The sequence below is a fragment of the Hippoglossus hippoglossus genome, chromosome 21 (assembly GCF_009819705.1).
Source record: "Hippoglossus hippoglossus isolate fHipHip1 chromosome 21, fHipHip1.pri, whole genome shotgun sequence".
Lineage (NCBI taxonomy): Eukaryota > Metazoa > Chordata > Actinopteri > Pleuronectiformes > Pleuronectidae > Hippoglossus > Hippoglossus hippoglossus.
In genome coordinates this window covers 19236538-19345435 of record NC_047171.1, presented here as the reverse complement: position 1 = coordinate 19345435, position 108898 = coordinate 19236538, and the positions used below count along the sequence as shown (strand labels likewise).

At 41.1% G+C, this 108898-nt stretch overlaps 7 protein-coding genes across 13 annotated transcripts; 3 read left to right on the top strand and 4 right to left on the bottom strand.

The window, feature by feature from the left end:
• Positions 1-10630: 10630 nt before the first annotated feature.
• LOC117755431 (nectin-4-like) lies at positions 10631-37043 on the bottom strand. Its single transcript, XM_034575228.1, has 7 exons — positions 36949-37043; positions 18491-18569; positions 16789-17127; positions 16391-16693; positions 15043-15139; positions 13653-13807; positions 10631-12809 (listed from the first exon to the last, which is right to left on the bottom strand). Exons 2-7 carry the CDS (start codon positions 18555-18557, stop codon positions 12685-12687), a joined length of 1086 nt encoding a protein of 361 aa, XP_034431119.1. The 5' UTR covers positions 18558-18569; positions 36949-37043; the 3' UTR covers positions 10631-12684.
• LOC117755435 lies at positions 22075-30340 on the bottom strand. 2 transcript variants are annotated; one of them, XM_034575240.1, is made up of 6 exons: positions 30335-30340; positions 23731-23778; positions 23308-23613; positions 23139-23226; positions 22502-22589; positions 22075-22382 (listed from the first exon to the last, which is right to left on the bottom strand). In XM_034575240.1, exons 2-6 carry the CDS (start codon positions 23747-23749, stop codon positions 22269-22271), a joined length of 615 nt encoding a protein of 204 aa, XP_034431131.1. In that variant the 5' UTR covers positions 23750-23778; positions 30335-30340; the 3' UTR covers positions 22075-22268. The 2 variants fall into 2 exon arrangements, with proteins under 2 accessions (XP_034431131.1, XP_034431128.1); XM_034575237.1 differs by lacking the exon at positions 30335-30340 and having other exon boundaries at positions 23308-23634; positions 23731-23776.
• LOC117755434 lies at positions 25692-46013 on the bottom strand. 5 transcript variants are annotated; one of them, XM_034575234.1, is made up of 5 exons: positions 45905-46013; positions 45481-45807; positions 40770-40857; positions 26176-26245; positions 25692-26076 (listed from the first exon to the last, which is right to left on the bottom strand). In XM_034575234.1, the coding sequence occupies exons 1-5, from the start codon at positions 45978-45980 to the stop codon at positions 25975-25977; spliced, it is 663 nt and encodes a 220-aa protein (XP_034431125.1). In that variant the 5' UTR covers positions 45981-46013; the 3' UTR covers positions 25692-25974. The 5 variants fall into 5 exon arrangements, with proteins under 5 accessions (XP_034431125.1, XP_034431127.1, XP_034431124.1 ...); XM_034575236.1 differs by lacking the exons at positions 25692-26076; positions 26176-26245 and adding exons at positions 39538-39978; positions 40167-40220; XM_034575233.1 differs by lacking the exons at positions 25692-26076; positions 26176-26245 and adding exons at positions 39541-40013; positions 40133-40220.
• On the bottom strand, positions 30035-37051 carry LOC117755430 (nectin-4-like). The gene is made up of 6 exons (XM_034575227.1): positions 36870-37051; positions 34638-34976; positions 34241-34543; positions 32280-32376; positions 31218-31372; positions 30035-30375 (listed from the first exon to the last, which is right to left on the bottom strand). The coding sequence occupies exons 1-6, from the start codon at positions 36934-36936 to the stop codon at positions 30185-30187; spliced, it is 1152 nt and encodes a 383-aa protein (XP_034431118.1). The 5' UTR covers positions 36937-37051; the 3' UTR covers positions 30035-30184.
• Positions 46014-52879: 6866 nt separating the features above from the next.
• fstl1b (follistatin-like 1b) lies at positions 52880-78529 on the top strand. The gene is made up of 11 exons (XM_034575230.1): positions 52880-53053; positions 53141-53197; positions 70004-70105; positions 70383-70512; positions 72111-72143; positions 72531-72661; positions 74058-74176; positions 74497-74609; positions 75132-75242; positions 75373-75467; positions 77229-78529. The coding sequence occupies exons 2-11, from the start codon at positions 53141-53143 to the stop codon at positions 77268-77270; spliced, it is 933 nt and encodes a 310-aa protein (XP_034431121.1). The 5' UTR covers positions 52880-53053; the 3' UTR covers positions 77271-78529.
• A 1131-nt stretch (positions 78530-79660) lies between these two features.
• On the top strand, positions 79661-95070 carry lrrc58b (leucine rich repeat containing 58b). Of its 2 annotated transcripts, XR_004612515.1 has the most exons (5): positions 79661-80770; positions 86051-86179; positions 86289-86566; positions 86996-89311; positions 95057-95070. XR_004612515.1 is itself a non-coding variant. In XM_034574275.1 (4 exons), exons 1-4 carry the CDS (start codon positions 80310-80312, stop codon positions 87187-87189), a joined length of 1062 nt encoding a protein of 353 aa, XP_034430166.1. In that variant the 5' UTR covers positions 79661-80309; the 3' UTR covers positions 87190-89398. The 2 variants fall into 2 exon arrangements, 1 of the variants encoding a protein (XP_034430166.1); XM_034574275.1 differs by lacking the exon at positions 95057-95070 and having other exon boundaries at positions 86996-89398.
• A 3158-nt stretch (positions 95071-98228) lies between these two features.
• Positions 98229-108334, top strand: gpr156 (G protein-coupled receptor 156). The gene is made up of 10 exons (XM_034574276.1): positions 98229-98448; positions 98863-100055; positions 101179-101306; positions 101397-101532; positions 101626-101736; positions 102217-102342; positions 102464-102559; positions 102687-102923; positions 104314-104472; positions 105092-108334. Exons 2-10 carry the CDS (start codon positions 98865-98867, stop codon positions 106424-106426), a joined length of 3519 nt encoding a protein of 1172 aa, XP_034430167.1. The 5' UTR covers positions 98229-98448; positions 98863-98864; the 3' UTR covers positions 106427-108334.
• Positions 108335-108898: the final 564 nt, after the last annotated feature.

Below are 108898 nucleotides of genomic sequence, written 5' to 3'. Positions count from 1 at the left end.
ATTTGCAAGGCTTGTTTTAAAAACACCAAACCAAACACTGTCAGAATGTGAAGATTTTCCCAGCTACTGTCAGAGGAGGGGCGAACCTGGGAGCAGCTCCTCATCATTGGCGGATTCCAGTGCCTAGAGGGTGGGACCAGCCTGTGCACTAGCCACGTGACTCCCCCTCGTTATTGACCAATGAAGTTCTACCTATTATTATAAATATTGCACCTGTCGTCCGTTCGGGTCGACACTTGACTTCCCCGGCGGTATTAGGCGGCTTGGGGTTGTACGTTGAGTGCCCATAGCTATGTAGTAGCTTTTCATTGCTTCTAAATAAATAATTTTTTGAACCAAGACCGACTCTACTCTCTCTACCTAAGGAAAAAAGAACACGACACTAGCCTATTATCATGACGTGTTTTCATGGAGCCTCCTTTGTCCTCTCTCCTCATGCTCCCTGCTTCAGTACACGTTATTAAATGCGACTGAACGGACAGAATATTAAAGAGGAGGAGCATCTTACCGTTTGTCTGTGTGTTCGCGTTCAGGAGGAACAATAACATGAGCCACATGTTATTGAGTTCCTCTATTTATCCATTCATGTCTGAGCTCGATGATACAGAGGATTTCCCCCTCCCCCCGTCTTCTTCTTTCCGGCAGACTAGGCACTATTTCGTGCATTACTGCCACCCACCGGTAGGGAATCATCACTGCAGTTTATGCGATATAAATTTGTAATTTTAGGATAGTGCAAGACTTCCCCAGCTCTCTCCTTCTTGTACATCCCATCACCACGCAAAGTGTTTGTACAGAGAAAGAGTCACTACCCAGTTTGCCTAATCCTATAAAAAGCTCCCTCCTTTCTTTGGCATAGAGTGGAAAATACATCAGAATATGTTGGACAGACTCCAGGACTCCACAGTTGTCACAGTTTCCATCTCTGTGTTTTCCAATAAGCACCAACCCACTTGCTAGTCCACAATGCCCGAGCCTTAACCTTGTAGATTTGATTTAATCTATTCGAGGCATGGATATGTTATTGACAGGTTTAACTGATGCTTGGATGTTATATAGCTTTCTTCCTCTGATGTCTCCATCCCACCCTTGCTGCCATATCTGATTCAGCCTCTCACTGATGATGTGACGACACTCCATCCTTCAAGTTGCACTTGTACATCCACTGTATTTCAGCCCAAACTTGCCTTTCTGCCCCAACATGTGCTGGCACCCATAACAAACCCACGCTGCTTCCCTTCCTCTCCAATTTAGAGACCATCATTCAAATCTCCCCAACTATATCTGGCCTAGCTCTGTTTCCCTCTCCCAGTACCAATGCCACTAGGGCAGATAAGGAATCTGTGCACAGTAAAATGTCATCCCAGCCTCCATCTTCCACCCACCACAGCCCCACAATAAAGCAATTCACTCTGCAGTGAATATTGAAATCCCATCTGGTAGTCTTCTACTCTGACAGATTTGAACATGGGGGATGTATGAACCAAATCCCACTCTATTGCTTTCTGGATCCCTTGAACCATCAGTGTAAATATTAAGATAGTTTCTCCATCTGTTCTTAAGATGTCTGTCTACATGTTCTGCCAGATCTCCTATTTCACCTTTCTGCAATGATTCTTTAATTGACAGATCCACATCAGCTTCTGCCCACAGCCATGGAGGGACAGGTGGCCAGCATACAGAGGGCCCTCCTCAATTCCACTTAATCCAAAATCCTCTATATATTTTCTTATAGAATAAGATACAATTACCCCTATTAATCCTACTACTACATTCTATAAATTCCCAGCATTCACAGAGCAAAGAGATTGATGGAAGAGCTGTTCGAAATCCTTTTAATTTGATCCAATAATTTTGGGCTAATTTTGCACGTCACAGCATCAGTGGAGCCTCCCCTGCTTCCTCCAGCAGTGCAGAGACCGGCGTTGACCGGATTGCTCCTATACACAGTCTCAAAGCCTGAACAACATCCAACTTTGCCAGAGAAGATTTTGCTGCTGAACCATACGCCAAGCACCCATAATCAAAATGTGCTCTGATCATAGCCCTGTAGATCATCAGCATTACATTTCTGACTGCCCCCCAGAAGCACCCAGTCAAGCACCTCATACTATTTATAACTTTCTCACACTTAATAATAACTTTCCCCACATGTTCTCTATATGTCAGTTTTTCATCCAACCATACACCTAAAAACTTAAAGACCTTGACTCTTTCAAGGGGTTCTCCATCCGATTTGAGTCCCTGGCTATCTACATTCTTTTTCCTGCCAAAAAGGGTTAGGGTTACAGAAAATCGGAAACCCCACTTATCAGCCCGAGCCTGCACCTTATCCATAGCACCCTGCATCGGTTTCATCAAATAACTAACATTGCGACCTCTCTCCCATATGGCTCCGTCATCCGCATACAGGGATCTACCATATCCATCTCCCACTTCATCAAACACCACTGGGGACCACTGGGGACCACTGGGGACCACTGGGGACAGCACTTGAGCCATTATTTCATCTAATGTTTCCATATCCAACTGGAGACAAGGGGTTGTAATAATTTATTTCTGAAAATCTTCCTGTTGAGCTCCGTATTTCTATCACAACACACTCAAGCTCTGATAGCACATTTACCCTCCTGTATTGAATTCCCTCCCTCACAAATACTGCACATCCTCCCCCTGAAGTATTACGATCTTTGAGCAGACAAACATATCCCGGTAATCCAAAATTAAGATTAGGTTTCAGCCACGTCTCTTGTACACATATTAACCCTGGTTTTTCTTTAAAGGCATCTACACATTGTTTAAACTCTTGCCCATTGGCCACCAGACTCCTGGCATTCCACTGGAGGATAAGTATCATCATCTTCCTCTGTTCGGCCTCCACCTGTTTTTACCTTTCCCTTCTCTAGAAAACACACGTCTGTAAAGTGTTGATGGCTCAACCTCTTCAATTCCAAGAACCCTCTCAGCAGTTTTCACCTCATCTCTAACCACATCTGAATTATAAAGGTCAGGAAATGAAACTTGTTTACCTCCATTGAGTCTTCTGTTTCACGTGTTACTGGAGTGGAGCCTCCCCCTTCATTCCTCTTCATTTCCTCTACTTCACCACATTTAGTAACTTTTTATCAGCCTCAGCATATGTGGTCCCGTCATTCATTTCTCTGCACTGCTGCACCCTCTACTTTGCTCCTCAATGACCGTTCTTCTGTTTGTGGGGTTTCTTGGTTGTTTTAGCTCATAGGTGCATTATCGCCACCTTCTGGACTGGAGTGGGAGCAGTAGCTTGGCAGCAAACAAAACTAAACAAAAATTGTATTATTATTTTCTTCAGTCTTGTTTTGCTTAAGTAGTTCATTAGAAGCAAATGTAAATTCCTTGATGTATTTCCTAACACATTTTCTCAAGTAATATTTAGCTTTTCGTGATAACAATTCCCATCTTTGTTCATTATATTTGTCAAACTCTATCAATACATGATTTCTTTTTTGCAGTGTTCCTCTCGGGTGCTTGCCAAAAAAGGAACCAAAGCAAAACAAACAAAAACAGAACAAACAACCAAACAGAAGCCTTAACACATCTCAACATCAAGTATATTTTACATCAATCAATCAAATTTTATTTGTATAGCCCATATTCACAAATCATAATTTGTTTCATAGGGCTTTAACAAGGTGTAAAATCCTCTGCCCTTAACCCTCAACAAGAGTAAGTAAAAATAAAAAATAAAACACTGAACAGGGGAAAAAGAAGGTAGAAACCTCAGAGAGAGCCACATGTGAGGGATCCCTCTCCCAGGACGAATGGAAGTGCAGTAGATGCCACGTGTAATGGAGAACATCAGAAAGATAAGGGTATTTACAGCATTGATTAGAATAAACAGTTTGTAGCATAATGGAAGGTAAATTAATTGATGGATTATTGTCAGTAATGTCAGAATATCAGAGTAGAAATATTGTATATCATGCATGTAATGGTCACATGCCCAGCTACAGAAAGCTGACATGAGCTGCCTGGTTACCATAGAATAATGTGAAACATTGCTTTAGGATATTTATTACAATATATATATATATATATATATATATATATATATATATATACATATCTCATTAAGCTTGGCCTCTGTGAACATTTTGTGGATTCATTTATTTTTATACATCATCATAAACAAAATGTCATCTCTCTTGTGATACCTGTACAAAATCTCTCTGTATTCTTATTCAGCTGTAATGTGATCTTCATACCTCTCAGTCAAGTAGAGGCCATTGAACTGGGTCTATTGGTTCATATTGACCACCGCTTGTAATTAGTCTGTATTCTGCACAACTTTGGGGTTGAGGAGGAAGCGCCCCCTGTAGGTGCTGAAAAGAAGAATAGATCAGAATCCAAACAGATTGGCAGGAAAGTGGAGAGACTTAAGAAAATTGTCAAGTGAGACACGAGAAGATGAAAGTTTGAGTGAGCACAGAATCTTTCTTACCTCTCCTCCCAACTTAACATGAAACCGGGTAAAAGTCAGAGTCCTGTGGTCACAGCGTCTCTTGTGTGAGGTCCCGGCCCTGCGTATTCTGCAGAAGTAAAATTGTGATAAAAGAGATACGTTTTTTTGATAAGACAGTGACACCAGTTGAGATCAAGTTGATGCTGTTTATTGGGAACGAGTTTGATCTAGAGTGAAACACATATTTGCTATTAGTGGCACGGGAGCAGTAGTAGAAGTACTGCATCTTGATTGGGGAAAAAATCAGATATTTAGAGGACTAATATTTACGAATGTGTGCAATTTGCTCAAAATACAAATGTCTAGTAGTAAAGTAGTAGAAGTAAAATAAAGTAGTAAATCTAAACACAAAGTCCGTTCAGTAGTAAACCAACCAACACTATAAGCAGCACAAATAATGTTCACTTGAACTTTTATAGAAATACCTGGACATAAAAAACCTAGATGACAGGACATCCCTGGAGGTAATGACCCTTTGGAAAACCACATATGTGCAAGATGCTTACAAAGTGTGACTCTCCTGCTCAGTGTGGTTTCACAGTGTGACAAACACTGTCTGATGCTCATGAGAAGAAAGATAACTGTTTTAATCACAGGACAATTGTACACTTTTACCTTAACTTGATCTGTTAAGTTAAAAATAACCTTTCTCTGTACGAGGGTCTCTGAAAACGTATCTCTATTTAATGGCTCTTACTTGAGAATTTGTATGCATTATTATGTTTCTTTTATCCTTTTTGATTTTCAATGATGTTGTAGTATTGTATATGTTTATATTACATAATTTGTGCTCTCTGATTTTAAATAATTTAATTATTTTACTTGTTGTTTCGGATGTTTTGTTTTCTTGTTTTTATTTGTCCTCTGTGTGAAGCACTATGTAACGGCTGTTTTGAAAAGCGCTATACAAATAAAGTCATGAATATTATTATTATTATTATTATATTCAGTTTACCTTGCCTGCATGATTAGACAATACATCTGTTTTAAATGAATGGAATGAAGATAAATACATATTTCAAACTTGACCTGGCATTGGTCTTTGAAGCATAAAATAGTTTGATAGAAACAACCACATTCAATTCCTTTTCAGAACACTAGAGGCCACCGACTTTCAGTCAAAGCCTTTTGAGTGTCCTTAACTTTATTGCCATGAACAACAAACACTGAAAACCACTTTCCTCACTGACCTCAGAGTGCATTAAACCATCAAATATGAAAACATAACTATACACAGAGTACAATCAAGAATCTATCATAAAAGTGAATGCACTGGTTTCATTGTGTTGATGTTTCACACCAGCTGTCCTCACTTGTGGCACCTGCTTTGAAGTTGAAATAACAGTCTCGTGTTTCTGTTGAATTTCCTGTTAACTCAGTAGACACCATAGATTGAGTTGAGCCTTTCCCTGTACTGACTCCTGTGCTTGTTATTTGTCCTTCTGTCAGGGCCCGCCTGAGCTTGAGGGATGACCACCTGCAGAGACAACATGTCAAAGCAAAGTTCAATCATTTCTCCAGGAAAGAAAAGACAGGAAATGTGACCGTGTGACGATGAAAATAAAGTTCCTCTGACCTCTCCTCCTGACTGAAGATGAAGCTGGCTCTGGACTGGGTCCTGATTTGATGTCCTGGTCCTGAGTTTTCTGTAAAAGTAAAGCAATGACCTGTAATGATAACCATCACATTCCAGGTGCTACAGGTAAATTATTACGTCTGCCAAGGACGTTATGGACCCCTGTCCATTTGACTGTTGTTTTTTATTGTCAGCATGATTACTCAAAAACTACTGAACGTATTTCCACAAAACTTGGTGAAAGGATGAACCAAGAAAGAACCGTTTCAATTTTAGCAGTGATGCAGGATTCTTTTTTACACTTTCTCTAACATAGGGCATTTTTCAACATTTACATTTATTTCCCAGGGAATAATTCATGCATCTTGATGAAATGAATCAGGTAAATGTAGGGGACTGATATTTATGAGTTTGTCAAATTTAGTGCGGCTTGATTGAACTCGAGGGAAAGTCGGGCCTTAGCAATGTTTGTGTTCTACTGAGTGCCACGGGACAACCTTTTGACAGTTGACTATCAATTTCCATAATTTCTCAAACAAAAACACCAACATTTCTGTAGTTTCACCTCGATCTGATGATTTACTGCTTTACTTGGTTCATAGTACAGGCCTCTGAACCAAGTACTACATACCCCAGATTTAGTTTCTCGTCATCCGGCCTCACGGTTCCTTACATTGGCTCGTCCTGGGAAACCTGTGCTACAGATCCCACTGACTCACTCAGTGTTTTTCCTACCAGCAGCTGCCAACGTTCATATGTAACAGTCGTTCATTACGAGAGCATCGTAGTAAAGTACTTAATATGTGAACGCTGATATCTGCAGGTAAATTCAGCTACGGCAAAATGTAAGAAAATAAACAGCTGAAATAATTTCTGATTGTTAAAGTCCAGATAATGTTATTCTGTAAATGAGTTCAGGAATTTTATTGAGTTTCTTTCTTAGTGAGTATTTGTGTTTTATTGTCTGATGATAAACAAACAATATTTTTTCTAATAAAAGTCATTGGAGGGTTTATTTCTAATCTGCTATTTTCATCCCAAACTTGTAAACAGCAGTGATGGAATAATAATAAAAGCATCAACACTGTCATGAATCCTGTCAGAAACAAATAACTCTTATATTTAGATAAAGCTATATTTTTCATCATATATTTATTTCATGTGACTCATTATTTTGTTGTAAAACCAGAGTGGACACATGAAAGGTCTGGATCAGCAAAACAGTTCTACTCATCTATAAAATATATTCTGCTCTTCATTATTTCTTACTCTCCTGTGAACTCAGTTGGGATTGAACTCATCCTGCTCCGGAGCAGATAAGAGGTGCAGGTGATCATGGTTATTTTTTCTGATAAGAAGTGAAGCATGCTTCGTTTTTCTGATAACCCAGAGTTAAACCTGACGTTACATCCTGCATCGGGCCTCAGGTTGCCACAAATAACAGACTGAACATGACCACAGTGATAGATGTGGTCCTGAGATCATTTCCATTGGCAGCACTTTGTGTATTTCCTCCCAACGTTGCGCCCTCCACTGTGCACAACAAATATCTTGACCCCAGGACAAAGCAAACCTCAAGGTCAGGAAATGACCTGCAGCTGCTTGTACAACTGGTTAAACTGCCATGAACGTAGAGCCATACTGGGTTAATGCACCTTATGCAGATGAGTGACACATTGTGGTGATCACAGTTTTGGAAAGACTTTTCAAACATTCAAAAACTTTATTTTTACTTTATCCATCATCTACTTTATAAAAAAAAGAAAATGGAGGTTATGTTTTCACCCCTGTCTGTTTATTTGTTTGTTTGTCAGCAGGATTACACAAAAACTACCAAACTGATTTCCACAAAACTTAATGGAAAGATGCAACATGGGCCGAGAAAGAACCCGTTATATTTTGGCGCAGATCTGGACAAATGTGAAATCTTTTCAATTTCTTTGTGAAATAGGCCGTCTGTGTGGATCTTGATTGGGGGGAAATCATGCATATTTAGGGGACTAATATCTGAGTGTGTGCAATTTGCTCCAAATAAAAATGTTGAGTGCCATTCAACTGATAAAAAACATCTAAACACAAGGTCTGTTCAGTATTTAACCAACCAACACTATAAGCAGCACAAATAATGTTCACTTGAACTTTTATAGAAATACCTGGATATAAAAAACCTAGATGACAGGACGTCCCTGGAGGTAATGACCCTTTAAATGAATTATCTGTGATTGAGCTTTACAGTCAAATCAGTCTTAGTTCCCAGAGCTGGTAACTGCTCTACAACTGAACAGATCCATCCATAATTATTTAGTTTCATCAAAATCTAACAGTTAAAAGCTGTAACTCACCTGTGGAGGCAAACAGCTGCAGTGATGCCAAAGAGGAGCAACACAACTCCTCGTAGAATTGTGTATAGAAAATACCACGACAAGACTTCTGCAAGAAAAGAAAGTGTATTTATGCAGGTAGCAGGACAGTGTGAACCTTGACTTGCACTACGCTCGGTGCCCTGCTTACCTGGAGGTGTCTCAGCCACGGTTAAATTCCACCTGTTACTCCTTGGAAAACTCCTTCCATCAGTCACACTACATTGATATAGTCCTGAGTCTTCATGCTGAGCATTAGAAATGTTCAGCTTTGAAGGAAAGTCAACTTCTATTCTCACTCTGTCAGAGGTGAAATTTGAAAAAGTCTGATTGAGTGACACAGAGTGAGAAAAACAAAATTTGCCTTTGGTCCAGTTGATTTGTGTTGCTCTGTTTGTGGTTGTGTTGCAAGTGAACGTGACAGAGTCTCCGCTGGACACCAATATATCTCTGTGGTCATCTGGAAAAAACTGTAAAATCTCTGACAGGTAAAGGAGAAAATCAGTCAGTATAAAATGAAATGTGGAAATTACATCTGCAGAAAAATATGAATCTAAAATATAAACTTCCGACGTACCTGCGAGGACAGGACACATAACTACGAGATTTTTTTTTTTTAATTAAGAGACACACACACAGACACACTCAGAATTTATGTCTCTGGTTTTTACTTATGTATTATTTTATTTTCGTTTGTTTTATAGCTTCAACTCGAAACTTGTGTATTTATTACTTTCATCACTATAAGTTTCCTCTTCAAATTTCTCACAAATCTTTGCAGTCAGTTTGTTTACATGCAGAACCAGGTTATAGTCAGTTTTCATATAGATTTGGGTTTTTGAGGCCATATAAGCATATAACTCAGTTTCTAATCATATCAAAAAATGGTCAAGGAAAAAAATAAACTTCATAACTACAGTGTACGTATAGAAATTCAATATTCAATTGCGGCTTCCTCTGATTTTTTAGCGTAACTTGGTTCCGTGTGTATATGTTAACGTGCTGCATGATCCTCTACAAACCACTGGCACTCCAAAAAGGTTTTGTGAACACTTCACCCACCCCTCCATTCCTATTTTTGGGTCAAATATCCCTTTAACTCAGGGGTTCCCAAACTTTCCCATGCCAAGGACCCCCATATAGCATAAGCCTCTGGCGGGACCCCCAGCTGCAAACTTCTTTAAAATTACGTGTGCAATTTGATGGCAAATGTCAAAAATCAAACATACAGCTTCTTAATAAATTTCTCTTATTTTTATTAATAACCTCTTTTTTCTATTACAAACATTCCTTGTCATTTCTGTACAGTAATATCATCCGTAAACATATATATATATATATATATATATATATATATATATATATACTCTTTTAAAAAATGTGTCAATTTTGGCCTTTAGCAGGAGGTTGCTAGTTATTTTTCAGGCACACAGAAACTTTCTGATGCAGCAGCTGCTCGATTCTGATTGGAGGGTTAATGTTTCTGATAAGTTTAGTTGTAGATATTTGATATCGTGACAGCTGACACTGACTTACGATTGGTCAGCGGGACTGTGCAGAGTCTCGCTCCAAATGTGCAAGATGGCAGGGCTTCTATATGCAGGATTTCTTCTTATTTATTCATTTCTTGATAGTGGGAGAACATGGAAACGCATTTGTCCATCTTTATTTACAGCCTGTGGTATAAAAAGTCACTCTAAAGTTCAACAAAGTTGGTAACCTGAGCAATCCGAGTTACGCAACTCCACCAGTGTAGACAGGAAGAAACACCATTAACCATTTCAATGCACATAAGGTCATGTGAGTTTTGTATTCAGACAGACGTGAAGAAAATGTGAATTGGTGCGTAGCGACAGATGTGACAGGTGGTGGTGGTGATCAAAAACCCACTCTTCTTCATCCACATCTTAAAAAACAAACTGATTCTTTCCTTTGGTGTCAGAACAGTGGCTATTCACCGGACTTAAATGCAGAGTTCCAACAAAGACTTTTTGTTTCCCAGAGACTGGCTTGTGACAGCTGCTATTTACATTTTCAAAACAGAGCCAAAAACCTCTGCCCTTTACTGGGCTTTACTCGAGTTAGCAACCCTTAATCCATGAAATACTATGTGATACAGGGAAAACTATTTTCTTTAAGTAATATTCACCATCAAGGACGGTGGGTGTAGAATAAACACACTGTAAATCATTCCTTGTAATGCTTATCTCGCTTTTATTGAATACAAGTGCAAATAACAGTAATCCAAACTAGTGCATTAGTTAACAGGAGATATAACCTAAAAACAAGGGTAAAGGTTTAAATGTTAAGGCACACAACAAGCAAAAAACATTTCAGCACTTCATTGAAAGGGTCTCTTCGATTCTTAAAAAAATATACACAAACATAAACAGAGCCCACTATGCATTAATGTTTTCAGCCTTTAAAAAGCAAAAAGATAGAAAAAATTACTTCGTTGAATAAAGAATACAATAAATAGAAGCAGTAGTTTACCATCCCCCTCACTTTAAACTTACAGGACACATAAACATAGGCTACATCCACACTACTACGTTTAAGTTTTAAAACATCATTCCGCCATGTTTACATCTGTCGTCCACACTAATAGAGTTTTTGAGCATCTAAAACAAAAAGCTTTGGAAACGCTGTTGACCTTTTAGTTTAGTTTGAAAACACCAGGGCTGCATTGTAGTCTGGAGTATGAACAGGCAAAAACTAAGTTCTTTAGAAACGATGACACAGATATAAAGCTTACATAAGTAAGAACGAATAAATAGTCCAGCAATACTAAAAGAAGTAAAAAAAACATGACGACTAAAGACTAAATCTGAAACCAAAACTATTTAGAAATTCGAAAGCTCCCCAGATGATGAATCCTTTAATCTTAGTGTTTAATGATCCTCTGACCTACTGGTTTACCTGGATGAAAAGTAACAACCCACAGAACCCGCCAGAATAAACGTTTAACTAGTGAAAAATGGTGAAATGTCATAAATATAAATAATGATACTGATAACTATCAAATGCAAGCATGCCAACTTAAGATGGAGAACACCTTCATATTTTGTTTGGCAAGAGAGGGAGAGGTTGTTCTGTACCCAGCTAACATGCGTTGGTGCATTTCGGAGCTGGTGTTGCATTTCTTTCTCAGATCATTCAGCAAAATTGTAAAAGACTTCAGCTTATCCTTTTTTCTCTTCTTTGTAGTGATGTAACACAGAATGTCACTGTTGACTTCAGTCTGACTTCAGTTGAGGAACTCGAACAAGCAACAGATTGATTGGAAACACATTGAAAGCTTGTTCAACACTGCCTTGTACTGACATATCAAAAAAATATCCAGTGAAACACATAACCACTTGAGGTAAGTACAAATACTCACTCAGCTTCAGTTGAGTTCTATTCAAGACAAGCATAATTATTTTAAACACAATTATTCTGTGACACTGTATTTATTACTTTTATCACTATAAGTTTCCTCTTCAAATCAGTCAGTCAGTTTGTTTACATGCAGAACCAGGTTATAGTCAGTTTTCATATAGATTTGGGTTTTTTATGCTTCTCTTTGAAGTTTCTAATCATATAAAAAAACGGTCAAGGAAAAAATAAACGACATAACTACAGTGTACGTATAGAAATTCAACATTCAATTGTGGCTTCCTCTGATTTTTTTGCGTAACTTGGTTCCGTGTGTATATGTTAACGTGCTGCATGATCCTCTACAAACCACTGGCACTCCAAAAAGGTTTTGTGAACACTTCACCCACCCCTCCATCGAGTGAGTGAATTCCTATTTTTGGGTCAAATATCCCTTTAACTGATGCACAACACCTGAGCTGTTTCACCAGTTCACTGGACGAACACATGTGTAGCACAGGTGGATGTCATTCTCCCAAAGACACAAAATGTTAGAAAGAAAACATCATGAATTTCCAAAGTAACGGCTATAATGAAGTGTATTGTTATCATAAAATACCCCTAATAACTGCATGATAAATAGCTTTATTATTAATTAATGTTTTAAATTTACATTTGAGGGAAACTTACGAGCCAAATAGTATTGCAGCAAATTAAATATAACATATTTCTTCTATCTCTGCCTGTATTACCGTTTCTTCTGCTTCTCGACGGTCCTCATTCAAAGACGCATCGGCTCCACCATCTCCCCGTCTGTGGCCGCGGCTTCCCTAAACAATCAAACATCAGTTAATAGAAGATATAATAATTAGATATCAAATACAGTATTGCTAAACTTGGTACCTTGAAACTAAACATGGTAGTTTGTCATGTTTATAAACATGCCACACTGCTGCAGCTACGATGACAATGACGATCAGAAGAGCAAATAAGATCCAACAAACAATGCAGGATTCTGTACGGAGAAAGAAACACAAGAAAGAAGAACACAGTTAGAGGAAATACTGATGAATACTGTCAGTTTATCTCCCTAAAACTTGTCACTGTGGTCAGTGATTGATGGGTACATGTCGAGCTCTGTAGTGCTTCAGTGTGCACTGCAACTTGGTGATGAAGTACAATGACACACACACAATTTACATTTCCAGGTGTCCCCAAGCCCCAACATTCAAATTCGACTCGAAACGAGGTGATTTACATCGTGGTTTAGGCCTAAATGTCAGCTGATATCTTTCTATGAGGTGCATTCACGGACCGTCGGACGTGCTAACGCCCACTAGCTTAGCCACTTCCGGTTGACTTTAAGGCTTAAAACATGGTGTAAATGACCTCATTTCAAGTCGAATTTGAATGTCGGGGCTTGCGGACACTTGGATGACAGCACACGAGCAGTTTGGAGGCATTTTATGTTTTTTTCTGTTGTTTTATTACGTCTCAGTCACCAGTTACTTCAATTGCATCAGATTCGGCTGCTACAAAGTTTACTTCTGAGACTCCAGAAGTGTTTTGTGGACTCAAACACTTCACCCACCTCTCCATTGGCTTAGTGGTGAGTAGATAATGAGTGAAGTTTCATTTTTGGGTGAACTATCCCTTGAAGAAAACCTTGACAGAAGGCGAATGAGAGGAATCCTGACTAAATACATGCAGCAGTCCTGATGTCCAACTCTATCATTAATTTAGGGAAGAAATACATTTTGGGATTACATCGCTTTTTATTTTAATTAAGAGACACACACGCAGACACACACTCAGATTCATAACATATTCAAACACAGAATGCAAAACTAGACCTCACCTGAAATCACAGATCTAAAGATGTAAACAAAGCTTCTTCCATACGGGTTAAATGTGGTACACAGGTAGAGGCCATTCAGGTGAGGGCTCCTGGTCAGAAACTGCAGCGTTCCACCCTCTACTCTGACACCAGACTGAGGCCACGCTTGGTCAACTCTGAGGCAGAGAAAACAACAATGAGTATCAAACATGGAGCCAAGTGACGACTGCTGTAGAGACATAACATGTTTCACGCTGTAGAGATGTGCAACTAATCAGATGATAAGTTTAGATTCTAGCTGTCTCTAGAATTTCAAGTAGTTCATAAGTCATAATTACAAGTCTATAGGCCCTGTTCACACCTGGTATTAAAATGCATCCTGAATGTGTTTCCTGTGACTTGTGATTGGATCTCACTGTAGGAGCCATAAATAAGTTAAAAAAAAGATATTTTTAGTATTATGTTGCTTATGATATAAGATGTAATGGATTTGTATTTTGGGAGTATTATTTGTTATTTGTTGTTTACTTGTGATCATATTAATTTGGAAGGAAATAGGTCATAAGGATAGGGCCGGGGGTTATAGTTTATATAAGCACCTGTGTAGGAGGGAGAGAGGGTGAGTGGGGACGCTGTATTTTTTGTTGACCGCTAAAACTTTGCAACCTGCTATTTTCCGTTAGTGGGCGTTTCAATAAGATGATCTTCTTTTTATTTAATAAAAAAGGTAGTGATTTTTGGATCAGATCGTCATTCAAATTATTAGGCCCTACCTCAGCCTCTCAGTGACACGTTTGTTTTCCCAAAGTCGCTACACTCACGTATTCACTCTGTATGCAAATAATATGTAATTTCTGTCCGTGAAGTCAAATGATATTTAACCCAGTGTGACTATCAGTGCGTGTGTCAGTAAGGCTGCTTTCAGACATGCACTGGACTCCGCAGATCATGTGTGAACACAAATGTCAGAGTGAGACACTCCGCAGTTTCTACGGACTTCATCCAACACATCCACAAGATTGTTGTTGTTCTGGGTTTGTACCCTCATGGTTGAATGCACTTATTGTAAGTCGCTTTGGATAAAAGCGTCAGCTAAATGAAATGTAATGTAATAGTAATAAGTTTTTCCTTACTCTTGTTGAGGGTTAAGGGCAGAGGATGTCACACCATGTTAAAGCCCTATGAGACAAATTGTGATTTGTGAATATGGGCTATACAAATAAAATTTGATTGATTGATTGATTGATAATAACCTTTAGAAATGATTCGTTGCAATTGTGATTATTCTCCTAACTTCAGTAACACAATATACAATTCAAACGCATCCAAATTCATATCATAAATGAAATAAATATATTCTTGTTGGGCTAAGACATTTTCCACTGAAATGGATGGATTCTAATTACTGTACCTGGTCCAGTTAAATTCTGCTTTGGGGTTGGCATCAGTCACACATTGAAATGAGTCTTCTTTGGGATTTGCACCAATTTTCACTTCCATAGGCGCAACTGCAAGAAACCGAAGGTTAAACACCACGTGTGGTTCTCATCCCACTGTGCACAGGGTTATCTTGTTTACTGTGGGCTTTTCGTTTCAATGTTTCAAGGTCATTTTGGATCAGCAAACTTGAAAAATAAAGGATTAGCTTAGCTTCCTAACTGTTGTTAAACTGTTCAAAAATCCTTTGGGTGCTGCAATTGATACATACAAAAGGTTTTCATTAAAAACATTTTTAAAGCTTGTATTTCTCATGTCTGTCCACGTTTAAAGTGAAACAGCTGCTTTTAAAAGAATGCTGTTGTCTGAGATTTCAGTACAGACTGCTGCTTCTCACACAGAGAAAGTAAATCAGGGTCAAATCACCTCGGACTGCAAGGCCATGGACTTCATGCGACTTCTGAACTCTTTGGATTTTACTCAACATATTGCTGTTCCAACTCGGCCACAAATTAGATTTAGTGATATTTTTGATAACAAGATTGTTGATACTAACCTGTCAGATCACTATTGTTTGTTTTTTGATGTGACCATAGATGGTACAAGAACAAAATGGTACCCAATGCCTCATTAGCAGACGCTATCTATGTTCATCCTCAGCTGCCGAGTTCTGTACTCTGTACTTAAGCACTTCCAAAAGCTCTCTCTAAGGATTTTAAATCAATCCACGAAAAAGTTAATCATATTAACTCGGCAGTGTGGCACCAGAGACATCCAAAAAGAAATCATAGACGAAACTAATGTCATGGGAAAATGACAGAATTCGCCTGCTAAAGAGGGAATGCTGTAGAGCGGAGAGAATGTGGAGAAAGAGCAAACAATCGACACAATAATTGTTACACTAATGCGTCATGGGTAAAATGATGACGGCATTACATTTTATATCCAAATATCAAAGGTCAACTTCACTGCAACATCATAATGTTCTTCATAAAATTTCCTGGCCATTATTCAACACAATAAGTCAAGAACAGCAGGGACATATTGAGACTGTACTACTGAGGCAAACACCAACAAGTTTGTAATTATGATTTTAAAACAGGCAACAGTGTTTACCAATGGGGTGCAAGGTGTCCTGTAATCCGCAGCACAGATTCAACCACCTTCAACATGAGAGCAGCGCTTGAAAACACCTTTGAGTGTGCAGGGCCTTTAATATAATTAACCATTAGGAAAACTGTAATCTTTCAAAAAGAATTGTTGTTGTGAATGAGAAATAAGCCTCATCAGAAACTGAGGTAGAGGAGTGTTTGTATACTCACAGTAAACTTGTATAGTAAAGGGCATCTCTGTCTCTTTCGACAGGGCTGGACTGGTGACGACACAGTGGACCACCTGTTGGTTGATTCCAATGGTAGGTACTCCAAACAGGTAGCTGACTGTGGTAGTCATACCATTGTCATGATGCGTGGAGTTGGCTGTTGCCCTCAAGTTTTCTGCTAAGCTACCTGTGAGCCACCTCACGTTTGCCGGAGGCTTGGAACCAGCAGCCGTGCAGGTGGCAATGCAAACTTCTTTATCAGCCAAAGTAGGAAGGTTATCCTTCACACGTATGTCAGGAGGCACTAAAAGAGTTATCAGACACAAAAGGTTAACATGCCCAAGAAGGGAATCTTCTCTCATTCACACAAAAGATTTTTTAACCAAATTTAAATTTTACCGAGCACATCCAGATGTATATATGTGTTGTGACTTCCACTGGGGAACAAAGTGAAGATGCAAGTGTAGATGCCTTCATCCAGCAATGAGACATTGGATATCTGAAAAGATCCATTAAACTCATTGAAGTTCCCGATAAACTTAATTCGATCATCGCGTCCATTGACATACTCTGGTCCATTTGTTTTCAGAACCGTCAAGAAATAATTATTTGTTTTAACTCTGGTCGTCCTCTGCCAAGAAATCTGGGTGAGGGTCTCTGTGGTGTCAACAAGTTGGCAGGTGAATGTAACTGTACGTCCTTGCACCACAGTCTGGTTTCCTCCAATCACCTGGAGAGCTGTAAAAGGCATAAAACCTATCAGACTATTTGAAAGCACAAACAGAGGTAAAAAGCCACATGCAAGAAATCCTAAAACATTTGATTGGACTATCTGGCAGCCATGCTTTGTTTCTTACACCTGCGCTACGTGGCAGCTAACAGGTGGCTTGTAATCGTGTGTTTCTGGTTGAATCGTTCTAAAGCAACTGAACTGGTTTGTTCTCTTCATCCTCTTTACTGATTATTATTATTATTATTATTATTATTATTAGGCATTGTGAGTTGTTAAATAGTAGTCACCATGCGTTTAGTATATGCCTGGTGACTGGTGTGTGTTTGACTTCATGTGTCTCTGTGCAGTGCTGACATAACGTGATGCATGCTGGTCTTAACACAAAGCGGTTACAGTTTTTCACCTGCAGCTGCAGCACTTGGAAACCTGCTGTTACCAAACGACTCACCCTGATTGGCTGAAAGCTTCAACGACACTCTTTTAAGATTAATTATCAGCAGCTGCTAATCTCCAAAGAGGATGTGGTGCCTATTTGACTTCCTTCTGACACTTATTCTTTACAGATGGCCACTAACCGTTACCATTTTAAGTTTCTATAATTGTATTTGTCATGTGCAAGTTAGCACAGGAGCAACAGTACAATGAAGGTGTTGGACGAGAAGAAACAGGTCAGCTCAGCAGAGCAATAAGTGAAATAAAAGCAAAGTAGAAAGAGCTTAATATTTAAATAAAAAGTAAAATACAGTACTAAAAACTATATACACTCCAAGATACAATGTAACATTTGATTATGCAAATGTAGTGACAACTATAAACTGTACCTTTATTAATTATCTGTACCCTTATTGATCCTTAATATACAAATATAATGAATATAAATCTCATCATCAGAACGAAACACAAATAAATTCCATCATTAGAAGTAAATATAATTATGATACAAATATAATTATGATCATTCGAAGTAAATACAGATATCATACAAATATAAATATGATCATCAGAGCTAAATACGATGTGGAAAGCACTCCCCTTATATAAGATTTTCTCCACGATTATTATATTATTTCAGCATTTCTATTTTCAATAAAAATGAATTTATTTGTCGTTACTTCCTGTGAGTAACCGTCTTTTCTCAGGACGTGTGATTCTTACAGAAAACTTTACCTCTGTGCCTGTTAATATTATTATTCTGTCAACTAACTCCCCTTATTATAAGTATTATTTTTATTATTAGCTTAACTAGCCTATTATCATGACGTGTTTTCATGGAGCCTCCTTTGTCCTCTCTCCTCATGCTCCCTGCTTCAGTACACGTTATCAAAGGCGACTGAACGGACAGAATATTAAAGAGGAGGAGCATCTTACCGTTTGTCTGTGTGTTCGCGTTCAGGAGGAACAATAACATGAGCCACATGTTGTTGAGTTCCTCCATTTATCCATTCATGTCTGAGCTCGATGATACAGAAGACCGACGGGGAGAGAAGACGATGATTCCGGTTCAGAAAACTCCCATTAATTTGGTTTACTTTGCTCCACTTCTGCTTTCCCCCCCAAGTCATCTTCGTCTTCTTCTTATTTCCGGCAGACTAGGAACTATTTCGTGCATTACTGCCACCTAACGGTAGGGAATCATCACTGCAGTTTATGCGATATAAATTTGTAATTTTAAGGAAGTGCAAGACTTCCCCAGCTCTCTCCTTCTTGTACATCCCATCAGCAAGCAGTGTTTTTACAGAGAAAGTTTCAGTACCCACTTTGCCTAATCCTATAAAAAGCTCCCTCCTTTCTTTGGCATAGAGTGGAAAATACATCAGAATATGTTGGACAGACTCCAGGACTCCACAGTTGTCACAGTTTCCATCTCTGTGTTTTCCCACAAGCACCAACCCACTTGCTAGTCCACAATGCCCGAGCCTTAACCTCGTCGATTTGATTTCATCTATTCGAGGCATGGATATGTTATTGACAGGTTTAACTGATGCTTGGATGTTATATAGCTTTCTTCCTCTGATGTCTCCATCCCGACCTTGCTGCCATATCTGATTCAGCCTCTCCCTGATGATGCTACGACACTCCATCCTTCAAGTTGCACTTGCACATCCACTGTATTTCTGCCCAAACTTGCCTTTGCTGCCCTTTCCACCACCTCATTGAGCTCAACCCCAACATGTGCTGGCACCCATAACAAACCCACGCTGCTTCCCTGCCTCTCCAATTTAGAGACCATCATTAAAATCTCCCCAACTATATCTGGCCTAGCTCTGTTTCCCTCTCCCCCGTACCAATGCCACTAGGGCAGATAAGAAATCTGTGCACAGTACAATGTCATCCCAGCCTCCATCTTCCACCCACCACAGCCTCCACAATAAAGCAATTCACTGCAGTGAATATTGAAATCCCATCTGGTAGTCTTCTACTCTGACAGATTTGAACATGGGGGATGTATGAACCAAATCCCACTCTATTGCTTTCTGGATCCCTTGAACCATCAGTGTAAATATTAAGATGATTCTTTAATTGACAGATCCACATCAGCTTCTGCCCACAGCCATGGAGGGACAGGTGGCCAGCATACAGAGGGCCCTCCTCAATTCCACTTAATCCAAAATCCTCTATATATTTTCTTATAGAATAAGATACAATTACCCCTATTAATCCTACTACTACATTCTATAAATTCCCAGCATTCACAGAGCAAAGAGATTGATGGAAGAGCTGTTCCAAATCCTTTTAATTTGATCCAATAATTTTGGGCTAATTTTGCACGTTGCAGCATCAGTGGAGCCTCCCCTGCTTCCACCAGCAGTGCAGAGACCGGCGTTGACCGGATTGCTCCTATACACAGTCTCAAATCCTGAACAACATCCAACTTTGCCAGAGTAGATTTTGCTGCTGAACCATACGCCAAGCACCCATAATCAAAATGTGCTCTGATCATAGCCCTGTAGATCATCAGCATTACATTTCTATCTGCCCCCCAGAAGCACCCAGTCAAGCACCTCATACTATTTATAACTTTCTCACACTTAATAATAATTTCCCCCACATGTTCTCTATATGTCAGTTTTTCATCCAACCATACACCTAAAAACTTAAAGACCTTGACTCTTTCAAGGGGTTCTCCATCCGATTTGAGTCCCTGGCTATCTACATTCTTTTTCCTGCCAAAAATCACATGTTTTGTCTTTGATACAGAATATCTGAAACCCCACTTATCAGCCCGAGCCTGCACCTTATCCATAGCACCCTGCATCTGTTTCATCAAATATCTAACATTGCGACCTCTCTCCCATATGGCTCCGTCATCCGCATACAGGGATCTACCAAATCCATCTCCCACTTCATCAAACACCACTGGGGACCACTGGGGACAGCACTTGAGACATTATTTCATCTAATGTTTCCATATCCAACTGGAGACAAGGGGTTGTAATAATTTATTTCTGAAAATCTTCCTGTTGAGCTCCATATTTCTATCACAACACACTCAAGCTCTGATAGCACATTTACCCTCCTGTATTGAATTCCCTCCCTTACAAATACTGCACATCCTCCCCGTGAAGTATTACGATCTTTGAGCAGACAAACATATCCCGGTAATCCAAAATTAAGATTAGGTTTCAGCCACGTCTCTTGTACACATATTAACCCTGGTTTTTCTTTAGAGGCATCTACACATTGTTTAAACTCTTGCCCATTGGCCACCAGACTCCTGGCATTCCACTGGAGGATAAGTATCATCATCTTCCTCTGTTCGGCCTCCACCTGTTTTTACCTTTCCCTTCTCTAGAAAACACACGTCTGTAAAGTGTTGATGGCTCAACCTCTTCAATTCCAAGAACCCTCTCAGCAGTTTTCACCTCATCTCTAACCACATCTGAATTATTTTTTGTCTGCCTCATGTCACACAATACTTCAACAATAAAGGTCAGGAAATGAAACTTGTTTACCTCCATTGAGTCTTCTGTTTCACGTGTTACTGGAGTGGAGCCTCCCCCTTCATTCCTCCTCATTTCCTCTACTTCACCACATTTAGTAACTTTTTTATCAGCCTCAGCATATGTGGTCCCGTCATTCATTTCTCTGTACTGCTGCACCCTCTACTTTGCTCCTCAATGACCGTTCTTCTGTTTGTGGGGTTTCTTGGCTGTTTTAGTTTATAGGTGCATTATCGCCACCTTCTGGACTGGAGTGGGAGCAGTAGCTTGGCAGCAGACAAAACTAAACAAAAATTGTATTATTATTTTCTTAAGTCCTGTTTCGCTTAAGTAGTTCATTAGAAGCAAATGTAAATTCCTTGATGTTTTTCAAAACACATTTTCTCAAGTAATATTTTGCTTTTCGTGATAACAATTCCCATCTTTGTTCATTATGTTTGTCAAACTCTATCAATACATGAGTGACAGTTTCCGTATTTTTTTTGCAGTGTTCCAGTCGGGTGCTTGCCAAAACAGGAACCAAAGCAAAGCAAACCAAAGAAGAACAAACAACCAAACAGAAGCCTTAACACATCTCAACATCAAGTATATTTTACATCAATCAATCAAATTTTATTTGTATAGCCCATATTCACAAATCACAATTTGTTTCATAGGGCATTAACGATGTGTGACATCCTCTATCCTTAACCCTCAACAAGAGTAAGTAAAAATTACAAAAAAAAACACTGAACAGAGTAAAAAGAAGGTAGAAACCTCAGAGAGCCACATGGGAGGGATCCCTCTCCCAGGACGGACAGAAGTGCAGTAGATGCCACGTGTAATGGAGAACATCAGTAAGATAAGGGTATTTACAGCATTGATTAGAATAAACAGTTTGTAGCATAATGGAAGGTAAATTAATTGATGGATTATTGTCAGTAATGTCAGAATATCAGAGTAGGAATATTGTATATCATGCATGTAATGGTCACATGCCCAGCCACAGAAAGCTGGTTACCATAGAATAATGTGAAACATTGCTTTAGGATATTTTTACAACATATATCGATATAAATATATATCTCATTAAGCTTGGCCTCTGTGAACATTTATGGATTCATTTATTTGTATACATCATCATAAACAAAATGTCCTCTCTCTTGTGATACCTGTACAACATCTCTCTGTATTCTTATTCAGCTGTAATGTGATCTTCATACCTCTCAGTCAAGTAGAGGCCATTGAACTGGGTCTATTGGTTCATATTGACCACCGCTTGTAATTAGTCTGTATTCTGCACAACTTTGGGGTTGAGGAGGAAGCGCCCCCTGTAGGTGCTGAAAAGAAGAATAGATCAGAATCCAAACAGATTGGCAGGAAAGTGTAGAGACTTAAGAAAAATGCCAAGTGAGACACGAGAAGATGAAAGTTTGAGTGAGCACAGAATCTTTCTTACCTCTCCTCCCAACTTAACATGAAACCGGGTAAAAGTCAGAGTCCTGTGGTCACAGCGTCTCTTGTTTGAGGTCCCGGCCCTGCGTATTCTGCAGAAGTAAAATTGTGATAAAAGAGATACAATGTTTTGATAAGACAGTGACACCAGTTGAGATCAAGTTGATGCTGTTTATTGGGAACGAGTTTGATCTAGAGTGAAACACATATTTACTATTAGTGGCACGGGAGCAGTAGTAGAAGTACTGCATCTTGATTGGGGGAAAAATCACACATATTTAGGGGACTAATAACTACGAATGTGTGCAATTTGCTCAAAATACAAATGTCTAGTAGTAAAGGAGTAGAAGTCAAATGAAGTAGTAAATCTAAACCCAAAGTCTGTTCAGTAGTAAACCAACCAACGCTATAAGCAGCACAAATAACGTTCACTTTAACTTTTATAGAAATACCTGGACATAAAAAACGTAGATGACAGGACGTCCCTGGAGGTAATGACCCTTTAAATGAATTATCTGTGATTGAGCTTTACAGTCAAATCAGTCTTAGTTCCCAGAGCTGATAACTGCTCTACAACTGAACAGATCCATCCATAATTATTTAGTTTCATCTGAATCTAACAGTTAAAAGCTGTAACTCACTTGTGGAGGCAAACAGCTGCAGTGATGCCAAAGAGGAGCAACACAACTCCTCGTAGAATTATGTATAGAAAATACCACGACAGGACTTCTGCAAGAAAAGAAAGTGTATTTATGCAGGTAGCAGGACAGTGTGAACCTTGACTTGCACTACGCTCGGTGCCCTGCTTACCTGGAGGTGTCCCAGCCACGGTTAAATTCCACCTGTTACTCCATGCACCTCTTCTGTCAGTCACACTACATTGATATAGTCCTGAGTCTTCAAGCTGAGCATTAGAAATGTTCAGCTTTGAAGGAAAGTCAACGTCTATTCTCACTCTGTCAGAGGTGAAATTTGAAAAAGTCTGATTGTGTGACACAGAGTGAGAAAAAAAAAATCTACCTTTGGTCCAGATGATTTGTGTTGCTCTGTTTGTGATTGTGTTGCAAGTGAACGTGACAGAGTCTCCGCTGGACACCAGTATATCTCTGTGGTCATCTGGAAAAAACTGTAAAATCTCTGACAGGTAAAGGAGAAAATCAGTCAGTATAAAATGAAATGTGGAAATTACATCTGCAGAAAAATATGAATCTAAAATATAAACTTCCGACGTACCTGCGAGGACAGGACACATAACTACGAGATGAACAGCCAGCAGAGCAGCTTGGGTCAAGCGGAACATGGCGGCCATTAGACAGAGAGAGAGACAGACTGGAGCTTCACAGACTTTATCAGTGTTTGTGGAGGAGGCACAGAGAAAAGGAAGTGGTTAGTTACTCTTTGTCGAAACCTAAAACTAAAGTATGCCTGGTGAATGTGAATGAAACCACAAATATGATGGTGTTGGACGACACGAAACAGGTCAGCTCAGCAGTGCAATTAAATAAAAGCAAAGTAGAAAGAGCTTAATATTTAAATAAAAAGTCAAATACAGTACTAAAAACTATATATATTGAGAATTCAAGCTCCATCCTTCTTGACGCTAAAATGACAATGAAAATTGTAGGTATAAATATCACAAACTAAAATATATAATGTATGTCATTGACATTCTCAACGGCAGGAAAACCACATATGTGCAAGATGCTTACAATCTGTGTGCGTGCTCCCAGACATCACGCACACACACACAGGCCTCGGGGCTCCGCCCCCTCGCCCCCACTCACTCGCTCAGAGACACACTGAGATCAGAGCTCGTTCACGTGAAGCAGCCGGTCAGTGACTTTTTAGAAGAACAGTGGAAACAGTAAAAACAGAGTTTCTCTGGTCTCAGCTGCTCAGTGATCAGAGCAGAAGCTGCAGTCGGTTTGTTCTGAGCTTTATGAGACTGCATTTAAACATCATGAAAAATGACTCGTCAACATTTTGTGCTCAGAACAACACGAGACGTGAGGCTCACAGTCAGGACTCGGTGTTAAAGTGACCGGAGCGACACGCAGACATGATCCGACACCATCGATTAATAACTAAACACAAGATCGTAAGTTTGTCACCTAAATCATCCCAATGAAACAAATGAAACAAATGAAACAAATGAATGTGAACTAGTTCATTTTCATCTGCATGAACAGAACTTTAAACTAGTTCATTTTAAGTGTGAACTGGCACAACGCTGAGTATAACTATATATATATATATATATATAACTTGATATGATGTGTTATCAAATATGTTTTGCGGCTCCAGACAAGTTTTATTTGGTGGAAGAAGGAGCAAAATGGCTCTTTTGATAGTAAAGGTTGGCCCTGCCCTGCACCATCTCTTAAAGGGGACATAGCATGCAAATTCCACTTTGTTAGTGCTTCTACAGGTTAATGTGGGTATCTGGCATGTCTACCAACCCAAAAACTCTGGGAAAAAAACACTCGCGCGTTTTGTTATAGTTCCTCTAAGTCAGAAACGTCATGCTTGAGTGACTCGATTGAGCTTCCTGGGTTTTGTGTCGTAACGAGGCACTGGACGTCTCCCTACATGGTCTTGGCCCACCCCCCACCTCCCCTCTCTGTCTGTCTGCTTGTGTGCTTGTAGTGGATGGGCAGAGGGGGACATTTAATTATGTGATTGGGAAAATTAAAACTCCAGGACAACAGAAGGGGAATACAAAGTATGGGATGCATATTTGATAATTTATATCATATAAAATATGTAATTTATATCGTTTAAAATCATGGGGGGAGAGGGGGGAGGGGGGAGCTGGCTCATTAGCATTTAAAGGAACAGGCACTCAAAACAGGTCACTCTGTGGAGGGCTGTTTTATACAGGGTAAAAAGGGTGCTGTTTTAAATGATCCTTGTGGTAAAATTTGATCGTAATTTAATTATTTTGCTTGTTGTTTCGGTTGTTTTTTTTTTCTTGTTTTTATTTGTCCTATGTGTGTGAAGCACTATGTAATGGCTGTTTTGAAAAGCGCTATACAAATAAAGTAATTATTATTATTATTATTATTATTATTATTATTATTATTATTATTATATACAGTTTACCTTGCCTGCTTGATTAGACGATAAATCTGTTTTAAATGAATGGAATGAAGATAAGTATATAAATCAAACTTGACCTGGCGTTGGTCTTTTCAGAACACTAGAGGCCACCGACTGTCAGTCAAAGCCTTTTGAGTGTCCTTAACTTTATTGCCATGAACAACAAACTCTGAAAACCACTTTCCTCAGTGACCTCAGAGTGCATTAAACCATCAAATATAAAAACATAACAATACACAGAGTACAATCAAGAATCTATCATAAAAGTGAATGCACTGGTTTCATTGTGTTGATGTTTCACACCAGCTGTCCTCACTTGTGGCACCTGCTTTGAAGTTGAAATAACTGTCTCGTGTTTCTGTTGAATTTCCTGTTAACTCAGTAGACACCATAGATTGAGTTGAGCCTTTCCCTGTACTGACTCCTGTGCTTGTTATTTGTCCTTCTGTCAGGGCCCGCCTGAGCTTGAGGGATGACCACCTGCAGAGACAACATGTCAAAGCAAAGTTCAATCATTTCTCCAGGAAAGAAAAGACAGGAAATGTGACCGTGTGACGATGAAAAGAAAGTTCCTCTGACCTCTCCTCCTGACTGAAGATGAAGCTGGCTCTGGACTGGGTCCTGATTTGATGTCCTGGTCCTGAGTTTTCTGTAAAAGTAAAGCAATGACCTGTAATGATAACCATCACATTCCAGGTGCTACAGGTAAATTATTACGTCTGCCAAGGACGTTATGGACCCCTGTCCATTTGACTGTTGTTTTTTATTGTCAGCATGATTACTCAAAAACTACTGAACGTATTTCCACAAAACTTGGTGAAAGGATGAACCAAGAAAGAACCGTTGCAATTTTAGCAGTGATGCAGGATTCTTTTTTACACTTTCTCTAACATAGGGCATTTTTCAACATTTACATTTATTTCCCAGGGAATAATTCATGCATCTTGATGAAATGAATCAGGTAAATGTAGGGGACTGATATTTATGAGTTTGTCAAATTTAGTGCGGCTTGATTGAACTCGAGGGAAAGTCAGGCCTTAGCGATGTTTGTGTTCTACTGAGTGCCACGGGACAACCTTTTGACAGTTGACTATCAATTTCCATAATTTCTCAAACAAAAACACCAACATTTCTGTAGTTTCACCTCGATCTGATGATTTACTGCTTTACTTGGTTCATAGTACAGGCCTCTGAACCAAGTACTACATACCCCAGATTTAGTTTCTCGTCATCCGGCCTCACGGTTCCTTACATTGGCTCGTCCTGGGAAACCTGTGCTACAGATCCCACTGACTCACTCAGTGTTTTTCCTACCAGCAGCTGCCAACGTTCATATGTAACAGTCGTTCATTACGAGAGCATCGTAGTAAAGTACTTAATATGTGAACGCTGATATCTGCAGGTAAATTCAGCTACGGCAAAATGTAAGAAAATAAACAGCTGAAATAATTTCTGATTGTTAAAGTCCAGATAATGTTATTCTGTAAATGAGTTCAGGAATTTTATTGAGTTTCTTTCTTAGTGAGTATTTGTGTTTTATTGTCTGATGATAAACAAACAATATTTTTTCTAATAAAAGTCATCGGAGGGTTTATTTCTAATCTGCTATTTTCATCCCAAAGTCGTAAACAGCAGTGATGGAATAATAATAAAAGCATCAACACTGTCATGAATCCTGTCAGAAACAAATAACTCTTATATTTAGATAAAGCTATATTTTTCATCATATATTTATTTCATGTGACTCATTATTTTGTTGTAAAACCAGAGTGGACACATGAAAGGTCTGGATCAGCAAAACAGTTCTACTCATCTATAAAATATATTCTGCTCTTCATTATTTCTTACTCTCCTATGAACTCAGTTGGGATTGAACTCATCCTGCTCCGGAGCAGATTAGAGGTGCAGGTGATCATGGTTATTTTTTCTGATAAGAAGTGAAGCATGCTTCGTTTTTCTGATAACCCAGAGTTAAACCTGACGTTACATCCTGCATCGGGCCTCAGGTTGCCACAAATACCAGACTGAACATGACCACAGTGCTAGATGTGGTCCTGAGATCATTTCCATTGGCAGCACTTTGTGTATTTCCTCCCAACGTTGCGCCCTCCACTGTGCACAACAAATATCTTGACCGCAGGACAAAGCAAACCTCAAGGTCAGGAAATGACCTGCAGCTGCTTGTACAACTGGTTAAACTGCCATGAACGTAGAGCCATACTGGGTTAATGCACCTTATGCAGATGAGTGACACATTGTGGTGATCACAGTTTTGGAAAGACTTTTCAAACATTCAAAAACTTTATTTTTACTTTATCCATCATCTACTTTATAAAAAAAAGAAAATGGAGGTTATGTTTTCACCCCTGTCTGTTTATTTGTTTGTTTGTCAGCAGGATTACACAAAAACTACCAAACTGATTTCCACAAAACTTAATGGAAAGATGCAACATGGGCCGAGAAAGAACCCGTTATATTTTGGCGCAGATCCGGACAAATGTGAAATCTTTTCAATGTCTTTGTGAAATAGGCCGTCTGTGTGGATCTTGATTGGGGGGAAATCATGCATATTTAGGGGACTAATATCTGAGTGTGTGCAATTTGCTCCAAATAAAAATGTTGAGTGCCATTCAACTGATAAAAACCATCTAAACACAAGGTCTGTTCAGTATTTAACCAACCAACACTATAAGCAGCACAAATAATGTTCACTTGAACTTTTATAGAAATACCTGGATATAAGAAACGTAGATGACAGGACGTCCCTGGAGGTAATGACCCTTTAAATGAATTATCTGTGATTGAGCTTTACAGTCAAATCAGTCTTAGTTCCCAGAGCTGGTAACTGCTCTACAACTGAACAGATCCATCCATAATTATTTAGTTTCATCAAAATCTAACAGTTAAAAGCTGTAACTCACCTGTGGAGGCAAACAGCTGCAGTGATGCCAAAGAGGAGCAACACAACTCCTCGTAGAATTCTGTATACAAAATACCACGACAGGACTTCTGCAAGAAAAGAAAGTGTATTTATGCAGGTAGCAGGACAGTGTGAACCTTGACTTGCACTACGCCCGGTGCCCTGCTTACCTGGAGGTGTCTCAGCCAAGGACTTAATACATGCAGCAGTCCTGATGTCCAACTTTATTATTATTTTAGGGGAGAAATACATTTTTGGATTCCAATCGCCTTTTTTTTTTTTTTTAATTAAGAGACACACACACAGACACACACTCAGAAAAGATGGCAACATTCATAACAGATTCAAACACAGAATGCAAAACTAGACCTCACCTGAAATCACAGATCTAAAGATGTAAACAATGCTTCTTCCATCAAAAGTAAAAAGAATAAAAAACATGACGACTAAAGACTAAATCTGAAACCAAAATTATTTAGGAATTCGAAAGCTCCCCAGATGATGAATCCTTTAATCTTAGTCTTTAATGATCCTCTGACCTACTGGTTTACCTGGATGAAAAATAACATCTCACAGAACCCCCCAGAATAAACGTTTAACTAGTGAAAAATGGTGAAATGTCATCTCTGAAATAATGATACTGATAACTATCAAATGCTAGCATGCCAACTTAAGATGGAGAACACCTTCATATTTTATTTGGCAAGAGAGGGAGAGGTTGTTCTGTACCCAGCTAACATGCGTTGGTGCATTTCGGAGCTGGTGCGGCATTTCTTTCTCAGATCATTCAGCAAAATTGTAAAAGACTTTGAAATTGAGGTAAGTACAAATACTCTCACTCAGCTTCAGTTGAGTTCTATTCAAGACAAGCGTAATTATTATAAACACAATTATTCTGTGACACACTCTTATTATTTATGTCTCTGGTTTTTACTTATGTATTATTTTATTTTCGTTTGTTTTATAGCTTCAACTCGAAACTTGTGTATTTATTACTTTCATCACTATAAGTTTCCTCTTCAAATTTCTCACAAATCTTTGCAGTCAGTTTGTTTACATGCAGAACCAGGTTATAGTCAGTTTTCATATAGATTTGGGTTTTTGAGGCCATATAAGCATATAACTCAGTTTCTAATCATATCGAAAAACGGTCAAGGAAAAAAATAAACTACATAACTACAGTGTACGTATAGAAATTCAATATTCAATTGCGGCTTCCTCTGATTTTTTAGCGTAACTTGGTTCCGTGTGTATATGTTAACGTGCTGCATGATCCTCTACAAACCACTGGCACTCCAAAAAGGTTTTGTGAACACTTCACCCACCCCTCCATCGAGTGAGTGAATTCCTATTTTTGGGTCAACTATCCCTTTAACACAGGGGTTACCAAACTTTCCCATGCCCAGGACCCCCATATAGCATAAGCCTCTGGCGGGACCCCCAGTTGCAAACTTCTTTAAAATTACGTGTGGAATTTGATGGCAAATATCAAAAATCAAACATACAGCTTCTTAAAAAATTTCCCTTATTTTTATTAATAACCTCTTTTTTGTATTACAAACATTCCTTGTCATTTCTGTACAGTAATATCACCCGTAAACATATATATAAATATATATACTATTTTAAAAAATGTGTCCATTTTTGCCTTTCGCAGGAGGTAGCTAGTTATTTTTCAGGCACACAGAAACTTTCTGATGCAGCGGCTGCTCGATTCTGATTGGTTTGAACGGTGTAAACTTGGTACCTTGAAACTAAACATGGTAGTTTGTCATGTTTATAAACATGCCACACTGCTGCAGCTACGATGACAATGACGATCAGAAGAGCAAATAAGATCCAACAAACAATGCAGGATTCTGTACGGAGAAAAAAGCACAAGAAAGAAAAACACAGTTAGAGGAAATACTGATGAATACTGTCAGTTTATCTCCCTAAAACTTGTCACTGTGGTCAGTGATTGATAGGTACATGTCGAGCTCTGTAGTGCTTCAGTGTGCACTGCAACTTGGTGATGAAGTACAATGACACACACAATTTACATTTCCAGGTGTCCCAAAGCCCCAACATTCAAATTCGACTCGAAACGAGGTCATTTACATCGTGGTTTAGGCCTAAATGTCAGCTGATATCTTCCTATGAGGTGCATGCACGGACCGTCGGACGTGCTAACGCCCACTAGCTTAGCCACTTCCGGTTGACTTTAAGGCTTAAAACATGGTGTAAATGACCTCATTTCAAGTCGAATTTGAATGTCGGGGCTTGCGGACACTTGGATGACAGCACAGGAGCAGATTGGAGGCATTTTATGTTTTTTTCTGTTGTTTTATTACGTCTCAGTCACCAGTTACTTCAATTGCATCAGATTCGGCTGCTACAAAGTTTACTTCTGAGACTCCAGAAGTGTTTTCTGGACTCAAACACTTCACCCACCTCTCCATTGGCTTAGTGGTGAGTAGATAATGAGTGAAGTTTCATTTTTGGGTGAACTATCCCTTGAAGAAAACCTTGACAGAAGGCGAATGAGAGGAATCCTGACTAAATACCTGCAGCAGTCCTGATGTCCAACTCTATCATTAATTTAGGGAAGAAATACATTTTGGGATTCCAATCGCTTTTTATTTTAATTAAGAGACACACACGCAGACACACACTCAGATTCATAACAGATTCAAACACAGAATGCAAAACTAGACCTCACCTGAAATCACAGATCTAAAGATGTAAACAAAGCTTCTTCCATACGGGTTAAATGTGGTACACTGGTAGAGGCCATTCAGGTGAGGGCTCCTGGTCAGAAACTGCAGCGTTCCACCCTCTACTCTGACACCAGACTGAGGCCACGCTTGGTCAACTCTGAGGCAGAGAAAACAACAATGAGTATCAAACATGGAGCCAAGTGACGACTGCTGTAGAGACATAACATAAGTCATAATTACAAGTCTATAGGCCCTGTTCACACCTGGTATTAAAATGCATCCTGAATGTGTTCCCGGTGACTTGTGATTAGATCTCACTGTAGGAGCCATAAATAAGTTTTAAAAAAGATTTTTAGTATTATGTTGGTTATGATATAAGACGAAATGGATTTGTATTTTGGGAGTATTATCTGTTATTTATTGTTTACTTGTGATCATATTAATTTGGAAGGAAATAGGTCATAAGGATAGGGCCGGGGGTTATAGTTTATATAAGCACCTGTGTAGGAGGGAGAGAGGGTGAGTGGGGACGCTGTATTTTTTGTTGACCGCTAAAACTTTGCAACCTGCTATTTTCCGTTAGTGGGCGTTTCAATAAGATGATCTTCTTTTTATTTAATAAAGGCAGTGATTTTTGGATCAGCGCGTCATTTAAATTATTAGGCCCTACATCAGCCTCTCAGTGACACGTTTGTTTTCACAAAGTCGCTACACTCACGTATTCACTCTGTATGCAAATGATATGTCATTTCTGTCCGTGAAGTCAAATGATATTTAACCCAGTGTGACTATCAGTGCGTGTGTCAGTAAGGCTGCTTTCAGACATGCACTGGACTCCGCAGATCATGTGTGAACACAAATGTCAGAGTGAGACGCTCCGCAGTTTCTAAGGACTTCATCCAACACATTTAGAAATGATTCGTTGCAATTGTGATTATTCTCCTAACTTCAGTAACACAATATACAATTCAAACGCATCCAAATTCATATCATAAATGAAATGAATATATTCTTGTTGGGTTAAGACATTTTCCACTGAAATGGATGGATTCTAATTACTGTACCTGGTCCAGTTAAATTCTGCTTTGGGGTTGGCATCAGTCACACATTGAAATGAGTCTTCTTTGGGATTTGCATCAATTTTCACTTCCATAGGCGCAACTGCAAGAAACCGAAGGTTAAACACCACGTGTGGTTCTCATCCCACTGTGCAGAGTTATCTTGTTTACATGGGCTTTTCATTTTAATGTTTCAAGGTCTTTTTGGATCAGCAAACTTGAAAAAAAGGTTTTTTAAGGTTGCAACTTGGCACAGCTCAGTGTTAGTCTTTACAGAGGTCCATTGTGTCATTCATGATCTTGCTAAACCATGATGACTCACTGATTATACTGTTGTGGGACAAATAAAGGATTAGCTTAGCTTCCTAACTGTTGTTAAACTGTTGTTAGGATTTTAATAATATAATTAGACACTATAGCCCCGAAAAGGATCGATTTTACACGCACCATGTTTGTACCTTAACAGAAAGAATTTATGTTTTGTTATGTGTTAGGACTGTAATCCGTGGCATACAATACACTGTACTTAAACTTGTTCTCATACATAAACCTTTATATATATTACAGTATTCCTTTAGCTTTATTCAACATCACACATACATGAATGCACTGTGCTCATTAAGACACTGTGACCTATGCCTTAGAAAGAAATCAAGAAGCTGCCCCAGCTTCTGAAGGCCAGATTGGAAAGGCGTTGTCTTGTCTGATAAATACGCATGCTTACACACACAGAACATACAGACGATAAAACAGAAACACAATGTTTCACACTCCAATGAACAAAAACACTGTGTCTGCAAAACTACTGAAGACTCACAAAGCTTCAGCCGGATAAAGGCTTTTTCTTAATACACAAAACTTAACACTGTCAGAATGTGAAGATTTGCCCAGCTACTATCAAAGGAGTGACGAACCTGGGAGCGGCTCCTCATCATTGGTGGATTCCAGTTCCAAGATGCTGGGACCACGCCTTCAACCTACTATTATAAATATTGCACCTGTCATCCGTTCGGGGCGACTCTTGACTACCCCGAGCTACTGACTAAAAGCCGAGGCTGTGCCTTGAGTGCCCATAGCTATGCTGTACCTTTTCATTGCTTCTAAATAAATACTTTTTGAACTAAGACCGACCCTTCTCATACCTAAGGATAAAAGAACACGACACTGTTCAAAAATCATTTGAGTGCTGCAATTGATACATGTATATACAAAAGGCTTTCATTAAAAACATTTTTAAAGCTTGTATTTCTCATGTCTGTCCTTGTTTGTTTTTTGATGTGACCATAGATGGTACAAGAACAAAATGGTACCGAATGCCTCATTAGGAGACGCTATCTATGTTCATCCTCAGCTGCCAAGTTCTGTACTCTGTACTTAAGCACTTCCAAACGCTCTCTCTAAGGATTTTAAATCAATCCATGAAAACGTTAATCATTTTAACTCGGCAGTGTGGCACCAGAGACATCCAAAAAGAAATCATAGACGAAACTAATGTCATGGAAAAATGACAGAATTCGCCTGCTAAAGAGGGAATGCTGTAGAGCGGAGAGAATGTGGAGAAAGAGCAAACAATCGACACAATAATGTTTTATATCCAAAACATCAAAGGTCAACTTCACTGCAACATCATAATGTTCTGCAAAAAAATAAAACTTTCCTGGCCATTATTCAACACAATAAGTCAAGAACAGCAGGGACATATTGAGACTGTACTACTGAGGCAAACACCAACAAGTTTGTAATTATGATTTTAAAATAGGCCACAGTGTTTACCAATGGGGTGCAAGGTGTCCTGTAATCCGCAGCACAGATTCAACCACCTTCAACATGAGAGCAGCGCTCGAGTGTGCAGGGCCTTTAATATAATTAACCATTAGGAAAACTGTAATCTTTCAAAAAGAATTGATGTTGTGAATGAGAAATAAGCCTCATCAGAAACTGAGGTAGAGGAGTGTTTGTATACTCACAGTAAACATGTATAGTAAAGGGCATCTCTGTCTCTTTCGACAGGGCTGGACTGGTGACGACACAGTGGACCACCTGTTGGTTGATTCCCATGGTAGGTACTCCAAACAGGTAGCTGACTGTGGTAGTCATACCATCGTCATGATGCGTGGAGTTGGCTGTTGCCCTCAAGTTTTCTGCTAAGCTACCTGTGAGCCAGCTCACGTTTGCAGGAGGCTTGGAACCAGCAGCCGTGCAGGTGGCAATGCAAACTTCTTTATCAGCCAAAGTAGGAAGGTTATCCTTCACACGTATGACAGGAGGCACTAAAAGAGTTATCAGACACAAAAGGTTAACATGCCCAAGAAGGGAATCTTCTCTCATTCACACAAAAGATTTTTTAATCAAATATTAATTTACCGAGCACATCCAGATGTATATACGTGTTGTGACTTCCACTGGGGAACAAAGTGAAGCTGCAAGTGTAGATGCCTTCATCCAGCAATGAGACATTGGATATCTGAACAGCTCCATTAAACTCATTGAAGTTCCCAATAAACTTAATTCGATCATCGCGTCCATTGACATACTCTGGTCCATTTGTTTTCAGAACCGTCAAGAAATCATTATTTCTTTTAACTCTGGTCGTCCTCTGCCATGAAATCTGGGTGAGGGTCTCTGTGGTGTCAACAAGTTGGCAGGGGAATGTAACTGTACGTCCTTGCACCACAGTCTGGTTTCCTCCAATCACCTGGAGAGCTGTAAAAGGCATAAAACCTATCAGACTATTTGAAAGCACAAACAGAGGTAAAAAGCCACATGCAAGAAATCCTAAAACATTTGATTGGACTATCTGGCAGCCCGGCTTCGTTTCTTACACCTGCGCTACGTGGCAGCTAACAGGTGGCTTGTAATCGTGTGTTTCTGGTTGAATCGTTCTAAAGCAACTGAACTGGTTTGTTCTCTTCATCCTCTTTACTGATTGAGTGAATTCAATTAAAATATATTGGCTGTGAAAACTCAAGGGCAGGGATTATTATTATTAGGCACTGTTAGGGTTGCAAAGGGGCGGAAAATGTCCGGTAAATTTCCCGGAAACTTTCCATGGGAAGTTAAGCACAGGAAATTTGTAAATTTTGACACTTTTGTTTGCAAAAGTTAGCCTATAACAAGGAACTTTAATGTAGTTGAAAACAAGACTAGGCAAGCCTAGCTCAGCTGGACCCTGGATGCAGCTAGTTGGGAACATTGTAGGCTAACCTTTTACAGCAGTGAGAGTAGGATGTATGTATGTCCACACAAAAGTACACCATCACCTCGATTATTCGCGGCTGTTGGGACCATCAAAAGAGCGAGAGTTGGGCGTAGGGAATACATTTATTTCATTCAACATTCATGTGTTTTGTTGTTCAATGAAAGAATCGATTAAAGTTCTACTCACAAATGGATTAAGTCAAAAATGGCATTTTAAAAATTTGTATTAGAAATGTTTGCATGCATGTCTGCTTATGACAAAACAAAATGTTTATATTTATGTCTGTATATGACAAGGTAAATACAGTTAGTATAAATTACCCCAAAATTTCCAGTTTATTCCCGATAATTCTCATGGAAAGTTTCCAACTTTGAATATTCCTGGAATTTTGCAACCCTAGGCACTGTGAGTTGTTAAATAGGAGTCACCATGCGTTTAGTATATGCCTGGTGACTGGTGTGTGTTCGACTTCATGTGTCTCTGTGCAGTGCTGACATAACGTGATGCATGCTGGTCTTAACACAAAGCGGTTACAGTTTTTCTCCTCCAACTGCAGAACTTGGAAACCTGCTGTTACCAAACAACTCACCCTGATTGGCTGAAAGCTTCAACGACACTCTTTTAAGATTAATTATCAGCAGCTGCTAATCTCCAAAGAGGATGAGATGCCTATTTGACTTCCTTCTGACACTTATTCTTTACAGATGGCCACTAACCAATACCGTTTTGATTTTCTTTTCAAGTTTCTATAATTGTATTTGTCATGTGCAAGTTAGCACAGGAGCAACAGTACAATGAAGGTGTTGGACGAGAAGAAACAGGTCAGCTCAGCAGAGCAATAAGTGAAATAAAAGCAAAGTAGAAAGAGCTTAATATTTAAATAAAAAGTCAAATACAGTACTAAAAACTATATACACTCCAAGATGCAATGTAACATTTGATTATGCAAATGTAGTGATAACTTTGAACTGCACCTTTATTAATTATCTGTACCCTTATTGATCCTTAATATACAAATATAATGAATATAAATCTCATCATCAGAACGAAACACAAATAAATTACATTAGAAGTAAATACAATTATGATACAAATATAAGTATGATCATTATAAGTAAAGACAGATATCATACAAATATAAATATGATCATCAGAGCTAAATACGATGTGGAAAGCACTCGACTTATATAAGATTTTCTCCACAATTATTATGTTATTTCACCGTTTCTATTTTCAATGAAAAATAATTTTGTCTTCCTGTGAGTAACCGTCAGTAAGTATTATTATTATTATTATTATTAGCTTAACTAGCCTATTATCATGACGTGTTTTCATGGAGCCTCCAGTGTGGTCCCCTCTCTCCTCATGCAAAATATTAAAGAGGAGGAGCATCTTACCGTTTGTCTGTGTGTTCGCGTTCAGGAGGAACAATAACATGAGCCACATGTTGTTGAGTTCCTCCATTTATCCATTCATGTCTGAGCTCGATGATACAGAAGACCGACGGGGAGAGAAGACGATGCTTGCGGGTGGAACAACAACACGAGGTGAAGTTTGGAGGTTCATAAAACGCCCATTGCTTCACTTCTACTTTCTTTTTCCTTCTTCTTCTTCTTCCTCTTCTTCTTTCCGGCAGACTGGTGCTTTACTGCCACCCACCGGTAGGGAATCATCACTGCAGTTTATGCGATATAAATTTGTAATTTTCAGGAAGTGCAAGACTTCCCCAGCTCTCTCCTTCTTGTACATCCCATCACCAAGCAGTGTTTTTACAGAGAAAGTTTCAGTACCCAGTTTGCCTAATCCTATAAAAAGCTCCCTCCTTTCTTTGGCATAGAGTGGAAAATACATCAGAATATGTTGGACAGACTCCAGGACTCCACAGTTGTCACAGTTTCCATCTCTGTGTTTTCCAATAAGCACCAACCCACTTGCTAGTCCACAATGCCCGAGCCTTAACCTTGTCGATTTGATTTCATCTATTCGAGGCATGGATATGTTATTGACAGGTTTAACTGATGCTTGGATGTTATATAGCTTTCTTCCTCTGATGTCTCCATCCCGACCTTGCTGCAGCCTCAGTGGAGCCTCCCCTGCTTCCACCAGCAGTGCAGAGACCGGCGTTGACCGGATTGCTCCTATACACAGTCTCAAATCCTGAACAACATCCAACTTTGCCAGAGTAGATTTTGCTGCTGAACCATACGCCAAGCACCCATAATCAAAATGTGCTCTGATCATAGCCCTGTAGATCATCAGCATTACATTTCTGTCTGCCCCCCAGAAGCACCCAGTCAAGCACCTCATACTATTTATAACTTTCTCACACTTAATAATCATTTTCCCCACCATGTTCTCTATATGTCAGTTTTTCATCCAACCATACACCTAAAAACGTAAAGACCTTGACTCTTTCAAGGGGTTCTCCATCCGATTTGAGTCCCTGGATATCTACATTCTTTTTCCTGCCAAAAATCACATGTTTTGTCTTTGATAGAGACAATCTGAAACCCCACTTATCAGCCCGAGCCTGCACCTTATCCATAGCACCCTGCATCGGTTTCATCAAATATCTAACATTGCGACCTCTCTCCCATATGGCTCCGTCATCCGCATACAGGGATCTACCAAATCCATCTCCCACTTCATCAAACACCACTGGGGACCACTGGGGACCACTGGGGACAGCACTTGAGACATTATTTCATCAATTTTTTCTATATCCAACTGGAGACAAGGGGTTGTAATAATTTATTTCTGAAAATCTTCCTGTTGAGCTCCGTATTTCTATCACAACACACTCAAGCTCTGATAGCACATTTACCCTCCTGTATTGAATTCCCTCCCTCACAAATACTGCACATCCTCCCCCTGAAGTATTACGATCTTTGAGCAGACAAACATATCCCGGTAATACAAAATTAAGATTAGGTTTCAGCCACGTCTCTTGTACACATATTAACCCTGGTTTTTCTTTAAAGGCATCTACACATTGTTTAAACTCTTGCCCATTGGCCACCAGACTCCTGGCATTCCACTGGAGGATAAGTATCATCATCTTCCTCTGTTCGGCCTCCACCTGTTTTTACCTTTCCCTTCTCTAGAAAACACACGTCTGTAAAGTGTTGATGGCTCAACCTCTTCAATTCCAAGAACCCTCTCAGCAGTTTTCACCTCATCTCTAACCACATCTGAATTATAAAGGTCAGGAAATGAAACTTGTTTACCTCCATTGAGTCTTCTGTTACACGTGTTACTGGAGTGGAGCCTCCCCCTTCATTCCTCTTCATTTCCTCTACTTCACCACATTTAGTAACTTTTTATCAGCCTCAGCATATGTGGTCCCTTCATTGATTTCTCTGTACTGCTGCACCCTCTACTTTGCTCCTCAATGACCGTTCTTCAGTTTGTGGGGTTTCTTGGTTGTTTTAGCTCATAGGTGCATTATCGCCAGCTTCTGGACTGGAGTGGGAGCAGTAGCTTGGCAGCAGACAAAACTAAACAAAAATTGTATTATTATTTTCTGAAGTCCTGTTTCGCTTAAGTAGTTCATTAGAAGCAAATGTAAATTCCTTGATGTATTTCCTAACACATTTTCTCAAGTAATATTTAGCTTTTCGTGATAACAATTCCCATCTTTGTTCATTATATTTGTCAAACTCTATCAATACATGAGTGACAGTTTACGTATTTTTTTTTTTTTTTGCAGTGTTCCAGTTGGGTGCTTGCCAAAACAGGAACCAAAGCAAAGCAAACCAAAGAAGAACAAACAACCAAACAGAAGCCTTAACACATCTCAACATCAAGTATATTTTACATCAATCAATCAAATTTTATTTGTATAGCCCATATTCACAAATCACAATTTGTTTCATAGGGCATTAACGATGTGTGACATCCTCTATCCTTAACCCTCAACAAGAGTAAGTAAAAATTACAAAAAAAAAACACTGAACAGAGTAAAAAGAAGGTAGAAACCTCAGAGAGCCACATGGGAGGGATCCCTCTCCCAGGACGGACAGAAGTGCAGTAGATGCCACGTGTAATGGAGAACATCAGTAAGATAAGAGTATTTACAGCATTGATTAGAATAAACAGTTTGTAGCATAATGGAAGGTAAATGATTTGATGGATTATTGTCAGTAATGTCAGAATATCAGAGTAGGAATATTGTATATCATGCATGTAATGGTCACATGCCCAGCCACAGAAAGCTGGTTACCATAGAATAATGTGAAACATTGCTTTAGGATATTTTTACAACATATATCGATATAAATATATATCTCATTAAGCTTGGCCTCTGTGAACATTTATGGATTCATTTATTTGTATACATCATCATAAACAAAATGTCCTCTCTCTTGTGATACCTGTACAACATCTCTCTGTATTCTTATTCAGCTGTAATGTGATCTTCATACCTCTCAGTCAAGTAGAGGCCATTGAACTGGGTCTATTGGTTCATATTGACCACCGCTTGTAATTAGTCTGTATTCTGCACAACTTTGGGGTTGAGGAGGAAGCGCCCCCTGTAGGTGCTGAAAAGAAGAATAGATCAGAATCCAAACAGATTGGCAGGAAAGTGTAGAGACTTAAGAAAAATGTCAAGTGAGACACGAGAAGATGAAAGTTTGAGTGAGCACAGAATCTTTCTTACCTCTCCTCCCAACTTAACATGAAACCGGGTAAAAGTCAGAGTCCTGTGGTCACAGCGTCTCTTGTGTGAGGTCCCGGCCCTGCGTATTCTGCAGAAGTAAAATTGTGATAAAAGAGATACGTTTTTTTGATAAGACAGTGACACCAGTTGAGATCAAGTTGATGCTGTTTATTGGGAACGAGTTTGATCTAGAGTGAAACACATATTTAATATTAGTGGCACGGGAGCAGTAGTAGAAGTACTGCATCTTGATTGGGGAAAAAATCACACATATTTAGGGGACTAATAACTACGAATGTGTGCAATTTGCTCAAAATACAAATGTCTAGTAGTAAAGGAGTAGAAGTCAAATGAAGTAGTAAATCTAAACCCAAAGTCTGTTCAGTAGTAAACCAACCAACGCTATAAGCAGCACAAATAACGTTCACTTTAACTTTTATAGAAATACCTGGACATAAGAAACGTAGATGACAGGACGTCCCTGGAGGTAATGACCCTTTAAATGAATTATCTATGATTGAGCTTTACAGTCAAATCAGTCTTAGTTCCCAGAGCTGATAACTGCTCTACAACTGAACAGATCCATCCATAATTATTTAGTTTCATCTGAATCTAACAGTTAAAAGCTGTAACTCACCTGTGGAGGCAAACAGCTGCAGTGATGCCAAAGAGGAGCAACACAACTCCTCGTAGAATTGTGTAAAGAAAATACGACGACAGGACTTCTGCAAGAAAATAAAGTGTATTTATGCAGGTAGCAGGACAGTGTGAACCTTGACTTGCACTACGCTCGGTGCCCTGCTTACCTGGAGGTGTCTCAGCCACGGTTAAATTCCACCTGTTACTCCTTGGAAAACTCCTTCCATCAGTCACACTACATTGATATAGTCCTGAGTCTTCATGCTGAGCATTAGAAATGTTCAGCTTTGAATGAAAGTCAACTTCTATTCTCATTCTGTCAGAGGTGAAATTTGAAAAAGTCTGATTGAGTGACACAGAGTGAGAAAAACAAAATTTGCCTTTGGTCCAGTTGATTTGTGTTGCTCTGTTTGTGGTTGTGTTGCAAGTGAACGTGACAGAGTCTCCGCTGGACACCAATATATCTCTGTGGTCATCTGGAAAAAACTGTAAAATCTCTGACAGGTAAAGGAGAAAATCAGTCAGTATAAAATGAAATGTGGAAATTACATCTGCAGAAAAATATGAATCTAAAATATAAACTTCCGACGTACCTGCGAGGACAGGACACATAACTACGAGATGAACAGCGAGCAGAGCAGCTTGGGTCAAGTGGAACATGGCGGCCATTAGACAGAGAGAGAGACAGACTGGAGCTTCACAGACTTTATCAGTGTTTGTGGAGGAGGCACAGAGAAAAGGAAGTGGTAAGTTGCTCTTTGTCAAAACCTAAAACTAAAGTATGCCTGGTGAATGTGAATGAAACCACAAATATGATGATTTACTTCAAATGAGAATATTGAGAATTCAAGCTCCATCCTTCTTGACGGTAAAATGATGATGAAAATTGTTGGTATAAATATCACAAACTAAAATATATAATGTATGTAATTGACATTCTCAACGGCAGGAAAACCACATATGTGCAAGATACTTACAAACTGTGACCCTCCTGCTGAGTGTGGTTTCACAGTGTGACAAACACTGTCTGATGCTCATGAGAAGGAAGATAACTGTTTTTATCACAGGACAATTGTACACTTTTACCTTAACTTGATCTGTCAAGTTAAAAATAACCTTTCTCTGTACGAGGGTCCTTAAAAATCCACTGGTGACATTCGTCTAATCCTACACCCTGCACCATCTCTTAAAACTTACCTTTACTAAATGGCTCTTAGTTGAGAATTTTTATGCATTATTATGTTTCTTTTATCCTTTTTGTTTGCCGATGATTTTCAATGATGTTGTAGTATTTTATTTGTTTATATTACATAATTTGTGCTCTCTGATTTTAAATAATTTTGCTTGTTGTTTCGGATGTTTTGTTTTGTTGTTTTTATTTGTCCTCTATGCGAAGCACTATGTAATGACTGTTTTGAAAAGCGCTATACAAATAAAGTCATGAATATTATTATTATTATTATTATTATTATTATTATTATTATTATTATTATTATTATTATTATTATTATTATTATTATATACAGTTTACCTTGCCTGCATGATTAGACAATAAATCTGTATTAAATGAATGGAATGAAGATAAGTATATAAATCAAACTTGACCTGGCATTGGTCTTTGAAGCATAAAATAGTTTGATAGAAACAACCACATTCAATTCCTTTTCAGAACACTAGAGGCCACCGACTGTCAGTCAAAGCCTTTTGATTGTCCTTAACTTTATTGCCATGAACAACAAACTCTGAAAATCACTTTCCTCAGTGACCTCAGAGTGCATTAAACCATCAAATATAAAAACATAACAATACACAGAGTACAATCAAGAATCTATCATAAAATTGAATGCACTGGTTTCATTGTGTTGATGTTTCACACCAGCTGTCCTCACTTGTGGCACCTGCTTTGAAGTTGAAATAACTGTCTCGTGTTTCTGTTGAATTTCCTGTTAACTCAGTAGACACCATAGATTGAGTTGAGCCTTTCCCTGTACTGACTCCTGTGCTTGTTATTTGTCCTCCTGTCAGGGCCCGCCTGAGCTTGAGGGATGACCACCTGCAGAGACAACATGTCAAAGCAAAGTTCAATCATTTCTCCAGGAAAGAAAAGACAGGAAATGTGACCGTGTGACGATGAAAATAAAGTTCCTCTGACCTCTCCTCCTGACTGAAGATGAAGCTGGCTCTGGACTGGGTCCTGATTTGATGTCCTGGTCCTGAGTTTTCTGTAAAAGTAAAGCAATGACCTGTCATGATAACCATCACATTCCAGGTGCTACAGGTAAATTATAACGTCTGCCAAGGACATTGTGGACCCCTGTCCATTTGACTGTTGTTGTTTTTTATTGTCAGCAGGATTACTCAAAAACTACTGAACGTATTTCCACAAAACTTGGTGAAAGGATGAACCAAGAAAGAACCCTTTCAATTTTAGCAGTGATGCAGGATGCTTTTGTCCACTTTCTTTAACATAGGGCATTTTTCAACATTTACATTTATTTCCCAGGGAATAATTCATGCATCTTGATGAAATGAATCAGGTAAATGTAGGGGACTGATATTTATGAGTTTGTCAAATTTAGTGCGGCTTGATTGAACTCGAGGGAAAGTCAGGCCTTAGCGATGTTTGTGTTCTACTGAGTGCCACGGGACAACCTTTTGACAGTTGACTATCAATTTCCATAATTTCTCAAACAAAAACACCAACATTTCTGTAGTTTCACCTCGATCTGATGATTTACTGCTTTACTTGGTTCATAGTACAGGCCTCTGAACCAAGTACTACATACCCCAGATTTAGTTTCTCGTCATCCGGCCTCACGGTTCCTTACATTGGCTCGTCTTGGGAAACCTGTGCTACAGATCCCACTGACTCACTCAGTGTTTTTCCTACCAGCAGCTGCCAGAGTTCATATGTAACAGTCGTTCATTACGAGAGCATCGTAGTAAAGTACTTAATATGTGAACGCTGATATCTGCAGGTAAATTCAGCTACGGCAAAATGTAAGAAAGTAAACAGCTGAAATAATTTCTGATTGTTAAAGTCCAGATAATGTTATTCTGTAAATAAGTTCAGGAATTTTATTGAGTTTCTTTCTTAGTGAGTATTTGTGTTTTATTGTCTGATGATAAACAAACAATATTTTTTCTAATAAAAGTCATCGGAGGGTTTATTTCTAATCTGCTATTTTCATCCCAAAGTCGTAAACAGCAGTGATGGAATAATAATAAAAGCATCAACACTGTCATGAATCCTGTCAGAAACAAATAACTCTTATATTTAGATAAAGCTATATTTTTCATCATATATTTATTTCATGTGACTCATTATTTTGTTGTAAAACCAGAGTGGACACATGAAAGGTCTGGATCAGCAAAACAGTTCTACTCATCTATAAAATATATTCTGCTCTTCATTATTTCTTACTCTCCTGTGAATTCAGTTGGGCTTGAACTCATCCTGCTCCGGAGCAGATAAGAGGTGCAGGTGATCATGGTTATTTTCTCTGATAAGAAGTGAAGCATGCTTCGTTTTTCTGATAACCCAGAGTTAAACCTGACGTTACATCCTGCATCGGGCCTCAGGTTGCCACAAATAACAGACTGAACATGACCACAGTGCTAGATGTGGTCCTGAGATGATTTCCATTGGCAGCACTTTGTGTTTATACAAAGGGGTCAACAAATATTGACTGGGGTCAACAATACTGGGGTCAACAAATATCTTGACCCCAGGACAAAGCAAACCTCAAGGTCAGGAAATGACCTGCAGCTGCTTGTACAACTGGTTAAACTGCCATGAATGTAGAGCCATACTGGGTTAATGCACCTTATGCAGATGAGTGACACATTGTGGTGATCACAGTTTTGGAAAGACTTTTTAAATATTCAAAAACTTTATTTTTACTTTATCCATCATCTACTTTATATATATATATATATATATATATATATAAATAAAATATAATGGAGGTTATGTTTACACCAGTCTGTTTATTTGTTTGTTTGTCAGCAGGATTACACAAAAACTACCAAACTGATTTCCACAAAACTTAATGGAAGGATGCAACATGGGCCGAGAAAGAACCGGTTATATTTTGGCGCAGATCCGGACAAATGTGAAATCTTTTCAATTTCTTTGCGAAATAGGCCGTCTGTGTGGATCTTGATGGGGGGGGGGGAAATCATGCATATTTAGGGGACTAATATCTGAGTGTGTGCAATTTGCTCCAAATAAAAATGTTGAGTGCCATTCAACTGATAAAAAACATCTCAACACAAGGTCTGTTCAGTATTTAATCAACCAACACTATAAGCAGCACAAATAATGTTCACTTGAACTTTTATAGAAATACCTGGATATAAAAAACCTAGATGACAGGACGTCCCTGGAGGTAATGACCCTTTAAATAAATTATCTGTGATTGAGCTTTACAGTCAAATCAGTCTTAGTTCCCAGAGCTGGTAACTGCTCTACAACTGAATAGATCCATCCATAATTATTCACTTTCATCAGAATCTAAAGTTAAAAGCTGTAACTCACCTGTGGAGGCAAACAGCTGCAGTGATGCCAAAGAGGAGCAACACAACTCCAGGTAGAATTGTGTATAGAAAATACGACGACAGGACTTCTGCAAGAAAAGAAAGTGTATTTATGCAGGTAGCAGGACAGTGTGAACCTTGACTTGCACTCCGCTCGGTGCCCTGCTTACCTGGAGGTGTCTCAGCCACGGTTAAATTCCACCTGTTACTCCATGCACCTCTTCTGTCAGTCACACTACATTGATATAGTCCTGAGTCTTCAAGCTGAGCATTAGAAATGTTCAGCTTTGAAGGAAAGTCAACGTCTATTCTCACTCTGTCAGAGGTGACATTTGAAAAAGTCTGATTGAGTGACACAGAGTGAGAAAAAAAAAATTTGCCTTTGGTCCAGTTGATTTGTGATGTTCTGTTTGTGGATATGTTGCAAGTGAACGTGACAGAGTCTCCGCTGGACACCAGTATATCTCTGTGGTCATCTGGAAAAAACTGTAAAATCTCTGACAGGTAAAGGAGAAAATCAGTCAGTATGAAATGAAATGTGTAAATTACATCTGCAGAAAATCACGCATCTAAAAACATAAACTTCCGACGTACCTGCGAGGACCGGACACATAACTACGAGATGAACAGTGAGCAGAGCAGCTTGGTTCAAGTGGAACATCGCGATCATTAGACAGAGAGAGAGACAGACTGGAGCTTCACAGTCTTTGTGGAGGAGGCACAGAGAAAAGGAAGTGGTTAGTTTCTGTTAGACCAAGCTCAGAGCTGTACGTCAGACATAATTAAGTCCTGTAGAAATTATAATTGTGCTCTGTCTTTTGCAATAAATTAGGAATGTTGGAAATCATTTTTCCTGCTGATTTTAGTCAATCATGTGATGAATTGAGATGTTGCAGCTGCAGGAAAACACTGCCATTTGATCTACACTGTGAACTAACACCAAACAGTTATTTCACATGCTGCTCTGCCAAAGCTCTTTCTCATGTTCAACCCATAACAGAACATACTTTAGCTTGATTTGAGGAGACGTGCCTCCTCGATCCAGGAGGCACGTTAAGGTGGCTGAGCTCCAGATCCTGGTTGGCTCTGTTCCGCCCGTGCTGGCCATTATTTAGCAGACAAAGTCACAGTAGCCTTGACACAACTCCGTCCAATCCAAACCTGGGAAATGAATTGTGGTCCTCCGAATGAGTGTGTGAGGAAACCCTGCCGTCAAATCACAACATGATGCATGACCAGGTCGTGAGAACAATTCTTTCAATCTTATGTTTCTCAGTGCAGAATAAAGGAATTGTACATAGGTTTGTATGAGCTAAACCAAGACGAGCACATAAATGTAAACTAAACCGTCAGTGACACTGACCCCTAAATGGACATTAATTGTACCAGCTTACACCAACTGCCACTGGCACATATTTTCATATTGTACATACTTTTATAAACATTTTGTTTTCTATTTCTTCATATTTAATTATATTGTAGAGCTTTTTCCCCTTATTCCTCTTGTGCTTAATCATTCTCCTTAAACTACAGTACTTGCTTCTTAATTTGCTCTTGTTTCCTTCATACAACAAACACCAAAGCAAACATCCTTGTTGAAGAGTCTCTATACAGGAGGAATGTTTCTCTCTCTGTGTTTAAGGTTAAGCCAATGTCTGTGTGTGTGTGTGTGTGTGTGTGTGTGTGTGTGTGTGTGTGTGTGTGTGTGTGTGTGTGTGTGTGTGTGTGTGTGTGTGTGTGTGTGTGTGTGTGTGTGTGTGTGTGTGTGTGGTGTATGTGTGAAATAAATTTAACACTTAGAAAAACAAAACCCTGTCTAGTTCCTTTATTTATGCCCTTGAACATATCTGGTGACTCCCAGACTCAACTGTCAGTTTCCGACTGGTGACTTGGAAATACAATCAACAATACATTTCAAATACATGAGGAAAATTGATAAAGCTTCTGGATTGATCACGAATGTAACAAACACATGTTCTCAGGCTTTTATCAGCTCTGGCCTTAAATTCAGAGTACGGCTCTGATTAGTAGTCACAGCGTCATTGGCTCTGCTCTGCCAGGGAGTGATGCATGTGCTGTTTATAAGGACTGATTGTTCATTTTACAGGGTTTTCAAAGCAGAGTTGATTAGACATGGGGAGAGAGAGGCAGTAGTGATGCACGTGTGGTGAGGAAGGGCTTTAATTATCCTGTTCGCCAGCAGGAGTTGCTGTTTACACCACTACTCTTCACTATGGCAAAAACAGTAGGTCAGTGTGTCTGTGGTGTCCTAATGACTGGTGTTGGTGCCATGCCATCAATTGGGTAGTACCATGGAAGAATAGTCAAATTATAATGTAATACATCCTATAACATACAGTTTGTAATGGTTTATTGAGGTTTCAACTGTCAAGCTGTCAGTTAAGTGAAGGCCTCAGTGATTATAGCCTTGTTTTCTACCCATGTGCCTGCATGTAACCAGTAGGTATCTTTGGTCTGTTCTTCATAAAGGAACCATTGATATCATGCAAGCTAATTTGCTATTATTCCTCCCTTTGTCTCTACCTCTTTCTCTGTCTTGTCTCTCTTTCTCGTTCTTCCTTAATGGAGCAGAATTTGATTATAGGCCGAAGACATTTTTAATGGTAGAAAAAAGGCCTGCAGAGTGCCAGAACTGCCAGGAGTCGGTCTGTATATGTTTTCAGACATAAAAATGTCTGGAAAATTGGATCCTTTCACATCTGAACAATGCAGCAGGAGATTGTTTGCGTCAGATGTTCAAACAATGGGTGGTGTCTGAGTAAAGAAAGCAGGAGGTAGGATAGAACGTATAAATTGCACTGTGCAAATCACTTGTTTTTGTTTACAGGACATCGACACGGGGCATCATCCCTTAACGTCAAAAGTTCTTGAATCATGTTTGAACCGTCATGAACCACTCGCTTGCTGTGAATTTTCCAGATATTTTCCTGCTCCATTCTCACAGTGGCTCATTCTGACATTTTATTTAAGGGCCCGGCAGGAGTAGTTCCGGAAAAGATGCGTTCTCACAAGCAACCCCATCAGAATATTTCAGGCAAATATCTGGATTTCAGCTCAAGACTGATGGGAAAACATGGTTAAAATGTGTGTCATGCATGTTTGTGTGCAAATATGTGCGTGTGAAGGGACAGCTTGTATGTCTGATGCAAACAACCCCTCCCCCCCCATGCCCCACTGTGTTGTCACTGTATGTGTTTCTATGTGCAAATGTGTGTGTTTGTGTGCAGCTTTAAAAAGTTCCCCCTCTCCTTAAATGCCAGGTTAATGAATTAGGTCATGGTAATGGCAGTTAGCAGGCGCCATCGGCCGTATTCACCAGAGACAGAGTGAGAAGAGGTCGGGCAAACAAACAGGAAAAGAGACCGTTATACTTCTCGCCCACGAGCTGCAGACTCTTTCAGCGTCACACATTTGTTTCAGTTAAGGATAGAAACCCCTGTCCAGACAATCTGTCTCAACACGACCATGATTAGCATTGATTAGTTTTTTTTGGACTACACTCATTATCCCTCTGTCCCACTCGTCAGTACACACTAATGGGAAATTATAAAGTGATACTGTGCACAACCGAGTGAAACAGACATCCTGCATGTAGTATTTGATTCTGCAGGGTCCTCCCCCACACGAAAGCACCGACAGGAAACCTCAACCACACACTCTTGCGTTGAAGATGTCTATGTTTCTGTGTCACACAGAGATAAAGAACTAAGAATATATTTATCATGAGGACACTGAGTAGTGGTGGTCCCACACATAGAAAGACACACAGGCTGCCTCTGAATCTCACCTCAACGGGCCTCTGAGAAGGACACAACAGTAAAACTGTGATTAAAGACAATTCCAGCAGCAAGAAAATAAGTCTGTTGAATGTGTGTGCTATGTTTGTGTGTTTTCCCTGCAAGTGTGTATGAGAGTGATTGCATGTGTCCGGGGCGAGTCTGACCCTTTCAGGCATTGATGGATGTTTGTGAATATTTGAGATGCCTCTCAGAAAGCCCCTGGCAGAACAAGGAGAGACATCAGAGGAGCTTAAAACCTCTGTTCTCCATCCTGAATGCTGCGTGGTTCACTCGTATGTAACACGCACAGTGCATGAATTTAAATCAGCCGCAGCAGAACACAGGTTTTCACGCTCGGAGAGGGTGGGTATGTATTATTTGTTGGATGTTTTAACAACAAAAAAGATTTAACAATTTGTCTGATCAAGAATTCATATTCTCCCAACTGATTGCAGAACATTGTGAAAGCAAATCTGCTGTAAACGTGAGTCCGTTTCTAATACTTCACACTTACATTGGGGGGCCAATGTCTGGAGCCCATTGTATATGTGCATGTGTGCATATGTGCATGGATGAAGAATAAGATGGGATCACTTTTTTTATTGCACGAAAGGCTCTTTTTCTGGTGGACATAAACAAACTTAATGAATATTATTAGAATTAATAACACACCCTTCACGTCATGAATGCTTGACCTCTGAATGACTGTCATCACACATTGCAATTCTGTCCCTCACTTGCGACTTTTCAAGTTTTCTGCGTTTTTATTTCCCCCCTGTTAAAAGGTGGAAAGGTGGTAGTTTTTCCTCATCCTATTTGAGTGTTATGGGCAGAGGATGCTGCACCTTGTTAAGCCCGATGAGGCAAATTTAGATTTGTTAATATAGGCTCTACAAATAAAATTTGATTGATCATGTTGGCTGTGCTTTCAGTGTGTGAGTGATGTCTGAAAGAGAAAGTGCTGCACATAGATGCACTGTTTGCGTCAATGACAAAACTGTACTGTAAAGAGCTATAAGTGGTCATAAAGACTGGAAAAGCACTAGAAATAAATAAAGATCATGAATGAATATATGAAAGAGAATCATACGACTGAAGCTCAGGGAGAGTTCAATAAGGAAGACTTTCTCCTTTTCATTCTCCCCGACTCTTTTAATCCGCTGGCTGTTGGGTGTTTTCGGTAATCCAATCAGACTCCTGCCACGATCTCAATCAGCCAATCATGTTGTTGCTATCAAACTTTAAATCTGTTCTCCTCGTTCTCGGCTGTCATTCCAGGGATTTGCTGCGACCCTCCTCTTCTTCAATCACCGTCAGTCTCCATATCCAGAACCCCAGTCAAGCCCAGTCGAGTCCAAGCATCTCATCCCTAGATCCCATAAGCCACAGTGTCAAGACGCCCGGGGGGGTTTCCTATAGTGTGCAGCCACACCCCCTTTCAACCTTGATGACATCACAATGGCTCTAAGCGCCAAATAGACTCTTATATCACATCACTTTCATCTCTTAATCTGCAGAGCAATGAATTTTGCTCATACCCAATTGAGCTCTCAGCTGATTGAAACCTGTTCTGGCTAGAGCTCACATCCTGAGGTGCACTCGTGGTTTGATTTGAGTAAGAATGCGGTCCCCTTTTTCAAAATTCTACCAAGGTGATAATTTATTCTCACCTTTGACCATGTGCAGCGAGCGTCTGAGCAAAACCTTGAAAAACACGGATCAGGCCTCTGTGGATATTGTATTGCAAGAGTGTCGAAAACAGATAAAATACAGTGTCAGTAAACGTTTTGAAATACCTATAAATCAGTACTCCATGGACTTAGTATTGCAGTCCTGTAAAACTGTCAGACTCATAACAGACAATGTTTTTATGATCAAAATCGATTCATTCTGAACCAGAGATATGGTCTTTCTTACATTACCCCAAAAAATTGTCAGGTTTCACAAAGGTCCCTCGGGAGCAACAGAATACAGATAACTACCTATACAGAATACAGATAACTACCTATACATATACAGTAGTTATCCTCAAGACCTATAAACAGACTGATGCTTCTCTGTCAGTATTAATATTTAGCATTTTCAAACGTGTCCAAGTATACGGTCGTGATTTGTTTGAGTCCAGGCTGGCTGCCAACAAGTTCTACCATTTAACCAGAAAGTTAAGTTTAGGTCGGTCGTCGCTCCAACATGCTTAGTGAAGTTCCTCTCTGTATTTGTATTCCAGGTTTGCTTCACAGTTGAAGAATTGTTTTGTAGCTCCCAAGGGCAAGCAGAGAAATAAAAATAACAACTTTTCCTCTATTTCACACAGCTTCCTGTGTGCCAGCAAACCAGGGAGGCAAACAAAGCTCAAGTGAGACAATGGATTAAAACATTTCCATGCACAGTAATATGCACGGAGCCACTTTAAGAGCATAAAAGAAACTTTTTCAGACACAAAGCTCCACTTTTTACTGTTTTTCGTCGATTGTTATTCGAGATATCTGCAGGAAGAATGAGAAACACCAGAACACACACACACACATGCTCACAGACTCTGAAAAAACAACACATGACAAAGAGCCCGAGGGTGTTGAATAATCACAGCGTCTATTTAAACAGGTATTCTTCCTCAGAGGGGATGGAGTTATTTATAATTGATGGCTTGCAGAGGGGAAAAAAACATTTATTCCATTCTTTCTATTCAAAATTCAGTGTGCTACGGTGTTCGATGCCTCAGACCGTCCTGCTTAACCACTCTTTAATTACTGCTGCCAGGGCACGCACACTAGTGGTGGTTTGTAACCCTGAAATACAGAAATCATAGGAACCCTTGAACATTAATCTTTCAGCACACTGGGGGAAAATGTCTTTCTACACACGGCCTCTGTGAATGTGGGTCTGATTGAAGGGCACAGAGAGAAAGGGACATTGTATAATGTAGCTTGAATTGTCCTGTAAGGTGATTGTCCAGCTGAAATAGGATTTCACATGGATAAATATCATGGGTACACATCACAAATCTAACCCTCCTGGAGCCTTTTTGTAGTATTTACACTATATACTATACTTACATCATATTTTATTGTGTCTGAAAAACTAAAACATACTTTAACAAGGCAGAAAAGTGTACGGAAAAATATACTGTTGGTAAAATACATTAAATATCATTTGGCTGCTGTTTTTATCCAAAGCAATATCCAATAAGTGCATTCAACCATAAGGGTACAAACTCAAAACAGCAAGAATCATGTGAGTACGTGATCGCTACTAATCAAAAGCGGAAAATGTGTATTTCAAAACCAATACCTGTGTCTGCTAAAGAATATTTTTTAAATAGGTAGGCTACAAGAATAAAAGCATCTTTAGAAATAGAAAAAACACATAGAGATGTTATTTTGACGCCTATTGGACAAAGGTCAACATATGCTTATACATAAAAGTTCTTCTTAAAACCAACTTGGCCATCTGTGATTTGAACTGTAAACCTGAACCTAAAGCAAAATCTGCAAAATCTTGCTAAATGGATTTGAAGAAAAAAGAATACTTTTAATATTGAGGACTATGATTCCACACACAAACACACACACACACACACACACACACACACACACACACACACACACGCACACACGCACACACACACGCACACACACACACACACACACACGCACGCACACACACTTTCCCTGGTCCCTCCCCCTCCTCTGCTGAGTAAACGTCCTCTCGGGATTCCAGGAGTTTTGATTGGCTGCAGAGAGGAGGAGGAGGAGGAGGAGGAGGAAGAGGAGGAGGGAGATGCTGATGGACCGACACGAATTCCTCAGCGCTTCTCAAATTTCTTGAAAATCTCAGAGGCTCCTGCTTCGACTGTGTCCCGACCAAACATCCAGACCCGAGACCAGCTCCCATCCTGCCTGCACGTCCCCCTCCGAGCGGAGCAGCCCCTCAACTACACACGGTAACGAGGAAGAAGTTTTTCTCCCCATCGGAGCGGGATGTTATTTTCCTTCTTCACTAAACGTCACTTTCTCCTATTTCTGTCCAGATGTTGCGAAGTGTCGCCGCGCTCCTCCTGCTCTCCCTCGCGCTCTGCAACGCCGAGGTAAGTTTGGCTTCAATTCTCAAAAAGACATTTTTCAATATCCCCCAATTGTCTCCTCACTCCGTGCGTCTGGAGTTACGTGAACAGCACAGCAGGTTTGTTCCTATTCTCAAAGACAACCCGGCCACAGAACACATCTGGAATCAGTCAGTCCATTATCTGGCGGTGCTGTGGGGAAATCCAGTCATCCCCCCCCCCCAGGGACTGAGTCAGACTGTTGTGGCATTTATCTTCTTTAGGAGAACCAATTATGGCATTAATGTTGGCGCTGTACCCAATTATGAGCCTCATTATGGAGACAATCGAGCTCACACTTCAACTTAATTGCCAGTGGGAGAGTTTTCTTTCAACAGGGACACCGGTCTCATTCCTGAGATAAACATTCCGCGATATGATCGACAATTATATCAGGATAACAAGGTTCATGGCAGACGATGTTGATAATCATCACGGTAAATGTCACATTATCGTTTCTTTTCAGTGTGAATGGGAGATTTTGGCTCCTGAGTGAAGGTTGTGGTTTTAAACTCTTCTTTATGAACAGAGACTGACAAACACCCGTTAAACATAATTCTGAAGCAGATCAATTATGTGTAATACCTCCTCACTGTGCTCACACAATGCATATATACATAAGTGATCTCTCTCTCTCTCTCTCTCTCTCTCTCTCTCTCTCTCTCTCTCTCTCTCTCTCTCTCTCTCTCTCTCTCTCTCATTGGGCTAATTATTGATATTGTTTAACCAGACCTATGATGCACTGGAAAGGCATGTTGTTGTTGTCTGGGAGCTGAAACCAAGTCACATTTTGCATCCTGCTGGACCACACACACACACACACACACACACACACACACACACACACACACACACACACACACACACACACACACACACACACACACACACACACACACACACACACACACACACATCAAAATTGTCACTCTAGAGTCGTCATTAGAACCGGATTTATTGACAAGCAGGTTAATTAACATACAAGGAATTTGCTTTGGTGTACCATAACAAACATTAAGCAGAAAAAATATAGGGGGAAGATGAAACAAATTAAGAAGCAAGTACTGTACTTCAAAGAGAAAGATAAGTTAGAAAGCTATACAAATACAATTTAATATATAAAACAAAAATAAACTACATTATGATAATGTGAGCAGGTGGTAGATGGTGTATGCTTTAATGTAACACATAATGCTAATTTTGGAGTCAGTGTCAGTGACCTTGTTATTGTTACCGGTTGTTTAGTTTACATAGTTTGTTTTTCATTTGTTTGTTAGTTATGGGGTTAAGCAAAAAGCAGTGGATAGATTAGCATGAAACTTGGTGGAAGGATGTGTTATGTGTCAGGGAAGCATCCATTGAAATGTAATGTGTGGATTAGGGTTGCAAAATTCCGGGAATATTCAAAGTTGGAAACTTTCCATGGGAATTAACGGGAATATACGGGAATTAATGGGAATAAACTGGAAACTTTGGGGTAATTTATACTAACTGTATTTACCTTGTCATATACAGACATAAATATAAACATTTAGTTTTGTCATAAGCAGACATGCATGCAAACATTTCTAATACAAATTTTAAAAATGACATTTTAGAACCCGGTCAGTGAAAACTTATCAAAACCTGCAGGAACGATGGACTTAAATATGAAAATCTGACCTCAGCAGTTTCCTCTATGTGACAGTATATTGGAGATGAGTATTGGTGGTTTCTGAATATATTTTTAGTTTAGAGGAAATGGATGTAAAGTGCAAAGGGGAAGTAGTTTTACACATAAACGTCAGTTAATGGGAAGTGGTTCACAGATGTTAAATCTCCTGTGGCTCAGCGGAGGAGAAAGTGATGTTGATGATGTCATCGACCATGATCAACCATGATCTTGGTTGTTTTAACCAAGATCATGCTGCAAGATCTAGAATTGCTAACGTTAGCCACTTGCCAGCAAGACAATTTTGTTCCTGTGGACTATAAATACAGTCACCTGTTTGCGTTGTCAATCAATAATGGATACAGCGTGATTTCTCGGGCAAGAGGACTTCGGACTTTCATTTGATGCATTTGATCATGTCGGGTTGAGAGAAAAATAAAACAATCCATTAATATATTTTTGACTTAATCCATTTGTGAGTAGAACTTTAATGGATTCTTTCATTGAACAACAAAAAGCATGAATGTTGAATGAAATAAATGTATTCCCTATGACCCCCCCCCCCCCCCCACAAAAAAAAGTCCCATTCTAAATGCAAAATGAAAGCATTTAGTAAAGCTTCTCAAGCCTCTGGTATTCATTTGATCATGTCGGGTTGAGAGAGAAGTAAAACACAAATCCATTAATTCTGTGAATTTGGTTAACAATAGCTAGTTACATCCTTTTCAAAGAAACACAGCGTGTGCTGCATTCCATACATCTTTAAAATAGAGTTTTGAATGACGTTTTTATTGCTCAGCCTTTAATTTGCGGTAATTACCTTTATTTTTGATAAGTAGCCCAACTCTTGCTTTTTTGATGGACCCCAACAGCCGCGAGTAATCGAGGTGATGGTGTACTTTTGTGTGGACATACATACATCCTACTCTCACTGCTGTAAAAGGTTAGCCTACTGTATACAAATAAACTTGGTATTAAAATGAACATGGCTTCAGTGTAACAAGTAATCAATATGCTAGGTAATGACAAAGACGTTCAAAAACAACAGAAAGTCATAGGTTTACGTTTCTGGCAGACAATGTTCCCAACTAGCTGCATCCAGGTTCCAGCTGAGCTAGGCTTGCCTAGTCTTGTTTTCAACTACATTTAAGTTACCTGTTATAAGCTAACATTTGGAAAAAAAGTGTCAAAATTTCCAAAATTCCCGAGCTTAACTTCCCATGGAAAGTTTCCGGAAATTTACCGGAAATTTTCCACCCCTTTGCAACCCTAGTGTGGATTCTGATCAGGGGGCAAATCCAGGATCTTTATTTTTCCATTTTCGTTTTTCAACATTTTCGTTGAGAGAGACTAATTCGTGGATCCTGATGAAAAAGATCAGGCATGTTTTGAATACTGATATTTATGAGTGTGTGTGATTTGGTGCAGATCCAAATAAAAACATGGATCTAGTGAATTTAAAAGTGGTTTCATAAGGGGACTTTTGGGCCTTGGCTGAGATACGCACTCTCTTAGTGCCCTTCTAGATTTGTCTTTTTTTAGAGTTGTGAAGTTAACAGCTCAGCAAAAGCCGCCACAAGAAGGCAAGAGTGACACAGGAGTGACAGACAGCTGTGAAAAGAAAAGAGAGACTGGGAGGGCGGGTGTTTGTGTATATCACACAGGCCCTGCTCGCCCTGAGCTTTGCCCGGCCCTGGTTGTCAATGTTGCCGCGTGGTTCAGCGCAAAAAAAAACCGCCCCGGCAACTGGCAGCTGCTCTAATGGCGTACAAACACAAACATGTTTGGGTGGTCACTCAGAGTCAGCATGTGTGTTTGCCTGTGTGCTCAAGGGTTGAGAGAATACTCACCTTATGGGTCTCACACCGCATCACTAAGTGGTCCAACCTCTGGGTAAACACTGAGATGATGTGCTGTTGGATTAGCTGCTGTTGTGGCATGCAGGGAAGGATTGGAAATAAAAACATGGAATGAATAAAGTTTCAGTTCAGGAATAGTTTGACATGTTGAGGAATTTGTAGTTTGATTTTGGTTCATGACACTGGGATGAGATTGGTACCACTCTCAACACCAACTGTAAAGTTAGAACCAGTAGCCAGTTAGCTTTGCTGAGCATAAAGACTGGAAAGTGGAAGAGATGTGTTTCGATTCAGCGGCCATGGGTCCGTACGATTGCGTCACTGCGGCGCAATTAGTCCGTCCCATTTCAAAGGCTCTGACAAAATTCTTCCTTCCATCAGAGAGAATCTCAGGCCAACCTATCCCACGATTCATACGCCTGCAAGCTAGAGACGTCTGATGCTAAAGTATCAGGCTTCAACTCAACCGCACACCTTATGGCACACATGTTTCTCATCGTGTCCAATTGCAGCTCTGTTGCTATATGTTGCACCGTGACACCGACCACTCAAATCCTCTCTATAGACCAGACCGTAACACTTTGGTTAGGCGGTCTCGGTGTACGTGGCCAAAGTGTCAAACCATCCCTTTAAGAAAGAGAAAGACAGCAAGTGGTGTTTGACGGTCTTAACCTCACCAGACACAGCTGTTGAGCACCTGGCTTTGTGTTGACTCGTCTGTTGACCTGTTGACAGTCACGGACCCAGGAAATAAACAGCCAACTCACTTCCTTTCATTTTTGTCCAGATTCGCTGTAGACTAATTAGAGGATAGAATCTTTTAAACACTCACTCTATCTTTACAGCTACACGCACATGGCCGTTAGCGTCTCAATTGCCTCAACAGCCATAATGACATGATAGCCCCCCTCCCCCTCTCAGCTGAGCCTAAACCACTGTCCCTACCTTTTAGTAGCTGCACAATGTGCTTTTGTTTGCATCTTTATTATATTCATGGCCGTGATCTGCGAGGTATGGCTCAGTGAATGTGGAGCACAGAGCCCGAGTCTGCTGAGTGTACCCGAGAAGTTAATGGGGAGGTATTAGAAAGGCATCTATTCTCCAAAGGTAATTACCCTGGTAATATATGGCCTGTTGACTGGCCGTGGGCAGGGCCTGAACTGGCATACCAGTGAGCTGTCTAAAGGAGGTCAACAAGTCGGAGCAAAGCCCCTCGCAGGAGTGGATCCGATGAGGCTGTTTTTATTTTCCGCAATGGGTGTAGGCTATTAAAATCTAGACGCAAACTCCTGATTTATTATGAAGGAGAATGCCTGTGTGCTTCCTGAGGCGAGAAATTGCAGATAAGCAACCCGGAGATGTAGCGTGGCAGGGGTCTGCCGGGGTCAAGACTATGTGGGAGAACTCGGTGCGCGCAGGCTGGCAACTAGATAAGCATCTTGTGAATAAAAATCTGTTTTGCACTTTGCTTGATATGCAGAGGAGGTCGAGATGCAGGCACAGTAAAGTCGTAAGAGTTTGCAGCCTCAGAGGACATGCACACAAACACACACATGCATATAAACACAGAGAGAATGGTGTTTACTTCTGTTTGCCTGGCGTGCAGTGTTTATTGTATCACCCTGCGTCATCTGTGGAACAGGGTGGAATGACACGGGGGTTAAATTAGTTATCGCCAGCAGCTCTGGAGCTTGTCGAACGCAGACGTCGAAATAGTTCTGAAGATAAAGGAGACAAGCTGGCTAGAGGAAGACGATGTTCTCTCATTGAGGCCTCAGATGTGTAGCAGGCTCTGATTGAGTCACAGCCACGACCCGCCGTGTCGCCATGTTGACTCCAGTTCCTCTCTCACTCAAGGTGGGCTAAAAATATCCGCCCAGGTGGAGGGAACATGAGCTTGAAGCGGGTGGAGGGGGGGGAGCGCTGTGTCCTCTGTCTGTATCAGCCTGCTCTAATTACTGAAGCTCAACATCCAGTCATGGGTCCTGCGCACGTCGAGTGTGGAGCGGTGGCGAGATAGAGTGATGTAAAACAGAGAGGAAATGGAGCCACAGTCGTGCAATTGCAGCCGGGGAGAGTGGGGTTTAGGTAAGACTTGGCTGTGCAGTGAGGGGGCTAGAGAAAGAAGGTGGGGGTGGACTGTGTTTCATGTCCCTGCAGTGTGTTCTCCTCACTCCTGGCTTGTCTTAAAAGGAGTCCTCATTTAGCTCACCAGCTGTGCCGGTATCTTATCATTACTGGCACCCTGCACTTGAAGGCACCACACACACAAATTAACACGCACACACAAATGACAAACAGGAGTGCTAAACTCTACTCCGAGGGTTTGTGAGTAAGAGATAATTAACATATGTAACATACCAACATGCACCACTGGAAGTTTGGGAGTTGAAAACATCTGGACAGCCTGGTTTTTAATGAGATCACTCGTCAAACCAAAGAGGAGTCAGAAGCTGCTTTTTGACGTGCACTCAACTCCGGTTAATCTCGGAAAAAGCCATCTGCAGTGGCTGTGTGTGAGAATACAAATGTCCATGTCAGAGGCTCTGAAGTTTCTCCTGCCAGCCACAAAGTAAAAAAGAGAATGAGAGAATGTCTGAGTGAGCCCACGTGATAATACAGCAGGAGATTATCCGGAGGATTCACCCGCGGCCATGAGAGAAAGTCAATGAGGTGACGCGATGAACGTAAAGCTGAAAAAAACAAGAAGAGTCCAAACTTTTGAGGATGAAGAAGAGGTGCCAAACATGTAGAACTGATGGCATCTGAACGCTTTGGAGATTTTTATGTTGTCATGAATGGGTCTAACCCGGACAATGAAAGACAAACTCCGGAGTATATACAGACACCTATGTGCGGACATTTTTTGCTAGAGATAAGTAGTGAATGCAGGTTATAAACGGCAATTTCCCATTGTTCTCCTCTTTTCTGTTCACGGTCGGGGGCAATAAATCACCGTCATTAGTGCGACGTGTTAGAAAAAATAGTTTAAATTCCAAGAATGGGTCCATTTACTTCAGTCAAAGCGACCTACATGCATCACAGAGTTTTCTGATAAGGTTAACTGACAAGGAAAGTTTATGCCGCCCATTCACGTCCACCAGAGATCACACTGTGTCGAGGATGCACCTTGAGAGCAGGTCCTGCATGTGAAACGCAGTGCGCTTTGTGTCCAGGAGGTCACGGCAGGATGAGTGACTAACTGGTGACAATTGAACTCCTTGGTCGTCATTATAAAAATCCTTGTACCACAGAGCAGACGCCTCGACAGCTACTTCAGCTTGAAGGTGGCTTACAGATCTTTTTTTACAGAATTAAAATGACTTGGCTTCTTTTGATCTACTGATTCAATTTGTGAGTGTTTCAGAAATGTTTGTTCTGTTCAGTCTGTCTTCCTTTAGAACTAAAACAATAAGCTGATTAGTCAATTGACTATTTTTCAAGCTAAACTGCACAACGTGTACTTTTTCAGCCTCTGTCTAGTGAGGATTTTCTGCTTCTGTCTTTCCCAACTGAACGTTTCTGCTTTAGGAGACAATGATGGACCTATTTGTCTATTTCCTTAATTTAAACAGTTACCTGAGAAAATATTTGTTGATAGATCGATAATGGAAATATCTATTAGTTGTAGCTGTTTTCTATTTAAATAACTCTGTCTGTTCATGAAACCACTCTCTGACCATAGGGTTTGGAGCATTATCATCCTGGAAGAAGCCATTAGAAGATGGTAAATTGAGTCCGTAAAGGATTTCACATGGTCAGCAGCTATACTCAAATAGGCTGTAGCCTCTAAACAATGAAGTGGTATTAAGAATGTGCCAAAAAGTGTCCAAACATTCTCCAACCCATTACACCCACAACACCATCACTATATACTGTTGACACAAGGCAGGTTGGTTCCATGGATTCATAGAGTTAACACCAAAGTCTGACTGTAACATCTATGTGCTTCAGAAATCCTGATTAATCAGAGCAGGCTACGTTTTTCCAGTCTTCAGTGAGTCTGTGTCTTCCCTATAAAAAGCATTGCAGACACATGTGTGGGACCTTGTGTCTTTTACCTGTGTCCTGTGTAAAGGATTGTGCAGGTCATCAGGTTTTGTGTGAGTTCAACTGTGAAAAACATGTTAAACAGGAGTCGTCATGGAAACATGAATCTGTTTAATCTGATCAACACATTGAGCTGGAGAACCCTCCCATGAAAATATTTCATTATTTAATTGTCAGGCGATTCCTGACCTTTGGGAGCGTTAACAAATCAATCTAAGCTCAAAGGTCTTCTTACTCATGCTTTAGGAACTTTCAACTAACACCACAGTCTTCATTTGGTAAATCAACATTATTCTCAGGGATGAGGTTATTTTTAGGTTATTTTCTCTTCAGTGTGTAAGATCTTATGTTATATATCCTCGAACCAAATTCAAAGTGGAAGGAGTCTGTTAAAAGGGTTTTGTTGGTAGTTTTTCTTTACTCTATTTGAGAGTTAAGGACAGGAGGATATCACACCTTGTTGAGCCCTATGAGAGAAATTGTCATTTGTGAATATGGGCTATACAAATATAATTTGATTGATTTAATCAGACATAATTGTTTGATTACATTGATCATGTTATCATTGATTTCTTTGGCACAATATACTGGCTTACAAGTTAGTTATATTTTGATTATTGTTAGATGTGTTGATTATTTTCTAATTTATTCAATACACTTTTTTGCCTATACAAATGTCAAAAATAATGAGAAAAAGCATATAGCAGAGCCGGAATAATATATTTCCTGTTGTATCTGACCAGTAGTCCAAACACATTCAGTTTACTATTGCGTTTTTGCTTGGAAAAATAGCTGAAAAATGATAATAAAACTAGATTACTGATTAATCAACTAATCTTTGAAGCTGGAATCGAATCCTCACTTATTATTATAATTTATAATCAGGTTATGTTTTCTTTTGCATTTTTTTGTTGCTTAGCAAAATTACACAAAAACCAGGAATGTTTTCCCTTTATTTAATATTGCAAGATAGGGCGTTTTTATTTGACATCTTCACAGATGTTTAGGGCCTGATTTCTACAAGTTTGTGCAATCTGGTGCAGCCTGATCCAATTTACGGGGACTGTTGTGCCTTGGCGGAGGTATGCGCTCTGCCATTTTAGTTTCAAACTGTTTCCCTGTTTCCCTGTGAGGAACAGTTATGTCTAGTTAGAGCTTATCAGACCTGGTTTGTGTCCCATCACCTCCACAGTAACCCACCGTATCTGACAAGATCACGGTCGTGGAAAGTTGCATGTTCGTACCTAAACAGTTTTTAAATTTGGCTGGAATCCCATCCTGCAGCCTGTAAATGGCTCCTTTTCCTTCTACAAACATGCTCCAGCCTTTAGCCCCAATACTGGCCTCAAAAGAGGGAACAGAGACGAGGGCAGGGAATCTACTCATTCCCCTGGCCTGAGCCGATCACGGACCCTCCCTCCTCACTCACTCCCTCCTTCCTTCTCTTCCTCCCTCCTTTCCTCCCTGGCAGTGGAGGAATGCCCAGAATGGAGCAGGGGTGGGAGAGAAAAGTGGACAGAGAGCGAGAGAGAAAGTGAGCGAAAAATTTAGGGGCGATGTCAAATTCATTGGGTTACAAAGAAGAGAGGCGGAGAGAAAATCTGACAAGATCTGCACTTTATGAGGGGATGGTGGGACAAATCTGCCATGGGATTGACGTGGGTCAGGTGGTGGGGGACAGGGGACAGATTTGTCTCTGCAGTGTGACAACAGGGCAAACAAGGGAGGGCAGGCCGGGGGTGGTGCTGTGTTCATAGCGTTTTATGTTCTCTGGTGACGTTTTAACTGCTAGCAGATGTGGCTGTGCTCAGACCATGACTTATTTCCTGCTTTTCTTTTGTCTCTCTCTCTCTCTTACTTTCTCTGTTCCCTCTCCGTCTCTCCTCGTGTCCTTTGTTTATCTTTTCCCCATGTTTTTCTGCCTGTAATTCCCCCCTTTGTTGTCCCACTTCTTTCAGGGCGTAGTTGCCACATCTCAGCTCTCTTCGGAGGCCGGTGGGTGTAGAGTAACGGACTGCAGACTTGGGGTGACATCATCCCGTCTGTTGGTGCATTCCTTTCACACTGAATAAGACACAGGGGGAAGAAAAACGGGGAGGTCGGTGTAAAGCAGTCGTTACCCATGCACGGGCCCTTTGTTTCTGCACATCTAATCTCAGTCCTGGCCCCCCCAGAGTGTTTGAGACCACCCGTCGAGCTGCGGCAAAGCGCTCATATCTTTATAACACACTCAAATTAGTCTTACTTTGGCCTTATTATTCCAAGGACACATCCTGCCAGTCCCACTATCAACTCACTGTCGTATGAAGCCACAAAACACTAACCAGGCGTTTCGGCTCAAAAGGAGGGATGTCCCCGGATTGTGTTATTTTTGTGGATTGACTGTGCACTTCCTGCTTTACTGTACGTCTGATCTCTAGAGGCTGTCGAGTACAGAAGGGATGAGACTGAACCCGATTTGATATGTATGAAGATACAGTCAAACAGCTTTGGAGAGGAGAAGAAAAGAAGACTAGAGAGTTTGAGAATGGAAGGAACTTGAATTATTGAGGGTAAACGCTACAGCTTTTCGGTCTGTGACTCAAAACTGGAGCCGATGACGCGCTGTGAAGTTTCTCCCCTGTGCTGCGAATTTAGCCACAAGCTCACACAAACTCCTTTGCAGACGAAAACTGGATCACAGCGTGTGAAGTGTATAAGAGTGGATCTCATTCTTCTTTGGCCGCGCCCCCGCTTCTCTCCTCGGGTTTAAGGCCTGGTTAGAGGGAGGTGAAGGAGACGGGCTGCCCTCCCTGTCCTCCTTCCTCCTGTGTCCACATTTAATGATTCCACCGGACGAACTAGAGCTGCAGAGACAACACAGGGGTAAAGAGGGAATTGCAGGAGAAGGGGGGAGAGCAGGGGCGAGTCTGTGGCCTAGATACTGAGGACATTTTGGCTCAAGGCGAACTCTGTCGGACCCCAGCTGAGGCGCACACAGCTCAGGAATGTACATCCCCCTCCCCTTCCTCACCACCTTCTCATTCTCCCGATTCTGTCTCTTGCTCTGTCTCCAATGTTTCAGCTCGCTGTCATTAAAACATGCATGTAAAACACAGGGGACTGACGCCCTGAGGTTGAAGATGACTTGCTGTGCGTGCATTTGTCCGTCCATCTATCACCCTGAAGGTTGCAGCTGCGGTTGTGAAACTAGAGTCACTGTTGTTTTACAACGGCAAACATCAGTGTTGTTTTGCTTTTGATGGTTCACACAATTGATGTGAACGCCTCTCTCATGTCTGTAAAATAGACAAGAAACCACAGCGTGCAGCTTAGCTACAAACAGCGGTTATGATTTGAATCTGGCTTTGTCTAAAGGCTCATTTATGCTAAATGTTGGTTGTGTATACGAAAACGGGTGGACCCCTCTGTCCATACTCTGCATTCATCTCTTTATTTTTCGTACAAAATTATATTACCATTAACTGCCTTCATTCTGATTGTCATTTATTATTCCGATTTATTGTCTTTTGCTGTGACTTTGAGGAGCAGGTTTGAGAATAATATTCAGAGCTGTTTTTTCTTGGGTAGAACAAACAGTGTATGTGCACTGGCAACTAGAATGAATTGTAATATCATCGTCCATCTCCTTCCACCCTCCTGGGACATATTATATTTCAAGTTGTCAAATATCACAATATTTTATTCATGAAAACACACACACCAGACTCACTGTACCTGAGGGGAAGAAAAACAGCGAGCCTTCTCGATGCATCTACACAAAAACCTGTGAATCCTATCTTTATGAAATTGATCACATGACATTCAGTCACATCCAGTCACAGAAACTGTGTCATATAGATGTTGATGCAGCTCAACCTGATCGACCTGTGACCTTTTAGAAATGCAGCACGGTTTCGACAACAGCAGGAAAGTATAGAGCCTCCACAATAAGCTGCATCAACACCTCTCCAACAGTGTGAAGAAAAGCTCGATATGTGAAGGATTTGCTTCAGGGTTCTTGTATTGGATTGCATTAAATGAAGCTTATTATGCCAGATACTCTAATTAAGCTGATTAGTCATGTTGACTGCTATAGAAATTCATGTTATCCCATTATTCATTCACAGAAAGGAAAATAATGAACTTATTTTTTTTCAAGCAATTTCCTCTATGCTGCTTGTTGTCGTTACATCCGTGGCAGCGTGTTAATCAATGTCTCCTGTGCTAATGATGGGCAGAGTGCATTCTGGGAATGGATCCACAGTGGCCATAAGGTGACACCCACAGCAGAGTCATTGATTGGTGTGTTGGATCGATGGAGCATCGCTAAGATGCACTCAAACACACATACGCACAAAACGCAAAACATGCACTTAACAGCGGATAAGCTCCATTAGTCAAGCTGTGTGTGTGTGTGTGTGTGTGTGTGTGTGTGTGTGTGTGTGTGTGTGTGTGTGTGTGTGTGTGTGTGTGTGTGTACTCGTTTTTGTTTCCTCTTTAGGATCTTTTCCAGCAGAAACACTGACCATGTCTGTAGACCTCATGGGGACCAAAGCACAGTCCTAATGAGGTCAATCGTATCTTCTCTATGCGAAGATGCAGAATCTGTCGACAGGGACAAGATCTTTGGGTCGTTAGACTTCTGCTTTCTGTTTCTAGCGTGACCAATCACATTTTAGCAGCCGTTGGTTGCCCGCAGGTAAAGAGTCCATGTGGAATACAAAAATATGCGGAACACATCGGCTCTCGGCTTTTTATTTTATTAGCATTCATAAGTAGATAGCTGTTTATGGAGATTTTCCAAAATGACGCCTAGACCTAAAAACACCTTTAAAAAAGTATCGCTGTTTGTGTTTTGTGTGATTAAAGAAACTAGTCGGACTGTAAACAGTGTACGATGAACGGAAAAGAGAATCTTGGCCCAGATATCAGCTGTCTGAAGCCAGATCATTTTGGCCCTAGTTGCTGTAGACTCAGACTCAGCTGATGGGCTCCAAGATGAGGCATGAATTGATCACATTGGTGTGTGTGTGTGTGTGTGTGTGTGTGTGTGTGTGTGTGTGTGTGTGTGTGTGTGTGTGTGTGTGTGTGTGTGTGTGTGTGTGTGTGTGTGTGTGTGTGTGTGTGTGTGTGTGTGTGTGTGTGTGTGTGTGTGTGTGTGTGTGTGAGGATACAGACATGCAGGATGATGTTCAGGTAGCTGTTCGATGTGTTTTATATGCAGATTTAGCCCCAGTGCTGCTCGACTGTATGTGTTCTCATCAGCAGTGGAAAATAAAAGACGCTTTTTAATTAAGGGCAATACATTGCCCTTTAATTTCACGTCTGCCTCAGTGTGGAGCCATTCAACATGTGACAGGAGATAAATTAACATCGGAGTGCACACCGCCTCTCCTCTTCTTTCTCCACCATCTACCTGTTCCTCACTTAACTGTCAGTCTGTCCTCAAAGGCTCTTTCTTCCTTCTCTTATTCTTCCTCCTCTGCTCATCTTATTTTTTCCTCCTTTGTCTGGTCTCGGTTCACTGGCACACGTCTTGCAGCCATAAAAGGGCATGGCACAGGGAATAAGATGACAAGATGGAGAGAATTACAGCACAACAGAAATTAAAGCACACACTAGACGTGAGGTGTGAGGCTCCACTCAGAGGTAGAAAGATGAAAAATTATGCTCCGAGGGTCGTGAGAGACATAACTTAAATGTTGTAATCTTCTTCAACCTCCTGACAAAAAAGGAGTGGAACTGGGAAAAGGGCAAAGGAAAAGGAGCTATGTGCCGAATGTGTGTGTGTGTATATATATAGATGCAGTCAGTAATATGCTGGAGGCAGCATTTGGTTTGAAAGGCTCTGTTTAATCTGTTATGATTCGCCAGTCACTTATCAGAGCTCTGGCTTCTGTAATCGTTTTTAAATGGAGAGGAGGTAAATGAGGCAGGCATTTGTCGACCGCGATGTAAAATTGATGTCTTTAAAGTAGGACACACACACAGCGGGGTGTGTTTGTTTTTGTTTGTGCTGAGTTTGTACTTTTTCCCTAATGACTGTTCTGTCGGTGATTGGGTTGATAAGTGTGTTAACAAGCGCTGCACCATCTCAGTTCTGGAGGAGTTCTGGAGATTCCTGGTTATGTGTTTGAGCTTTAAACCATTATATGTTACATTACTTACGCCTGGAGAGGATTTACATATTCGATATTCAAACTTCAGAGCTGCTGATAGATTGATTTTGTTAGTTTTGGACAAAACAAGGTTTCCAGCTTCATGTTGAGCTAAGCAAACTATCTGCTAGCTTCCTACGTAGCTCACAGACTGAGAATAGAATTGATTTTGTCATCTAACACGAAGAAAGCAAAGAAGTGTTCTCATGAAATGTTCAACAAATTCTTCAAAACTACATTTTCTCAAGTCAGACCGAGATGGTACAGATGCAGACTGTACAGATGGACAACATGTCTCCACTTCCTCCCATTGTACAAAAATGAAGCCAAAAAATAGCACACACCTTGGTTATAACAACTAACTAAAACGACAGAAGTCATCGTTGAGACGAATTTATTTGACGTGTACTTTGACTTTTCGGTTTAGTCCATGTCCCATCCACTAACATGTAGGAGACAGGGTTTATAACCCATACTGCAGCCAGCCACCAGTGGGTGATTAGGCTTCACTTTTTAGGGCACAGTCATGTCATCCATCTTTATATACCGTTTATGATACGGATAATCAGAAACCTGGATAATGTCACTTTCATATATAAATGGGGATTAGTAACAAGCCGTCGCTATATTGGCTGTATGTGAATGCCACATCCTGCATCGTGATCAAAAGTAAATGTTCAATGAAGATGCATGTAATGGTGCATTTCTGCTGTTCATAGCAACAACAAGGGCTCTAGGCTAAGCACAGAAAATGATTTATGATCTCATAAGGTGGACGGACCACGGCTCCGATACTCTGACATCTCGAGAGCTGTTTGTTTCACTTTGTCCAACGTTTTCCACGTCATTGTGTCAGTCATCAAATCTGAACAACACACTCTCCTTTGATTTAATTATGGCACTCGGTTGCGTTTGCCTCATTTAACTGACACATCTTTGATCTTGCCACCAGAGCAGGCACATGTTCTCACCATAGCAACAATCCACTTGAATCAGATGTAAAAAAAAAAAAAAAGGGGCCCTGTGCTTCTGTGGTCATTAGCTAAATGTCAGGGATGCTCTGCCGCTTGTAGTCGAAGAGAGACGGACAGACGGAGCTCTTCATTTATACCAGATTCATGAGAGGAGTCCATCCATTATTCATGATCTCATCTGAGGTTTCTACAGGTTTCAACAGGCCTCTCTCTCTCTCACCCATCTGTGTCTAACAAACCGGATTGTCCAACATGCTCAAGGCCACAGGGATCGCTTTGAAGATTTTCCATGACCTCAACTCTCGAGTGCAAATGTGTGTGTGGGTGTGTGTGCGCCTGCATAGAACAGAAACCTACAATCCCTCTCCTCTCACCACTTCAGGGTTAAAATTGCTGTACTCTGATGCTTGCATGTGACCACCACCCCTCCCCTGCATCCATCTAGCTATGTTCTATCACTGCTGGGCTTACGAGAACTCAAGTCACGTGAATCCACCTTCATTTTAACCCACATACCACGACCTTGAAACTCGCAAACAGGCGCCGAGGCTTTAGGGCCAACTCACGTGCCGTCATACGCAGAAGGCCAACTTTCTGTCTGGCTCTTACAGGAAACCGCAGCTTAGAGAGGAGGAGGAGGAGGAGGAGGAGGAGGGGAGTCTGGAAAAATAGGGAGGAGAAAAGATTTCACGGGGTATGGGAATGGGCCCAAAGGAAAACACAGCTCAGGCTCCAGATGTGGAAGCACCCTGTACACACACACACACACACACACACACACACACACACACACACACACACACACACACACACACACACACACACACACACACACACACACACAAATAAAGTGTCACACATGTACAAACAGTCACGGAGAAGGAGGAGGTAATGAGGGTCGTAAAACCTCTCTTGGAGCTCCGCTTGGCGTCTTGTGATTGGTCGGTTTGTAGCTCCAGTGAACTTCTTTTTTTTTTTTGGCAAGTCCACCGGTGGTCTGCAACAGCAAACAAACGAAAGATAAAGAAACAGGAGCGTGAAAATGTCAACAAGAGGAAATGGGAGTTATAAGATGGACTAAAACAAGATAACTTTAGACATTTAATTGAAAAGGAATGATGATCTTCAAGGTTTTAGAAAAAGCTCGTTCAGATGTAGAGCAGCCCTCAGACATTCCAGTTTTTTAATGTGCAGCGTTACCTTACTTAATCAACACTCAAGACACCAGCTCCACTGTTTCCACTACTGTCTGAGTGCAGTACGGTCAGCTGACACTGTTGGAGCCGAGTCTGGCTGTGGTTGACATGGCAACTATACCGGCAAACATAAATGTGTCTGCGGAGATCTCAGTAAATAGTGGAGATACCAAAACATGAATACTGCATTATAGAGAAGCGTCAAAGCTTTAACTAGGAAGCGTTTAGAGAACACAATCCTGCAAAGGAGCTATTTAATACTGTTTGGATTTAATGCACATGGTGTAAGAAAACCTCACTAATCAAGAGTATTCATATTCTGCCTTCTGCATTTGTTTAAGTGTGAAATGTGCAAAATAGCAAATTAGTCAGAACCCTGAGCCCAAAGTTATGGACATTTGAACTCAACACGTTGGTGGATGTAGTGGAAATACATGGTGTAGCACCACCTAGTGGGGAACTGCTATCCGTCATTGAAGGTTTGCCCTAGAGGTGAATGCTCTCGAGAAGGAATCTATGTCAAACAGTCATTTGGATGGGGGTCATGCAAAATGTTGAAATATGTACCAGAGTTTGGGAGGATTAGATAAAATCTATTTGAGGTGAAAGTTATTTCTGTTTATACATAGTTATTTATACATGTTTTTAATGTGTGTTGATAGAATATCAATAGACAAATCCAGAACACTTTTTTAAGACAGTTTATTTAGACTCTTCAGGAGTTATGAACAAATTGTTTTATTTTCCTTTAAATAAATAACTCTTAATACCATATGCAAATTTGTAATTAGTATGTGTTATAAAAACGTGGTCGGTGTCATCTCAGTGCTTTCAGATCCGTTATTAGTTCAACAGCGTAGCCCTGTGTGTAAAACCAGTGTTTTTTCTAAGGCAGCAATCTGTTTTTTCTTCTTCTCTCAGGAGTTGCAGAGTAAGAGCAAAGTGTGTGCCAATGTGTTCTGTGGGGCCGGCAGAGAGTGTGCTGTCAATGAGAAGGGGGAGCCCAGCTGTCTCTGTATAGAGGTGAGTGCATGGCTTCAGTGCACTGTGTTTACTAAACTTGAATCCTATGCAGGTTTTCTGTGTGGAAATTTGGGCTTTAGAAGTTCATATTTCTTTAAACTCGAAAATAAAATCATGTTGACTTCGTTCGTCACATAAAGAACCTCCTGGGCAACGTTGTCTGCCTTTTCTGTTTTTTTAAACGTATTATTAGGGAGGGCATAGAACATAGGGGACAACAAGAACAGAAGAAAATTGAAAAGACTTTATGAGATGACATTCTCCTCTCACTCTGCAGACCTGTAAGCCCCACAAGAGGTCAGTGTGCGGCAGCAATGCTAAGACCTACAGGAATCACTGTGAGCTGCACAGAGACGCTTGTCTGACTGGCCTGAAGATCCAGGTGGCCCACGACGGACACTGCCAAGGTAAGAGCACACAAGATGACACTGTCGACTGAACCGTTCCACCACAATGTCCAATACTGTCACACAATGTACCTCAACAGCTTATTTTTGCCCTGTTGTCATGGAAAAAGCTTGGCCTTGATAATAATTTTGTCACCTGTTGTTTCCAAGTTCAGATTGCACCTCCAAGTGAAATTAAGACCATAATAATATTATTGTCAATAATTAAAAAGTTGTTCTTATCAAGGGTAATAAAGTGTTTTGATAGTCTGGGGTACTTGTGCCTGAACAGGGTGCAAGGCCTTTTACATAGATTTTTTAAAACATGACTTTTATGTTGTTATTAAAACAGAGGTTAAAGCAGAGGTTGAAAATTCTGTAAATATTGTTTACCCTCTTTTATGTTTAAGTCTTTTATATTCTGATTCTGAGACATTACTGAAATTGTGTGATTCAGCGGCAGCCACACAGCCACAGCTGACATTGTATAGGTTTATATGGATCTTGCTCGTTTAAATCAGTTGCCTGCAATATAATATTGAAATATTTGACTGCTATTGGAAACAATTCATTCTTAATGCCGGGGAAATTGGTCAATATAAAAAGATAAGTATGGACAACAATACCAGATCTCATATCAGTGCATCCCTATCCCTAATAATAATAATAATACATTTTATTTCTATGGCATTTTTCAAAGTTAAGCACAATGTGCTATCAAATGAAAAGAGAGTAGAGAGATGTCAGAAAATATAACAAGTTAGAAAATCAGAAACCCTTCTTGTAGGACATACACATTTTGGAAAGTGACAGCATATATATCACCAATACAATGATACATTGATGTACAGGTATAACATCTTATATGTAGTAATGATGCAATGTAGAATGATAAGAAAAGTACTTAGAAAAACAATAGAATTCATACAATTAATACTTTTTTTTTTTATGAAATAGTAAAATATGATAGTAGTAATTTTGAAGAATAGAGAAAAGACCTTAAGTGTGGGCCGTCATAAAGGTGTGTCCTCAGATGTGCATTCCTCACTGTTTTGAAGTATCATCTGTTAAGTGCAGGATCGGAATATTCCACTGTAACTTTGTTATTACTCGTTTATTTCAGCATTGGCCCGATATGAAAACGAGCTCAAATCTGTATTACCCCATGACACTGAGAATCTCTCATTCTCGTTGAACTCTGATTTGCGAAATGTGCGATGTAGAAAAACATAGAGACAGTTTGGTCTTCTGTATGTTTGCCTCACCTGACAAAAATGCTGATAAGTGAATACAGTTAATTGAGCTGATCTCTGAACGAGCCCATATACACAGAACTGATATGTGAGGTGAGCGGGTTCATGGAGAACCATATAAGGCCACAACCATGAACCACTTTGCCGTCACGTTCACACTCCTTGACCCCATCTCTTATACATCTAATATTATACTCTTATCTTGACTAAACTTTCGCTGCTCTCACTTGACGATGATGTCACTGTTTTTGTCCCCGCTGGCATGAACATTGATCTGAGCTGTGGTAGAAAAGGCCATCAAAGAAAAGGAAAACAAATGCAACACTGTTTGATTGATTGATTTCTCTGTTTTTAAATCACCTTTAGAGAGGAAAAGAGAGCAGGCAGCTGCCAGCCCCGGTGAGTGAGTGTGTGTGATTGCATGTGTGTGCTTGCTTGCAAATGTTGCATGTACCATATAGAAATGTGAAATTACGTTACGAGGATTTAAAGTGTATTTAGTAAAATAAGAAAAAAATCCAAATTGAAATTTTTTTTTTGGGAATTCAGGATTTTTTTGATGTAGGTTCATAGGGGTTAATGTCTGGTCATAGGTATTAAGACGTGGCTGTTATGTGTGTGACATAACTGTAGTTTATGATCTGATGGAAAGAACAATTGTAATACTGACGTAGTCACACCGGGACAGGGGTCAGCCTTGAAATAGCTCGCAAGTTAGATTGGATCCTTTTGATACTTGGATGATTATTAATGCCATTGACGTATTGAATTGTCCCCGCCCTGCAGTGGTGTGCTACGCCGCCGACCGCAATGAACTGCGGAGTCGCGTGATCCAGTGGCTGCAGACTGAGGTTGTCCCCGATGGCTGGTTTGTCAAAGGATCCAACTTCTCCAACATCCTGCAAAGATACTTCAAGGTGGGTGTCTTTTCTCTGCTGGGGTGCGGAGACGTAAAATGGACCCTGTTAGTGCACACCTGCATCATCCTTTTCACCAAATACCTTGATAAATTGATCCATGCAGGCCTCCACCAGCCACTCTGACCCGTTACAGCTCAGACTGTGTCTAATTATTCATAGGAAAGACCTTTGAAACAGCCGATTAGTTAGTATTGAGTTCAATGAGGATCTCTGACCTGTAGAGGAGAAGCCCAGCCACACTGTGGGCAGACATGAGTGACATAAAAGTAGAAGAGTAGATTGTTCTCTTCAGCCAATCAGATGAGATGCTCAGCAGACATAAAATGTCCTATTCTTGTTAGATTATTATTTATTATAAGTATTTATTTTGGTACTATTAACACTTTTGGGCCCTATTTCCAAGCGTTTAAGTGGTTTCCACATAGAGTGTGTCCTGACTGGAGCCCTGACTTCCTGGTCCCACTCACTGAACTGACTGAACACTGTATATTACTCATGATGGTTGGAGGTGCTTCACACACCCAGAATAATGCTTTTCCATCCACACAGTCTCACCCTCTACAGAATGGACAGACACTCAAATAAGACAAATAGGGGCCACTAGTATTTTGAGATTTTCATTGTTCACAAATAATTCCACTTTCTGCAGTTGAATATCACCTTTTGTGTGTATGTAAAAAGATTGCATACACGTATGTGTATAAGATATCTGAACAACAGCGCCCTCTGCAGCCACACGTAGTGATTCATTCTGTTTGGCCTGAGAGGGACCTGCCTGCAGACAAGATGGCGGAAGTCCATCTTCTGCTAGCACATGCGTAGTAGACATCTCCGTACTATATAGGAAATAATGCGATCCTAGCAGGGTATTATTTCCTGCGGAGATGTCTCTCTATTGCACAAGTGTCTCCATTCTCCCTATGCTAAATCAGTGTACAATCAAATTAATGTTGACACTGCTATTTTGAGGTAAAAAAAAGTGTGGCCTTAAAATCACAGATATACTGTATATCTTCTTCTAGTCATTGAAACTTAAACTAAAACAAGTTAAAATGTTGGACCTTTGAAATATACAAATACAAAAAAACAAAACAAAAGCTGTTTCTTGAGGTGCTCATGTCAAAATTCAGGTGATGTTGTCATAGCAACTGATGCAGCTGTCACTGAAAATTTGCTGGCAGCTTGGACATAGTATCACTAATGAGTTCCTTCGATGTAATATTTCTATCACACGTACACATGACACATGTTGACAAAAGTATAGTGTGGCTCCCTGATTGTGTAATATTTGCGTCAGACAGTAGAGAAGTTCATTATGACATTTTAGCCTTGTTGTTCATACTCTACATAGACTTTAACTGTGCCTCCCTTGTGTCTGTCCATGTCTCTGCAGTCCTATGACAACGGTGATTCTCAGCTGGACTCCTCAGAGCTCCTCAAGTTCATCCAGCACAACGATTCGGTCGTGGAGATGCAGTCCTACGCCGACCAGGAGAGCAACAAGCTGCTCAGGTCGGGTTTGCTTGCTTACATGAGTGTGTGTGAAGGGTGAAGGGTGGAGGTTGGGGGGAACTACTGTTTGGATTCTTGTTTGTTTTATCAGTGCCACCAACCATGTGAACATTTTCTTCTGTGGTCATGTTTGTACAGACAGACCCGTATCTTTTTTCCTGAGCTGCTATTTTGAGGTTACACAGTGTGTCACTGAACCCTTTCTAGTCCAGTGCCAACATTACTGAAGGCCTCCTGTGGGAGCCAACGCCACAAACACCTGTTCTCAGTGTATGGAGCAGCTGATATTTATTCTGTTTTTGTGCGTGTGTGATTCACAGGAGCCTGTGTGTGGACGCCCTCATCGAGCTCTCTGATGAGAACGCAGACTGGAAGCTGAGCTTTGACGAGTTCCTCAACTGTCTGAAACCTGGCTTCAATCCACCAGAGAAGAGTGAGCTCAAAGTGACAACTATACTTTGACATAAAGTTAGATATATTGTAAGGATGCAGGTCTGACAGGGTTAGACATCCAGTGAGCTGTGGAAATTAGCCTCAGTCTCTGCTCTTTAGTGCTTAACGATAGATTAATATACGAAAACAAAAGGAGCTAATAGTTCAAGCAAGTCGACCAAAAGACCTGAGGAAGGAATTTAAACAATGGCTGAACCTTTAATGGAGAGGCTTAGCGACTTAGTTAGAAACTACAGGCTTCTTTACGATGTTACTTTCCTCTTTCTTAAGCTCAATCAAAACCTCCTCCATGGTCGACATGTTTGTGGATGTATTGCTTAAAAAAATTGCAAACAAGGCAAATGACTTTAAAATTAAGCTTCTGGATAAATGATGAAGTATTTTAAAATGCTGACATCTCTGGGTCATGGTTGAAATGGTTTAAGTGAAACTGTTGATATTTTCACTCTGCTACAGTCTCTTATCTGTGGTTTTGAATAGCTCCGCACGTGTCTTTCTGCAGAATGCGCGTTGGAAGATGAGACGTATGAGGACGGAGCAGAGACCCAGGTGGAGTGTAACCGCTGTGTTTGTGCATGCGGCAACTGGGTCTGCACTGCCATGACCTGCACTGGTGAGTTAAAGTAGTGTAGATCATTTTTACACCATTTATTCATTTGATAGTTTTTAATCAACTCACATGTTGAATTATCCCATTTGACCATCTCTTTCTATCTCTTCTTATCGTTTTATCACCTGTGCAGACAAAATGGCGGCTGTGGATGATTCCACAGATACTGGGGCAGAGATGACTGAGGAGGAGTGGAACCTCCGTGTGGCTGAGCTCAACAAGCACCAGGTCTGTTTTTGCAATGAAAACAATTATGTAGTGAATCATATTAATTGCAAATATCCCAGACTGTCTGCACATTAAAGGACAGATGCTCTGGGCAAAGTGTGACGCTCCATCATTACACACTGCTGATAGGATTCCAGATCTATCAAATAATACTGACATGACCTGTGTGTCTGCTTTTAAACTGTTTCTGGATATAGCATTTGAATCAAACTGCCAAGCCAGCACAATATAATTCACATAGTAATTGGTAGTTGTAAATTTTTATGTGACCAATCTGAGTGAGTAGGGTTTACGACTCTTGGCACGAAAAGGCGAACAACAAATCAAAAGTTGTGAAATACACAAATGTTTTCTAAATGAGATCAATACAACTATGAAATGCCAATGGATATGAAATAGAGGGTAGATAAAAGAACAAAATGAACACCAATATTTTCCTTTTTTATTATGCCTCTGTTATTTAATCCTCAGTGATCGCCTCAGTAGAACATGCGGGAGGCAGGACATGATGTATACATTCCTCTGCATGTGTATTTGTTTACAGCACATTGAAACTGGCGTCATCACTTATACCTAAAGCTCTCAAATCTCATTATGTATTGCATTCTTCAAAAAAACCTTCTTCAGACTCACTCGTACATTTTACGTACCTATGACAGGGGGCTAGCAGGAAAGGTTTTGAAAAAATGTGTGGAGCAATTGACTTTCTGGACTTCGGTGGATTTCTGAAAGAAGCTTAATGGCGTATAAATCTTGAAACAAAAGGGGATAGAACCAATTTACCTTTGTGATGCAGTAGATGACCACACAAATCAGTCTAGAACCTCTCCAGACTGTCAGAACCATAGTGCTATCAGGAATAGTGTAGTCTCTCTGGGCAAACAATGGCTATTGTCCAACAGCTAGAACAGGACAATCACCACAGCCTCTTCTGAATTTCTAGAACCTCCCCAGACAAAGAACAATGGATGTAGATATTCAATACTATTATAGAACCGTCGATTAAGAATAAAGAATAGAGTTCTAGAACCACTCTTGCTTTATGGCCTAGTTCTAAAACCTGTCCAGAAAATCTGTAAAACATCTACATGCGTGAGAACATGTGTGTGTTTGTGTGCTCACATGATGGTATGAGAGCATGCACAGGCTTTGGCTGGAGTCCACGGTTGGGTCAGCAAGGTCATGTATGTATGTAGGCCAGAATATAATGACACTTTACGCAAATGCAGCTCTGTGGGTCACACGTGCAGTGTGACCAGGTTAATGCTAGATTCTCTCATGGGGACCTTTGCTGCTTTTAAAGTATCAAACTTCAGTGATACGATGCAGCTGTAACACAGGAATGTTTCAGTTTAGGATCAATAAAATATCCCGGATAGATACCAACCTACCTTCCTTCCAACCTTCCTTGTGACCTACCTACCTTACCATCTTCCCACCTTCCTTGTATCTACCTTCTGACCTACCTTCACACCTTCCTTGTAACCTATCTTCCTACCTACCTTCCTTCCCACCTACTTATCTACCTACCTTCTGACCTACATTTTTTCTGACCTACCTTCATACCTTCCTTCATACCTACATACCTACCCACCTGTATATCATATGTGTACTTCAGAAAAACTTAAAACATCCAAAAAGCTTGTAGGTGCTCATGCAAATATGTTCTCACATTATTGTTTATTCACTATTTAAATGATGTGATATATATATATATATATCAAATGTTTGAGTCAATGTTTGTTGTTATTGAAAATACAGGAAACAGTTGAGAAGATGAAGAGCAGCACAAAGGAGGCCTAAACAAGGACGCAGTGAAGGAGAGGATGCACGCCATCGCGCTTCTTTCATACTTGATTTACCTTGTGGCCGTGTGTCATTGTTAAACTGACTTTTTTTCTCTGCTATGTTAATTATACATTTTTACATTGTGCAAGTGTTTGTGATGTTGTCTGTTAGATTCAGGGGCTATCAAAGAGTACCCTAGGATTCCCTTGTGTTCAGTACTGTCATGTTTGATTGTATTACTGTGCCCCCACACTAGCCCCGGGGCTATTTTTTACCACAATCCTTTATATTTTTACAGTTATTCTGAAACAAACTGTTGAGTTGTTTCTGGAAAGTTGGAGTCGCTGTTTGAGAAGGTTTACGGTGTTGAGGAACTATGAGAATCCACCTGTTGAAAATGGGGAGCTGAAGACTGACTTCTGCACACCTGGTGCAGCATTTTTAGTTTTAATGGTCAGGAGGTTGGTTGTAGGAGCTGGAATAAATATGAGGGTATAGCTACTAGTGATTTTTGATTTTGCTGCCATGTAGAACTGCCACAGTCGGCCACTACTTGACCAATGCACTTCTTTTTCTTTCTCTCTCGCTTCCCTAGGCTTTAGTTTATCACAAGCCTGAACTTTGTTTATATCTTAGTTAAGTGATGATTTTACTGCAAAAAACAGAGACATGATCTGAATATAGCACGGTGAAAACTGAAACCAAAGTCTTGATGACATGTTTGAATGATGTACAAAACTCTCCAGGTAAAACATTACTCTGGACCCAGCAACAACACTATACCTGTGCTTTCAAATCCACTCTAACAGCAGGACTAGCCTCACTGTAAACTTAAGTAGCTTAGACGCATCATTTTTTGGTGCATATAAAGTGCTTGTGTGAGTGTGTGATGTGTGTGTGTGTGTGTGTGTGTGTGTGTGTGTGTGTGTGTATGAGTGTGTGCTGATGAAGTGTGATGCTGAGAGGAGTTTGGTTTTGTTAAATTTTTTTATTTGTTAAAATCCTGTATCTGTATTGGGAGGATTGACAATAAAAATCAGTGCCTTAGACCTGCAAACAGTATAGGTCTCTCTTTGCCTGCACATAGGCTCTTATGGCCACATGGCAGAGCAAGTGCGCTTTACTGACGTTTAGCATTAACCTAGTGCTTTGTGACTCTATCAACTGTGTGAAAGTTGCATTACCTGGTTCTAGCTAAACTCTGTATTTCACTAAAAAGTGCAGAGACTGTAAGGAACATGTATGTATGCCAATAAAGCCCATACACCACAACACTGCTTTGTGCGTGTGTGCTTTTATCTGCCCAACATTTTAAATACAGAGTAAAGAATGTGGAATTACTCCTTAATTTTTCTGATTTAGAATGTCTGACTCTGAACTAGAGAGTATTACATAAAGCAGGCACGTGCACCGATAGATGGTGCTCAGGCATCTGGCCTTTTGGCCTCAGGCTAATTAAGTGCCCTTTAAATTTATATGTAATATGGCATCAATTCTCAATTAACATGTTATAATGTCTGGCAGCTGCATGTAATTCTGCGAGACCGCACGAGCCCCTCACACTTTTTACCTTGCCTTGTAACAGCCACCACAACTATGCACCTGAGTCGAGCTCCCGGCAAAGTAGCATCATCATCATCATCACCATCATCATCATCATCATGTTTCCCTGACCTGCCCATTTTGGTGTCAACCAGAAAAAGTAAAAAAAAAACTTGACATTGTTTCACTGCTGTGAATTAAAAGCACAGCAGGAGAGATGCATCCCCGGTGTTTGGGTTGTACATAGGCTGCTATATATGTATATAATATGTATACTATTATGTTTTATTTTTAACATCTTTGTTTGTATGGGTACTTAAATAAGAACTTGTGTAATTAGAAGATGTTACCGTATTCTATAAATAATTATGCTAGGGGTGCCCTTTTTTTACTTGAGCACCCCCCCCCCCCCCCCCAAAAAAAATGTCTGTGCACATACCTGACATAAAGCTATTATTACACCAACTTAAGGTTACCTCAACAAATACTAAGAAGCTCATAACGACTTACTTATGTTCCTCACTTTATAATCTCTTAATTGTATTTTGTTGCATTTGAGTGCACATCCTTACTGTTTGGTATATGGCAAATGCTGCATGAATACATCTTCACATACTTACACTATTAAAATAGTTTGCAGGTGTCACAATCCATAAGCAATATTAGTGTTTTAGTTGCTCTGGGTGTGTGAGTTATATATATATTCATATACTTTTTGATGTTTTAACAGCCACAGTGCATCATATGTTGTGAGATCCTGTAATTTTTTTTATTCTAAACTTGCTTGAAACTGCACAGAACACATAATATAATGCAGTGCAATTTGCCTTAAAGTTGCATGGCTGCCTGGTCCTATGCATTTGGTCAGAACACAACCCTGCGCCTCCTTCTCATTCTATGCACATCTCAATAAGCAGACCATTGCATAATGCAACAGAGGAGGGAGGTTGCATAATCTCATATGGAAGCCGGGCAGTCGGCGTGACGGCCACCGTACTGTTGGAAAACTTGTCAACTTACTCACAACAACAACAACAACAACCAGAGCTATTGTTGCGTAAAGTTATAAAAAACGTTCTCATAAACATGTTATAGATTCATTACTGTGAAGTTTTGTATTATGACAGATTGGACGATTAGCCAATCAGCGTCGGACTGGGCGTGGTTTACTAAGGGCATTGTCCAATCACTAAGCCAGGAGGCCTGTGTCCCTCCTCTGAGAGCAGGCTGCAGAGCATAGCTGCAGAGGCTCCGAGCTGATCCGTGGTCAGTCTGTTCGGTGGAGTCATGCGGAGCTGCCGTAGTTTCATTTCGGGACTCGACTAGACCCAGTTTCTCACCAGAGATGCGGGTAAATGTTGCGGGCGGTCGCAGAGAAGAGTTCCCGTGCTCCTGGCCGAACATACACAACAACTCCTGGGGCTAACCCGAGGTCTGACGGGGGCGTTGAGCCGACAGCACAGCTCCTGCGAGGACTTTGTTCACTTTTACATTCACAGTAAATCACTCAAAATGGAGATTCACGAAGGAGCAGCGGCGGCGGTGGGCGACGGAGTCCTGGATTTCTCTCGCCTGAGCCTGAGCACGTTTAGCACCGACGGTGTCAGCGAAGAGAGGAAGCGGGACACCAGGCATCTGTACCTGAACTACAACCGGCTCCTCTCGCTGCCCTCGTCCGTCTCCGTGTTCTGCAACCTGGAGTTCCTGGACATCAGCAACAACGGACTGTCCGCCATCTGCGAGGGCATAACGCGGCTGAGCAACCTGCGGACCCTCGTCGCCAAGAACAACCGGCTGGACGAGTTCTCGCTGCCCAAGGAGTTCGGCTGCCTGCGGCTCGAGGTGCTGAACTTCAGCGGGAACCGATTCGAGGAGATCCCGCTGCAGTGCACGAAGCTGCCGCGGCTGCAGTCGCTGTCGCTCGGCGGAAACAGACTGAAGAGCATACCTGCGGAGATAGAGAACCTGATCAGGTGGGTCAACAGCCCCCCCTCCGACCCGCCACGACTTAAAGGTCCAGGGTGTACGATTTAGGTGAAAGGGATCCATTGGCAGAAATTCAGTATAAAATAATCCTAGTGATGTTTATATCTAATTTGGAAATTGTTGCTTTCTTTAGCCTAGAATGGGCCCTTTTATATTTAAATACTTTAAATCTACATTGGGTCCTCTCTACGGAGGCCACCATGTTTTTTACAGTAGCCCAGCCGGGACAAACCAAACCCCGAGTTTTTATGACAGCTGAGGGCTACCACAGGTTCTCTTTCATGTTTGGAAGGGGAGGGTGAGGTGAGGGGTATTCAGCTGCAAACACCAATTGTTAAAAGTGAGAATGAGTGTGGAGACAGTGTCAACCAATTCGTGTAGCCTAGCGTCACTCTTCATAGCTAGCTAGTTTGCTAGTTTAGTTGAACGCGTGAACATTGGAGACGAAGCAGCCAGTTCATTCTCCCACTTGGTCCATTAATTTTCACCTCGTTTACAGTATGAAGTTAAAGGTTCAGTGTGTAGAATATTGTGACATCTACTGGTGAAGTTGCATGTTGCAGCTGATTACTCCTCACCCTCCCCTTCTAAACATTAAAGGGAACTTGTAGTAGCCTTCAGTTGTCATAAAAACTCAAAAGGGGTTTAGTTTGTCCCGTCTGGGCTACTGTAAAAAAACATGGCAGCCTCCGCAGAGAGGACCCACTCCAGATTCAAATATAAAGTATTTAAATATGAAGAGCCCATTCTAGGGTAAAGGAAAAAAACAATTTGAACTATTTAAATGAAACACACTCATGAAAACACCAGTAGGATTATGTTGTATTCAATTTCTGCCAATAGATCCCTTTCACCTAAATCTTCCACACTGGACCTTTTTAATACTATTATCAGTCATTTTAAAATAATTCCTGTGCAGTCTGATTAGCTTGTGCTTCATCTTTGTTAATTGGTACATAGATATACAATATACACTAATATATTACAGATGCAGAAGATGTACAAGGCATGTAAGTAGTTGTTCTGAACCTCCTCTCATTCAGTGTTATCTTCACAATGATGTTTGGCCTCTAGCGAAATGGCAACACCAAAGTTCACCCCGACATTAAGAGTCTTTGGTGCTGTCTTGGTTGCTGTTTGCCAGAGTCAGCTTTTATTATTATGCTGTTGCTATCTATGTGCTACATCTGCTTTGAATCCCTTCTTGTTTACTTAACTCGCTCTTAAACTGCTGTTTCATATAGGTCAGAGGAGTTGACACACTTGTGTAATCAAGCAAGAGTCTTTAAAACTTTAATTCAAAAATAGTGAATAGAGAGAAGAACTGACCATGTTCAGGTGATCAATTCATGCTACACGTCGTTTCAGAATTACTTTTCAGGAAATTGTGTTTACTACTATCAGTTTTATTTCTGTCCCTGTCCCGGATGTTAATTTCCCGTCAGTTTATCCTGTAAACATCATGATTCATTCTGCAAGCAGGATAATTGTGAACTGTTCCCGTAACCATCAGGATGTGGTTCGAAGACATGAACAAAGTGGCTGTCATAACTAATGGCAAGAATCCAGTAGTGTTGAGCAAAACATTTGAAACAAAAGTTCCTTAATATAGAAAAACATATTGAAAACAGCATTGCAGCAAATAAAGACAGAGACACTGCTGTTAGTACATGTGGCCACACGGGCAAGCAAGTAGGTCTAACCAATCTCTTGTGAGGAGAAGGAACATGAGTAAATGTACAAGAGACCAATGGCACCAATTTTACAACAGTGTATTTAGCAGCAGCGTCTAAACTGACCGAGAAAGGCCAGCCAACTGTGTCTATCTTATCATTTCCTCAGTTAAACAGTAGCAAGTCACAGTGACCGGCGGCAGGCCAAAGGTCAAACATCCAACCGTCTTGATTTGATCACACACAAACACACCAGTGTGGCATTTCACGGCGGCGACGTGAGTAAGAGGCAGAGGATGAAAGCCGCCTCTGAACGTAGTCACATGGAGCCAGGTCTCATAAACTTAACAAACGTCTTGAGCTGCTTACACACACGCACCCTAAACTTATCGAGATTTTACCTGGAGGATAGGGCTGGGCGATAAAACGATAATGAAAAGAGAATAATTGTGATATAACTTTTCTTGATAAACATATTTTGACAGACAACAAGAACAGCCAATGATAATGAGAATAGCAGCGCCAGATCAATCATGTGGCTGGAATAGAGTTACAGCCACGTCAGGTTAGGTTGACGCCCACAGCACAAAGTGTAGGAGCAGCAGCACATGTGCTAATGTTTGGGCTTCTTCAGAGAGGTGGACGACTCTGCATCAATACAGTGACTGAACATAATCATGTTTTTTAGCGGGTTTCCGCTAATAATTGTGACACCCCTGCTCCAGGATCAGGGCAGACGCTCGTTAAAGGTCCGGCCGTCCTGTGTCAGAGTCTCTGTCGGAGCTTCCTCCTCACTCCCTCTGACCTGCGCTCACTTTACACTTTAACAATACACACCATCGCTTAGGAGGGACAGAGACGAGCGGACACACACACACACTCACTCACACACTCCTGCAGACAGAGGTTCCTTCCGCAGATTACGACCTAACGCTGTGTTTTAACTTCTTTGTTGCCGAAGAAGCGACGCCCCGTTTATCCAGAAACATAAATATGAATTCAGCAGCTTTTTATATTGATCAGTTGTTAGTGTGATGATTAGAAAACATCAAAGGAGCGGAGTCACTTCTTGACCAGCGGAGTAATGCACACCTTTTCACTGTAGTGGTTTGTATGAAATGTTATAAGTAAAGTGCAGTGGCAGAGGTTGATTGTACGTGCAAGTAAATTCTTGTGCAAAAGAAAATGCATTTGTACAAGAAGAACATTGTACATAAACACAAATGTAAATATTTTCTGATCATTTGATTTATATGGCAATATATATCAATACCGTGATCAGTTTTTTCCGTTATCGCCCAGCCCTACTAGAGGATCTGTAAATGTCTAAAATAACCAGACATTTAGTGGACGTTACCTGGGGAATTCTCAGCGAGCCAATGTGGTTGATGACTTTTCTCTCATTTCTCCTGCACCCTGCAAGTCATTAATTAGCAATGTAGGTACTATTCCAAATGTTATGGAGCTACACCCAAAGCATTGAATCTCCCAGTCCCTCCTTATCCTACCCTCTCACACAAATACATGGCAGAAAACAGACTCGTCTATGAGCCCCTCCTCCTTGTGCCCCCTCTGAATCAAAACATGATCATGCACAGGAGAGCAGACTGCTGGCATAGCTGCTAGTTGTGCAATAACACTAATGTTTATTTTTTTTTAACTTGTTGTTTTCTCTTCTCAATCTAGATGAATATTAGATAAATAAGATATAATATAAGATCTTTTCAAAGGCTCATATTGAGGAGCTACAAAACAGTCTGTACAAGGGATACAAGCAAAACTTGACAAAACACAGGAGGGGAAGCTGAATACTCCAATCGGTATGTTTAGCAGTGCATTTTTAATGGTTCAAATATTTCCAGGGTCCAACCAGTGCTGCTGTTGTCAGCTGAAGCAGCAATACAGGGTCATGTAGGGATAGCTGTAGCTAATAAAGTGAGACATGTGGGAGAGGAGGTGGACAGCAGCCAACAAGCTGCTGTGGGTGAGGGAGAGTCTCAAATTCTGTAGATTGAGGTCAGAGCTCTAACGTTGCTTCTCCAGCTCGATGTTTACATGCAAAGAATAATGGGCGTGATTGAGAAAAGCCCAACTTGGTCACCTCAGAAAACTTTTAAGCAAGTAAAGATAATCTCAGTGCTGCTGGGTCCTCATGTTGAATTTCAGCCTCTTTGGTATATTGTCACATTTATAGAGCAGGAGGTAGAAGTTTATGAAAGAGAGTTCCCTAAAATAATAACAATTTATGCCGAATTCAGGCCTAATATGAATGATCTTGTCTTGATGTATGTAGAGAAAAACACTCTACAAAGACACAGGGTCTTTTTCCTTAGGGTCTTTTTCCTTTGCTTACTGTTTTTGCAAGTAAGCAAAATCTTAGTCATTCTTTCACCATCAAGTGAAAGAATGGCTAAGATTTTGCTTACTTGCAAAAACCAGTTTGTCTATTGTCCCTGATACGCCCCATAAACCAGTGTAATCTCTGGTGGCTGATTTGTGTCACTGTCGGTGAGGACAGTGAGCAGACTCTGAATGTCTCCATTCCCGTCACAGAGGAGCTCGCTCAGTGCTCAGCCACCAAGGACAGCATAATGGCTTCCTGTCCCGCAGTCGCTGTGTCATCAGTTCCTGCAGGCAGATGGCCTGACGGCTTACTTTCGCTGACCAGCCATCCATCGCCCTCTCCCCGTCTCTCCGGTTCACTCGCTATCACCCTCCTGGGTGCTCCATAGCTCCATTAACCTTCCAGGGTCCTTTTAGTTGTCTGAATAAAACTAACATGAACTTCACAGTTTGGCCTTGTATATAAATTTGATGTAGGTCATCGCATGAATAATCTTGTTTGTCTTGATATTAAATTTACGTCTTGTTTTTTGCAAACCTTTCTTTGAGGGTATGATGCATAAATACATAAATGTCATAGTAAAAAAAAAAAAAACTCTGGTGATTCGTTAAATCATTTAGTTTTTATTGTAGTGTGTTTACCTCTGTAAATTGTCTTTGATGTTTTCTAAGAATTAACACATAAACATAAGCACAACTTTAAGGATTATTTTTGCATGAAACTATGTGTCTTTAGCTCCCCCTTGTGGTGTGTACCAGTTCTGGACTCGGGTCATTTGTCTTTGGGTTAGGGTTGGAACAATTCCACAGCACATGTTGAAACTTCACCTAGAAACCATGCAACTGGTAAAATACAGCCACAACTTGTTTCATAATATATAAGAAATGAAAGGGTCACCAAGAAACTATAGTATAATAAAGCAGTAGTAGAGGTAGAGCGCCACCACTTTTCTGAGCCGACTGTACCATCTAATACCATTCTCTGCAATTGAGTAGGTGAAAATTAGTCAGCAAGCAGAAAGGTATGAAAAACTTACCAAAACCTAAACATCAATAATTGTATCTTCCGTCAAATGGGTTAAATGCAGTAAAGCACTCTAACAGGACCCACTTTTACATAATGACTGACTGTGAGATAAACGTTTAAAAGGAATTCAGGGACTACTGATAAAAGAGCATTTGCAACCAAAACGCATTCAAATTCTCTATGAATTGTGATATTGATTTTCTCTGCCTCTTTTTTTCTGTCAGTCTGGAGCTGTTGTATCTGGGCGGAAACCTCATCACAGCCATTCCTCCTGAAGTGGCGAACCTGCCCTACCTCAGCTACCTGGTCCTGTGTGACAATCGCATCCAAAGTGTCCCCCCACAACTCACCAGGTAAACTGCTGTCCTCCACCACCGTCCTTCAAGTCCAACCTGCAGTGTTTCACATCCGTACAGAACGTTATTGCCCTCTTACATTCATTACCTCTGTGTTTCACTCCAGGCTCCACTCGCTGCGATCTTTAAGTCTCCACAACAACTTGCTCACTTACCTGCCAAGGGAAATCCTCTGCCTGGTGCACCTTCAGGAGCTCAGCCTCAGAGGCAACCCACTGGTGGTGCGCTTTGTCAAGGAGATGACCTACGACCCGCCCTCGCTGCTAGAATTGGCCGGACGTACGGTCAAGAGCGGAAATATTCAGTACCACCCCTGTGACATGCCCTCAAATCTGCTGCGATACCTAGACCTGGCCAGCAAGTGTCCCAACCCTAAGTGTGCTGGTAAGAGATTTGTGTCTGAGAAAAATCCAGATTTGTAATGTTTAGAATACGTTTATGCAGCTCTGTCATATATCCACCAATATGTGAGACTTTTAAAGACCTTAAGAAGTAAACATCTAATCATTTAAAGAAAAACACAAATGAATGAGGAAAGCTGGTTTTTCATAAATGTGCTTTTTGTGTGTTCTTCTTTTTATGATCCGGTGACTCATCAGTTTTATCTTGTAGACTCTTGTAGGGTCTTGATCTCTATGTCGGGAACCAATGTGATAACATTAACCAGTATTTGTCTTTCCCTTTACCGTTTCCTGCCTGGTGATGATGGTGATTTATTGTATTAATTGTGTTATTGTATACATTTGTCACACTGAACAATTGAGGTCACTGACCAGCCACTTGAACCTGACTTGATTTTTCCACTTTCTCCAGGCGTCTACTTTGATTCATGTGTGCGCCAGATCAAATTTGTGGACTTCTGTGGGAAGTACCGGCTGCCCCTCATGCACTACCTGTGCTCCCCAGAATGCACTTCTCCCTGCAGCTCCAACCCCCAGAGCGACGCGGACTCGGAAGACGAGAGCAGCGTGCCGGCGCACCGCCTTCAGAGGGTGCTTCTGGGATAGCACGCCACAGGAACCTTTGACCAAGCCCAGCCTCGTCAGTTTGTCACTGTGTTCAACATTTATACAGACACGACCTTGGCTCGTCAGACTTGGCTTTACATAAATGCACACACAAATACACACTCGTACAGTGCATTCAGAAAGTAATCAGACTCTTTTCACTTTGTGCTTGTTTAAGATTTATTTTGTCTCATCAATCGTCACTGAATGCCCGAAATGATAAAGTGAAAATAGTTTGGGGTTTAAAGTTTACAATATCCTGTATGAGATTGTGGACGTTTTTCATTACCATTTCAGTCTCGGTTTTAGATTTGATGCGTCCTTACCGACTAATTGGAAGAGGTCTGGTTGTTCCAAACTTCTTCAATTGAAGAATCGTGGAGGCCCCTGTGCTCTTGGGAACCTTCAATGCAGCAGATAGTTTTTGCAGCCTTACCCAATTCTCTGCCTCGACACAATCCTCCCTCTTAGCTCAGGCAGTTTCTTCAACCTCGTAGCTTGGTTTTTACTCTGATATGCAACTGTGAGACCTTATATAGTCCAGTGTGTGTGCCTTTCAAAGTCCTGTCTAATCAATTGAATTTACCAAAGGTTGATTCCAATCAATATGTCAAAACATCTCAAAGATGAGAAATGTGACACCTGCACTAAATTTAAAATGTCAGACCGTTAAAGCTTAAGGAAGCAACATAACCAAATGTGGCGTAAGTGAAGGGGTCTGAATACTTCCTGGATGTACTGTACATGGGGTTTTACATATAGCCACTAAAACATTTACTACTGGGGTCTTGGAAAAAATGTCGACCATTTTATGAAAATGGTGGGATAGAAATGAGTTCCCCCTCATCACATCACTCCACACATAACGAGTAAAGGAATCATTTCCCTCGAAGCTGTAAATCCACACTCATGACTGTGTCAAAGTGCTGCTGTCATGGTGGAACATGGGAGGGCAGTAAAGCTCTTGTTTGGACTGTGAACACTGAGGCACCGGCAGGATTCTTTTCCTTTCCAGGGAACCATACGTTCTCTTTAATACAACACTTGGTGCTTTTGTTTCTTCTATCCATTAAGCACATTAGTCTGTATTCTCTGAGAGTTTGGATGTGAACAAAGTGGGTTTTGTCCAACTACTGGAAACAACCTAGCAAGCTTTGGCTTTTAGTGCTTTGATCAAGTGAACTTCAAAGCTGCTCTGCTAACTAAGAAAAAAAAAAAAGTCTGGGATTTGTCTTGTACGTCAACAGAAACAATAACCAGTTTGTCACCACGGTACTCTGAAAGTGTGAGATGACCTTATTTATGCTGTGTGTGGTGTAATTAGGCCGTCTCACATAATTTGAGCAGATAAGGGTTTAAACCTTTTTTTCCATCAGCACAGTGCTCATTGCACACAACCTTGTATTTTTTTAGAAATTTTTTTGGACATTATGGCGTTGTTATAAATTAACCCAGAATAAGGGTTATGTGTGTATGTGAAGGAATGCTTGTCCAGGCTTACTCACAGGAAGTGGATGTGGGAAGGACCAGGGAAACCGTGTTCGCTCCGAAACAATAGCTATTCAGCGAAACACAGTGGCAGCCTTTAATGTTTGTGTTCGGGGCTGTAGGTTTTCTCTCGGACATAAACATTTACAGTAGACGTGAGCGAACGCAGCCTGCAGCCAGAAGTAGTTTACCTTTTTTTTTTTTTTGAGGCAGAAACTGAGATGATGGTGGTTCTGTTCCCAGTTACATCACTGCTTCATCCTTCAGCTTGTGTGGGAGGCTGGGAGGTATTTTAGTGTCCATTAGCGAGAAGGAAAACCAGCAACGCCCCTCTGTTACAGTAGCATCTACACATGAGCATATTAAGTGCCTTACTAATGGTGACTTCTAACACAGCGAGACAAGAGTTTGAAGAAATGTGATCTATGCACCCTGAAATGTGACAAGTTTAACAAGTCCTTTTTATAAGTGATTTTTATACTCATCAGCTTAACCACGATAAAGAGCGAGAGTAACCTTTTATAACAAAATGAACTTCTTTTATACAAATCCCTTTTCTAATGTTAAACACATATTTAAATGTCTGCAGAAATAGATGGCACTTACACAGAAGATATATATATATTAATTGTATGTACTATTACCCCATTCGGACAATGTATGTAGACTGTACAGTTATATATAACATTAATAAAGACTGATTGTAATATCTTAAAATGCCCATATTGTGTGATTTGATCATTGCCAAATGTATAGAATAAGTATTTCATGTGCAGTTTTTAATGACGGTTGTATAGATACAGTGTGTTTGTGCTGTCGGAGAGTTTGTGTGTGTTTACGTGAACTAGTTGAAGTCGTTTGAATGTGTCCAGGTTTCATTTGCATTTGAAGGTGAGTTCATTCTCGAGGCTGAATAATACTGAAAGAAAGTTTTTCTGTAACCCAGAACCGATCTGCTAATCCTCTAACATCACCCGCCAAGAGCCACCAGCCACTTTTTTCTCCTCCCTCGTCCTTTCACACTTTCTGCTCCCATCTCATTAACTTTCGTTTCACCTCGCTGTTTCTTTTAAGGCCCGTCTGGCAACATCGATGCTTTTTGAGTTTCACATATTTTTTGTCACAGCTGGGTTCCCTTGTTATTTTTTATTATTTTTTATACCTTCATTTTCACTCTCTTGCAAACATGTGCACACAGGACCCTTCCAGCGACAGCAGGCACCCAGGCAATGATCCATACGCCCACATTGTGTGGACGTATGGATTGTGTAGATCATGTTGCACTAGCGTAGGTTTGTGTGCCCATGAGTATGCACGCACACACGTGGCATGTTTTCTTGGTCCTGGGACGCTGTCACAGATGCAACCAGAGATGGAACTGATGATGAGCTTGAAGAAATGAGTTGTGAAAGGAAGATGCAGCTCTAGATGAGGTTTCTCTGGATCACAGAAAATAAAATAAATCTTGAATTTAGGACCACAAAAGCTGGATTTGAAAATGGATTGATTTCAATGAAGGAAGGTATTTTCTCTGTCTTAGTCGTCTGCAACTCTGCCAGGTAAATGTTTCATTGTGTTGTTTTGTGTCCCATATATTTATGTGGTATGTATCTGCCATGCAAAATGTATTTTGGCTGCAGATTTTGAAACGGCACCAGTCACACATACAGTATCCGTGGTGATCAGTGGGTCAAACAGCGCAGTGCTTTCACATAAAGGTTTTTTTTGATACTCTAAGCCTCTTATCACCTCAGTCAGAGACGTACCGGCACAAATAAGCTCACAGTATAACAAGTGTGAATTAACATGCATGCCGGACCTCACACATTGGATGTTTCAAATTTCAGCCCAAGCCTTTGCACAATGACGACAATCCAACTCTTACTTGGACAAAACCTGGTTTGGAGGCCGCAGCACGGGAGGTGGTCTCGATGGAGGTGAGGGGGTCAGAGAGGAAAGGAAAGAAGTAGCAGTTGAAAAAATGTACCCACTGCTGTGTTACCATGTTTGATTGCTGTGGTGAACAACTTGTTTTTACCGCCTTTCAATGCCTCTGCATCTGCCATTGATCCTGTGTGATGGTAAATCATGACCCCATGTTATTCCCTTATTCAACAATCTCTTCATTAATATCAAGCTGTGCCAATTTCACACAAACTTAGATATCAGTTCCCTAAGTATGCCTGATCAAGATCCATGATATATTCCCCGACTGTGAAAATGATGACAAATGCAAAGTTAAAGAAAGTTAAAAAAAAATCCTGGATCCGTCTCCTGATTCGGATCCACACCGAAATTGCATGGGGTTTTCCCTTACACAAAATGCATCCATCCTGCAAGCATCGTAGAAATTTGTCGAATTCTTTTTGTGTAATTTTGCTCACTGACAAACAAACCGACAGTGGAGAAAACATTACCCCTTCAGCGGAGGTAATAAGAAAAGTTTAGAAGATTGGCTCCCGAGTCAAGTCAAGGTGTCACGTTTAGCCACATCATGCCACCTCCACGCTTATGGAACTTTATAAACCATGAAAAGCTGAGAAGAACTTTCTCATTACACTCAAAATAATATTTGTATAGAAAAAAATGAAACGCTTACTTTCAAATTGTTATTAATAATTGTTATTACAACCTCAATAAATCAATGATTGCATAAACTGTTATGTGTCACATCGACAAATTAATTCTAAGTTGTTCATGCTCAGCCAACACATTATCTGCCAGTTATTGCATCATCAGTTGTTGCTTTTCAACACCCAACCTGGAAGATCCTTTTTGAAAGTGAGAGGAGGCTGATGCTTGGCCCTGCCTTCACTGTTGAGACACAATGAAAGGAGCCTGCTGGGGAGCTTTGATCAAGACCATAATCCTGGTCCATGGCAACGCTGCAGGAGGAGCTGCGGTGTTCCAGACAGGGATTTGTTTCTGGCTATGTTAGCGGGCAAACCTGGGCATGTCACAGGGGAGCGTCCAGGCTCTGGCAAGGACGCGGCTGGGCTGGAGGAGGTCGGAGGTGCTTCACACACAGAGAACAATGCTTTTCCATCCACACAGTCTCAACAGCTACAGGCTGGAGTGACTCTCTGGAGGATTATGAGTCAAATAAGAGTCACCGGTATTTTGAACTTGCGAAACAAATAGCTCCACACTCTGCAGTTGCATATCGCCTTTTATGTGCTTGTAAGAAATTGCATGCATATATCTGAATAATTAAATTTATAAATCAAAGGAATTCTCGCGACTTTAAAGCAACACTATGTATCTTTTACTGAGCAACAGCGCCCCCTGCATTCATACATGATGTTCACGATGTTCTCCGAGTTCAAGGGATTTAGTCGTTTTTATGTAGAGAAAAAACAATCAATCTCTTCACTGGAGCTCTGATTGTGTTGTTTCACTTACTGAACTGAAACACAATTGAACGGTGGATATTACCCATGATCCCCAGCCTACTGATCCAGAGTAATACCCCATACTCTGTTTAGAATTCTTCATATTTTAAAAGTTTCTTCACTCGATGTTGGAGATAAACGCTGGTTTTTAATGACTTCTACAGTTCATCATTACTCTTGCACTCCCTGGACCTGAATCTGACTGTTGAAGCTGCAACTACCAGTCAGTTCCACACTTCTCACAGGAGATCGTACCCACATTCAGGGGGAGGAGTGGGAATAAGAGTGGCACCATTCTCTCCTCATTTTTGAGCATTTCGCAGGATATATTTTGTGCATGTGGGAAAAAAGTTGTGTGCAGACATTTCATCCATGCGTGAAGTGCTTGTAGCTGTTTGAATATTTTGGCGTCATTCAAATTTGTGCCGTAATTTTTTCAGTAGTGCTGTTTCACAAATGTCCTATTTGTGCATGTGGAAACAACTGCAGGGTGTGAAAAAACATCTGTGATTCCATTGCTACCACCAGGTTGAGTAAGAGGTGCAGATGCTTCCATGTCAGGACACTGGCTTTTTTTTGTTGACTTGCAGACAATGTGGTAGTCGAGACCCAGAGACCATCATTGACACCTGCATTTGTTAATTAGAACATCTTAATGTTAGACTTGATCCCTGGAACCTCAGACGGACGACACGCGTCCCGTTTCATCCAGAGTCAACTTCTCTTCTTTGACTCCTGCTTTTTGAGTATAAAATATTCACGCTCCCGGTAACCTGAGCGCGGCTGCAGTCCACCTGGTGCTGGTGCCGTCTGTCTTGAACCTGATCTTGGGAGAAACCAGAGAGCGATCGCCACGCTTTGGGTGAAACTGAGCCGGCGACAGTGAATCAGTCCTTCAAAGGGACGGCAATGTAACTAATTTGATCCAAAACACACGAGAGGAAATGTTTTTTTTTCTGTTTCTGTGCATCAGAGCTTTTGTTGCTATAGATGATTACCTCAGTATGGGTTTATCCTTTCTGTTGACCTCATAGTGGGACTGTAATAGTCAGAGTTTCCATTGGCACAAGAGGAGATCAGTTAAAAGAAACACTGTTGTCAGTAATGCTTTTTATCTTAATTTAAAGGGGACATAATATACAAATTTCACTTTTTTAGAAAAATGGCAATATCACTGCAGCTTGGTTTTTCATCCTTTTTGGTATTTTGACCAAAGTATATTACAAATGTTTTAGTAAGGCCCAGAGAAACAAATGTCAAATTGTGGAAAAGAGGCATTAACATGTCTCCTTTAATCAATCAAAAAAACATTAATAGTTTTGTGCTGCAACTTCTCATTAAGCATAGTCCAGTGGTTAATATACTCAGGAACTATAGGTGCCGATGTTCATAGTAATGAATACACATAGTGAAAATGGGCGTAAAGCATTCAGGAGCCCAGTAGTGTGCAAAATGAAAATCAGTCGGATAGAAAGCATCAGTGCTGGTTTCACCTGGTTGTCCTTATCCCCATTAAAACAAAGCAGAATTTGAAACTGAAACACTTGGGTGAAAATAAAATGAAGAAAAATGAGTTTATCATCATGTGCACATACATTTGTATTTTTTCCAAAAGACAAACTGCAGCAGCACAAGGTTTTTCACAAACGAGACACAAATGTGCTGAAGACTATTCTTAAAAACAATGTTTTATAAAATGAAAAGTGCATGTATCTAAACCACATCCTGTGTGTGTGTGTGTGTGTGTGTGTGTGTGTGTGTGTGTGTGTGTGTGTGTGTGTGTGTGTGTGTGTGTGTGTGTGTGTGTGTGAATAAGGGGTGAATAAGGTGTTTCCCCGCACACACCGCTATCAGAAATGGTGACACTCCCTCATCAGGAATGACCCGGTGTGTATGGCTCACACTGTAAATCTCTGTGACGTCTTAATAACACCTTCATGCTTCTTATTTCTGGCTGAGAAAAATGCAGCAGATATTTCTTGTGCCGCACTCTGTTGATTACCAGCCTGCAGTCTCGTTCCCATGTCATGCGTCTGAAAATAGAGATGATGCGTGTTTGTCTTTCCATTAAAACAGGTGCTGTTATTCTGTGTATTTATTTGCACTGTGGACACAGAGCGCGCCACCCAGTCCCCCGGGGGCCCCTGCTGCAACACGATGCACCCACACTGTCACAGCCTTCCTGCGCGGCATGGTTCACATCACACCCTCATCCCTCATCTGTGGAGGTGAAAAGGGGGAGGTGGGGAGCTCACACACACACACACACACACACACACTCACACACACGCCTCCCTCCTCGGACGCACACGCCTCCCTGCGCGCTCAGATGAAAAGTTGGTCAGTCTGCTGCGGAGCATTTCCCTGAGTGACACGACCTTCCCGGGCTGAGCACCGACAGTTTGATGAACGGATCAGTGTGCGGGATTCACTCCAAGTCGGCCGTGTCGCTATGGGAACTTTGCAGCTATGTTAGAGAACACACCATCCACTCATCTGTTTTCTGCTCACCTCAAAAGCTGTCGGAGTTTTACGCAATGGAGTCTGGAGCGGGACGAGGCGACGGGATCCACCGCGCGCTTTGGAGACACAGGTTTCTCTTTTATTTTCTCTTTTGGGAGCTTTACCCTTTATTCCTTGATCATTTTTAACGTGTTTATTTCTTCTAAATAAGTTACGTTTATCACTCTCATATTTTAACGTTCACCAACTGCGACTGGATGCAGCCCAGAGGAAGCACATGATTTTAAGCATTTTTTACGCATTGTTTCCACGATGACTTAAATTTACCATTGATCAAGTCTGTTACAGGCGAAGAGCACACAAGACGTATAGTACTCTATAAATGATATTAGTAAATATTATTATATTATATTATGTTTCAAAGAACCTGAATCGCCATTATTTCCCTATTCCAATGAATAATAGTCAGAATATCTATCTATCTATCTATCTATCTATCTATCTATCTATATACATATAGATAGATAGATATATATATCTGAGTGATGGATGGATGGACATTCCAGAGGGCTCTTCTTCTTCTTCTTCTTCTTCTTCTTCTTCTTCTTCTTCTTCTTCTTCTTCTTCTTCTTCTTCTTACATAGGCATTTTCTTTCATTTTAGTGAAACAAATATATTTTTCTTCTACATTCACATATGCAGGCACATAGAGACATGCACATACACAGACACAGACACACACCCATGCAAGCTTTTTTAAATGTCATTTTGACATGTGTGACCAGTCTATGGAACCAACCTGCAGCCTAATCTGGACGTGTGTCGAGCTTGACGTGAGATTTCAGGGTCAGTAAATTGCATTCTAACTCAGCTTAAAGAATAAACTTATAAACGGATTACTGAGTGAGGAGGAATGTTTCAATATTGGCCCCTGAAGCGAGCTTTACATCTGGCAGCGGCCGCCTCTCTAATCTTAAAAGAGAAGCACAGAGATTGACAGGACAATGAAATGTTTTAACTCTTTTTTTTGTAAAAAGTACGTCAGATTTAGTTTAGAAAATGTATTAGTTTTTTAAATAGATGCAACTGGAGGACACAGGGCCTCCCTTTTCAGCTAAAAGCTTTGCTGCACACAGGTTAGGCCCGCCCTACATTTAAGTGAAACATCCAAGGCCAGGTAGCTCAGGTATTACCTGCGGTTTAGGCTTCAGACACTCCTCGTGACTCTTCTGAACTGTCAAAACATGTCCATAAAACCAAACTCAGCCCGGGGGACGGGCCCTGTGCTCGTAGCTCACACAGTGACCCCTCCATGGTAGATGTTGGCTGACCTTTCCTGACCTCGGCGGGGTTTTCTCCTGAGCTGAGATCGATGGATGCAGGGTTTTGAAAAACGGGCGGAAATGCCTCTCTCTGCCGGCTTTTCCTGCGGGAAGCAGCAGAACTGTGATCTAAAATAGGAAAGTGACGAAAGGACATGGACAGGAACTCCAGACATTTCCCACACATGCTGCCCAGAGGTCCTCATTGTTCTGTTAACATCATTAGTTTTTGGAAATAGGTCTCTCTGGACTTACTCTATTTCAAATCAACTATTTCTTTATGTCACTGTATTGTTTATTTACTTATCATGTCCTAATCTGGTTTAGTTTTTGAGTATAGATTTCCCCCCACTTTTTTTGATGGATTCTGTAAACTAACTACAACAAAGCCCTCAGGTTATCTTAGTCACTCCACAGACAATGACGAGACACGATTCCTAACAACACGCTACTCATCTAAACACTCACCTGTCTGCCTAATTCCATCGATACAAGTGGTCGCACATAGTCTCAGCGACACGTACCTGAGTCACGGCAGCGTTCGCCCCAAAGTCTGTGCTAGTTACAGCTCAGAGCATCAGGTGATACCATGGCGCATCATTAAACCTGCAACATGTCAGTGCAGCGCGGCTTTTAGCCTCATAAAAATGCCTGTGGCAAGAGTGACAAACAGTTGTTTAGTGATTCTCTCCGAGGTGCCATAAATAACCCGGCTGATTGCGCATCATTTGTCCCTGAGTGAAACTGTAAATGATAGCTCTGCCGTATTTCACTCGCAGTGTTGTGTCTCGGTCTTGTGCACAGATGTGTGTGACACAGCGGTGTGTGTGTGTGTGTGTGAGCAGGTGTTGGCTGCTTCACCTCTGTGGTGACGCAGTGCTTGTGGAAACTGAGGATAAGCAGAAACACACACACTGACAGGCTTCCTGTCACACAGGCCAAGTCTCGACAGCTCAATTTGTTTTGTGGTGGGAACAAAACAATACTTAATTAATCTCGGTTAAATCTGATCTTGATTAAATTTAATCTTCTCTTCCATTGATGTGTGCCTCTGGTCCTTTTCCTTTTTGATCTAATATAAATGCAGCTCAAAATGACATGCATGCTCCCACTGTTTCCTCTCAGAGGTCCCTGTGACAGCACCACACTGTGGTGACTACAAGCCCTACAACAGTTCAGTGAGTTATAGATCAGGGAATAGAAGCAGCACTTCACATTAATGTGTTTCCCTGGTGCCCAGTGTGTTTTCAGTTCTGCGGCTCAGTGGAGGATTGTGTGTTTCATTCTCAAACGTCTTCAAACCCATCACGTCTTCTTGTTTTTTCTCTCCTCAGGATGTGTGTGTAAAAGTAGACAGACCGGGGCCAGTCATGGAGCCTGAGCTGAACTGCAGCTCCCACTGTGATTCCCCTCTGTGCTTCATCCACGCAGGAGTCAACAGGCAGGAGGGTCTTGACATTCTGCAGAGACTATGCAGCCTCAGCACGGTAATATACCTCCGCCAAGGAGTTTATGTTGGTTTGTTTGTTGGTTTGTTTGTCAGAAGCATTAAGCAAAAACTACTTAACCAATTTGCATGAAAGTTCATGTAATGGGACATGGGCCAAGGAGGACATCGTTACATTTTGGTGCAGATCTGGACAAAGGAGCAGAAGCAGGAAATGTTGTCACGTTCTTTAACATTGTGAGATATAGGTCATTTCTTCTGACATTTTCACCCATTTTCCAGGGAATATTCCAGGTAAATTGATTGAAAAAATCAGGCATATTTAGGGGACTTATATCCACGAGTGTGCAGAATTTGGTGCAGCTTGACTTCTCCTGAATTTAAGGCGTCTGTTGGGAATTCTAGTTCCTCTCCGTTGCACACACAAACACACATGCACATACACAAGTAAATCTATAAATATGGTGTACATATGATGCCTGAGGTATGAAAATGCCATGTACACACACATTTGTCTGTGTATTTATATACTGTATATGCACATGCACACACAAAAAACCCACAGTGCTGCTGACACACCCCCAGGCTCATACATGTCCACATGTTTGCAGACAACGCTCCATAAAATCCAGCTTTTCTGAGCAGCAGAATATTTCTGGGCCATCCAAAAGGTTAAAGGGTAAAAATAAATCCTCTAAGTTAGACATGTAGATATATCAGTTTAATGTTTATTATAGATTTTATTTTGACTCAGTAACATGTCAATTAAATTACAATTACAAAGCATTTTAAAACTACTTTTAAAAGTTTTTTGTGTCTACTTTTTTATGCTGTTGAATTGTCTGAAGATTAAGGATGCACAGACTCAAATCAAACACATCAAATGTGTTATAAATCTACTCAAGAGGTCAGTTCAGCTGTTGGGATCTGGAGAGGTTATTGGGAAGGACAGGCGCAGCTATGTTTAGTATCGTCACAGTCACTGGTGCCTTTAAGAGAAGAGCGAGTGGAGATCAGCAACATGAGGCCGCGGCACAGGAGCGTGTAATGTGACTTTCCAAATAGAAACGAAAGCAGCAGAGGCGTCACGTCTGGAAACACAAACACACTCCCCTCTCCTCTTCGCTCTACAACACACAGAAGCTAGGTGAGTTATCTCTTTGATTTCGTTCGTGCTTCATGTTGATCATTTATGTGTCAGTCTCAAAGTGTAGATCTTCACCCAAGGGAAAGGAGTGAGCTGTTTTTGCTTTGTTATGGTAATGCTTTATGAGACAAGATAGAATTTGAATGTACTGTTTTACTTTGTTTTAACGTTTAAACAGTCCGTCTTTATTATTGTATGTTTTACTCCACTGACATGAAAAGTGGCTGCTACAATGAAACATCCTCTGATGAAATTTAACACCGTACATTTGTTACTATTCGTGGAAGCAGTCGGCTCACTAGGAACAACTGTATTCAGCACTCATAGTACAGTGCAAAGAAAAAAACGTACGAGGAATGCAGCCAATTTATTCTCTAAAATCTCACCTGCTTTTCTCTCTGGATGTGTTCCCAGATATGGCGTCTGCCGGCAGTGTGTTGTCTAAGGAGCAGCTCCTCTGCCCCATCTGTCTGGATCTGTTCGACCAGCCGGTCTCGACTCCTTGCGGGCACAACTTCTGCAGAGACTGCGTACAGGGATACTGGAAGAGCGCGAATGTGTCGCAGTGCCCCATGTGCAAGCAGAAGTTCTCCCGGAGGCCCGACCTCAAAGTGAACACCTTCATTTCAGAGGTGGCCTCCCAGTTCAAGAAGTCGTTGGAGAAAAAAGACAAAAGCGAAGCCAGCACAGGGGACCGATGTTCAGGAAACGTTTCATGTGACGTGTGCGTGTGCGTGGGGAAAAGAGTCAAGGCTCAGAAATCCTGCCTGGACTGTTTGGCCTCCTTCTGTGAGACTCATCTGGAGCCTCATCATGTTCTAGGCACCTTCAAAAAACACCGGCTGGTCAATCCCACGATGGACATGAGAGACAGAGTGTGTGAGAAGCACGAGAATCTCCTGGAGCTGTTCTGCAGCACTGACCAGTCGTACGTGTGCCAGCTGTGCATCAAGAGGGACCACAAGGCACATCACACGGTTCCTATTGAAGACGAGAGCAGAGAAAAGAGAGCTCAGATTATGAAGGTAAACCAAGAGGTGGAAGAAAGGATCCACGGCCGACAGCAGAAAATCAGCAAAGTTGACAAAACCTTTGAGCTCAGCAAAGGAAACACGGAAAGAGAGATTGAGGATAGTTTGCAAGTCTTCACCAAACTGCTGCACATTATCCAGAGAGGACAAACGGAGGTGGTGGAGGCGATCGGTGCAAAGCAGAAACAAGTTGAAAGCAGGGCCAGCGGACTCGTCGCTGAGCTGGAGCAGGAGATCGATGAGCTGAGGCGAAGAAGCACCGAGCTGGATCAGCTCTCGCACTCTGATGATGACTTTTACCTTCTCCAGAGCTTTCCAGCTTTTTCCGCACCACCAGCCACCAAAGACTGGTCCAACACTGACGTGGAGAGCGCTGTGTACGTGGGCACGGTGAGGAGAGCGGTCCGGAGAGTGGTCAGTCAGCTGGAGGAGACCGTCAAGACTGAGGTGAAGAGGCTGTGTGAGAGCGAGTTTCGGCGGGTTCAGCAGTTTGCTGTGGATGTGACTCTTGACATGGACACGGCCCATCCCAAACTGGTGCTGTCTGAGAACAGGAAACAGGTCCATCACGGCGATGTGGCGCTGAGCCTCCCTGACAACCCAGAGAGATTTTACCCAGGTGTTAGTGTTCTGGGGAAGCAGGGTTTCTCCTGTGGCAGGTTCTACTTCGAGGTCCAAGTGAAAGGGAAGACAGAGTGGGATATCGGAGTCGGGCTGGAATCCGTCAACAGAAAAGGAGGAAGTATGCTCAACCCCGAAGGAGGCTACTGGACCCTGGGGATGAGAAGGGACAAGAGCTACTGGGCGCTCAGCAGCACTCCGGTCTGTGTGCCGCTGGTCGAGAAGCCGCAGAGAGTCGGGGTCTACGTGGATGTGGAGTGGGGGCAGGTCTCTTTTTACAATGCGGACTCTGCTTCCCATATTTACTCCTTCACCGGGTACTCCTTCAAAGAGAAACTATTCCCCTACTTCAACCCACGGCGAAATCATGGTGGCATCAACTCTGCACCTCTGATCATCTCGCCTGTCAACGTCTAAAAATCGGCTCGAATGCTTTCAGCTCTTTTTGTATCATTACTTCTGCCAAGGAGGTTATATTTTCGTCTGTGTTTGTTCATTTGTTTGTTTGTTAGCAGGATTACGCAAAAACTACCGGACAGATTACCAGGGGACCTGGTGGAATGATGTGGTATGGGTCACGGAAGAAACCATTACCTATTGGTGCAGATCTGGATCAGGGCGCGGATCCAGGATTTTATTTTCTCTTTCTTTAACATTTTGAAATAGGGCATTATCCCACAGAATAATTCATGGATCTTGATGGAAAATATGTTTAGTGGACGGATGATTACGTGCAATTTGGTGCAGATCCAAATAAAAATGTGGATCCAGTGAATTAAAATGTGTTTTCCTTCAAATGGCGATTGTTGGGCCTTGGTGGAGGGATGTGCTCTACTGAGTGCCCTTTTAGTTTAAGTTAGAAAATCTTTCGCATTATGATTCTTGCTCTGTTTTATTTAATAAAGTTTCGTTCACTCAAATGCACCCTGTTCACTCTTTTCTGTTTCTTTTCCACCAAAGTGAAAGTTTTGAATACACATAAACAATACTCCAATGACATAGATGTATAAAAACGACATGTCCGATACATCAGATGTGATTCTAAGAAGTGTCCGTGTGCATGTCTGTGTGTGCACAGCTGGCGGTGGAGCTCCCGAGGCGCTCGCTCTCCCCGGTGCTGAGTGCTGTGGTGTGGACGCTGCTCTCATGTGGCATCCTGCTGGCCTTCTGCTTCCTCCTCTTCACGCTGCGCTTCAAAAACAACAGGTGCAGTAAAAAAAACTGAAAAACACGTAGCATAAAAACTCTAATAATTAATTTACTGAAGCTTAATTGTCGCATGTGTCGTGTCCCCAGGATAGTGAAGATGTCCAGTCCTAATCTGAACATCCTGACTCTGTTGGGGAGTCTCCTCACTTACAGCAGTGGCTTCCTATTTGCCGTGGATGAACGCACACACTGGCACGGTGGAGCATCTTCGGCTGTGATCCAAGTAAGCGCTCACACCACATCAGCCTCCGTTCTCCATCATATTGTTGGATAAATCTCAGTCAGGAAATGCTGCAGCGTTTTCATCTACTTACAGGCTCGAATGTGGACTCTGTGTGTCGGCAGTACCCTGGTGTTCGGTCCGATTTTGGGGAAGACGTGGAGACTGTACCGGGTTTTCACCCAGCGACTGCCCGACAAGAGAGTGGTAAGGCCGGCTCTTCACTCACTCCTCACTCCATCATGCATTAACCTTTCAGACCTCTTTTAACGTTTGGTAAAGAGTTTTAACTTCAGGCTGGGATTGTGCAGAAGCAAAGCAGACATGGGGTCTAAAACAGTATTGGTAAAAATTATAGTTTTAATATAGATTTAAATAAAAACATATTTTATGTAATTTTCATATTTTTTGTCTCATTTATTTGTTTATATTTCTTTAGTATATAGCGGCATATCTCAAAATATTTCAGTTGAAATTAAAGCAACGACGAACAAGCAAAGAGATATAAATAAATTCTCACATGTTTTCTATTATGCAAAGCTGGATCAACTTACACAGTGATTCTTTATATAATGCATTACAGTCAGAGACTCATAGTATCCCTTGAGTGAAACACAGAGGTAGCTCTCGATAAAACAAGCTTGTTTTTTTTATGCGATCTCTATTTGACGCCGATTTCCGTCTCAGATCATCCGAGACATCCAGCTGATGGGCCTGGTGGCTTTGTTGATCCTGGTGGACCTGCTGGTTCTCACCTTCTGGAACCTCACAGACCCCATCAGGTGTTCACGGTCTGTCGCAGCTGCTGTCAAGGTAGAATCGAACGGGGATTTTGCAAAGAATGGAAGAACAGTGTGGGGACTATAGTGTCAACTATATATTCCAAAAATATAATCAGATTTAAAGTCATTACTGAAGTTGTTTTCTGATGTAGGTGGTGGACAGAGACGTTTCCTACACATTGTCACAGATGGACTCTTGCTCTTGTGTGTACTCAGATCTATGGGCCATCATTATTGCTGTTCAGAAGGTAAGTCATGTTTGTCTTAATCACATGTAATCATGAAATATCTGCTTCTAATTCCTGCATTAACTAAGTGATTTCAACTTGTTGCTTCACATCATCTTTGCCCTTTGTCTCCTCCATCTTTCCTCAGGGCAGTCTCCTCCTCTATGGCACTTACCTGGCAGGGTTGACCAGCAACGTCAGCCACCCTCCAGTCAACCAGTCTCCCACCATCATAACCGCCGTCACTCTGGTCACCCTCTCCTCGGCCGTGGTCATCCCTGTGTCCGTCTTCTTGCATGCTTGGCCCAACCTGGTCTACAGCACCGTGGCTGGAGCCATCTTCATGTGCACACTAGCCACTAACTGTATGCTGTTTGTGCCTCAGGTCAGAGGAAAAAAAAACACAAGATGCACATATAAGATGCGTGAGTCTGCTGAGGAAGAAAGAAACTATATTCATTTGAAATGCTTTTGAAGTGTCGTGGGAGGAATTTTATTTTTTAGGCAGAACTATCAGACTACTCTGTCTGGAAACCGTCTGTGGATAGAGACAGTTAGTCAGACAGACATATGACAAACAGACAGACGAATAACAGATACCTGTATGACTTCCCCTCCTTGCTTCGACATAACCAGTAAACGTTGTGAGTGACATTGGTGCCCGCACCGCCCTGTTTCTAAATGCGTGTCGGATTCGCCGGATCTATCAGAGGAGGGTGATTCACACAGAAAGTGTTTATGAGTCAAAATTACGTAGGCTGCTGCAAACGGATTTACGACTCTCCGGGTTTCTGCCAGTAGGCTTATGTGACGATAAAGGAATGCCTCTTCAATGGAGAGAGGAAGGAAATGTCTGAACGATGAGTAACACGCTCAAACACACCTGGTCAAACGTCCCGGTAACGTTTCCCTTTAACGTGTGTATTTCTACATGTTACACCCTGAACAGGTCGCTGTCATATAAGGAATGACAATAAAGGAGAAGTTCGGCTCTACTTTGGCTGAGCTCCACATGTACACCAGTACCCACTGAATTCATTACTCTTGCACAGCAATGGAGTTAACACAGCACAACATTTTCACACTAACAGTTAACACCTAAAGCCCGCCCTGACTGCATATCTGGGACCAACCTACAGTACTTAAAGTGAGAAAGGAGACCACAAGTTGATCCAGTAAGCAACCAACAGCAATAAAAAAAGAAAACCAGTTCACCCCACAGGTAATACATGTACCAGTATGTTTTTCTGCAATCAGCTCACTCTCCGGGGCGGAGAAGGCAGAAAAAGCAACCCCAGCAATTAAAAGCGAAAGAAAATTGTCCCATGGCATGAGCAGCAAGTGGCCCACTGGTGCTCTGCAGGGAAACAAATATAAAAACCTTGAAAAAAACCACTTTACTGCAATAACATAAAAATTCGTACAGATTTCACAAGTTAAAAATTCCAAGACTAGACTTTAAAATACCAGGCACAACAATTTACTGTCCTGCTGACAACCAGCGCTGCCTTCAACCCTGCAGGTAAACAAACCTGAAGTACACAAGAACAATAAATCTCACACAACATAAAACACCGAAAACAGTGTTCCCTGCACGCCAGAATGGAATGAGGTGTGCACCTAAACGACCTGCAAACAGCCCTGCATCTATAACTCTTACTCCATGTCCTCGTCCCTGCTTTCTTTTTTTTATCGAAGTGCTGCCTGCCATGTTTAGCTGAAAGTCAGCGTGACGATCTGTGCATTCTTTAACGCCTCCAAAACTTCTTACACAGCTGACCCAGTGGCGGCAGTTTGAAGAGGATCAGAACAACCCGGGTCAGATGGCGAAGTATTTCAGCAGCCCCAGTAAGAGCCAGCAGTCTGCGTACAGCCAGGATGAGATCTACTACCTGCTGGGCGAGAACAACTCCATGAAAAAACTCCTCAATGAGGTACTGCAGCAGTACTTATCTGCTACGTAACAAGAAGGAATTAGAAGATAACTGAATTTCTGTGAGCATGTTGGTGTTTTTCTCATAATGCAACAACAACAAATTGTTTTCGTTGTCAGCTATTTAGATTACACTTCTCTTTCACATTATTCCTGGTGGTGTCTGCCATTAGGAAGCACAGTCGGATATATTGATGCTTAGTCATACTAGTGGTAATGTTGATCTGTCCGTCAATCGATCCACCACTTCTCGGAGCCCATTGGCTATCATCTGACATGCAGGGTTTGTTAATAGAGATCACATTGGTCCAGACTGAAATATCAGCAGCTGCTACATGGATTGCCAGTGAGTTTTTCCAGTTAGTGACCAAATGCAAAACTACATGCAAAACCAGTTGTACTCCCATTGACCTCGGCTGTTCTTTATATTTAGTGCTACTCATTCAGACATAGCCTTTTCATATGAAGTAGACTGAACAAACTGATGGTTTACAAAAGCATGCCGATGACATTTAACATTTCTCACTTGAAACCATCCGCAGTCAGAAAACTGCAAATCTTGTTAAGATGTAAAAAAAAATTCTACATCTAAAAATTGTTTTTGTGTTTATAATTTGTAGAAAAACGCTGTGATTGACAGCCTCCAGGAGCAGGTGAGCAACGCCAAGGACAAACTACTGCGCCTCATGTCAGCCAGCCAGTCGTGCGAGGACCAGAACATGGACTCCTCTGCCACCAACCTCAACTCCTCCTCCACTCAGACCACGGAGCTTCAGTCCGACGGCCCCTCTTCTTCTTCTCTACCTCAGAGAGTCGCTAAATCTCATCTCTCACCTCCTCACCTCACTGCTGCTGCTGTTTCATCACCCGCCGTTACGCTGTTGTCAGCGCGTCCCGCTGCTTCGAACTCCTCAAACCCCAGGACGGCTTCCTCCCCGCTCCCTCACGATGTGTATGCGGATGAAAATCTAAAGAGTGTGTCGATCCCTGGCTCTACAGACAAAGACACGAGAACAGGGGAGGATCTCAAACAGCCCGTGTCCCTCCCGTCCTCTGGATTACCTCGGACAGCAGAGCAGACCGTCAACTTTGTCACGTCCCTACAGTGCCGTAGAGGGTTAAACCCCTTTCCAGTTGAAACTTTTAGCAACTATTGTGGCCAAACATCTCAGCTGAGACCGACTGGCTTTGTGAGCAGTGAGCAGTTGCAGGAGATCCTCCATGAGCTCAGCCTGGATGCGGTCTTGGAAGGTGCACTTCGATCTCCCAGTCAAACAGCCAGGACGCCCTCTCAGTTCAAATTCTCTGCACTCTCGCCGCTGTCCCTGCGGACGCCACACTCCCCTCAACCGCCCGTTCTCTTCCGTTACCCCAGTATCTCCCCGTACGCGATGAGAAAACGTCGGCCGCCGTTCAACTCTTCCAGAAGAGGTTTGACGCCTCCCTTCTTCTACTCCGGATGTGGGAAGATAAAGGAAAAGTGTGAACGCCAACATCCAGGAGGGAACCATGACAAGGCGACTGTGGATGGGACCTTCCTCCAGGTCCACAACAGTGACCTTGGGCTGCAGGAGGAGGATGAGGAGGAGGCAGAAAGCCATAAAGCCCAAAGAAAGAGTCGGAGGAGCGTTTCGAGGTCTCACAGATGTTCAGCCTTGCGCTGCAGAGAAAACGATCACACAGATCCACCTGATGTGGAGGCAGGTGGTGATAATGAGCAGCACCACAGACGCATTAGAGACTCCTGTGGTTACTGGGACTCAGACTCCAGCAGCTCAACAGACTACTGTTACTACCATCGTCCGTACTGCGACTCCTGCCTGCAGCGGGGCTCGCTCCTCTCCTCCTCGGACTCCTCGGACTCCTCGGACAGCGAGTACGAAGGCTTCACCAGCCTGTACCGCTCCTCGCACCCTGTGGTGTTCAAAGAAGACCTCAAACCCACCTTTGTATGAGCACGGGTTCACTGCACTTTACAGGGTCATGCGTTTCTACCATTGGAATTCATGTCGTAAAAAATATTTCAAGACACAATTTAATTAAACATATGGCAAATTCGTATCTAATATGGGAGATGATTTGAGTGAATATGTTCTGCTGTTTACTTTTTAAAATATTACTTATGGTCTTATTTGTATATTTCTGCTGTCACATGAAACCCTTACATTCCAAAACTGTCTAAGTCGGACATTTAGAGTAAAGAAAAACAAAGAAAAGCTAAATTAAAGGTTTTCACGTGACAGTTATTATTAGTTATTTTATATTTATTTTAATATTTATTAGCGACTGTTTTTCTGTCTCTTTTATTGTTTCTCACTGTCAAATGCGTTAATGAAAATGTTGCACTGCCATTTTGTTGCATAATCTGCATTTTGTTGTTTGCTTTAAGTTTGAAATGCCCTGCGTTGTCTGTACAAAACAACACTTGTTGTCACATGCTTCCCATCCACAGCTGGTTTATGAGATATCGCACGCTGTCAGAGCAACTGGTGTAAACAGGTCACTGCTACATTTCTATACACTTCATTATTTTCCCAGTACCATTGTATTGTTTTTAATCATTCAGATCTTCAAATTGTCACCGGTTTCCTCTAAAGAAAGTTCACACAACTTCATATTCATGCTGCACCTTCACCTCTTTTAATACGATATATAACAGGAAAGAAAACTAGTTCACCCCAAGGGCAATACTCTAATACTATATAATACCATATAAAAAAATGTACTGCATAAATAAGAGACAGACAAACAGAAAGTGTATTCAATTGTTGTACTGGCATGAAGCAGGATTAGTCTGTCGGGGGGGGACAAAAAGGAGACTCTCTTTATGTTAATCCTAATCATTACCAAAATACTTCCTAAAGACAGATTCTGGAGTTTTTATTATATCTCTCCAGCACAGACAAAAACAGAAACAGCACCCTCTCCCCCTGTTATTTTAAATTTCTCTTTCCGGATGTACCCATCTCTTTATCTCCCTCTCGCCCACTATCTTCTCTCTGCATTTTAATAAAATGTGAGTTCGCCTGGGGAGATGCTGGAAAAGCACCATCTTGCGTTACTTCAGCTCAGCTGCCTGTTTCTGAGACGCTGTTTCTCTCTATTCTGCATGTGAACCATTGAGGGGCAGCCTGGGAGAAGTTCCCTTTGAAAAAGAGCAGAGTATAAATAAACCACACAAAAGACTGACTACCAGCATCTTTCTGGAGAGGGAACTGCTTTCCTGCCAAGCCCAGATAAGTGACCTGCATTCTGTCTCAGATCAGGGAACAGTGGAGGAAATGTAGAATTGTGGAATAAAAACAGTTCATCATACTTATATTTCTTTCTCCAAGTAACACAACAGACATTCCACACTTATTGCAGAAAGAGAAATAGATGGAGATTAGTTCTAATAGACTTCACCCCAAATGGATTAAGGTCATTAGAGACGCACAAAGGATTTCTAATAAGTCATTATTTGTACTGGGTCAAGTTGTAAGTGGTTTTATTAATAGTAAATAAATCATCTGCTAATGCTTTGTTGTTCACTTAAAAGCCATTGACATGAACATTTTTTGGATGGGAACCAGATTGTGAAAATCTCTGTGTCTAATTTATGCAAAGAGCCGTTTACGATTGGGAGCGAAAGTCAAATATTAACAACTTGGTAAGCGTTTATTCATGGTTCATAAACATTTATAACAGAGGCAGAAACAATAACATTTTGCCAAGAACAAAAAAATAGCTAGTATCCACTGATATTAATCTAAAGCATTAGTACAGGTTCAACGTTCAAGGTCTAGCTGTCTTTTTACCGCCACAAACATAAAATGGAGAGAAAAAATAAATGGTAGTTGGTAACTTAAATTGTGCAGAAGACCTTCAAACATACACCATTTAATCCTATATCCTAAAATTTGAATGTAAAAAAATTGCATATAGTGTTGCCTTAAAGGGCTATTCCATCAAAAAAAAATCTATTGGCCCATTATCTACTCACCCCTGTGCCGATGGAGGGGTGGGTGGTGGATGAGTCCACAAAACACTTCTGGAGTTTCAGGGGTAAACAGCGTTGCAGCCAAATCCAATACAATGATCGCTACTTTTTAAATTTAGGCTAAAAACATGGTGTAAATGATGTCATTTCGAGTCAAATTTGTAGTTATTTTACATTCGAAGAAATGGTCCCCAGTTACTTCAATTGTATTGGATTTGGCTGCAACGCTGGTTAGCCCTGAAACTCAAAAAGTGAACTGAAACACTTCACCCACCCCTCCTTCGGCAGAGTGGTGAGTAGATAATGAGCGAATTTTCATTTTACGGTGAACTATCCCTTTAAATTGTGCAGAGGACCTTGAAACGTACAAGGGACAGTCACCATCTTGTCCTATATTCTAAAATTCTAATGTTAAAAAAATTTGAGTATAGTGTTGCTTTAAGGGCCG

Excerpts from the sequence above, each read along its gene's own strand:
- LOC117755434 (XM_034575233.1), bottom strand. The coding sequence starts at position 45,980 with ATGATCGCGATGTTCCACTTGAACCAAGCTGCTCTGCTCACTGTTCAT. Across the intron at positions 40,221-40,769 it reads GCAGCTGTTTGCCTCCACAG|AATACGCAGGGCCGGGACCT; the intron begins GTGAGTTACAGC and ends TTACTTCTGCAG. Across the intron at positions 40,014-40,132 it reads ATGTTAAGTTGGGAGGAGAG|CACCTACAGGGGGCGCTTCC; the intron begins GTAAGAAAGATT and ends TCTTCTTTTCAG.
- LOC117755431 (XM_034575228.1), bottom strand. The coding sequence starts at position 18,557 with ATGGAGGAACTCAACAACATGTGGCTCATGTTATTGTTCCTCCTGAAC. Across the intron at positions 17,128-18,490 it reads CGCGAACACACAGACAAACG|CTCTCCAGGTGATTGGAGGA; the intron begins GTAAGATGCTCC and ends TGCCTTTTACAG. Across the intron at positions 13,808-15,042 it reads GCAGAATTTAACTGGACCAG|AGTTGACCAAGCGTGGCCTC; the intron begins GTACAGTAATTA and ends TCTCTGCCTCAG.
- lrrc58b (XM_034574275.1), top strand. The coding sequence starts at position 80,310 with ATGGAGATTCACGAAGGAGCAGCGGCGGCGGTGGGCGACGGAGTCCTG. Across the intron at positions 80,771-86,050 it reads GAGATAGAGAACCTGATCAG|TCTGGAGCTGTTGTATCTGG; the intron begins GTGGGTCAACAG and ends TTTTTCTGTCAG. Across the intron at positions 86,180-86,288 it reads GTCCCCCCACAACTCACCAG|GCTCCACTCGCTGCGATCTT; the intron begins GTAAACTGCTGT and ends GTTTCACTCCAG.
- LOC117755430 (XM_034575227.1), bottom strand. The coding sequence starts at position 36,936 with ATGGAGGAACTCAACAACATGTGGCTCATGTTATTGTTCCTCCTGAAC. Across the intron at positions 34,544-34,637 it reads TATACATCTGGATGTGCTCG|TGCCTCCTGTCATACGTGTG; the intron begins GTAAATTAATAT and ends TAACTCTTTTAG. Across the intron at positions 31,373-32,279 it reads GCAGAATTTAACTGGACCAG|AGTTGACCAAGCGTGGCCTC; the intron begins GTACAGTAATTA and ends TCTCTGCCTCAG.
- LOC117755435 (XM_034575237.1), bottom strand. Across the intron at positions 23,227-23,307 it reads CGTGGCTGGGACACCTCCAG|AAGTCCTGTCGTGGTATTTT; the intron begins GTAAGCAGGGCA and ends CTTTTCTTGCAG. Across the intron at positions 22,383-22,501 it reads ATGTTAAGTTGGGAGGAGAG|CACCTACAGGGGGCGCTTCC; the intron begins GTAAGAAAGATT and ends TCTTCTTTTCAG.
- fstl1b (XM_034575230.1), top strand. The coding sequence starts at position 53,141 with ATGTTGCGAAGTGTCGCCGCGCTCCTCCTGCTCTCCCTCGCGCTCTGC. Across the intron at positions 72,662-74,057 it reads TCCTGCAAAGATACTTCAAG|TCCTATGACAACGGTGATTC; the intron begins GTGGGTGTCTTT and ends ATGTCTCTGCAG. Across the intron at positions 75,468-77,228 it reads CTGAGCTCAACAAGCACCAG|GAAACAGTTGAGAAGATGAA; the intron begins GTCTGTTTTTGC and ends TTGAAAATACAG.
- gpr156 (XM_034574276.1), top strand. The coding sequence starts at position 98,865 with ATGGCGTCTGCCGGCAGTGTGTTGTCTAAGGAGCAGCTCCTCTGCCCC. Across the intron at positions 101,533-101,625 it reads CATCTTCGGCTGTGATCCAA|GCTCGAATGTGGACTCTGTG; the intron begins GTAAGCGCTCAC and ends ATCTACTTACAG. Across the intron at positions 104,473-105,091 it reads TGAAAAAACTCCTCAATGAG|AAAAACGCTGTGATTGACAG; the intron begins GTACTGCAGCAG and ends TATAATTTGTAG.